At 31.7% G+C, this 144,179-nt stretch overlaps 17 protein-coding genes, 1 long non-coding RNA gene and 1 other non-coding gene across 20 annotated transcripts; 15 read left to right on the plus strand and 4 right to left on the minus strand.

Moving 5' to 3' along the window:
* Positions 1–6,097: 6,097 nt before the first annotated feature.
* Positions 6,098–13,386, minus strand: LOC110671750 (disease resistance protein RPV1). Of its 2 annotated transcripts, XM_058145426.1 has the most exons (6): positions 12,789–13,378; positions 8,691–9,792; positions 8,290–8,565; positions 7,219–8,187; positions 6,954–7,125; positions 6,098–6,831 (listed from the first exon to the last, which is right to left on the minus strand). In XM_058145426.1, exons 1-6 carry the CDS (start codon positions 13,292–13,294, stop codon positions 6,257–6,259), a joined length of 3,600 nt encoding a protein of 1,199 aa, XP_058001409.1. In that variant the 5' UTR covers positions 13,295–13,378; the 3' UTR covers positions 6,098–6,256. The 2 variants fall into 2 exon arrangements, with proteins under 2 accessions (XP_058001409.1, XP_058001410.1); XM_058145427.1 differs by having other exon boundaries at positions 6,616–6,828; positions 6,955–8,187; positions 12,789–13,386.
* Positions 13,387–17,190: 3,804 nt separating this feature from the next.
* LOC110638488 (diacylglycerol kinase 5) lies at positions 17,191–25,535 on the plus strand. The gene is made up of 13 exons (XM_021789069.2): positions 17,191–17,510; positions 17,594–17,810; positions 17,898–18,020; positions 18,143–18,271; positions 18,734–18,819; positions 19,728–19,851; positions 20,308–20,356; positions 22,366–22,448; positions 23,468–23,535; positions 23,903–23,977; positions 24,377–24,464; positions 24,630–24,746; positions 25,051–25,535. The coding sequence occupies exons 1-13, from the start codon at positions 17,428–17,430 to the stop codon at positions 25,381–25,383; spliced, it is 1,575 nt and encodes a 524-aa protein (XP_021644761.2). The 5' UTR covers positions 17,191–17,427; the 3' UTR covers positions 25,384–25,535.
* A 1,846-nt stretch (positions 25,536–27,381) lies between these two features.
* On the plus strand, positions 27,382–28,042 carry LOC131179236 (uncharacterized). Its single transcript, XM_058145430.1, has one exon. It carries the CDS (start codon positions 27,717–27,719, stop codon positions 27,972–27,974), a length of 258 nt encoding a protein of 85 aa, XP_058001413.1. The 5' UTR covers positions 27,382–27,716; the 3' UTR covers positions 27,975–28,042.
* A 5,053-nt stretch (positions 28,043–33,095) lies between these two features.
* On the plus strand, positions 33,096–33,621 carry LOC131179235 (uncharacterized). The gene has a single exon (XM_058145429.1). It carries the CDS (start codon positions 33,210–33,212, stop codon positions 33,507–33,509), a length of 300 nt encoding a protein of 99 aa, XP_058001412.1. The 5' UTR covers positions 33,096–33,209; the 3' UTR covers positions 33,510–33,621.
* Positions 33,622–38,374: 4,753 nt separating this feature from the next.
* LOC131179234 (diacylglycerol kinase 5-like) lies at positions 38,375–41,659 on the plus strand. The gene is made up of 6 exons (XM_058145428.1): positions 38,375–38,612; positions 39,581–39,648; positions 40,014–40,088; positions 40,488–40,575; positions 40,753–40,869; positions 41,175–41,659. The coding sequence occupies exons 1-6, from the start codon at positions 38,532–38,534 to the stop codon at positions 41,505–41,507; spliced, it is 762 nt and encodes a 253-aa protein (XP_058001411.1). The 5' UTR covers positions 38,375–38,531; the 3' UTR covers positions 41,508–41,659.
* Positions 41,660–43,728: 2,069 nt separating this feature from the next.
* LOC131179536 (uncharacterized) lies at positions 43,729–44,177 on the plus strand. The gene has a single exon (XM_058146413.1). The coding sequence runs from the start codon at positions 43,852–43,854 to the stop codon at positions 44,107–44,109; it is 258 nt and encodes an 85-aa protein (XP_058002396.1). The 5' UTR covers positions 43,729–43,851; the 3' UTR covers positions 44,110–44,177.
* Positions 44,178–52,643: 8,466 nt separating this feature from the next.
* On the minus strand, positions 52,644–54,791 carry LOC131179237 (uncharacterized). The gene is made up of 3 exons (XR_009148204.1): positions 54,211–54,791; positions 53,417–53,473; positions 52,644–52,844 (listed from the first exon to the last, which is right to left on the minus strand). It is a non-coding gene; the product is annotated as an uncharacterized LOC131179237 (long non-coding RNA).
* A 3,943-nt stretch (positions 54,792–58,734) lies between these two features.
* Positions 58,735–59,260, plus strand: LOC131179537 (uncharacterized). The gene has a single exon (XM_058146415.1). It carries the CDS (start codon positions 58,849–58,851, stop codon positions 59,146–59,148), a length of 300 nt encoding a protein of 99 aa, XP_058002398.1. The 5' UTR covers positions 58,735–58,848; the 3' UTR covers positions 59,149–59,260.
* A 4,754-nt stretch (positions 59,261–64,014) lies between these two features.
* Positions 64,015–67,284, plus strand: LOC131179238 (diacylglycerol kinase 5-like). The gene is made up of 5 exons (XM_058145431.1): positions 64,015–64,253; positions 65,219–65,286; positions 66,125–66,212; positions 66,378–66,494; positions 66,800–67,284. The coding sequence occupies exons 1-5, from the start codon at positions 64,173–64,175 to the stop codon at positions 67,130–67,132; spliced, it is 687 nt and encodes a 228-aa protein (XP_058001414.1). The 5' UTR covers positions 64,015–64,172; the 3' UTR covers positions 67,133–67,284.
* A 2,134-nt stretch (positions 67,285–69,418) lies between these two features.
* Positions 69,419–69,930, plus strand: LOC110638493 (uncharacterized). Its single transcript, XM_021789075.2, has one exon. The coding sequence runs from the start codon at positions 69,516–69,518 to the stop codon at positions 69,771–69,773; it is 258 nt and encodes an 85-aa protein (XP_021644767.2). The 5' UTR covers positions 69,419–69,515; the 3' UTR covers positions 69,774–69,930.
* A 5,555-nt stretch (positions 69,931–75,485) lies between these two features.
* Positions 75,486–76,078, plus strand: LOC131169025 (uncharacterized). Its single transcript, XM_058146416.1, has one exon. The coding sequence runs from the start codon at positions 75,648–75,650 to the stop codon at positions 75,945–75,947; it is 300 nt and encodes a 99-aa protein (XP_058002399.1). The 5' UTR covers positions 75,486–75,647; the 3' UTR covers positions 75,948–76,078.
* Positions 76,079–80,812: 4,734 nt separating this feature from the next.
* Positions 80,813–84,083, plus strand: LOC131179239 (diacylglycerol kinase 5-like). Its single transcript, XM_058145432.1, has 6 exons — positions 80,813–81,048; positions 82,017–82,084; positions 82,450–82,524; positions 82,924–83,011; positions 83,177–83,293; positions 83,599–84,083. Exons 1-6 carry the CDS (start codon positions 80,968–80,970, stop codon positions 83,929–83,931), a joined length of 762 nt encoding a protein of 253 aa, XP_058001415.1. The 5' UTR covers positions 80,813–80,967; the 3' UTR covers positions 83,932–84,083.
* Positions 84,084–86,131: 2,048 nt separating this feature from the next.
* LOC131179538 (uncharacterized) lies at positions 86,132–86,616 on the plus strand. Its single transcript, XM_058146417.1, has one exon. The coding sequence runs from the start codon at positions 86,291–86,293 to the stop codon at positions 86,546–86,548; it is 258 nt and encodes an 85-aa protein (XP_058002400.1). The 5' UTR covers positions 86,132–86,290; the 3' UTR covers positions 86,549–86,616.
* Positions 86,617–90,101: 3,485 nt separating this feature from the next.
* On the plus strand, positions 90,102–90,656 carry LOC110638500 (uncharacterized). Its single transcript, XM_021789080.2, has one exon. The coding sequence runs from the start codon at positions 90,125–90,127 to the stop codon at positions 90,548–90,550; it is 426 nt and encodes a 141-aa protein (XP_021644772.2). The 5' UTR covers positions 90,102–90,124; the 3' UTR covers positions 90,551–90,656.
* A 19,236-nt stretch (positions 90,657–109,892) lies between these two features.
* On the plus strand, positions 109,893–113,688 carry LOC110638502 (vesicle-associated protein 4-1). Its single transcript, XM_021789081.2, has 7 exons — positions 109,893–110,433; positions 110,733–110,803; positions 111,360–111,441; positions 111,599–111,717; positions 112,925–113,002; positions 113,077–113,196; positions 113,290–113,688. Exons 1-7 carry the CDS (start codon positions 110,160–110,162, stop codon positions 113,371–113,373), a joined length of 828 nt encoding a protein of 275 aa, XP_021644773.2. The 5' UTR covers positions 109,893–110,159; the 3' UTR covers positions 113,374–113,688.
* Positions 113,689–114,573: 885 nt separating this feature from the next.
* On the plus strand, positions 114,574–114,646 carry TRNAE-CUC (transfer RNA glutamic acid (anticodon CUC)). Its single transcript has one exon. It is a non-coding gene; the product is annotated as a tRNA-Glu (tRNA).
* A 1,006-nt stretch (positions 114,647–115,652) lies between these two features.
* Positions 115,653–117,603, minus strand: LOC110638467 (uncharacterized). The gene is made up of 2 exons (XM_021789028.2): positions 116,707–117,603; positions 115,653–116,406 (listed from the first exon to the last, which is right to left on the minus strand). The coding sequence occupies exons 1-2, from the start codon at positions 117,178–117,180 to the stop codon at positions 116,047–116,049; spliced, it is 834 nt and encodes a 277-aa protein (XP_021644720.2). The 5' UTR covers positions 117,181–117,603; the 3' UTR covers positions 115,653–116,046.
* A 2,691-nt stretch (positions 117,604–120,294) lies between these two features.
* Positions 120,295–120,856, plus strand: LOC110638490 (uncharacterized; the record flags this gene model as incomplete). Its single annotated transcript, XM_021789072.2, has 2 exons — positions 120,295–120,444; positions 120,557–120,856. Coding segments are annotated over 2 exons (351 nt in total), but the record flags the coding sequence as incomplete, so codon positions are not given.
* Positions 120,857–121,688: 832 nt separating this feature from the next.
* Positions 121,689–130,209, minus strand: LOC110638453 (cyclic nucleotide-gated ion channel 4). Its single transcript, XM_021789012.2, has 7 exons — positions 129,573–130,209; positions 127,391–127,606; positions 126,272–126,585; positions 126,081–126,189; positions 122,876–123,112; positions 122,517–122,603; positions 121,689–122,394 (listed from the first exon to the last, which is right to left on the minus strand). Exons 1-7 carry the CDS (start codon positions 130,131–130,133, stop codon positions 121,879–121,881), a joined length of 2,040 nt encoding a protein of 679 aa, XP_021644704.2. The 5' UTR covers positions 130,134–130,209; the 3' UTR covers positions 121,689–121,878.
* Positions 130,210–144,179: the final 13,970 nt, after the last annotated feature.

Below are 144,179 nucleotides of genomic sequence, written 5' to 3' on the forward strand. Positions count from 1 at the left end.
TATTTTAATATGTTGTGTACCACTGAGTCATAGTACTCAGCGATGGCTGTTCATTGCTGCCGCAGGTAGAGAGACTGGTAGAGCAGCTGAGTGAGCTGCTAAGGAGTACTGAGCTACTTTTAGATATTTTATCGGGTATAATTTTATACCCTTATTGTATATATTTCTTTTGATATAAATAACTGTATGTACCTTTGTAAATGGGTCTTGAGCAGATTGTACAGATTTTACAATAATATTATTTTGACTTCTTGATGTAACTTTTGGACTGATGAATATAAATTAAATTTTCTTTAATGCAATGAGTATGACATTAATTATTACTAATTTTTGAAATAATTAAATTGAAATTTTGAGTTGTGAATTATTTATTTCAAATGTGGAGTTTGGGGAAAATTTGTGTTGATTGAGTTGAAATGGTGGTTGATTTTGGTTGAAGTGTTATATTGGAAGTGTTTTCAACATGTAAAATTTTTTGATTTTCTCAAATACAGCCGGCACTCTGCCGAAATTTTCCTAAAATTTGTGGAAAAATGGAAATGGACAGAAATTTTACATGACTTTTAAACCTTAATTAAATGTTTTAAATTCCTACCAAAAATTCTCACCACTTCCAAAAAGTAAGAAAATGGTTTTAAAATCCCTTGTAGTATATTTAATGGGCTATCGGTAGGCGAAGTACTGTAATTCATTAGGTATACTACGGGATCATGTTATGCCTTATAGAGGGGTAAGGTATGACACGCTCGACCCTCTTGATATCGAAGTCTTACAGTACTACCAACTGTCAATTCCCCAGATACACCCAAACTCGTGGCGATCGCTCTTGGCCTTCAAAGCTTTGTATTGGAGAAAAAGACTTCATGCATTCGCCTAGATTTTCGCTGCTATTTTCCTGATGAACACTGGAGAAACTGAAGAATATTAGCACTTCCACACTTAAAAAGGAATGGGGCTCTTTGCTAATCTTCATCATCTTTGAAAAAGTGGAAGGACAAATTCTTAATGATGGAAGGTAACTTGGACAAGCACTGGGACGGAATTTGGGTGAGCAGGAACTGCTTCGCCGATAAAAGGGTGGGCAAGCTCCGGCTTGATGCTAAGGAGAAAGCCGTGGTGATGGAGACCAAAGCCTTCATCCGTGAGGATAAAATATCAATCAGGGCTTTGATTGAAGCTAAGGCAAAATGGTGAGAGGCTACATATATCAATAGGGATCCTGTTGCCACTGAGCACTATAATATCACTTCGATTAAGGGTAAAAACTTGAAACTTTATCCTTTTGATTATTTTACTTATTGAGAGTATTTTGTTTTTACAGAGATGGTGAGTCAAGTGAAAAACATTGAGAGCTCATCAGGAAAATAAGAAAGTTGGGTGGACTCCACCAGCCGAGGATGCCACCCCTCCAATGCTAAAAAGGGTCAGGGTCTGAGTTGTTATGCCATTGACCTCTCCAAATCTAGACGAACAACGTCCTAAGGATCCTAAGCCTCGTACTGAGCCTGAGGCTCCTACTATTGAGTTCGTTCCTCCTCCCATCAACTTCAGCAAATGGTCAAGTAACTGCTATTGGGCAAATTAGTCATGGACAATCTGAAGCTCGCTAAGAGGTACACACTTTCACTCGACCGTGCTCAACTGGAGGGCAAGCATAATGTTGACATTGCCTTGCATTCAGTGACCCTCCAAATAAAGTAGCTGGCTTATACTCAAATCCTAAGGGAAAGGAACTAGGCATTGCATGGACCCGTTGACACTCAAGAAACTGAGCTAACCTTATTGACAAGGCTATGGCTACTTTAGAAAAGAGGGCACAAGATCTTGAGGGCGAGCTTCAACAGTTGAAAGAAAAAGTTGCTACCCTCGAGGGCGATCTTGCTGCTACTCAGGAGGGGCCCTTGACCGCGCAGGCTAAGCTAAATAAGAAAATGGCCATTCAAGCCGAGCTAAATAATAAAGTAAAGAAGCTGGACAAAGACCTTACCTCCACCGATGATCAAATTACCGAGATTTATGTCAAGGCCCAAAATGACATTGTTGTTGAGCTTCAAAAACGCTACCCAGGGGATGAATTCTCCTAAGTAAAAGATCTAGGTGGTGGTGATGGTGAGGATGCAGGAGAAAACATTAATTTTGTAAATTTTTTTGAGCAAGGGGTGCAAATGATGTGTATGCCCCTATGCTCGATAACCTTTGTGCTTTTCCTTCCTTATTAATGAAACAGTATTTTCATCACTAAAGTTGCAAAGTACGGTAGCTAGGGATAAATAATTGAATACATAATTAAGAAATTATTAGTAATAAGTGATTGGACCCAGAGGATAGGTGGAAAATGTAGTAATAAAAATCAATCGAACAAACAATTTTGATGAATTGACAAAGTAATAAATGCTTGGTCTCATGAATTAATGCACCACTAAGGAAAACACTAATACTTGCTCGGTATTCTTGTACCATCAAGCGCTAGAGATAATAGTTCAAGTAATTTTATTCAGAACCTTAGTCAGTAATAAACATAATATCATAAAGTGTGAAATTTCACTTGGCATCATGATCAAAACATAATAAAAATATGGAGAAGATCACTCAAAATTTTGACTAAAGAAAAGCATCAATAAGACAAACCGTTCATAAATATAATGTTTTACCATGACTTGTTTAAGCCATTAGATCATAAATTAGGCAACTTGTTCATCATAAATCTTAGTAATCTTGTCATTGAGGTGGTGGCCTTCTGATTTTTTTTTTAGCCTAGCGACCTGTCACCTTGGATGGGTGAAACATTTTAGATTATTTAGCCTAGTGAATTATCATTGTGGCTGAGCTAAGCACCCTTAATTTATTTAGTCTGTTAAACTATCACCGTGAATGGGCGTAACACCCTTAGTTTTAAACAAATTAAAGAATTTGAAAATTCCTCTTTGTTGATAATGCTTGCAAAGATTACAAATATTTCATGCTCGAGGCAAGATTCTCTATTTGTCTCAGTTAGTTTGTAAGATCCTAGGCAGATAACCCTAGAAATGACAAAGGGTCCAACCCAGTTACATCCTAACTTTCCAGCTTTGGCTACACCACCTGTGACATTGTCCCTCTTAAGGACTAATTTTTCGATCATGAATGCTAGGCCTTTGACTTTTTTGTTGCATAAATTGATCATCTTCTACTTGTATTGTGCCATCCAAAAACAAGTTATCTCCCTCAACTCTTCTCGACTCTTCCACCATGTCGAGATTGAACCATGGGTCTTCTTTTTATGAAGCCTCTTCGGAGTGTTCTGTTTGGGATGATGGAACGTTGACTTCTGTATAGATTACTGCCTCTAATCCATATGCTAGTGAAAATGGAGTTTCTCCTGTGGCTAACCTTAGTGTAGTTTAGTAAGCTCACAAGACGTTCGACAAATGGTTGGGTCAGTCTCCTTTAGCTCTACCTAGTCGCCTCTTTAATCTATGAAGAATTGTTCAATTTGTAACTTTAGTCACTTTGTTCAACTGCAGATGGTAAGTTAAGGCAAACAAAGATCGATCCCTCATTCAGCACGGAGTTCTTTGAATTTGTTGTGGGCAAACTGGGTGTTGTTATCTATTATGATGACTTTAGGAACTCTGAACCTACAGAAGATATTTGCTCTGACAAAAGTGACTACTTTATCGGCTGTCACGTATTATGACTTTACAAAATTTATTTTAATTGATGTTGTCATGAGCTTCAAAGGCCTTGTCTTGTGCTATGTAAGCCTATAAAACAAAGAAATATGAGGTTGGTGGCCTTCCAGCCAGCTACTCCGACACTCAAGTTAGAAAATAGTAATTTAAAAATGAAAATATGAGAGAATAGTTTGGTATTGATTTTGATAGTACGTATGCGCATCTGATTCTTGGTTCTTCTTTGATATTTATAGGCTTTATGAAAAATAGTCGTTGCCTTAATCATGGAGATAATCTTAGATTGACATGCCGAGATTGTCTCCTAAAAATCCGATTATATCTTTGTTTGATGCTACTTCTATTCGGTATAAGTTTTGTTCGGCTTGTTAAGCGAGTAATAATATTGCTTCCTTCATCGGTTACCTAATCCGGGCCTAGACCAAACACTCTTTTATTCAGCTTGAAACTATTCAGTTTAGGTGTTTGAGTAGCCTCTCGCTTGATTTTGACTCTCTGGACGAGCGTTGATACTCTGACTGCCACGTTGGATATTTTGTTCTGAGCACTAACTATTTGACTTGGTTTTGGACGAGTACTATCATTCATACTAGGAAAATTTATGTTATTTTATGTGGGATGAATTTTTTTATATGTATTTATAGATCCGAATTATGATTCGATCCAAAAATTTTATGTTTGGACCCTATTAGAATAAAAAGTAAAGTTTGTAGTGGTAACGGACCAATATAGATATTATATTTTCTGTCCCTTACTGTAGATTTGTGAAATATTTAAAAAGTACATTGGGGTTAGGGTTTAAAAGTTCTAAGTGATTGTATCCTACTCTTTTTCATCATAACGGAATTTTTCCTCTCATTTTACTCGTAAAGTAGATCTTATGATTGAAACACATAAATTTTATGTTATTCTTCTTCTCTTTTGTATACTATATAATCATACAATTGGATGTATTTTAATTTTGCATGCTTGCTATAGCAATTTCAATAATCCATCCACTAAATTGCTGTATTTATAAGTAGCACCTAATTAATTAAACTCAAGAGTTAGCCTAATTAATCAAATGATAAACTAAACTATAAAATAAATAAATAATCATAATCTCAGCATCTTGGCCTTATGTTTGGAGGGAGCAAGAATTTTTAAGGATTTCTAAGCCTTAATTAGAATAAGGCAAGGCATAATCCCACATACTGATTAGGGTAATGAGGTTTGTTATTGAAGAAATCACGTATCCTATGCTCAATGTGGTAAGCACTTTGTATTAAATCAATGGGATTAATTTATTTGTTGCAGAAATATTCTAACAATTCAGTCACTAATGCTAGCTTGTCTCAACAGTGTACACAAATTTGGTAGACTACCTAAAACATTATCAAATTCCGTAATTATATGATGATGTGTGCAATAGTTTCAGGAACTATATATATATATGTCTCACATGCTATCTTATGACTGGAGAAATCAATTTATCACTCATTTTTTAGGGTTTATATTAATATCTTAAGTCTACAGATGATCAGAGCATGCGTGATCCTAAAATTGTTCCAAATTATTCTGTAAATTCAATGAGGTAGCCTTCTTTTTCCTTCTGTATCCATTTTTTAATTTCTTATTCGTTGGCAGAAACTCAGATCATTTTCAATGCCATTGGTTCTGTATGGCTCATATAATTGGCTTATTTTTTAAGTGATTTTTATAATATAACATATATAGAATTTGATTGAATGTTTCTGTTGATAATTAATAAAACATATATAATTGAATATGCTTCCAACCCATTTGTTTTTATTTTTTTTTATTGGCTAATATATTTCGTTACGATGAAGAAAGGGCACCTGGATTTCAAGAAGTTTCCAAAGATAGCAACCTTCAATGATGCAATGGAATTGACGAATTGTATAATATTAAAGCTTGCAGCTTCATATGGGGACATCATACCATCGTTCAAGTTAGGATAATAATCCTTAAAATCATTCTTCTTATACAAAGCAAATTTACTTTCTATCATTCCAAGTGAAAAGGGGACAGAGAGAAAGATGGAATCAGTAGTGCCCATTTGTTAATGGTGCATGGCAGTCGCTTTGCTTGGCAATTAGTAGCAAAGAACGCGAAAGTATAAAAATTATTGATCCATTAATTGAATAAGTGAGCCATCTGATCCGACTGTAACCCGATTCCACCATGTAAGAGCCACGTAAATGTCAACGAATTGTTTGCACCTTAAGGCATTAATTGAAGATCATTTTCATGGCTTTTCTGTGAAAAGGAGTTGCTTCAAAGCTAACAAAACAAACGTTCAGCGATGTAAACCAGAGTTTTAGAGTTGAAAATATTTTATCTACCTGGCCCAGCAAAGGGAAACTTGCCTACAAAAGTAAGATTGATTTTCTTTTGATGGCAAGATGAGTAGTGAAACGATGAGAGATTGAAAAGCGGAGTATAGAAGATGAAAGATGTGTCTACATAAGTGAATCAAGTAACAGTATCATATATACATTGAACAATTACAACATGAAAAAGAACCCAAAGTAGAATAATATTAAAATACAGGCTTACAGCAACTCAATCATTTAGAAGCCACTTTATGGAGAGTCGTCCCTCTCAACAAACAATGGACTTATCTTCTCCACTTGGCTTATGATTTCCTCTCTCTTTGCTTCTTTATGAGAATCTTCCTCTTCCTCAACTTCACCCAAATCTTCTAGTGCTTTGTTTAACCGTATCATCTCTTCTATTTCTTCCTCGTATACTATACGGAGTCCGCACTTCTTGATTTTATTTTCTGGCTTGAAAGTAAGCAATAATTCAGTTGGACTGCATTCCCTCTTTTGATCTAGAATGTGATTCCCTACGAGGAAAAGGCTAAGGTGATTCAATGTGACTCGAGAAGATTCAGGCAGAAAAACACCGCTACTCCAATGCTTAGCAGGCCCACTTTTTCGACGGACACTAATGAACCAAGTAATATTTTCACCAGCATTTTTCTCTCCAACAATGGCACAAAATGTAAAACCCGCAATATTCCACCAATTTTCATTTGGAGGTAGTTCTATTCTCAACTTACTCTCCTCTGTCTGATACTTGAACCAATCAGGAATTACACTTCCGGGTAAGAATATGGTGAACTCATAGAGCATGGATGATGGAAGAATGTCTTCCCGTAATAAAATTGTTGCATATATTATTGAGAATGCAAAAAATAAAAGAGTTTAATCATTACTTTATCTAATTAAGTAATGTACATTAATTAGGCAAGCTTACTGAGAAAGAGAGGTCAAACCTGATGGCGAATTACTTGAAACTCTTCTTCATTTTGGAAACTTTGTTCTATCTTCCGAATTTCATATAACAAGAGCAAGTAATTTCTCATCCACCAATTTTCGTTAAGTTTTATTCTCAACTCAGTCTCTGCTTTGAACTTAGGGAGCTCAGATGATGGATCAATGCCTTCCTGCAACAAAATTCTAGCATAAACAATTTTGAATGAAGAAAAAAAAAGAGTAATTAAAATGTAGGCAAGTTTTTTGAGAAAGAGAGATCGGACCTGATGGCAAATTTCTTCGAACTCTTCTTGTTCTATCTTTAGTAGCTTCCGAATTTCATATAACGAAAGCAAGTAACTTCTCAGCCAGGTAAATGCCACATTAATTTTACTTTGACAGTAATTCAATTTGAAGCAATTCAAGAAATTCATGTGAAATTTCTTCCACACACAATGTTTTTCAAATAGATTGGGAAGTGTTTCCAATGCAGTGCAATTTTCCATATCTACATATATAACTCTCGATGGAAGATCAGGCATTGACTCAAGTCTTGTGCAATTAAATAAATTAAGATTTATAAGTGTATAAAGTTGAACTAGATCTGGAAGTGTTTGCAATGAAGTGCAATTTTCAAAACATAGTTCTACTGTATTTGGCGGAAGAGCAGGCAATGACTCAAGTCTCGTGCAATTAGAAAAATCAAGAGCTATAAGTTTAGAAAGTTGACCGATGCTCGAAGGAATGCTCAAAAGAGGGTTTCCACTTAAATTTAGTTTTTCCAGCAACGGGAAGCACCTCAAATCATTTGGAATTACTCCTTCTGAAATGCTGCAGCAACTCAAATTCAAATCCTTCAGAAAAGGCCAAGTTGTCAAGCCCAAAGCCTGGGGAGTTTGATTCCTTTTAGCACGCTGCAACCAAGTAGGAAAAAGAAATTCCCTTATTTTAGCCATTGGAATTTGTCTTGTGCCAAATCCTATCCATTTGAAAAGCTTTACGCAGCCACCCACATTGAGAATCTTGAGGGATTTCAAATTCCACATGCCATCAGGAAGAATCACAAGGTTTTTGCAGTCTTGCAAGTTCAATGAAACCAAGCTTTTTAGTACTTCCAAGGATTGGTGCACCTTGGACAGTCTTGTACAGCCTTGAAAATTCAACTCCTCAAGGTTCGGGAACTTTGTAAAGTCTGGGGTCTTCGCTAAATTTATAGAGTAACTAAGATCAATGATCTTCAGTGACTTTATAGGCTGTCAAAAGGCAACAAATCAAATTATTTTTAAACAATAAAAGTTAAGCACTGTTAGACTAAACTGTGAAAGAACAATGTAGTTATGTTTATATATACTTACTTTTATTGCTTTCCACAAATGTTTCAAGTTGCTGTGTTGCATGTGGAGCTCAACAAGTTTATTTGGTTGAAAAGCTGATGGCAAGGATTTGAAAGGAAAATCATGCCATTCTAGATATCTTAATTCATTTGAAAGATATTCAAGGCCATGAAAAATGCTCGCATTTCGGAGAATGAGCAATCTTAGATAGTTCATCCTAGAGAAACCTTTAGCACTGATCAATTTTGCCTTTTTATCAGATAAATCCAAGACTATGCCTTCAATTTCTTGCGATCCCTAGACATAAAAGGCAACAACCAACAATAGAGAAAAACAGCAAGAAACACTTTTTAGAAACATAATTTATGTTGATGGCTAGTTAAATAACAAAGTATAGTCGTATATTCTAATTGATTTATTACCGTATCTTTCATCAATACATGATAGAAATCCTCACGAAGCCATATCCTACTGCGTCGTCCGAGCTCCTTACGAGATTCGCGACGAACAATTTCTTGACCCATTTTTCGAAGCAAATCATGCATATGCACTCTTTTGTATGAAACAGTTATTAGAGATTTGTTGATGAGTTCTTCTATTCCACTGTCCGGGTAGAATCCACAACTATCCAATATTCTTCTCACATAATCTTCCGCCATTCCACTGAAAAAACATGCTATGTCTAGGAAAATTTTCTTATCTATCTCATCCAACCCATCAAAACTTATTTGAAGTTTTCTGATAATTTCTTCGTTAGGAATTTTTTTCAGTCTATCCAATGCACTCTTCCATTCTTTAATTGATTTAGCATACAAGTGTGAACCTAAAACACTAAGAGCTAACGGGAGGCCACTTGCATGCATTACAAATTGGTCAGACAACTCCACATATTCTTTTGTTGGGCAATCATTCTTAAAGGCTTTCAAATGAAAGAGTTCAACGGCTTCCATATGACCCAATTTCTCAACCATGTATTCATTATCTACTCCATGTTGGGCCAATAAATGTTTATTTCTAGTTGTTATGATGATTCTAGTTCCCACACCAAACCAGTTTTCATCTCTCTTTCCAATTAAACACTCTAGTTGCTGCAATTCATCAACATCATCCAGAATGATCAAAACCTTTTTATGATATAGCCTCTTTCTTATCTCGTCTGTTCCCTTGTAAACATCATATACTTTTAAATCCCTATTCAAGATTGCTGATAAAAGTTTGCTTTGCAAAGAAGCTAAACCGTTATGTGCTTTTGAAGTTTCTCTAACATCTTCAAGAAAACTACTACCGTCAAATTGAGAATACATTTGCTTGTAGACAACACTAGTAATAGTTGTTTTACCGATTCCTCCCATCCCCCAAACACCAATAATTTTAACCTTATTTGATTGCCCTATATCCATGTAGGATCTCATTTTCTCTAATCTTGATTCCATTCCAACGAGACCCTTGGTTATGTCAGTACCAGATCGTCCCAACTTGCTAATTATGTCTTTGACAATCTCATGAATAAAATCTGACTCATCCCTGCAGCATAAAATTTCTAACACTGAATCATATCTCTTGACCATCCCAATCAAAGATTATATATATAGAGCACTAAGAGCATCATAAACATTAGCAAATTATATATATATATATATATATATATATATATATATATATATATATATATATATAAATATAAAGTAAAGAGGTATTTTCAAGAAAATGATACGTGACACTTTTTTGATAATTTTATCACGTATCATTTTTCATAAATACTTTCTTTTATACTAATTATTATTTAATTTTTTTTTATTTCTTTTTTAATTATCATTATTATTTAGAATACTACTTTAATATTTATTATTTAAATTATTATTTTCTTTAAAATTTAATTTTTTAAAATTAAAATTTTTTATAATTAAATGTAATATTTAAAAATTATTTATATTATTTTATAAAAATTAATTATTATTTAATTTATTATTTCTCTTTTAATTATCATTATTATTTACAACACTACCTTCACATTTATAATTTAAATTATTATTTTTTTAAAAATTTTATTTTTAAAAAAATTAAGATATTTTATAATTAAATGTAATTTTTAAAAATTATTTATATATTTTTTTATAAATTCATTTATGTAAAAATATTATTTGCCATATGTTACTGTTCATAATAATAATAATAATGTTAATAATAACAATAATTAGCAATTAATTTAAAGAAAATTAACAATTAATTTGTGATCTCATAACTAATCATAAATATTTTCTTTTATATTAATTATTATTTAATTTTTTATTTCTCTTTTAATTATCATTGTTATTTATAATACTACCTTAACATTTATAGTTTAAATTATTTTTTTTTTAAATTTAATTTTAAAAAATTAAGATATTTTGTAATTAAATATAATATTTAAAAATTATTTATATTATTTTATAAATACTAATTATTATTTAATCTTTTTTATTTTCTCTTTTAATTATCATTATTATTTATAATACTACCATAACATTTATGATTTAAATTATTATTTTATTAAAATTTAATTTTTTAAAAATTAAGATATTTTATAATTAAATATAATATTTAAAAATTATTTATATTATTTTTTTATAAATTATTTATATAAAAATATTATTTGCCGTATGTTACCCATAATAATAATAATAATAATAATAGTTTAAAATAAAAAATAATTTAAAAGATAATAATAATAATAATAATAATAATAATAATAATAATAATAAAAGGTCATTGATGACCATTATTTTTAAAAAAAATTGATCATTAATTTGTGATCTCATAATCAACTATCATATAGTTTAATCAACCTTAAATTATTTAATATCTTTAATAAATATTTTTATTACATTGTTAAAAAATTTGAGAGACAAAAATTATAGTTTATATAAAAAGTTATAAAAATAAAATATAGAGATTTAACTTATTTATAATTAATATGTATTATTTTTATGTTAATAATTTAATATTCTTTTTATTTCACTTTCTTAAGATTAATTAATGTTTATTACTGTTATTATCATTATAGTCAACTTATGACGATTTAATTGATAAGATCAAGTAAATAGGAAATATTTTACTTTTATAAAAATTGAATTTGAATGTTTATTATTGTTTTTCAATTAAATAATATTTAATTATAAATTATTTTTTTATTTAAATATTTTTATTTGTTTGTTTATATATTGTATGTCATTAAGACATTTAATACACATCAAGTACTATTTCTCATCAAGTATTTTATTTCACCTAAATGCTCTTAAATTTTTTTTTTTTTGTATTAATTTTTTATTATTTTTTTCAAAAGTTATTAGTTATGGTTCTCAAAATTTATTTATTTAAATATTTTTAATTAATATTTATTTAATTATTAATTTTTTTATAAATTTCTTATTTAATATTTCTTAAACTTTTGAATATTTTATTTTATTATAATTATATATTGAATGTAATGATAACTAATATTTTGATTATTCATATTTTTAATAGAATTATTTTTAAATTTTAATTAAATATCTATATTTTTATGTATAAATTATCACTCAACTATATTTTTGTATAGAAGTAGAATTTCAAAGATAAATAATAAATATGATTACATCAAAAATTTAGATATAAATAAATATTAAAAATAATTAAAATTATAGTATTAAAATTATGAAATCTGTTTTTTTGAAAAATAATATATATTTTTAATATTTATTATATTAATAAAAAATGACGATATTTTAAAATGTTAACTTTCATTAAATATATTTATTTTATATTATAAATTTATATAAAGTGATAACCATTTTTGTTAAAGAATTATTTTATAAAAAATATATCAGATTAATAAAAAAATAATTTACACTTAGATATAATATTTTTAAAAAATAATATAATATAATATTATTTTTAATTAATAATGTTATATATTTTAATTATTATTAAATTAAATAATTCAATTCATTATTAGTAATTCAAATTTTTAATATATTTATAACAAAAAATATTATATTTATATATTTTTAAAATAATATTATTTTCTCATAAATTTAATATATCTTTTGTAATTTATAAAAAATAAATATTAATTTATAAAAATTATGAGATAAAATATAAAAATTTCATAAAATTTAAATTATTTTTAAATAAAGTATTTTTATTACATTTTAAATCAAATAATCAAGGAAACTACTATTAATATATGTATAAAAAGAATTAAATAAATATTTTAATTAATTATATCATAAATAAATTAAAAATTTATTATTATAACAAATTAAAAGTTATTAAATTAAATTAAATAAAAAAATTAATTTAAAATTAATTAAAAAAAATAATTTATCTTATTTAAAATATAATTAAAAAATAAAAATTATAAATTAACTGTACATAGCATATACATGCTAGTTTCCTTTATATCATCAAGGAAGAAGAGTTCTCAAAGCATCAGAAAGAAGAAAGCCAACATGCCATCAAGTATAATTTAATTAAATATTTGAAAGGGAAGTTACACTGACCTATCTTGCAAATCCCATCCCGAGAGATCAGCTACTTCTGTCATTGCAGCTCTCCAGCGTTGCACTTTCTCAATATTCTCCCTGAAACGTTCTTCATGGACAGCAAATGCTTCTTCAAAATTCCCAAGCTGTTTTCGCACTTGAGATGGTGTCACATCATAAAAAATTGGCAAAACAGTTTGCCTCCCAGCTTTCTTGCATTGAAGAATTTCTACAAGTTCATCTAAACACCATGTTGAAGAAGCATAATTTTTGGAGAAAATGATAATTAAGACTCTGGATTCTCCTATTGCTTTAGGAAGTGCTTGAGAAATACTTTGCCCTTTCTCAAGTTCTCGGTCATCCTTAAAGGTGTTGATTCCTTCCTGACACAACCCTTTATACATATGACTGATAAAACTATTGCGGATGTCGTCACCACGAAAACTAAGGAATGCATCATATTTCCACTTTTCAGAAGAAGAAGAAGAAGAAGAAGAAGAAGAGACTTCAGTAATTAAAACCATGAAATTGAAACTGGTGAAAGGCTTGTCTGTGCTTTACTAATAACTGTGATAATTTCTTCTTAACACCAGTAGCGGCATTTAAAATTGAAGCTGCAAGTTCAGTGACTTTCCTTGAAATTGATAATGAGTTACATATTTGTTTCGTCGTATTCTAGCATTATAGTGACAGCATGGACCCATCCAAAGGAAGACCAACAATAGCCACAATATGTTAATATTTTTTTATTTATTTTTTAATTTAACTTATCAAAACCAGTCATTCAGTGACTTTCCTTGAAATTGATAAGTAATGACTAGTGTGGTTCTTTGTATTCGGCCTTTTTAATAGTGACAGCATGACGGAAGACTAACAACAGCCACAGAATATAAATATTTTAATTTAACTTATCAAGACCAAAGTCGTTCAATTAAAATTAATCAAAATTCTGTTATACTTTGAAATGAGTATATTAATATGTTATATAAAATAATAAGACAACTTAAAAAAAATTTGATATTATATGACTACACAAATGAAATAGGTGATGTAAATATATAATAAAATATTTAAATTTTAACTTATAACACAAAATTTTTTATTTTTAATTTTAAGTAATTGACAATAATAAAAAAAATTTTATATTACTTAAATTAAAAAAATAAATTATGTTACTTAAATTTTATATTACTTAAATTTTGTGTTATAAGTTAAATTTTGAATATTTTATTATTATATATTACTAAATTAAAATACCATTTATATAATATATCCGACTATATAATATAGTCTCATCTAAAGCATTCGCCAACACATTAAAAAAAATTAGCGTCAATATCTTTTACATAAAAAGGTTAATTCACGTCTTATTTGTAGAAATATATATCTGTCACTAAAAATAAAATTAAATAATTAAATTTATGAAAAATCAATTTAGACAAATATATAATTTATTTGTTGCCGAAATATTCTAACAATTCAGTCACTAATGCTAGCTTTGTCTCAACAGTGTACACAAATTTGGTAGACTACCTAAAACATTATCAAATTCTGTAATTATACGATGATGTGTGCAGTAGTTTCAGGAACTATATGTATATGCATGGAGAAATCAATTTATCATTCATTTTTTAGGGTTTATGTTAATATATAAAGTCTACAGATGATCAGAGCATGTGTGGTCCTAAAATTGTTCCAAATTATTCTGTATATTCAATGAGGTTTCCTTCTATATCCATTTTTTAATTGCTTATTCGTTGGCAGAAACTCTGAGATCATTTTTAATACAATTGGTTCTGCATGGCTCATATAATTGGCTTATTTTTTAAGTGATTTTTAAAATACAACATACATAGAATTTGATTGAATGTTTCTGTTGATAATTAATAAAACATATATAATTGAATATACTTCCAACCCATTTGTTTTTTTTTTTTTTTATTTGCTAATATATTTTTGCGTTACAATGAAGAAAGGGCACCTGGATTTCAAGAAGTTTCCACAGATAGCAACCTTCAATGATGTAATGGAATTGACGAATTGTATAATATTAAAGCTTGCAGCTTCATATGGGGACACCATGCCATCGTTAAAGTTAGGATAATAATCCTTAAAATCATTCTTCATATACAAAGCAAATTTACTTTCTATCATTCCAAGTGAAAAGGGGAGAGAGAAAGATGGAATGGAATCAGTAGTGCCCATTTGTTATTGGTGCATGGTAGTCGCTTTGTTGGGCTATCAGTGGCAAAGAACGAGAAAGTATACAAATTATGAATCCATTAATTGAACAAGTGACCCATCTGGTCCAACTGTTGGATCAAGGCCCAAATCATATCTGATAACTTTGAGATGAGATTACCTAATCCATAACCCATTTCCACCATGCAAGAGCCACGTCAGTGTCAATGGACAGCTCAAGACATAATTATTAATGGAAAAAGGGTTAAATATGCCTATTGCAGGCTCAAATAAGGCCGGCTGCGGTGTTAAATCTGACTTGATCTGGCTTTTGTGAGGGAAAGATGGTACTCAAAGGAGTTCACTAGCGACCATCGTAAATGACTAACCCAAGGCTATAAAAACTGATATGCCTTGTAATTAATGCGTTTTCAACCACCGTTTCTTTTAATATATGCTACGGTTGATCAGATTTGGTAGTTCAAGTCCCGCGGCGGCTGGTAAGCTTTGATGCTTTGAAGGTTTCGTTAGCTGTGTGCTTTATTGCTTTTTGTTGTGTCTTGCAGCTCTTAGCTATTGCTTAGCTCCTTTCAAGGCTGTCCGGAAAACGCTGCTTGGAGGCGTTCTTTGTGACTGTGGCTCTGAGTGCTGAAGGTGGGTGGTAGTAGCTGTGCCTATGGGTGATTTATGAGTTTGATTTGGCTTGATGTAAAGGCCAGGTTTGAACCTTTGATTTCGCGCATTTGATTCTGATGTATATGCCCAATGGACTTTATTAATGCAATAAAGTGCACATTTGAAAAAAAAAATTCATATAAGTCAATTTTATGTTTTTGTTCAAATTAACTCTTAAACTTTTCATAAAAGTTCAAATTAGTCTGATTTTAATAAAATATTTTCTTTTAGTGATAAAATGTTTTTTTTTATTTTAAAATTTTAAAATTATGTATTATTTTAATTAAAATAAAATTTAAAAAATTCAAGTACCTATAGTGACGTGTGTCTTGATAGATAATCTCCAACGCTCTAAAGAAACCCCATTTGCATTGTTACAATCCTTAGGATAATTTTCAATAATTTTTCCTAAACTTATATGATTATAATATTGTAACCCTTCAACTTTAAAATATAATATAAAATCAATCAATTTTTAAATTTTTCATAATAAAATTCTTTTGACTTCTAATTAATAATTTTTCAATTAGACACTAATATAAATAGTTTTAGTGTGATATTTAGTCAATATTTCTCTCTCCTCTCTTATACAAAGTGTAAAATTATTCTCTCTACACATTAAAAATTATTTCCTCTATAGAAAGAAAAATGTTTCAATTTACACATGACTAAAGAGATAAAAGAGAAATGCTGATTAAGCACCACATTGAAAGATGATCCAAAATTAAAGAAATTTTACTATATAAAATTTAAAAATTGAGAGAATTAATATTATATTTTTAAATTAAAAAATTATGATATTATAACTATATAAATTCAGGATAATTATTAAAATATTTATACTAATCTACAGCATCCTCTTCAGTTCATTAGAAGGGAAAGGACAACAAATTTAATTTGTGAATCTATCATAGAAATTTTGTAAAGCCTCTAAGACATCCTAACACCCCAATTGCTATGAACGGCCTACTAAAGAGACATTGAAAAACAGGCCAGTGCTGGTTACGTTATTGCAGAAAATATTCTTTCAAGGATATTAATGTCAAAACGATTATAGACAAGCTCAGTTTGATCGTGAAATTTTATAAAAATAATAAGTATTTATATTTTTTAAAAATTAAAAGAAAATGAATATATATATATATATATATATATATATATATATATATATATATAAAGGAAATTAGCAACGCAATTGTGCAACCGATTTTTAGCGGGAAGCTGCTGACCTGAACTCGTGTTCGCGCCGGTTTAAGCTTTTCCTACATTCCCTTCACGGTCTCATGCAGGTTCGAACACGCGCAAACAAATAGGAAGCGACCACGTTATTTCTAATGCATTAGTGGCCATCATCTAGTGCAAACTATCTTATATTTTCCTAGTTACCCCAATAATCATCCACCATTGGGCAGACCCAAGAACTTCTTCGATTAAACGCGTCAGTCCACCATAAAACCATGATCTCACCTGCAGCAAATAACTTAAAACTGACAACTACACATTATCGTGTCCGTTGGGGGACAACAGCTAAAAGGAATGCCAAGCTTTCTTTGGAAAGCGGTGCTTCGTAGCCTCCGCCTCTGTTGAAAATTAAAATGGTATAACTGTTCATATCATATTATATTGCTTTCCCACGTTCACCTTCATCTTTATTTATGTTTTAATAATCAACAAAAGCGCGTCCTTCTTCAAACAACGCTTTGAATCAAGGAAGAATCTTTATATATTTCGCTTCCTGTGCATGCTAGTATCGCCATTTTTCTAGGAATATTTGTTATTCGTTAGTTGATTGATTCTCAGAATGGACTTTCGTAATAGCTTTTCGCCTCGTTCTGGGAGATTGAAAGATCTTAAGGATTCCTTTCGTCATCTCGTGTCTAGGAGGTCAGATATTATTTCCTCAATGCTAATTGCTGATTTTACAGATATTTTGGTTGATGGGTTTTCGTTTTCTGCAAATTCTGCAGTCATGATGCAGCCACGGCTGGTGTAAAATCTGAGAGTGTATTGAAGGACTTCTATATTCCAGATTACATTCTTGTGGCTGGATCAGAGCCAGAGGTATACAATGAGGAATTTCATTCGCCTTCGTGCCCTGTCATTGTGTTTATCAACTCAAAAAGTGGAGGCCAGCTCGGAGGGGAACTTCTTGTTACGTATCGCTCCCTTCTTAACCAAAACCAGGTGAATCTATTATGTTTCAACGAATTAATTGCGGATAGTGTACCCTTTTACTTGTTTTCTAATGTGGATTTATTTTTTTTTTTTTAGGTTATTGATTTGGGAGAAAAGGCTCCTGATAAGGTCCTCCATCAAATTTATGCCACTCTGCAAACTCTCAAGAACAATGGTGATGAATTGGCTACTGAAATTGAGAAGCGACTAAGAATTATCGTGAGTTAACTAGTTATATGACTAATTTTCATAATTAGTTTTTTTTCCCATTTTTATATTTTCTGTTCCGTTTACCCACTTTTACACAGATATCTTTCTCTGATACATACTCAGATCATTAGGTTGCAGGTGGAGATGGTACAGCTGGTTGGCTCCTCGGTGTAGTTTGCGATCTCAAACTGCCTCAACCTCCACCAATTGCTACAGTGCCTTTGGGAACCGGAAATAACCTCCCATTTTCATTTGGTTGGGTATGATTTGCTGATCTCGGCTTGTGTTTAACTATTACCATATCCACTTATGATAGTTTCCATTGTTTTATGTTATTGTCCTAAGTTAGCCTGGCCATTTTTGCCAGTAATGTGTAGATCATGGATTACTTCTAGTTGCATTGAACACACACACATTTAGCATCCTTATTTTAATATTAAAAATGTAGCATAGAATGAAAATCATTTTAATGTCGATAGTAATTCCCTGATAAAAACTCCTGTATGCTGCTTGCAGCTTAGTTTCTTTATTTGGGCAATGTAACTAACACAACTCTGGAACCAAATTTCCTCTTAATGCACTTCTGGTTCCTTGAAGTTGTTAGTTCCATTAACTAAATCAACTGTGGACAAATAATAGCGTCTGAATCTTGAAGTTCAGTACCAGAGGTTATAGTTCAATTCTGAATTAGAATTTTGTATCATGATCTTATTGATTCACAGGGAAAGAAAAACCCAGGCACAGACAGTTTATCTGTGGAGTCATTCTTGGAACAAGTAAGGGCTGCCAAGGAAATGAAAATTGACAGGTAACAGAATAGTTATGTTCTAGATCTTTTCTTGTTACCTACATAAATACATACAATCACACAAGCATATCATGAGGCATAAGTGGACACTGAACTGCAGATGTGTCTGCCATCAGCCCTAGATGAAATCATGGCAATAACTGTTAATACACAAGTGAATTGGGAAAGTCCAAATACCATTGAAGTTTTCCTTGCTGACTTCATGGTAGGTAGCAAAACTATTCATAGACATGTATTGCCCCTATTTTCTTTTACCTTTCATGCCTCTCACCCTTTTTTTTGGCTTCTTTACTGACTGTGGAATGTCTTATTTCGTCTGGCAAGTGAATTCTGATAGAAGCCTGAAAAGCTAATTCATAATGGAAAATTAGTGAAAATCTTGTACTGGCCTGAACTTTGAGAAACTTTACCCGGAAGTAATAAGAGTAATGATAATAAGGCAAAAACTTTTGATAAATGGATTGACTCAGTTTATACAATTTAAAAGTCCTTTCTTTAGCTATTATGATGTTGCAAATTTCATTATGTTCATTAAATATTTGAAAATCAATTTTACACCTTCAAATTTCATCATATTTTTGTGTCCATGGTAGCCTATTTATTTAACTGGATTATATAATCTTGTTGAGTTTTTTTTTTTTTTTTTTGAAACAATAATCTTGTTGAGGTTAAGTCAAGTTTATAGGCTTAGAAAAAGTCCACGAGCAACTTCAGTCAAATTATAAATCTGGATTAATGACATTGAACCTATTGTCCTATGTCATTGGATTTTTATATAGTTCCATTTTTCTTCATTATGCTGACACGTTTCATTGCTGGGTTGTTTGTTCTCCTTGCCTTCAACCTATTTTCTGATTTTATTTTCATGTGGACTAAAAATTCTTTTTTCCCCTCCTTTTTCCAAACAGCTGGCATATTATCATGAGAATGAAATGCCCAAAAGAAGGTTCTTGTGATCCTGTTGCACCTCTTGAACTACCCCATTCTTTGCATGCATTCCATCGTGTCTCTGAATCAGATTCATTAAATATGGTAAGTCTTAATTTGCATTTTGTGGGCAGATGTATTTCCAAGTTATGCATGAATTTTGAGTTTTTGACTTCCAAAAGAAGAGGAAAATAATTCTTGATGTTCACTGCTCTAATGGTATCAACCATAAGGCCCAAATGAAAACAAATGTATTACTATATTGTGGATCTATGTGCCAGTTAACACCTGCAACTCATTGTTAGTGGAAGGAACAGAATCGGATAATTAAATGTCAATATCAGAACTCATACCATCCACTTCTATTACTTGTGATGACATATCATCCACTTTTGTTTCCCACGAGGCATTCTACATTGGTTGATTCCTATACCAGTTTTTAAATTTGCTGCACATGACACAAGGCTTCTTACTTTTGTTTGTTTTCCCTTCTGATGTTTGTTTTGCTTCACATGAGACGATGCTTTGCTTACTTGTAAATTTTCTTTTGGCTGTTGTCAGGAGGGTTACCACACTTTTCGTGGGGGCTTTTGGAACTATTTCAGTATGGGTAAGAAATTTATGCAAGTGTTTCATAGATTTCCATCTGCATGTAATGTAAATAATTGCCCACTCATCCTTGAGGCAAGTTGTGGGGTTGGGAGAAAGGGAAATTTGAAACTATCAAAGCATCTTGGAGTTTTTATTTGACCAAAAAAAGGAAAGATTTTTTATTTAATTAAAGCATTCAAAAATATTTTATCCAATGACATCATGTTGTCCTAGATAATTTAGGATGCAAGTGCAAATTGCTTCATTTTTTAACCCTATGAGGTCTTATATACAAACTTACTGGATTCAGTAATCCAACTTATATTAAAAAAAGAAAAAAAAAATACAGGCATCAATGAAATGATAAGCATGTGCTGAAATGATATTTGAGGAAAAGCTGTTATAGATAGCTAGCTCATGAACACTAAGTCCGCTAGTGATGGGTGGCAATAGCTAATAGTGGAATGGGAAACCTTATTTATGATTTAGAAGATCATGTCATAGAAATGATCACTTTATGCTTTGATATGTATACCATACTCAACTCAACTCAACTAAGCATTTATCCCAAAAATTTGGGGTCGGCTATATGGATTCGCTTTTTCCACTCTAAACGATTTTGGGTTAAATCCTCAGAAATGTGTAATGTTTCTAGGTCATGTTGTACTATTCTCTTCCAAGTCAATTTAGGTCTACCCCTTTTTTTCTTTCTATCATCTAACCTAATGTGCTCTACTTGTCTAACTGGAGCCTCCGTATGTCTAAGCTTCACATGACCAAACCACCTCAATCTCCCTTCTCTCAATTTATCCTCAATTGACACCACTCCTACCTTTTCTCTAATACTCTCATTACGGACTTTATCTAGTCTAGTATGGCCACTCATCCACCTTAACATTCTCATCTCTGCAACTCTTATCTTAGACGACTCCTTCCAAAGGCCCAACACTCACTACCATATAACATAGCCGGTCGTATGGCTGTACGGTAAAATTTTCTTTTCAACTTATTGGGAATCTTGCGATCACATAAAACACCCGTGGCACGTCTCCACTTCAACCATCCGGCTTTAATCCTATGACTAACATACTTCTCACATCCCCCATCCACTTGAAGGACTGAGCCGAGATATTTAAAGTGATAACTGTGGGACAGTACCACTCCATCCAAACTAACTCCTTCCCTATCACCAGTTTGGCCTTCACTGAACTTGCAATGCATGTATTCTGTCTTCGTTCTACTTAACTTAAAGCCCTTTGACTCTAGAGTACTTCTCCAAAGCTCTAGCTTTCTATTGATTCCTTCTCGCGTCTCATCTATCAAAACAATATCATCCGCAAACATCATGCACCAAGGAATACTCTCTTGTATATGTTTCGTTAATTCATCTAAAACTAATGTAAAAAGGTAAGAGCTTATAGCTGATCCTTGATGTAATCCAATTGAGATCGGAAAATCTCTTGTGTCCCCTCCCACTGTGCGCACAATAGTAGTTGCTCCTTCATACATATCTTTCAACACTTGTATGTACCAAATAGATACCCTCTTTTGTTCTAACACACTCCATAAGACATCTCTTGGAACACTATCATAGATGTATACCATACTTTATGAATTGCTAAGGATGTAGGGCAGCTTTGGACAGTACTACCTTTGTTAGATTTATGGTGGTAAGGCTTGAAATTACTAATTAGGAATTTTGAAATTCGCTAGAGGCTGGTTATTATAGTTTTCATGAGTAAAATAAAGAAGAAAGGCAAAGAAAGAACTAAGAATATTTAGCTAGGTAGCTCTCTCATGGACAACAAAGAGTTAATTAAGTTTTTGTATTTATAAATCAAAGTTTTTATCACAGTTATTTGTATGACTTATGGTGCTGAAAAAGAAAACGGAGAAATCAATATTATTTTCCAACACTAGCATTCTTCAGCAACAGGCAAAGGTTGACATTGATTCTTGCTTGTAGCAACTGGTATTGTTTTATTCTTCTTGCCAACTTTCTGGACTGATATGTTATATATTGTATAGGAATGGATGCTCAAGTATCATATGCCTTTCACTCTGAGAGGAAGCTACAGCCAGAGAAATTTAAAAACCAATTAGTAAACCAGGTATCATACCAAATGTTTAATATTATGCATTTTTGGTAGGCATGATTAGAACTTGACATGAGCTTTCCCTTTTTTTATCTTTGTTTTAGTTCTTTTTGCTGGTTCTGTTTGAAAATTGGTTTAGACATATTTAAAGAAGCTAAATGTTAATGATGACTTGAAGGATCCTCTTGCTAATTTTATTCAAGCCTCCACCCACATGCAAAAATAACATATTAGTACTCTTAACTCTTAAGCTGTTCACATTGAGCTAACATGACTATCCTTAATTCTCTTTCTTTTTGAGTAATCATTAAGAAGTATGATGGATGCTAAAGTAGCAATCATTGTAAAGAACACAGGATTGTAGTAATTGTTGTGATGTCGCAACAAATTTTTTGAGATGGATTGTTGTCAGATACCTCATGATGGACAAGTGGAGTTGGAGGAGATGGGGCAGTTAACTGGATTTTTAAAACTTGGTAGAATCAATAATCATTTTCGGAGGTGTTACTATCTAGAGGAGTGTGGTGGGAAAGGGGGGGGGGGGGGGGGGGGGTTGGTGGGGGGGGGGGGTTGGGTTGGGGGGGTTTGTGGTTGGTGTTTTTATAAATTTCCAATCTTTGGATTCATTTTATTTCGTCTTAGTTATACAATCGAGTCCTTTAGAAGTTGGTTTGGGAAATGAGAGGGGGAAAAACTATTGCCACAGTAACTAGTTAAACTTTTCATATTAAATATGTACATTTGTTGGTCCATCTTCAAAAAGTGACAATGAATGCAACATTTATTTGCATCCAATAGCCAACATTTCATGGCATAATTAGCACATGTAAATATTAGTTATGGTCCTTCCCTACCTTTCTCTTGGATCCATTATCAATTTTATTTTGCATAAATCTACTAATCTCAATTTTTTTTTACACTGTATGTGTATCTGATAATTTTCCTTGATTAAATCCCTGTCCAAATCATATTACTTATTGCTGGTTTTTTACTTTATTATTATTATTATTTTTTGTCTTTTCTTTTGGGATTAGAGTACTTATTTAAAGCTTGGATGTACTCAAGGATGGTTTTGTGCCTCTCTTCTTCATTCTTTTTCACGGTGAGTCTCTTGTTATTGTTGAAAGATTCTTCTACAAGCATATTGACTTTTGTCTTTTTCCACTATGTCTACTGTAGTTAATCGTATAGTTTCTAGGAAGCAGCTCTTGCTAATCCCAAAATTAGATGGATTTTTAATCTGGTGGTTTAGTATATACAATGCCGAACTTAGCTGAATCCCAAATAAATGGGGTCAGACATATGACTTGTCCCATTCCACTTTATCCAAGCTATAAGTTGGTACATGTTATCAGTTGAAAGAATTGGGTGCTTAGTTTTAAATTTTTGTTCATTTTTCCCAGTGTTCTTATTTACTGGCTTTGTGTTGGCTTGTCCATGTCTTTGAGAATGACTTGATATCTATGCAGGAACATAGCACAGCTTACAAGGGTTAAAGTCATGAAAAGCAAAGGCCAATGGGAGGACCTTAACATTCCTAGCAGGTGACATGTGTTGGTCTTTATGCAGTGCACTGTCTTTTCACCCGTCACCCTCTTCAGTTAGTAGTATTAATTGTGCAATTGAATGCTTTGATAAAGGAACTACACAGTTCTTATGCAACTTAATCAATTTCTGTGGTAGATAGGGAACAAGAACACTATTTATGTACTTTTGGAGAATTAAATGGGACATAACATTTTGGGAATGAGATGCTAAAAATGCACATTATCAAACTAATTGTCAACTATTGCCTTTTAAGTAGCTGGCTGAGCATAGTAATGGTTCATTCAGGGGTTTGATACTTTTCAATAACTTCAAATTTGAATTTGATTTCTTGTGTTAACTGCATTTTTCCATGATCAGTTGCATCATTTCTCTGATACTTTGTCTTTAATATACAGCATCAGGTCCATTGTTTGCCTCAACTTGCCCAGTTTTTCTGGTGGACTCAATCCTTGGGGAAAGCCCAATGGGAAGAAATTGCGTGATGTTAGCTCTCTCTCTCTCTCTCTCTCTCTCTCTCTCTCTACACACATTTATAACACAAATTTTGTGTGTGCATACACTTAATAAGATTGTTGTCTCCCATTCCCAATCAGATCACTTTTTAACAATACATTTTTCTGAATGACTAGATAAATCTTTCTTTTACAGCGGGACTTCACCCCTCCCTACGTAGATGATGGCCTTATTGAGGTTGTTGGTTTTAGGAATGCCTGGCATGGGCTTGTACTGCTTGCTCCGAGTGGACATGGGACTCGTCTTGCACAGGTATGAAATGAAAATTTTTTTTGCAGTTTTATAGTTTTTAAACACCCGCAGCTTAACCCTTTTTTTCCTTGTCCTTTTGAATCAGAGATTTTTGGGCTTAACATGGGTCCAAGGTGAAGGGAGTTTAGAATTTCTGTAGTACAAACATATCACAAATCTGTCCTGAACCAATTAGAGTTAAAATAAATCTGAAATTCTGAAACACATGTGCTGATGAGAAATTTTACTCATCATTTTAACAGCAACACTCTCTCATATCACATTTATGACAAGCTGACTTTTTTTCTCACTCTATCATATGTAGGCAAGTAGAATTCGTTTTGAGTTCTGTAAGGGTGCAGCTGTCCACACATTCATGAGAATTGATGGAGAACCTTGGAAACAACCACTCCCAGCTGATGATGATACAGTTGTTGTGGAAATTTCTTATCATAACCAAGTGACAATGCTGGCCACCACATCATGCCGATCCAGAAGTATACATGATCCAGCTTCACCTATCAATGGTAATGATGATGAAGAGGACAATACTGATGAAGAAGATGAATCTGCTGAAGATTGGGAAGAACGAAGGAAGTTTGGAGCGGCTGACACTTTCAAATTTCCAGATGAGTTTGATATATCTCAACTTAGTTGAGCTCTAAACATATTATCCTGTAGCGTATTGCTTTGGCTATAGTTGGTTATGTCTACTGTGGCCAGCAGAACTAATATTCATTTCCAATGTACAGCCCCGTATCCACCTCATTATTATGGTTTCAGTAAAAAATTTTGAGCAATTTTGCTACAGATTTTGTACCAGAACTCAATTAACCCTGCATGAGTGCATGGACTGTATGTTGAATTGATGCTTAAAGGACTGCATGAATAAGGCTAATAATTTGGATGCAAGTCCAAGCACAATAATTGAATAGCTGCCAATATGAGTTGCTAAGAAGTAAGAACTGCATTAAGTGGCCAGAAAGTAATGGCCAATCTTGATGTATGGGAAATGAAGATGTCAAGTGATGTGTCAGTCGGCTGTATTAATACCATTTGATATTAATCACGAGAGAGACAAGCCATCTGCACTGAGCTCATTTTGGAAAGTATGGAGATGAATCGGCTGTGTTACGGTTTATTACACCAAACTCAACGCAACTAAATTTCTACAAGAGGCTATTTCTGTGGGTTGCATCCGGCATGAAAGGGGAAAAAAAATCTCACTTGGTTAAATTTAGAAACTCAGTTTTAGGACATCCAAGCCCACGTTTTGGAAAAGCAGCATGTTTCATGCAAATGACATTTTCAAGGATGACCAAGCAGCAGATTTTAGTTTCATGTGTACAAAAATATCCTTCACCATTTCACATAATTTCATTTAAACCAATATATAAGACACTTCTTTTCATTTCCACGTCAATAAATTATTTTTTTAGAAATTCAATATAATATTAATTTCTAATAATTATATTATAAATATTTGTGAAAAATTTATTGGTGTTTATTAATATTTCACCGATTTAAAACTTTTAAATTTAAATACATTTTATTATGTAAATTGAATATAATTATTAAAAATCTAATAGGAATAAAATAAATGATTAATAGTCAGTAAGTTCAAATAATATGTTTACAGTTGCTGCCTTTTTTGGTCATTTTGTTCGTAACAAACAATTTTTTTTACCCAACAATAATTTTTTTATTTTATTATCAATAGATAAATTATTTTTTAGAATAGTAATTTTGTGATTAATACCTTTCAAGTAACGGTAGTAAAATTCAACAATAATGTTAAATAGGCTCTAAATTTTTAATTTGTAACAAATACATAAATTAAAAATAGACTTAGTGAAAAATAAGGCTTTGTTTGAATTGAAAGTGTGGACAAAAGAAGAAAAAAAAATTAGGAAAATAAAATGGGATAATTTTTTTTTTTTTAAAGATGAGAAAATAAAATAAAAAAAGGAAAGTAGAATAAATTATATTTTTTTTAAATTATTTTCTCCCTCATTTAAAGAAAAAATGAACAAAAAATAGAGAAAATTGTATCAAAAGAAAAAGAATAAAATATATATATTTTTGAAAAAGTATACAAAATTCTTATGACATGATTTAACATATAACGGATTATATTTTATTTTTTGTCAATTTAATATTGTGTGTTGTATGTAAAAAAATAGAGAAAATTGTATCCAAAGAAAAAGAATAAAAATTTTTTTTTTTTGAAAAAGTATACAAAATTCTTATGACAAGATTTAACATATAAGGGATTATATTTTATTTTTTTGTCAATTTGATATTGTGTGTTGAATTTGCTTAACAAACGTAGCATAAATTATAATTTTCTATTGAATAACACTAACATGGTAGATGTATTAGACATGATACTAATAAGAAATAATCGCTTTTTTATAAGAAAAGAGAAAAAAAAAAAAAGACTTTTTCTTTTATCATTTTCTCTTCAATTTAAAAAAAATAAATACATAAACAGAGAAAAGTATATCCAAATAAAAAGAATATATATAAATATATATATATTTTCCTTCCTTTCTTATCATGTATGCAGAATGTAAGAAACCCATTTTCTTTTTATATGACAAGGTGCTCAAACTTTAGAATAAGAACAAACAACAATTTGCAAATCCTACCCCACCATTCATCACCATTATTTTATCTCTTTGTTTATTTGGAGTTCGCTAATGTCTCTCTCTCTCTCTCTCAGCTGTCCCCATTCAATGATACTGGAAGCTTGTTTTAGAAATACCACTGCTTAAAACTATTGGCTTGCCTAAACTATTGGTGAAACCATCACTGCTTATTAATTTATTTCACTACCTTTTCCCTATATATATATATTGTATGAGAACTCTTCCCATATGCCACACCAGAACCGCAAGGCAAGATATCAGTCTCTTTTCCTAGCTACTAAACATTTCACATCAAACCAGTTTCAGTTCTCTGTTCCAGTCCATAGTTTACAAGATAAAAATGAGTTCTACAAGCAGAGCTTGGATGGTAGCAGCAAGTATAGGAGTAGTAGAGTCACTGAAAGATCAAGGGTTGTGCAGATGGAACTATGCACTGAGGTCACTTCAACAACATGCCAAGAACAATATCAGATCATATTCTCAGCAGCCTAAAAAATTGCTTTCTGCTGCTTCAAAGAAGCTGAGAGATGAGAAGTTGAAACAATCTGAGGAGTCTCTCAGAACAATTATGTATTTGAGCTGTTGGGGTCCTAATTGAATCCTCACACTTGTTAATGTAGTGCCAGTTTTGCATTGAATGTATATATAACTGCCTTTCATTATTTATATGTGTGTTCCTTCAGCCCTTTTATGTCTGCAATTTCAGTCTTGGATTGTTTGAGGATTCATGAAATTTCAAACATTTTTTTTCTTAAATTGCATTATAAGCTAACCACTCAAATCACTGGTTTTGAATTTTTTTTCTTTTCCCTCCCTACATGTGGTGGAAAGATCAAGATAAACTACAATTGCAACCTCTGATTTGTGCATACTATTGTTCTTTCCATGGTAATAAATTATTATTTCCTTTACTGAATGAACTGTTCAGGAACCATAAATATTTTAACTAATTCTATCTATCAAGGATAAACTTCATTTTAGTCAAATTTTCTTTAACCAAATTCCATCAGAATTCTAACAGAATTCTACATAAGTAGATTAAATTTCCAAAATCAAATATGTCATCCTCTTTAATTAATATTGCCCACTATTCATTATCATATCAGCTCTAATTTGAGCATCAAAGAATCTTAACTTTCAAAAAAAATACCTCGACAAATCTCGAATTCATTTATTCTCTGCTTCACAGGTCCATAATCATCGATAATTTTGATCGACCGCAACACTTTATAGCATACGATATGAAATTAAGCTTACAAAGTGGTCACAAGTTGCTCAACTTTCCAGGTAATTTAAGCCAAGAATTAAGGGACCCTCCAAATAAATTAATCAAATTAAATTAATTTTAGTTATTTAATATTTTGGATTTAATTTTGAGTTAATCAAGTCAACATATAATAGATTAATTTCAAATCAAAATCATACCAGTTATCAGGTTATTTCTTAAATCATTTAAATTTATATCATTTCGAATTAAATATAAATTTAAATAGATCTAAATTAAATTGCCAAGTCAAAATAAATTTAACATTTCTAATTAATAAAACCTTACTTAACTGCCTGAAAATTTTGAGGGGGGGGAGGAATTATTTTTTAAAATAATATTTCTATGTAATTCTTGCATAACCTTTGTTAAAACCTTTAATTTTTATATTGTGATACCTAAATTAATAATTCTATTTAATATTAAACATTTTTGTATATATTATCAAATTTACATTCACATTTCAAAATTTTCATCTGAATGCAATTTAAAGAAATAAAAGGGAAATCTTAAAACTTAAACCCTAATAAAATAAAGCCAAACTAAATATACGTAGTAGTTTAATCCAATGCTTAGACCATCCAAAGTATGTTTTCTAAATTATTTTTTGCCTTTATTTTAAATTTTTAGTTCTATTTATACAAAAACAACGTACGTCAGCTCTTATGCTCTTGTCTATATCTAATATCCCAATGATTCCCTCATGTGTATCATGCATGCTACAAGATAATTTTTTTGGATAAATACACTTTAGTATCATATTGTTTGTTTGCGTGCTTTTTTAATAAGAATCTAAGTGATTTTTTTTAACACTTAAGGATTATGTTATAACGTGGTTAGCATTCAAAGCCGAAATTGTTAAATGACATTAATGTATGCTAACGTGACAAGTCTTCTTGTTCTCTTAAACTGGCGTAGCAAATAGGCCCTATCTATTTTATTGTTTGTATAGTCTGCTCTCATTTTTCCCAACTTGATACTAAATGAATGATATAATTATATAGTCAAATAGGTGGGATCTATTTAAAAGTATAAGGAGACTTGTCACATCAATAAATATTGATACCATTTAATAATTATATTCTTAAATGCTAACATCACAATAATACATGCTCTTAAATAAAATAAAATAAAATAAATCGCAAACTCCTATTAATAAAATATGTAAACTACGTGATATTAAAGTATACTTATCCCTAATTCTTTTTATCTAGATCTAATTCATTATAAATTTAAGATACAAAATATACGATTAGATTCACTTATTAAATATATAAATCTCTTATAGTTTTATCTTAAATTCATAATGAACTGAATCTAGGCAAGAATTCCCAATGCATCCATGTATATATATACACTGTGTCCACATCCGGAAGCATAGAGCTAAAAACAAATTAAGCATAAGGTTTTGGCACATAAATAATTGGAGGCAGTTCCTAAACTATGGGTGATATTTCATATGCTATTTAATTAACCTTATACAAGAAATCCAGAAGTCCTACGCCTATATAAAGAGGGAATTAAGGACCATGGAACCTCTGTGCCTTTACACCATATATATTTCCTTTGGGCTGCCAGAAAAGCCACCACAGGCATAGCCTGGTGGTAGCTAGTTGCACAGTAGAAGAAAGAAATATGAGTGTAACAAGAGGAGCTTGGATTGTGGCAGCTAGTATTGGCACAGTAGAGGTAATGAAAGACCAAGGAATTTGCAGATGGAATTATGTTATGAGATCTCTACAACAACGTGCCAGGAACAATATAAGATCCTTGGCTCAGCCCAGGATTTTCTACTCTTCTTCTTATTCTTCTTTGTCATCCAACACGACTTATAAGATGGGAGATACTAAGAAGAAATTTGAGAAAATTATGCATTTGGGCTGTTGGGGTCCCAATACAGTAAGGTTTTAATGTGGTAGAATTTAGGTTTTCTCATCTGAGGAAAGAAGGAAAAATAAAATTAAAAAAAAAAATAAAGTGTTATATAATAATAGTGTTTATTTTCTATGAAAAATGAACTTTTATTCGGTATATTGTAATATACTTAATTAATTTTCCATGCATGGAAAATATGATTTGTTTTTTTATATAGTTATGTAAAAAATTAAAAATAATATGTGAAAAATAAGATGGTCATGTGGCATGCATTCATCACTAAAAAAAAATAATTATTTTCTAAATTTAAAATTACGAGACTTACAATTTTGAGAATAAAAGTTTACATGTACCGAAAATATCTTATAATTTGCTCCAAAAACAGTACTATCAATAAGAAAATTTGAGTTTTTGTTTTTAAAATTTAATTGGAGGAAATTTGTAATTGGCATGTATGGAGCTTGTAGGACTCTTCCATTCTTGGAAAGAAATATTTGTGGCTTTGGATTAATCGTACTTGAATATAGATAATAACGAAGTAAGGTCACCATTTTAGGGGGCCAAATATCATATATATTTATATTTATAATTTTTTTTATTCAAAAAATATGTGTAAATAATTTATTTCACAAATTTAGGACGGCTATGGTACATCTTAGCCCCCTAACCCTATCAGCAAACATGTAATGATGAAATCAACCCAAAAATTTTTTTTAAGATTATATCATAATTATATTTATGTGGATTACTGTTTCTCCTTAACTAGATTAATGTTGCCCTTATCTTAGCCTAAATTTTTCTTTTTTAATATATAAATTCAATTGTTTTTCATAATCTTAACTTGACCTATACTATTATTTAAATTCATAATTAAATAAAAATTTCAACCCATCAAAATAAATAAGCAATTAAAATAACAAATCATAATTACTAATATACTTATAATATATTCTTATAAACTTAATTAAAAGTTTAAGATCTCAAAGCTCAAGTTACATTTTTAAAATTGACAATTTCATTTATTAGGGGTTTTATTAAGCTTTGATATTTAGTATAGATGAATGGAGATTTTGATGAAAACTTTAATAAATTTTAATCACTTTTATTTTATTTTTATAATTATATGAATGTGTAAATTGTGAGTTCATAAAAGTTATTATTTATATAATTATGTGTATGTTTCAATTGTCAGCTAATAAAATTTTAAGTTAATAAAAGCAAAGAAGTTAACTTTTGTGAACAAAAATAAAATTACTAATATATATTTTATGAAAATAGTTTCTCAAAATTTAGAAATTATTATTTTAATTTTAATTTTAATAAAAAGTGATTACTCATTTTTAAGAAGAGTCAAAAAATTAAAATTTAAGATCCCCTATTAATATTAATTTTTAATTTCACTGTGAATATAAAATGTATGAGATTCATATATATATAGTTTAACAAAAATGATGGAAGATGATGTTGATGTCGCATAAGTTCAATATGGCAATGTAATGTAGTGCATCTCATTATTCATTTCAAGTGAATTCTCATTCAATAATTTGAATTAATTCATCAATTTGTTTATTGCTTATTTTACTAACTCTTAATTCACCTGTATTAAAGATAATATTAAAGATAATATTTCATTATTTTTTCAAAAAATATATTGATAATTGTACCGTTAATATAATCAAAATTGGAACAAAACTAAAAGATGATTGTGCATTCATAGTTAAAAATACTAGTTAATCATGATGCATATAAATTACTATTAATCTAAAATTATATTAATTAATGATTTTATTAGGGCAAAAGCATATGCTTCTCATTTGTCAATCAATTATCTCTTTCAAAGGGAACTAAGAGATAGTAATAGGTAGACAACTAATATTTTAAATACTTAAATTTATTTTAAACTCTACCAAAATTTATCTTAAAATATTTAAATCTGATTATTATTATTTGATTAATACTTAATTCATTTATTTTTATATATTTTAATTAATAATCTTTAGAAAAATATATTTTTTATTTATAATTTATATTTTAAAATTTAATAATTCAATAAAAATAGTTAAATTTTATTTATTTAAAATAATATATAAAGTTATATAAATATTATCATAAAAAATATATTTTATATTTAATTAATTATTTATGTAAATAAATTCAAATAATATAAAATTTAAACTCAATTTAAATTTAATATAAATATTATTTTTAAAATTTAAATTTAATTATATATTATCTGAATCTAATTTTATAAAATTTATCAAATCAGATGCCTAAAAGACACTTACCGGTTGTCATCTTAAGGAAGCCTAGCAAAAAAAATGAAGTATTCATAGCCAAGGCAAGGACAGTAATGTACAGCATTTAAATTGATAACTAAAATTATTTGGGCCATTTGTTTTATTGAAATGTCTGTGGTTTAGGAAAACACACTTTTCACGTTGATTAAATAATTTATTCCCATTGTGTCCCTCGTTGGGACAATATAATAGCATCACATCCTTGAAAAAACAAAAAAAGAAGTAAGAGCTTCGAGAAAACCAAGTGTGGCATTTGTTATGAAGAACCCATTGATTGATTCTTTTCCCCCTTAAGCTGCCACTGGTTTTTGACTCTCTATCCCACCATATAGAGATCCACCGACCCCTTTCTCTACCTCAACCCATCTACACTTCTACGCGCAAGTATACAGAAACTATGACACCTACAAGGAAAGCTTGGGTTGTGGCTGCCGCTATTGGTGCTGTGGAAGCACTCAAAGATCAAGGTATTTGCAGGTGGAATTACACTGTAAGGTCTATACAACAAAATGCCAAGAACAATATTAGGTCGTTTGCCCAAGCCAAGATGCCTTCTTCTTCTTCTGGTTCTGGGTCTTCATCAACAACAGCAGCAAATGGGAGTAGGAATGCTAAAAGTAGGTTGAAGAGAAGGGAGACTTCTTTGGAGAAAGCAATGACTTTGAGCTGCTGGGGGCCCAGCACTGCAAGATTTTAGTGGCCATATTCAAATTGAATTTATGGTATCCGTTAATTGATTTTCTAGTAACGATTATCAATTTTGATCAGGTCATCATGCATAATGAAAGAAATTATATATCCTAGTGGGATTCTGTGTGTTAATCAACGAAGCAGAGAATGTGTTTCTTGATTTCTGGTTTGTCACAAATATCTTGTATGTTAGACGGCAAAGAGAAAGAATTATCATATTGTTAAAATACAAAAAATAAAAGAAATAAAAAGATATATAGATATATAATGGTATTTGGCATGTATGTGTGCGAAATAAAATAATTAATTATTTTATTTTTATTTTTATAAATAAATTACAAATGGATATATTTGTTAATAAATAGATATATTTGTTAATAAACAGACATATTTATTACACACGAACAGTTATAACTGTTGGGAGATGTGTCTTTTAATAAATGAATATAGTCACATCTATTAGAAAATATGTCAATTTAAAACAAACAGTCATGTTTGTTGAAAATAGATAAATGTGTCTGTTTAGAAAATACGACATGACTTTTCATTATCTATAAATATGGATGAGCCTTTCAATTCAGATATATATTACTTCTATTTTTTCTTCTTCTTCTTCTTCTTCTCTTCTAGTCTATTTAAATTTGGTTTGTATAAAAAGTTTCTAAGGGAAATCTCCAAGAGTTATTGTATGCAGATTTCAGGTTTTGTTGTATCATCTAGGTATATTGCTATAACCTTGCAAAGAATTTAGTAAAATTAATTAATACCTTAAATATGGTGATTCATCCTACTTCAAAGCTTATTCTACACCCACTGCCTTAACAATTTTAGGGTATTAAATGCAATGGAGTCCAAGGATGTTTTCGTGATAAATCAAGAGTTCGTGAAATTGGATCGTTTTGATGGGACAAACTATGTTCGCTGGAATGACAAGATGCCATTCTTATTTACTGCATTGAAAATTTCTTATATACTCAATCCAAGTTTGCCTACCATTTCGCCACCAACACCAGAAGATTCTGAATAAGTGAAAGTAAAATAGGAAAAATGTGAAGAAGATGAATTGTTGTGCATATGTCATATTTTTAACAACTTTTCATATAGGCTATATGATCTATTTACTTCTATCAAGTCTCCAATGGAAATCTAGAAATCACTAGAGTTTAAATACAACTCAGAAAAAATAAGGTATGGATAAAATCTCATCATGAAATATTTTGAATTCCAAATGATTGATAATATGTTTGTTATGGATCAAGTCCATGAGTTACTTGTCCTTATTTCAAAACTTAAAGATTTGAAAGTGATAGTTCCTGAATCATTGCAAGTACGAGGAATGATAGCAAAACTTCTTGCTAGTTAGAATGATTATAGGAAGAAAAACTTCTTCCTAGTTAGAATGATTATAGGAAGAAATTATTGTATACCACAGAAGATTTTTCTCTTGAACAGATTCAGAAATACTTGCACATTAAAGAAGAAACAAGAAATCGACATAAGAAAATTGTATCTGAATCTACCACAAAAGTTAAATTTATGCAAGAAGGTCAAAATTTTCAAAAGAAAAATTTTGGAAATAAAAGAAATTTTTCTGAAGTAGCAGACAATAGTACTAGTTATGGCAGCAATAGCAAATCAAAGAAAGGAAAAACTTGTTAAATTGTGGCAAGAAAGGGCATTACAAACATGAATGCAAATTTCTAAAGAAACATAAAAAAAAAATACGAATAATAGTGCTCAAAATTCCAATAAAGCAAATATAGTTGAACAAACTACTGAACTGATTGCAATGATATCAAATTTGCATATTGGAATTGTCACGACCTGATTCCACTGGCCAGACCGACACTATGACCTAGGCTGGCATAAAGCCCCTGAGGCCCGTAGTAAGCCTCACTATTCCTAAACCCATAACCAGAATCAAAATTAAGGCCCAATAGGCAAATAAAATAAAATAAAATCTTATAAATTTACTTGGACCAACCTAAACTGATAACTAAAAAAAAAAAAAAAACTAGGGGAGATACCCATCATGCACAAATCAATTAATCTCCATTAGTTAATATAATACATAATACATTGATATCACATCGGAGTTCTAATAGTTAACTAAACAGATAAAAAAATAAAAACTATAAAAAAAAAAATATTAACTAAGAGGCACCACAACCTGCGAATAAAAATGTAGGTTAGACCCGAAAATAAACTTGCTCCTCTTGCAATCTAAGGAAAAATATATGAACAGAAATGAGCATTCAACTCAATGAGTATAAATATTTATTATAATTATAATTTCTATAGCTATCTAAGACTGATGCATTTCTAAGTATGAAATGTACATCGAGCACTTATATCAAGCAAATCATCTAATTTTCACACAAGAATATACTTTGGAGCTGCTCACATACCAAGTGTATTACATCAGTACATAAATAGGGGAGCTGATCCCCTATATAACTCTTTCAATCCAAATCCTGCCTGTGAGCTCAACTCAACCCAGACTTTCATTTAAAACCAAGTGTGGGAACCAGCGAGTTCAACTCAAAGCCGTGCCTAACCCCGACTTTCCATATTCATAAGGACTAGGTTCCAACAAAACTAGCTCAAGCCGCATCTACTCGTCCAATCCATATCCATATATATACCATATATGAGTAATAAATCTTGTAATAGCCCAATCCTTCTCTAGTCAGTATTGTTCGTTTTGGCCCGTGGGCCTCACGGATTTGTCCCTTGAGAGGTTTTATTCCCAAAAGCGTGCTAACCAGATCAGGAAGGCTCCCACATATATGGCCCAAATCTTTCCTTCCTGTTTTGGATGTGGGACACGAAGTCCACTCCAGTGCATAGCTGGTTGAACGAGCACGTCCCAACCCTATCCCTGGGTCGTGACAAGCCCACCAGCTTTCGCCTGGTTCGTCCTCGCATCACACACCGTACTAGAGGGAACTAGGCTTTGATACCAAATTGTAATAGCCTAATCCTTCTCCAGTCAGTATTGTCAGCTTTGGCCCGTGGGCCTCACGGATTTGTCCCTTGGGAGGTTTCATTCCCAAAAGCGCACTAACCAGATCAGGAAGGCTCCCACATATATGGCCCAAATCTTTCGTTCCTGTTTCGGATGTGGGATACAAAGTCCACTCCAGTGCGTAGCTGGTTGAACGAGCACGTCCCAACCCCATCCCTAGGTAGTGACACATCTAGCCCCAAATTATCGTCAGGGCAACAATTACAAATAAATAATAATTAATTAAATATGCAATAACCAAAATACCCCTAATATATATACTATTTATGTGTACAATTAAATATTTTATGAAATGCATGAGCATGCCAGATATATAATTAATATTAAAATTACAAAAATAATCAATATCTAACTCACAGTTGGTCAACCCAATTGCAGTGAGTCTGACTGGAGAGAAGAAAGGCAAATTGACATCGATCACCTATACAGATACACTGACCTCTATCAATTTATTGACAGAATTAACTAATTAATTTAATTAAAGAATCAAGAATAATTCCTAAGGTTTTGATATGTATACTCAACTCAACTAAGTCTTTATCCAAAAAATTTGGAGTCGGCTATATGGATTCGCTTTCTACACTCTAAACGAATTTGTGTTAAATCCTCAGAAATATTGAATGTTTCTATGTCAAGTTGTACTAATCCCATCCAAGTCAATTTAGGTATACCCCTTTTTCTTTCTATCCTCTAACCTAATGTGCTCTACTTGTCTAACTGGAGCCTCTGTATGTCTACGATTCATATGACCAAACCGCCTCAATCTCCCTTCTCTCAACTTATCCTCAATTGGCACCACTCCTACCTTTTCTCTAATACTCTCATTACGGACTTTATCTAGTCTAGTATAGCCACTCATTCACCTTAATATTCTCATCTTTGCAACTCTTATCTTAAACGCATACGACTCCTTCAGTGCCCAACACTCACTACCATAAAATATAGCCAGTCGTATGGCTGTACGGTAAAATTTTCTTTTCAACTTATTGGGAATCTTGCGATCACATAAAACTCCCGTTGCACGTCTCCACTTCAACCATCCGGCTTTAATCCTATGACTAACATCCTTCTCACATCCCCCATCTACTTGAAGGACTGAGCCGAGATATTTAAAGTGATTACTTTGGGACAGTACCACTCCATCCAAACTAACTCCTTCCCTATCACCAGTTTGGCCTTCACTGAACTTGCAATGCATGTATTCTGTCTTCGTTCTACTTAACTTAAAGCCCTTTGACTCTAGAGTACTTCTCCAAAACTCTTCTATTGACTCCTTCTCGCGTCTTATCTATCAGAACAATATCATCTGCAAACATCATGCACCAAGGAATACTCTCTTGTATATGTTTCGTCAATTCATCTAAAACTAATGTAAAAAGGTAAGAGCTTATAGCTGATCCTTGGTGTAATCCAATTGAGATTGGAAAATCTCTTGTGTCCCCTTCAACTGTGCGCACAATAGTAGTTGCTCCTTCATACATATCTTTCAACACTTGTATGTATCTAATAGATACCCTCTTTTGTTCTAACATACTCCATAAGACATCTCTTGGAACACTATTATAGATGTATACCATAATTTATGAATTGCTAAGGATGTAGGGCAGCTTTGGACAGTACTACCTTTGTTAGATTTATGGTGGTAAGGCTTGAAATTACTAATTAGGAATTTTGAAATTCGCTAGAGGCTGGTTATTATAGTTTTCATGAGTAAAATAAAGAAGAAAGGCAAAGAAAGAACTAAGAATATTTAGCTAGGTAGCTCTCTCATGGACAACAAAGAGTTAATTAAGTTTTTGTATTTATAAATCAAAGTTTTTTCACAGTTATATGTATGACTTATGGTGCTGAAAAAGAAAACGGAGAAATCAATATTATTTTCCAACACTAGCATTCTTCAGCAACAGGCAAAGGTTGACATTGATTCTTGCTTGTAGAAACTGGTATTGTTTTATTCTTCTTGCCAACTTTCTTGAGTGATATGTTATATATTGTATAGGAATGGATGCTCAAGTATCATATGCCTTTCACTCTGAGAGGAAGCTACATCCAGAGAAATTTAAAAACCAATTAGTAAACCAGGTATCATACCAAATGTTTAATATTATGCATTTTTGGTAGGCAAGATTAGAACTTGACATGATCTTTCCCTTTTTTTATCTTTGTTTTAGTTCTTTTTGCTGGTTCTGTTTGAAAATTGGTTTAGACATATTTAATGAAGCTAAATGTTAATGATGACTTGAAGGATCCTCTTGCTAATTTTATTCAAGCCTCCACCCACATGCAAAAATAACATAGTAGTACTCTTAACTCTTAAGCAGTTCACATTGAGCTAACACGACTATCCTTAATTCTCTTTCTTTTTGAGTAATCATTAAGAAGTATGATGGATGCTAAAGTAGCAATCATTGTAAAGAACACAGGATTGTAGTAATTGTTGTGATGTCACAACAAATTTTTTGAGATGGATTGTTGTCAGATACCTCATGATGGACAAGTGGAGTTGGAGGAGATGGGGCAGTTAACTGGATTTTTAAAACTTGGTAGAATCAATAATCATTTTCGGAGGAGTTACTATCTAGAGGAGTGTTTGGAGGGGGAGGGAGGGTGTGTTTCTATAAATTTCCAATCTTTGGATTCATTTTATTTCGTCTTAGTTATACAATCGAGTCCTTTAGAAGTTGGTTTGGGAAATGAGAGGGGGAAAAACTATTGCCACAGTAAACTAGTTAAACTTTTCATACTAAATATGTACATTTGTTGGTCCATCTTCAAAAAGTGACAATGAATGCAACATTTATTTGCATGCAATAACCAACATTTCATGGCATAATTAGCACATGTAAATATTAGTCATGGTCCTTCCCTACCTATCTCTTGGATCCATTATCAATTTTATTTTGCATAAATCTACTAATCTCAATTTTTTTTTACACTGTATGTGTATCTGATAATTTTCCTTGATTAAATCCCTGTCCAAATCATATTACTTATTGCTGGTTTTTTACTTTATTATTATTATTATTTTTTGTCTTTTCTTTTGGGATTAGAGTACTTATTTAAAGCTTGGATGTACTCAAGGATGGTTTTCTGCCTCTCTTCTTCATTCTTTTTCACGGTGAGTCTCTTGTTATTGTTGAAAGATTCTTCGACAAGCATATTCACTTGTCTTTTTCCACTCTGTCTACTGTAGTTAATCGTATAGTTTCTAGGAAGCAGCTCTTGCTAATCCCAAAATTAGATGGATTTTTAATCTGGTGGTTTAGTATATACAATGCCGAACTTAGCTGAATCCCAAATAAATGGGATCAGACATATGACTTGTCCCATTCCACTTTATCCAAGCTATAAGTTGGTAAATGTTATCAGTTGAAAGAATTGGGTGCTTAGTTTTAAATTTTTGTTCATTTTTCCCAGTGTTCTTATTTACTGGCTTTGTGTTGGCTTGTCTATGTCTTTGAGAATGACTTGATATCTATGCAGGAACATAGCACAGCTTACAAGGGTTAAAGTCATGAAAAGCAAAGGCCAATGGGAGGACCTTAACATTCCTAGCAGGTGACATGTGTTGGTCTTTATGCAGTGCACTGTCTTTTCACCCGTCACCCTCTTCAGTTAGTAGTATTAATTGTGCAATTGAATGCTTTGATAAAGGAACTACACAGTTCTTATGCAACTTAATCAATTTCTGTGGTAGATAGGGAACAAGAACACTATTTATGTACTTTTGGAGAATTAAATGGGACATAACATTTTGGGAATGAGATGCTAAAAATGCACATTATCAAAATAATTGTCAACTATTGCCTTTTAAGTCGCTGGCTGAGCATAGTAATGGTTCATTCAGAGGTTTGATACTTTTCAATAACTTCAAATTTGAATTTGATTTCTTGTGTTAACTGCATTTTTCCATGATCAGTTGCATCATTTCTCTGATACTTTGTCTTTAATATACAGCATCAGGTCCATTGTTTGCCTCAACTTGCCCAGTTTTTCTGGTGGACTCAATCCTTGGGGAAAGCCCAATGGGAAGAAATTGCGTGATGTTAGCTCTCTCTCTCTCTCTCTCTCTCTCTCTCTCTCTCTCTCTCTCTCTACACATATTTATAACACAAATTTTGTGTGTGCATACACTTAATAAGATTGTTGTCTCCCATTCCCAATCAGATCACTTTTTAACAATACATTTTTCTGAATGACTAGATAAATCTTTCTTTTACAGCGGGACTTCACCCCTCCCTACGTAGATGATGGCCTTATTGAAGTTGTTGGTTTTAGGAATGCCTGGCATGGGCTTTTACTGCTTGCTCCAAGTGGACATGGGACTCGTCTTGCACAGGTATGAAATGAAAATTTTTTTTGCAGTTTTATAGTTTTTAAACACCCGCAGCTTAACCCTTTTTTTCCTTGTCCTTTTGAGTCAGAGATTTTTTGGCTTAACTGGGTCCTAGGTGAAGGGAGTTTAGAATTTCTGTAGTACAAACATATCACAAATCTGTCCTGAACCAATTAGAGTTAAAATAAATCTGAAATTCTGAAACGCATATGTGCTGATGAGAAATTTTACTCATCATTTTAACAGCAACACTCTCTCATATCACATTTATGACAAGCTGACTTTTTTGCTCACTCTATTACATGTAGGCAAGTAGAATTCGTTTTGAGTTCTGTAAGGGTGCAGCTGACCACACATTCATGAGAATTGATGGAGAACCTTGGAAACAACCACTCCCAGCTGATGATGATACAGTTGTTGTGGAAATTTCTTATCATAACCAAGTGACAATGCTGGCCACCACATCATGCCGATCCAGAAGTATACATGATCCAGCTTCACCTATCAATGGTCATGATGATGAAGAGGACAATACTGATGAAGAAGATGAATCTGCTGAAGATTGGGAAGAACGAAGGAAGTTTGGAGCGGCTGACACTTTCAAATTTCCAGATGATTTTGATATATCTCAACTTAGTTGAGCTCTAAACATATTATCCTGTAGCGTATTGCTTTGGCTATGGTTGGTTATGTCTACTGTGGCCAGCAGAACTAATATCCATTTCCAATGTACAGCCCCGTATCCACCTCATTATTATGGTTTCAGTAAAAAATTTTGAGCAATTTTGCTGCAGATTTTGTACCAGAACTCAATTACCCTGCATGAGTGCATGGACTGTATGTTGAATTGATGCTTAAAGGACTGCATGAATAAGGTGAAGGCTAATAATTTGGATGCAAGTCCAAGCACAATAATTGAATAGCTGCCAATATGAGTTGCTAAGAAGTAAGAACTGCATTAAGTGGCCAGAAAGTAATGGCCAATCTTGGTGTATGGGAAATGAAGATGTCAAGTGATGTGTCAGTCGGCTGTATTAATACCATTTGATATTAATAACGAGAGAAACAAGCCATCTGAACTGAACTCATTTTGGAAAGTATGGAGATGAATCGGCTGTGTTACGGAGTAAGAGTTTATTACACCAAACTCAAGGCAACTAAACTTCTACAGGAGGCTATTTCTGTGGGTTGCATCCTGGCATGAAAGGGGAAAAAAAATCTCACTTTCAACCTGTTTGGTTAAATTTAGAAACTCAATTTTAGGACATCCAAGCCCACGTTTTGGAAAAGCAGCATGTTTCATGCAAATGACATTTTCAAGGATGACCAAGCAGCAGATTTTAGTTTCTTGTGTACAAAAATATCCTTCACCATTTCACATAATTTCATTTAAACCAATATATAAGACACTTCTTTTCATTTCCACGTCAATAAATTATTTTTAGAAATTCAATATAATATTAATTTTTAATAATTATATTATAAATATTTGTGAAAAATTTATTGGTGTTTATTAATATTTCACCGATTTAAAACTTTTAAATTTAAATACATTTTATTATGTAAATTGAATATAATTATTAAAAATCTAATAGGAATAAAATAAATGATTATTAGTTAGTAAGATCAAATAATATGTTTACCCAACAATAATTTTTTTATTTTATTACCAATAGATAAATTATTTTTTAGAATAGTAATTTTGTGATTAATACCTTTCAAAGTAGTAAAATTCAACAATAATGTTAAATAGGCTCTAAATTTTTAATTTGTAATAAATACATAAATTAAAAATAGACTTAGCGAAAAATAAGGCTTTGTTTGAATTGAAAATGTGGACAAAAGAAGAAAAAAAAATTAGGAAAATAAAATGGGATAATTATTTTTTTTAAAGATGAGAAAATAAAATAAAAAAGGAACGGAGAATAAATTATATATTTTTTTAAAATTATTTTCTCCCTCATTTAAGGAAAAAATGAACAAAAAATAGAGAAAATTGTATCAAAAGAAAAAGAATAATATATATATATATATATATATATATATATATATATATATTTTTTTTTTTTTTTTTTTTTTTGAAAAAGTATACAAAATTCTTATGACATGATTTAACATATAACGGATTATATTTTATTTTTTTGTCAATTTAATATTGTGTGTTGTATGTAAAAAAATAGAGAAAATTGTATCCAAAGCAAAAGAATAAAATTTTTTTTTTTTTTTTGAAAAAGTATACAAAATTCTTATGACAAGATTTAACATATAAGGGATTATATTTTATTTTTTTGTCAATTTGATATTGTGTGTTGAATTTGCTTAACAAACGTAGTATAAATTATAATTTTCTATTGAATAACACTAACATGGTAGATGTATTAGACATGATACTAATAAGAAATAATCGCTTTTTTATAAGAAAAGAGAAAAAAAAAACCTTTTTCTTTTATCATTTTTTCTTCAATTAAAAATAAATAAATACACAAATAGAGAAAAGTATATCCAAATAAAAAGAATATATATAAATATATATTTTTTCCTTCCTTTCTTATCATGTATGCAGAGTGTAAGAAGCCCATTTTCTTTTTATATGACAAGGTACTCAAACTTTAGAATAAGAACAAACAACAATTTGCAAATCCTACCCCACCATTCATCACCATTATTTTATCTCTTTGTTTATTTGGAGTTCGCTAATGTCTCTCTCTCTCTCTCTCAGCTGTCCCCATTCAATGATACTGGAAGCTTGTTTTAGAAATACCACTGCTTAAAACTATTGGCTTGCCTAAACTATTGGTGAAACCATCACTGCTTATTAATTTATTTCACTACCTTTTCCCTATATATATATATTGCATGAGAACTCTTCCCATATGCCACACCAGAACCGCAAGGCAAGATATCAGTCTCTTTTCCTAGCTACTAAACATTTCACATCAAACCAGTTTCAGTTCTCTGTTCCAGTCCATAGTTTACAAGATAAAAATGAGTTCTACAAGCAGAGCTTGGATGGTAGCAGCAAGTATAGGAGTAGTAGAGTCACTGAAAGATCAAGGATTGTGCAGATGGAACTATGCACTGAGGTCACTTCAACAACATGCCAAGAACAATATCAGATCATATTCTCAGCAGCCTAAAAAATTGCTTTCTGCTGCTTCGAAGAAGCTGAGAGATGAGAAGTTGAAACAATCTGAGGAGTCTCTCAGAACAGTTATGTATTTGAGCTGTTGGGGTCCTAATTGAACCCTCACACTTGTTAATGTAGTGCCAGTTTTGCATTGAATGTATATATAACTGCCTTTCATTATTTATATGTGTGTTCCTTCAGCCCATTTATGTCTGCAATTTCAGTCTTGGATTGTTTGAGGATTCATGAAATTTCGAACATTTTTTTCTTAAATTGCATTATAAGCTAACCAGTCTATCACTGGTTTTGAATTTTTTTTTTTCCTCCCTACATGTGGTGGAAAGATCAAGATAAACTACAAGTGCAACCTCTAATTTGTGCATAATATTGTTCTTTCCATGCTAATAAATTATTATTTACTTTACTGAATGAACTGTTCAGTAACCATAAATATTTTAATTAATTCTATCTATTAAGGATAACCTTCATTTTAGTCAAATTTTCTTTAACCAAATTCCATCAGAATTCTAACAGAATTCTACATAAGTAGCTCAAATTCTCAAAATCAAATATGTCATCCTCTTTAATTAATATTGCCCACTATTCATTATCATATCAGTTCTAATTTGAACGTCAAAAAATCTTAACTTTCAAAAAAAATACCTCGATAAATCTCGAATTCATTTATTCTCTGCTTCACAGGTCCATAATCATCGATAATTTTGATCGACCGCAACACTTTATAACATATGATATGAAATTAAGCTTACAAAGTGGTCACAAGTTGCTCAACTTACCAGGTAATTTAAGCCAAGAATTAAGGGACCCTCCAAATAAATTAATCAAATTAAATTAATTTTAGTTATTTAATAGTTTGGATTTAATTTTGAGTTAATCAAGTCAACATATAATAGACTAATTTCAAATCAAAATTGTACCAGTTATCAGGTTATTTCTTAAATCATTTAAATTTATATCATTTCGAATTAAATATAAATTTAAATAGATCTAAATTAAATTGCCAAGTCAAAATAAATTTACCATTTCTAATTAATAAAACCTTACTTAACAGCCTGAAAATTTTGAAGGGGGGAGGAATTATTTTTTAAAATAATATTTCTATGTAATTCTTGCATAATCTTTGTTAAAACCTTTAATTTTTATATTGTGGGACCTAAATTAATAATTCTATTTGATATTAAACATTTTTGTATATATTATCAAATTTGCATTCACATTTCAAAATTTTCATCTAAATGCAATTTAAAGAAATAAAAGGGAAATCTTAAAACTTAAACCCTAATAAAATAAAACCAAACTAATATTCATAGTAGTTTAATCCAATGCTTAGACCATCCAAAGTATGTTTTCTGTCACGACCCAATCTATGGGCCGGACCGGCACTAGGACCTGGGCCAGCTTAAAGCCCCCGAGGCCCGTAGTAAGCCTAACTATTCCTCAAATCCATAACCAGACCCACAATTTAGGCCCAATATGCACATAAAATAATTTAAATTAAACTGTTATAATTATATTTCGGGCCAACTTAGCCCAGAAATTATCAGAAACAAAAATTTGGGGAGCCCAGCTCAACCCTGTTATCTCATTCATAACCATTTAAAACTCATAAAATTTTTTCTTTTCATTTATTAATACGCAAACTTGAATTCATACAGTTCCTGACAGACTTAATGCTACTACTAGCACATGCGGAGTCCTAAATTACAAATTTAGAGAATAATAATAATATTAAATAATCGACGTTAAACCTGCGAGAAAGGAAACAGGTCGCTCTGTAAAATAACTCCTCCTGTGGCCTGGAAAAATATTGAACAGGAGTGAGCGTTCGACTCAGAAAGTAAAATATCAATTTTAACCATAATCTCTATAACTATCTAAAACTAATACACCCTGTAGAGTGAAATGCAACATCAACAACATTTTCACATCATAACATCAAAAAGGTAATTTGGAGCACTCACACACCCTGTAGTATCAATCATAACATATAGGAGCTGATCCCCTATACAGCTCTCTTAAATCCAACCTGGTGCCAGCGAAGAACTCAGCTCGGACTTCCACTTAATAACCAAATCCAGGGTCCCAGCGAAGAACTCAAGCCGTGACTACCCCTCGAAGGATCGGGTCCCAGCGAAGAACTCAAGCCGTGACTACCCGTCCTATCCATAGTCCATACCATATCACACGCACGCCAACGCACGCACACTGCTCCAAATTACCGCAACAACATTCATGGCACTTTAACAGTTATCAATGCAACATAAATCGTGCCTAGAGTTTAACTACATAATTATATGCATATAAGTGATGCATGGGCATGCTTGAACATATAATAATATCGAAATTACAATTAAAATTAATATTTTACTCACAAGATAATCGTCGACTATTGTGGTTCTTTGGATGCAGGAAAATAGTTGATCTCGATCACCTAATAATTAAATTATAAATTTATTAGTACTAACTCAAAATAAAACTCTAAAGAGGCAATAGACAGCCTAATTCATGCCGGAAATCCGTGAGTTTCCCTATACCAGGACCTACCCAACTGCAAAGAGGCTCAAATAACACTTCTAAATTCTCAATTTCCACAATCACATCTCATTAATATCACATGGCCCCTCCTGGGCCCTCCAAATCAGACTATACTCAAAATTTTAAAAATTACGTTTTAGTCCATATAATTGACATTTTTCAAAAATTCACTCAAACAAGCTCTAAAAATTCTAAAATTTTGCCCCGCGGTCCTTAATAATATTATAAGGCTATTGCAAAATGAATTGTAATTTTCTAATTACCCATGAATATTTTATTCAAGAATTTTACTCGATTCCATAAGTTTCCAACAGATAACATATTCCTAATTCAACCCAATTAAATATTCACATATTTAAACCTCCATCCTCAAGCTTCAACAAATTATATAAAATTTAATTATCTTAATTTCAATTTATCTTATATGCCCACATGCTAAAAATATAACTAAAATCCATCCATATTTCTCAAAAATATTCTACGATCACCCAAAAATTCAACTAACACCATAGAATATCTCCAAATAATTTTACTTTCATCATATATTTTTCTTAGAATTTTTCTCCAATTTTTCCTGTTTAAGAAACACTGTATTTATGCTCCATAGACAGAGAAATAATAAAAATTGTCTTAAACGAAGATTATCTTTCTCAAAAATTTCAAAAATTTAATAGTAAGCCTCTGGAAGATGAATAATCTCCATAGCTCAGGGCCACGGCACCACCGCGCACGGTGGCCGGCCGTCGGTCACCGGCGACATTTGCCGGATCTGATCATACCACCATGTTCATCTCCTCTTCCTCAGTCCATATGTGGTCTCGGATCGTCGATCCAACGGTCGGATCGTCGTAGATCTAACGAAAAAGTTTGAAAAACCCGAAACTTCTCTCCTCCATATCTCACTCATCCGACCTCCATTTGCTTCAAATTTGGTGTCAAAAGAAAGCTCTCGGAACAAGCTTTCCAACGCCACCGGAATCGCCTCGATCGGACGTCGGACGAAGCCGGAATCGCGCCGGAAAGCCGCTGCCCACTGTGCGCGCGTTTTCTCTCTCCTCTTCCTCTCTTGCCGCCGTTTCTGGTGGTCCTGGACGTCGCCGGAGGGTCGCCGGCCGGTGGGGAGCTGCTTGGGACGTCGCCGGCCGGTCACCGGAGAAAGGAAGAAGAAGAAGAGAGGGAAGGAAAGGGAGAGAAGAGAAAATGGGGGGGGGGGGGGGCTTCCTCCTCCCGTTTTTGGTTTTTATTTTTTTTTATTTTTAAAAGAAAAGCTGGCTGTGACAGTGGGAAACCCACTGCCACACGCCAAAAATCCCATCAGCATAATTTTTTTTTTTTTTTTTTTTCAGAGTTGTTACATTCTTCCCCCCTTAAGAAAAATTCGTCCTCGAATTTTCGAAGAAACAAGAGATATGGAAAAGAAGATTATCGGAACAAGTGCAATCATTACTCCTCCAGCTATGCAGAGATTGGTAAAACATTTATTCTTCAAACTCTTCGTATATTATATATGACATTCTACCACTCTCTGATTCTACTATAGTGTCCTATTTGTCATCATCTCTTTCTAGAGGGCTTTTATCTTGTAACTATTCATTGACCATTTTTCTGACATTTCAAGTATTCGCTATACCTCACTGTTCTTGACTTGATGTCTCATAACTTCAATCAACTTTGGTGCTTACCTCACTTTTATTACGCCCCAATATGTCTCTTGGTGACTTCAGTCATCATTCCTTTGTTTTAATAATCTCTGTTTCCCCAATGACATAACTTATGTTCCTTATTCTATGGTATCCTATGAGTAGCTTTCCTGTAGCTCCTAATCTAGGCATCTTGTTCGAGATCTTCACTCTACTTATGACCTCAGTGGTCAATACCTATAAATCTTCTCCTCCCATGATACTTCAAATTTTTAATCTCTTTTGTGTCATTACTAAGGTACTTAGACCAACCTCTATCGACCTTATGTAACTAGTCAGGTAGAGTCTCCTCCAAGGGCCAAGTGTATCATTTATCAATATTGGAAAGTAAACTGGGTCTCTCCTTCTAGGTAACAAAAGTGTTTATATTCTCTGACAACTCAACTCATGCGACTTATCAATTCTCACTCCTTCTCTGGAATATAAATATCTAGACTTCTTCCTATAGCTTCTTAGTATATGGCCTACTTCTGACACATTAGCACTCAGATCGAGGCTCTACTACTCCTTTAATCTATCATCTCATAATAACTTATTTTAAACATCCCTTAGTGTGTTCCTAGCATACCTATTCCTCCTTATCCTCATCATTATAACTGGCTCTATCGAGCTTTCTTCGTGTCCTTTGCATCTTATCCACTTCCCTTTTCCTATTTTTGGTATTGTTGATATCTTTTCAACCTGCTGTACTTATTCCTTAATTTTAGTCCTATTTCACCCTTACACCTTTTTCCTTCAAGGATGTCCATCCCATCATCAACTTTAACTTTCATTTTATTTCTTAGTTACTAGTTCTATTACTTCGGGAATTCTAACCTTACAATTTACTCCTATCGGCACATTCTTCACCCTTTGTAACACTTATAATTAACCATAGAAAATTCTTTTTGTATCCCCTTTTTCCAACTTAACTATCAGAACATTATCATTCTCTACCAGCCTCAGTAGGAAATTGCTCATCCTGGATGGATAGGAGCCCTTGAAACTATAAGTTCCATCTGAACTAACACGGCTGTGGGAAATGTGTGCCATGCCTTAATTCTAAACAAAATACTTCATGTGTTCATTCTCCTTAATATAATCACATATACTGCCTATAACTTTCCAAACTTCAGCCTCAACTTTTCCCATTAGAAACAATTTCATCTATTGAAACTCATCCATAAATAGTACTTCCTCTAGCTCATAATTTAAAACGATTGCAAACCTTGGTAGCTAACTCCATTTGACTCCTGTCATTACTCTGATCATCCTTTCATACTTAACACTAGGTATGTACTTACTGTCATTCTCATATCAAGAAATTATGTAAGAATTGGTGCCTACCAAACTCTCAAATAACTCGGTCTCCTTGACTCAGTCTCCGTTCCTTATATAACCCTCTTATATTCAACTACGCTCGATTGTCCATATAATAATGTTTAATCTATGTTTCTTGGTCTTTCTCTTCAAATTTCATCATCTCTTACCTATACGATATCATCTGCATGAACACTTTACCGTACCATTGTCCTTCCTGACATAATATTTTATAATTTATTAACTTTACTTATACTCGACCAATGATTCATATCTATCATCGTTTATATTGTGCCCTTAACTTTTGTTGATTCCTGAAAGATTTCTCTCACTAATAAATTCTTTCAACACTAATTCCACCCTTATCTATGGTCATTAATTTGATCCTTGAACTTTCTAGTAATTTATTACCATCCATACTTGTCACTTTTCATTCTACCCCTACTGTTGTTCTGTCGTTATTGCTTCACTGCAAAGTGATTACATGATCACACTAAAAATGTTTGCCTGACATTCATAACGAACCTCTAACTACCTTCTCACTATCTCAAAAGTCTAACCTAAAACTTATGTGTCATTATCTATAATTCTTTCCACTCATCATACCTATTTGATCCCGTAGACTGACTTTTATTCAACTTACTATTTACTAACTTCTTTTTCTCTACCTAATTAGGTAGTCCTCAATATCATCGCATACCGTCTACTTTTTGCTCATTATTATTGTATTCCTCGCCTAATCTTCTTGATACTGTTAACAAGTTAAAAGAATCTTGCCCCATCACTATCCAATTCACTTTAGAAATAGGGAATAAATAAAGTATGATCCAATCATGTAACTCCAAGCTCTATATTTTAGCCCCTATCACAATCTCAACTACATCATGCTATGAGTATCACATTACTAGATTCCACACCTCTATCACTATTCTCACTAATATGGTCCCATTTTGAGTTCTCCATCCTTGTCATTCACCTTGCCAATAATAACAATTAGCTTACCCTATATCTTAACTTTGTTCCTTTTATTATGCGCCCTTCAGATTGTCCTTTCATTTATTTCTTTTGTCTTACCCAAAATAGAACTTAACTATTCTATCCCTGGTTCCATTCTTCTTCCTAACATGACAGCTGTACCTGTTAACTATATCTTTCAGAGTCTCTACCGCGTTATCACATATCTGTGCTACTCAGATTTGGTCCTTTGACCACTCTAGCTAGTACTTCCACTGGCATTTAGATTATATTGCATTTGCAATCAATTGTCCAAACCTTCATCCTGCACTTTCTCTATCCATTGGCCTTTTATAACTTATCTTCGCTAATTTATTTCTCTTAACACTGTTATAATTAGATTATACTATTGTTTTGAACAATATAAAGTTAGAAGGGAACTCAGGAAATTACAGTCATACTTTTATTGTATGATTTCTATTCTTATCCTTTAGCTTACATAATACCCTTACTACCTCGAGAACTGATTCTGCAGCAATTTTATTTATTTGTAAATGTTATTATCATTATTATTATTTTCCATGTTTACTCAATTAGCCAAAACTTAAGATTCCGGGCACCCAAACCCGTCATCCAATTCAAAGGATTTACATCCATTGTGATCTGATTATATATGATTCCTATAATGAAACTTGTATCCTCTGCAGGATACCCGAGCCAACTATTCTCTACCACACTCTACAGTCCTATCTGGGGCACTATTTTGTTGGTCACCATTATTAGTAATAACTTTCGATCCCTTCTGAAAAGATAGGACTATACCCTAACTTGCTGCAACAAAGGTACTACATTTACCACCTTGCCCAAAACCATGTCAAATTAATGTCTCCTTTATCATATCATAGCTCTGTAAATCATCAATTCATAGTTTCGACCTTCTCTAAGTAATAGGGTTGTACTTTATTCCATACTGATACCCACAAGATATACTATTCTCACTAAGCTCTAAGCAAAACGTCTGTCGTACTACAAAAATGATCCAAAATTCCATACTGATGACTAGATGATCTCACTCTATAGGTGTCACCTTTACTTTGCAACTAGTCCGAAGCCTCTGGTCTGATGGCAACTCTTACTGTAACTCTAGCTCATGCTAGGGCAACTGAGTCACTGACTCTAATTATCACCCAACTGTGACCTTTCAATATTCTAACTCTAGACTCTTAACCAGGAGTTCCCAACTTCTCTGCAGATATAGAACTCTATTCTGGTATTACTGTACCAAAACAGAGACTGCCTGCAACATCCCCATCATAAGCACTACAGTTAAGTACGCAGCTCTACACAATAATCTCATGTCGGTACTGTAATCTGCAGCTTACAGAGCAGACATCGAGAACATTGTATAGTTACTACGATACGTCCTGACCAACTAGGTCTCTTAATCTCTTATCTCTCTTGAATCTTCTATTATCATAAACTTACTCTGACTGGGTCATCCACTGATGACTGCCAGCAGTGGTATCCTCATCCTTATCTAGGGCAACTGTACTTTCAAGACTCACCTTTATGTACTCGTGCCTTGCACGAAATGGGCACACCATTTAAACCCATACTGACAAAAATATAACATTTCTTGGAGTACGTATCCTCATGATAGATCTCACATGTCTACTAACTCTATTTCACATTTCTGTGTACTCCACGAAAATCAAGACACTAACTGAGGCACTTTTATATTTCCCGAGGTATAACGCAGAATCTAGAAACAAAGAATTACAGAAAAAGACGAAACAGAATCCTATACTCCGCATGTAACATCCTAACAAGACTCCTTTTACACTCCCAAGTATATTATTTCCCATGAATCTAGAGCCTAAGCTCTGATACCAACTTTGTCACGACCCAACCTATGGGCCGGACCGGCACTAGGACCTGGGCCAGCTTAAAGCCCCCGAGGCCCGTAGTAAGCCTAACTATTCCTCAAATCCATAACCAGACCCATAATTTAGGCCCAATATGCACATAAAATAATTTAAATTAAACTGTTATAATTATATTTCGGGCCAACTTAGCCCAGAAATTATCAGAAACAAAAATTTGGGGAGCCCAGCTCAACCCTGTTACCTCATTCATAACCATTTAAAACTCATAAAATTTTTTCTTTTCATTTATTAATACGCAAACTTGAATTCATACAGTCCCTGACAGACTTAATGCTACTACTAGCACATGCGGAGTCCTAAATTACAAATTTAGAGAATAATAATAATATTAAATAATCGACGTTAAACCTGCGAGAAAGGAAACAGGTCGCTCTGTAAAATAACTCCTCCTGTGGCCTGGAAAAATATTGAACAGGAGTGAGCGTTCGACTCAGAGAGTAAAATATCAATTTTAACCATAATCTCTATAACTATCTAAAACTAATGCACCCTGTAGAGTGAAATGCAACATCAACAACATTTTCACATCATAACATCAAAAAGGTAATTTGGAGCACTCACACACCCTGTAGTATCAATCATAACATATAGGGTGATCCCTATCTGACTCTCTTAAATCCAACTGGTGCCGGCGGAGAACTCAGCTCGGACTTCCACTTAATAACCAAATCGAGGGTCCCAGCGAAGAACTCAAGCCGTGACTACCCCTCGAAGGATCGGGTCCCAGCGAAGAACTCAAGCCGTGACTACCCGTCCTATCCATAGTCCATACCATATCACACGCACGCCAACGCACGCACACTGCTCCAAATTACCGCAACAACATTCATGGCACTTTAACAGTTATCAATGCAACATAAATCGTGCCTAGAGTTTAACTACATAATTATATGCATATAAGTGATGCATGGGCATGCTTGAACATATAATAATATCGAAATTACAATTAAAATTAATATTTTACTCACAGTACACCGTCGACTATTGTGGCTGCTGGATGCAGGAAAATAGTTGATCTCGATCACCTAATAATTAAATTATAAATTTATTAGTACTAAATCAAAATAAAACTCTAAAGAGGCAATAGACAGCCTAATTCATGCCGGAAATCCGTGAGTTTCCTATACAGGGACCTACCCAACCTGCAAAGAGGCTCAAATAACACTTCTAAATTCTCAATTTCCACAATCACATCTCATTAATATCACATGGCCCCTCCTGGGCCCTCCAAATCAGACTATACTCAAAATTTTAAAAATTACGTTTTAGTCCATATAATTGACATTTTTCAAAAATCCACTCAAACAAGCTCTAAAAATTCTAAAATTTTGCCCATGATCCTTAATAATATTATAAGGCTATTGCAAAATGAATTGTAATTTTCTAATTACCCATGAATATTTTATTCAAGAATTTTACTCGATTCCATAAGTTTCCAACAGCTAACATATTCCTAATTCAACCCAATTAAATATTCACATATTTAAACCTCCATCCTCAAGCTTCAACAAATTATATAAAATTTAATTATCTTAATTTCAATTTATCTTATATGCCCACATGCTAAAAATATAACTAAAATCCATCCATATTTCTCAAAAATATTCTACGATCACCCAAAAATTCAACTAACACCATAGAATATCTCCAAATAATTTTACTTTCATCATATATTTTTCTTAGAATTTTTCTCCAATTTTTCCTGTTTAAGAAACACTGTATTTATGCTCCATGGACAGAGAAATAATAAAAATTGTCTTACCCGAAGTTTATCTGTGTCTCAAAAATTCCAAAAATTTATGAGGAAGCCTCTGGAAGTTGAACCATCTCCATAGCTCACCGGGCCACCGCCGGCACCACCGCGCACGGTGGCCGGCCGCCGGTCACCGGCGACATTTGCCGGATCTGATCATACCACCATGTTCATCTCCTCTTCCTCAGTCCATATGTGGTCTCGGATCGTCGATCCAACGGTCGGATCGTCGTAGATCTGACGAAAAAGTTTGAAAAACCCGAAACTTCTCTCCTCCATATCTCACTCATCCGACCTCCATTTGCTTCAAAAGTGGTGTCAAAAGAAAGCTCTCGAAACAAGCTTTCCAACGCCACCGGAATCGCCTCGATCGGACGTCGGACGAAGCCGGAATCGCGTCGGAAAGCCGCTGCCCACTGTGCGCGCGTTTTCTCTCTCCTCTTCCTCTCTTGCCGCCGTTTCTGGTGGTCCTGGACGTCGCCGGAGGGTCGCCGGCCGGTGGGGAGCTGCTTGGGACGTCGCCGGCCGGTCACCGGAGAAAGGAAGAAGAAGAAGAGAGGGAAGGAAAGGGAGAGAAGAGAAAATGGGGGGGGGGGGGGCTTCCTACTCCCATTTTTGGTTTTGATTTTTTTTTTTTTTTTTTTTTTTAAAAAGAAAAGCTGGCTGTGACAGTGGGAAACCCACTGCCACACGCCAAAAATCCCATCAGCATAATTTTTTTTTTTTTTTTTTTTCAGAGTTGTTACATTTTCTAAATTATTTTTTGCCTTTATTTTAAATTTTTAATTCTATTTATACAAAAACAACGTACGTCAGCTCTTATGCTCTTGTCTATATCTAATATCCCAATGATTCCCTCATGTGTATCATACATGCTACAAGATAATTTTTTTTGGATAAATACACTTTAGTATCATATTGTTTGCGTGCTTTTTTAATAAGAGTCTAAGGGATTTTTTTTTAACACGTAAGGATTATGTTATAACGTCGTTAGCATTTAAAGCCGAAATTATTAAATGGCATTAATATATGCTAACGTGATAAGTCTTCTTGTACTCTTAAATTGGCGTAACAAGTAAACCCTATCTATTTTATTGTATGTATAGTCTGCTCTCATTTTTTCTAACTTGATACTAAATTAATGATATAATTATACAGTCAAATAGGTGGGATATATTTAAAAGTATAAGGAGACTTGTCACGTTCAGTATATATTGATAACTTTTAATAATTATATTCTTAAGTGTCATCACAATAACACATGCTCTTAAATAAAATAGAATAAAATAAATCGTAGACTCCTATTAATAAAATATGTAAGCTACATGATATTAAAGTATACTTATCCCTAATTTTTTTTATCTAGATCTAATTCATTATAAATTTAAGACACAAAATATATGGTAGGATTCACTTATTAAATATATAAATTTCTTATATTTTTATCTTAAATTCATAATAAACTAATTTACGCAAGAATTCCCAATGCATCCATGTATATATATACACTGTGTCCACATCCGGAAGCATAGAGCTAAAAACAAATTAAGCATAAGGTTTTGGCACATAAATAATTGGAGCCAGTTCCTAGACTATGGGTGATATTTCATATGCTATTTAATTAACCTTATACAAGAATTCCAGAAGTCCTACGCCTCTATAAAGAGGGAATTAAGAACCGTGGAACCTCTGTGCCTTTACACCATATATATTTCCTTTGGGCTGCCAGAAAAGCCATCACAGGCATAGCTTGGTGGTAGCTAGTTGCACAGTAGAAGAAAGAAATATGAGCGTAACAAGAGGAGCTTGGATTGTGGCAGCTAGTATTGGCACAGTAGAGGTAATGAAAGACCAAGGAATTTGCAGATGGAATTATGTTATGAGATCTCTACAACAACGTGCCAGGAACAATATAAGATCCTTGGCTCAGCCCAGGATTTTCTACTCTTCTTCTTATATTCTTCTTTGTCATCCAACACGACTTATAAGATGGGAGATACTAAGAAGAAATTTGAGAAAATTATGCATTTGGGCTGTTGGGGTCCCAATACAGGAAGGTTTTCTCATCTGAGGAAAGAAGGAAAAATAAAATTAAAAAAAAAAATAAAGTGTTATATAATAATAGTGTTTATTTTCTATGAAAAATGAATTTTTATTGGGTATATTGTAATATACTTAATTAATTTTCCATGCATGGAAAATATGATTTGTTTTTTTATATAATTATGTAAAAAGTAAGATGGTCATGTGGCATGCATTCATCACTAAAAAAAATATTTTCTAAATTTAAAAATACGAGACTTACAATTTTGAGAATAAAAGTATACATGTATCGAAAATATCTTATAATTTGCTCCAAAAACAGAACTATCAATAAGAAAATTTGACTTTTTGTTTTTAAAATTTAATTGGAGGAAATTTGTAATTTGTATGTATGGAGCTAGTAGGACACTTCCATTCTTGGAAGGAAATATTTGTGGCTTTGGATTAATCGTAATTGAATATAGATAATAACGAAGTAAGGTTACCAATTTAGGGTGGCCAAATATTTATAATTTTTTTTATTCAAAAAATATGTGTAAATAATTTATTTCACAAATTTAGGACGGCTATGGTACATCTTAGCCCCCTAACCCTATCAGCAAATATGTAATGATGAAATCAACCCAAAATTTTTTTTTAAGATTATATCATAATTATATTTATGTGGATTAATGTTGCTCCTTAACTAGATTAATGTTGCCCTTATCTTAGCCTAAATTTTTCTTTTTTAATATATAAATTCAATTGTTTTTCATAATCTTAACTTGACCTATAGTATTATTTAAGTTCATAATTAAATAAAAATTTCAACCCATCAAAATAAATAAGCAATTAAAATAACAAATCATAATTACTAATATACTTATAATCTATTCTTATAAACTTAATTAAAAGTTTAAGATCTCAAAACTCAAGTTAAATTTTTAAAATTGACAATTTCATTTATAAGGGGTTTTATTAAGCTTTGATATTTAGTATAGATGAATGGAGATTTTAATGAAAACTTTAATAAATTTTAATCACTTTTATTTTATTTTTATAATTATATGAATGTGTAAATTGTGATTTCATAAAAGTTATTATTTATATAATTATGTGTATGTTTCAATTGTCAGCTAATAAAATTTTAAGTTAATAAAAGCTAAGAAGTTAACTTTTGTGAACAAAAATAAAATTACTAATATATATTTTATGAAAATAGTTTCTCAAAATTTAGAAATTATTATTTTAATTTTAATTTTAATAAAAAGTAATTACTCATTTTTAAGAAGAGTCAAAAAATTAAAATTTAACATTAAATTTTAATTTCACTGTGAATATAAAATGTATGAGATTCATATATATATAGTTTAACAAAAATGATGGAAGATGATGTTGATGTCGCATAAGTTCAATATGGCAATGTAATGTAGTGCATCTCATTATTCATTTCAAGTGAATTCTCATTCAATAATTTGAATTAATTCATCAATTTGTTTATTGCTTATTTTACTAACTCTTAATTCACCTGTATTAAAGATAATATTAAAGATAATATTTCATTATTTTTTCAAAAAATATATTGATAATTGTACCGTTAATATAATCAAAATTGGAACAAAACTAAAAGATGATTGTGCATTCATAGTTAAAAATACTAGTTAATCATGATGCATATAAATTACTATTAATCTAAAATTATATTAATTAATGATTTTATTAGGGCAAAAGCATATGCTTCTCATTTGTCAATCAATTATCTCTTTCAAAGGGAACTAAGAGATAGTAATAGGTAGACAACTAATATTTTAAATACTTAAATTTATTTTAAACTCTACCAAAATTTATCTTAAAATATTTAAATCTGATTATTATTATTTGATTAATACTTAATTCATTTATTTTTATATATTTTAATTAATAATCTTTAGAAAAATATATTTTTTATTTATAATTTATATTTTAAAATTTAATAATTCAATAAAAATAGTTAAATTTTATTTATTTAAAATAATATATAAAGTTATATAAATATTATCATAAAAAATATATTTTATATTTAATTAATTATTTATGTAAATAAATTCAAATAATATAAAATTTAAACTCAATTTAAATTTAATATAAATATTATTTTTAAAATTTAAATTTAATTATATATTATCTGAATCTAATTTTATAAAATTTATCAAATCAGATGCCTAAAAGACACTTACCGGTTGTCATCTTAAGGAAGCCTAGCAAAAAAAATGAAGTATTCATAGCCAAGGCAAGGACAGTAATGTACAGCATTTAAATTGATAACTAAAATTATTTGGGCCATTTGTTTTATTGAAATGTCTGTGGTTTAGGAAAACACACTTTTCACGTTGATTAAATAATTTATTCCCATTGTGTCCCTCGTTGGGACAATATAATAGCATCACATCCTTGAAAAAACAAAAAAAGAAGTAAGAGCTTCGAGAAAACCAAGTGTGGCATTTGTTATGAAGAACCCATTGATTGATTCTTTTCCCCCTTAAGCTGCCACTGGTTTTTGACTCTCTATCCCACCATATAGAGATCCACCGACCCCTTTCTCTACCTCAACCCATCTACACTTCTACGCGCAAGTATACAGAAACTATGACACCTACAAGGAAAGCTTGGGTTGTGGCTGCCGCTATTGGTGCTGTGGAAGCACTCAAAGATCAAGGTATTTGCAGGTGGAATTACACTGTAAGGTCTATACAACAAAATGCCAAGAACAATATTAGGTCGTTTGCCCAAGCCAAGATGCCTTCTTCTTCTTCTGGTTCTGGGTCTTCATCAACAACAGCAGCAAATGGGAGTAGGAATGCTAAAAGTAGGTTGAAGAGAAGGGAGACTTCTTTGGAGAAAGCAATGACTTTGAGCTGCTGGGGGCCCAGCACTGCAAGATTTTAGTGGCCATATTCAAATTGAATTTATGGTATCCGTTAATTGATTTTCTAGTAACGATTATCAATTTTGATCAGGTCATCATGCATAATGAAAGAAATTATATATCCTAGTGGGATTCTGTGTGTTAATCAACGAAGCAGAGAATATGTTTCTTGATTTCTGGTTTGTCACAAATATGTTGTATGTTAGATAGTAAAGAGAAAGAATTATCATATTGTTAAAATACAAAAAATAAAAGAAATAAAAAGATATATAGATATATAATGGTATTTGGCATGTATGTGTGCGAAATAAAATAATTAATTATTTTATTTTTATTTTTATAAATAAATTACAAATGGATATATTTGTTAATAAATAGATATATTTGTTAATAAACAGACATATTTATTACACACGAACAGTTACAACTGTTGGGAGATGTGTCTTTTAATAAATGAATATAGTCACATCTATTAGAAAATATGTCAATTTAAAACAAACAGTCATGTTTGTTGAAAATAGATAAATGTGTCTGTTTAGAAAATACGACATGACTTTTCATTATCTATAAATATGGATGAACCTTTCAATTCAGATATATATTACTTCTATTTTTTCTTCTTCTTCTTCTTCTTCTCTTCTAGTCTATTTAAATTTGGTTTGTATAAAAAGTTTCTAAGGGAAATCTCCAAGAGTTATTGTATGCAGATTTCAGGTTTTGTTGTATCATCTAGGTATATTGCTATAACCTTGCAGCAATTTAGTAAAATTAATTAATACCTTAAATATGGTGATTCATCCTACTTCAAAGCTTATTCTACACCCACTGCCTTAACAATTTAGGGTATTAAATGCAATGGAGTCCAAGGATGTTTTCGTGATAAATCAAGAGTTCGTGAAATTGGATCGTTTTGATGAGACAAACTATGTTCGCTGAAATGACAAGATGCCATTCTTATTTACTGCATTGAAAATTTCTTATATACTTAATCCAAGTCTGCCTACCATTTCGCCACCAACACCAGAAGATTCTGAACAAGTGAAAGTAAAATAGGAAAAATGTGAAGAAGATGAATTGTTGTGCATATGTCATATTTTTAACAACTTTTCATATATGCTATAAAATCTATTTACTTCTATCAAGTCTCCAATGGAAATCTAGAAATCACTAGAGTTTAAATACAACTCAGAAAAATAAGGTATGGATAAAATCTCATCATGAAATATTTTGAATTCCAAATCGTTGATAATATGTTTGTTATGGATCAAGTCCATGAGTTACTTGTCCTTATTTCAAAACTTAAAGATTTGAAAGTGATAGTTCCTGAATCATTGCAAGTACGAGGAATGATAGCAAAACTTCTTGCTAGTTAGAATGATTATAGGAAGAAAAACTTCTTCCTAGTTAGAATGATTATAGGAAGAAATTATTGTATACCACAGAAGATTTTTCTCTTGAACAGATTCAGAAATACTTGCACATTAAAGAAGAAACAAGAAATCGACATAAGAAAATTGTATCTGAATCTACCACAAAAGTTAAATTTATGCAAGAAGGTCAAAATTTTCAAAAGAAAAATTTTGGAAATAAAAGAAATTTTTCTGAAGTAGCAGACAATAGTACTAGTTATGGCAGCAATAGCAAATCAAAGAAAGGAAAAACTTGTTAAATTGTGGCAAGAAAGGGCATTACAAACATGAATGCAAATTTCTAAAGAAACATTAAAAAAAAAAAATACGAATAATAGTGCTCAAAATTCCAATAAAGCAAATATAGTTGAACAAACTACTGAACTGATTGCAATGATATCAGATTTGCATATTGGAATTGTCACGACCTGATTCCACTGGCCAGACCGACACTATGACCTAGGCTGGCATAAAGCCCACGAGGCCCGTAGTAAGCCTCACTATTCTTAAACCCATAACCAAAATCAAAATTAAGGCCCAATAGGCAAATAAAATAAAATAAAATCTTATAAATTTACTTGGACCAACCTAAACTGATAACTAAAAAAAAAAAAAAAAAACTAGGGGAGATACCCATCATGCACAAATCAATTAATCTCCATTAGTTAATATAATACATAATACATTGATATCACATCGGAGTTCTAATAGTTAACTAAACAGATAAAAAAATAAAAACTATAAAAAAAAATATTAACTAAGAGGCACCACAACCTGCGAATAAAAATGTAGGTTAGACCCGAAAATAAACTTGCTCCTCTTGCAATCTAAGGAAAAATATATGAACAGAAATGAGCATTCAACTCAATGAGTATAAATATTTATTATAATTATAATTTCTATAGCTATCTAAGACTGATGCATTTCTAAGTATGAAATGTACATCGAGCACTTATATCAAGCAAATCATCTAATTTTCACACAAGAATATACTTTGGAGCTGCTCACATACCAAGTGTATTACATCAGTACATAAATAGGGGAGCTGATCCCCTATATAACTCTTTCAATCCAAATCCTGCCTGTGAGCTCAACTCAACCCAGACTTTCATTTAAAACCAAGTGTGGGAACCAGCGAGTTCAACTCAAAGCCGTGCCTAACCCCGACTTTCCATATTCATAAGGACTAGGTTCCAACAAAACTAGCTCAAGCCGCATCTACTCGTCCAATCCATATCCATATATATACCATATATGAATAATAAATCTTGTAATAGCCCAATCCTTCTCTAGTCAGTATTGTTCGCTTTGGCCCGTGGGCCTCACGGATTTGTCCCTTGAGAGGTTTTATTCCCAAAAGCGTGCTAACCAGATCAGGAAGGCTCCCACATATATGGCCCAAATCTTTCCTTCCTGTTTTGGATGTGGGACACGAAGTCCACTCCAGTGTGTAGCTGGTTGAACGAGCACGTCCCAACCCTATCCCTGGGTCGTGACAAGCCCACTAGCTTTCGCCTGGTTCGTCCTCGCATCACACACCGTACTAGAGGGAACTAGGCTTTGATACCAAATTGTAATAGCCTAATCCTTCTCCAGTCAGTATTGTCAGCTTTGGCCCGTGGGCCTCACGGATTTGTCCCTTGGGAGGTTTCATTCCCAAAAGCGCACTAACCAGATCAGGAAGGCTCCCACATATATGGCCCAAATCTTTCGTTCCTGTTTCGGATGTGGGATACGAAGTCCACTCCAGTGCGTAGCTGGTTGAATGAGCACGTCCCAACCCCATCCCTAGGTAGTGACACATCTAGCCCCAAATTATCCTCAGGGCAACAATCACAAATAAATAATAATTAATTAAATATGCAATAACCAAAATACCCCTAATATATATACTATTTATGTGTATAATTAAATATTTTATGAAATGCATGAGCATGCCAGATATATAATTAATATTAAAATTACAAAAATAATCAATATCTAACTCACAGACTGGTCAACCCAATTGCAGTGAGTCTGACTGGAGAGAAGAAAGGCAAATTGACATCGATCACCTATACAGATACACTGACCTCTATCAATTTATTGACAGAATTAACTAATTAATTTAATTAAAGAAGCAAGAATAATTCCTAAGGTTTTGATATGTATACTAAACTCAACTAAGTCTTTATCCAAAAAATTTGGAGTCGGCTATATGGATTCGCTTTCTCCACTCTAAACGATTTTGGGTTAAATCCTCAGAAATATGTAATGTTTCTAGGTCATGTTGTACTAATCCCATCCAAGTCAATTTAGGTATACCCCTTTTTTTCTTTCTATCCTCTAACCTAATGTGCTCTACTTGTCTAACTGGAGCCTCTGTATGTTTACGATTCACATGACCAAACCGCCTCAATCTCCCTTCTCTCAACTTATCCTCAATTGGCACCACTCCTACCTTTTCTCTAATACTCTCATTACGGACTTTATCTAGTCTAGTATAGCCACTCATTCACCTTAATATTCTCATCTTTGCAACTCTTATCTTAAACGCATACGACTCCTTCAGTGCCCAACACTCACTACCATAAAACATAGCCAGTCGTATGGTCATGCAGAAAATTTTCTTTTCAACTTATTGGGAATCTTGCGATCACATAAAACTCCCGTTGCACGTCTCCACTTCAACCATCCGGCTTTAATCCTATGACTAACATTCTTCTCACATCCCCCATCTACTTGAAGGACTGAGCCGAGATATTTAAAGTGATTACTTTGGGACAGTACCACTCCATCCAAACTAACTCCTTCCCTATCACCAGTTTGGCCTTCACTGAACTTGCAATGCATGTATTCTGTCTTCGTTCTACTTAACTTAAAGCCCTTTGACTCTAGAGTACTTCTCCAAAACTCTTCTATTGACTCCTTCTCGCGTCTTATCTATCAGAACAATATCATCTGCAAACATCATGCACCAAGGAATACTCTCTTGTATATGTTTCGTCAATTCATCTAAAACTAATGTAAAAAGGTAAGAGCTTATAGCTGATCATTGGTGTAATCCAATTGAGATTGGAAAATCTCTTGTGTCCCCTTCCACTGTGCGCACAATAGTAGTTGCTCCTTCATACATATTTTTCAACACTTGTATGTATCTAATAGATACCCTCTTTTGTTCTAACACACTCCAGAAGACATCTCTTGGAACACTATTATAGATGTATACCATAATTTATGAATTGCTAAGGATGTAGGGCAGCTTTGGACAGCACTACCTTTGTTAGATTTATGGTGGTAAGGCTTGAAATTACTAATTAGGAATTTTGAAATTCGCTAGAGGCTGGTTATTATAGTTTTCATGAGTAAAATAAAGAAGAAAGGCAAAGAAAGAACTAAGAATATTTAGCTAGGTAGCTCTCTCATGGACAACAAAGAGTTAATTAAGTTTTTGTATTTATAAATCAAAGTTTTTTCACAGTTATATGTATGACTTATGGTGCTGAAAAAGAAAACGGAGAAATCAATATTATTTTCCAACACTAGCATTCTTCAGCAACAGGCAAAGGTTGACATTGATTCTTGCTTGTAGAAACTGGTATTGTTTTATTCTTCTTGCCAACTTTCTTGAGTGATATGTTATATATTGTATAGGAATGGATGCTCAAGTATCATATGCCTTTCACTCTGAGAGGAAGCTACATCCAGAGAAATTTAAAAACCAATTAGTAAACCAGGTATCATACCAAATGTTTAATATTATGCATTTTTGGTAGGCAAGATTAGAACTTGACATGATCTTTCCCTTTTTTTATCTTTGTTTTAGTTCTTTTTGCTGGTTCTGTTTGAAAATTGGTTTAGACATATTTAATGAAGCTAAATGTTAATGATGACTTGAAGGATCCTCTTGCTAATTTTATTCAAGCCTCCACCCACATGCAAAAATAACATAGTAGTACTCTTAACTCTTAAGCAGTTCACATTGAGCTAACACGACTATCCTTAATTCTCTTTCTTTTTGAGTAATCATTAAGAAGTATGATGGATGCTAAAGTAGCAATCATTGTAAAGAACACAGGATTGTAGTAATTGTTGTGATGTCACAACAAATTTTTTGAGATGGATTGTTGTCAGATACCTCATGATGGACAAGTGGAGTTGGAGGAGATGGGGCAGTTAACTGGATTTTTAAAACTTGGTAGAATCAATAATCATTTTCGGAGGAGTTACTATCTAGAGGAGTGTTTGGAGGGGGAGGGAGGGTGTGTTTCTATAAATTTCCAATCTTTGGATTCATTTTATTTCGTCTTAGTTATACAATCGAGTCCTTTAGAAGTTGGTTTGGGAAATGAGAGGGGGAAAAACTATTGCCACAGTAAACTAGTTAAACTTTTCATACTAAATATGTACATTTGTTGGTCCATCTTCAAAAAGTGACAATGAATGCAACATTTATTTGCATGCAATAACCAACATTTCATGGCATAATTAGCACATGTAAATATTAGTCATGGTCCTTCCCTACCTATCTCTTGGATCCATTATCAATTTTATTTTGCATAAATCTACTAATCTCAATTTTTTTTTACACTGTATGTGTATCTGATAATTTTCCTTGATTAAATCCCTGTCCAAATCATATTACTTATTGCTGGTTTTTTACTTTATTATTATTATTTTTTGTCTTTTCTTTTGGGATTAGAGTACTTATTTAAAGCTTGGATGTACTCAAGGATGGTTTTCTGCCTCTCTTCTTCATTCTTTTTCACGGTGAGTCTCTTGTTATTGTTGAAAGATTCTTCGACAAGCATATTCACTTGTCTTTTTCCACTCTGTCTACTGTAGTTAATCGTATAGTTTCTAGGAAGCAGCTCTTGCTAATCCCAAAATTAGATGGATTTTTAATCTGGTGGTTTAGTATATACAATGCCGAACTTAGCTGAATCCCAAATAAATGGGATCAGACATATGACTTGTCCCATTCCACTTTATCCAAGCTATAAGTTGGTAAATGTTATCAGTTGAAAGAATTGGGTGCTTAGTTTTAAATTTTTGTTCATTTTTCCCAGTGTTCTTATTTACTGGCTTTGTGTTGGCTTGTCTATGTCTTTGAGAATGACTTGATATCTATGCAGGAACATAGCACAGCTTACAAGGGTTAAAGTCATGAAAAGCAAAGGCCAATGGGAGGACCTTAACATCCTAGCAGGTGACATGTGTTGGTCTTTATGCAGTGCACTGTCTTTTCACCCGTCACCCTCTTCAGTTAGTAGTATTAATTGTGCAATTGAATGCTTTGATAAAGGAACTACACAGTTCTTATGCAACTTAATCAATTTCTGTGGTAGATAGGGAACAAGAACACTATTTATGTACTTTTGGAGAATTAAATGGGACATAACATTTTGGGAATGAGATGCTAAAAATGCACATTATCAAAATAATTGTCAACTATTGCCTTTTAAGTCGCTGGCTGAGCATAGTAATGGTTCATTCAGAGGTTTGATACTTTTCAATAACTTCAAATTTGAATTTGATTTCTTGTGTTAACTGCATTTTTCCATGATCAGTTGCATCATTTCTCTGATACTTTGTCTTTAATATACAGCATCAGGTCCATTGTTTGCCTCAACTTGCCCAGTTTTTCTGGTGGACTCAATCCTTGGGGAAAGCCCAATGGGAAGAAATTGCGTGATGTTAGCTCTCTCTCTCTCTCTCTCTCTCTCTCTCTCTCTACACATATTTATAACACAAATTTTGTGTGTGCATACACTTAATAAGATTGTTGTCTCCCATTCCCAATCAGATCACTTTTTAACAATACATTTTTCTGAATGACTAGATAAATCTTTCTTTTACAGCGGGACTTCACCCCTCCCTACGTAGATGATGGCCTTATTGAAGTTGTTGGTTTTAGGAATGCCTGGCATGGGCTTTTACTGCTTGCTCCAAGTGGACATGGGACTCGTCTTGCACAGGTATGAAATGAAAATTTTTTTTGCAGTTTTATAGTTTTTAAACACCCGCAGCTTAACCCTTTTTTTCCTTGTCCTTTTGAGTCAGAGATTTTTTGGCTTAACTGGGTCCTAGGTGAAGGGAGTTTAGAATTTCTGTAGTACAAACATATCACAAATCTGTCCTGAACCAATTAGAGTTAAAATAAATCTGAAATTCTGAAACGCATATGTGCTGATGAGAAATTTTACTCATCATTTTAACAGCAACACTCTCTCATATCACATTTATGACAAGCTGACTTTTTTGCTCACTCTATTACATGTAGGCAAGTAGAATTCGTTTTGAGTTCTGTAAGGGTGCAGCTGACCACACATTCATGAGAATTGATGGAGAACCTTGGAAACAACCACTCCCAGCTGATGATGATACAGTTGTTGTGGAAATTTCTTATCATAACCAAGTGACAATGCTGGCCACCACATCATGCCGATCCAGAAGTATACATGATCCAGCTTCACCTATCAATGGTCATGATGATGAAGAGGACAATACTGATGAAGAAGATGAATCTGCTGAAGATTGGGAAGAACGAAGGAAGTTTGGAGCGGCTGACACTTTCAAATTTCCAGATGATTTTGATATATCTCAACTTAGTTGAGCTCTAAACATATTATCCTGTAGCGTATTGCTTTGGCTATGGTTGGTTATGTCTACTGTGGCCAGCAGAACTAATATCCATTTCCAATGTACAGCCCCGTATCCACCTCATTATTATGGTTTCAGTAAAAAATTTTGAGCAATTTTGCTGCAGATTTTGTACCAGAACTCAATTACCCTGCATGAGTGCATGGACTGTATGTTGAATTGATGCTTAAAGGACTGCATGAATAAGGTGAAGGCTAATAATTTGGATGCAAGTCCAAGCACAATAATTGAATAGCTGCCAATATGAGTTGCTAAGAAGTAAGAACTGCATTAAGTGGCCAGAAAGTAATGGCCAATCTTGGTGTATGGGAAATGAAGATGTCAAGTGATGTGTCAGTCGGCTGTATTAATACCATTTGATATTAATAACGAGAGAAACAAGCCATCTGAACTGAACTCATTTTGGAAAGTATGGAGATGAATCGGCTGTGTTACGGAGTAAGAGTTTATTACACCAAACTCAAGGCAACTAAACTTCTACAGGAGGCTATTTCTGTGGGTTGCATCCTGGCATGAAAGGGGAAAAAAAATCTCACTTTCAACCTGTTTGGTTAAATTTAGAAACTCAATTTTAGGACATCCAAGCCCACGTTTTGGAAAAGCAGCATGTTTCATGCAAATGACATTTTCAAGGATGACCAAGCAGCAGATTTTAGTTTCTTGTGTACAAAAATATCCTTCACCATTTCACATAATTTCATTTAAACCAATATATAAGACACTTCTTTTCATTTCCACGTCAATAAATTATTTTTTTAGAAATTCAATATAATATTAATTTTTAATAATTATATTATAAATATTTGTGAAAAATTTATTGGTGTTTATTAATATTTCACCGATTTAAAACTTTTAAATTTAAATACATTTTATTATGTAAATTGAATATAATTATTAAAAATCTAATAGGAATAAAATAAATGATTATTAGTTAGTAAGATCAAATAATATGTTTACCCAACAATAATTTTTTTATTTTATTACCAATAGATAAATTATTTTTTAGAATAGTAATTTTGTGATTAATACCTTTCAAAGTAGTAAAATTCAACAATAATGTTAAATAGGCTCTAAATTTTTAATTTGTAATAAATACATAAATTAAAAATAGACTTAGCGAAAAATAAGGCTTTGTTTGAATTGAAAATGTGGACAAAAGAAGAAAAAAAAATTAGGAAAATAAAATGGGATAATTATTTTTTTTAAAGATGAGAAAATAAAATAAAAAAGGAACGGAGAATAAATTATATATTTTTTTAAAATTATTTTCTCCCTCATTTAAGGAAAAAATGAACAAAAAATAGAGAAAATTGTATCAAAAGAAAAAGAATAATATATATATATATATATATATATATATATTTTTTTTTTTTTTTTTTTTTTTGAAAAAGTATACAAAATTCTTATGACATGATTTAACATATAACGGATTATATTTTATTTTTTTGTCAATTTAATATTGTGTGTTGTATGTAAAAAAATAGAGAAAATTGTATCCAAAGAAAAAGAATAAAATATATATATATATATATATATATATATATATATATATATATATTTTTTTTTTTTTTTTTTTTTTGAAAAAGTATACAAAATTCTTATGACAAGATTTAACATATAAGGGATTATATTTTATTTTTTTGTCAATTTGATATTGTGTGTTGAATTTGCTTAACAAACGTAGTATAAATTATAATTTTCTATTGAATAACACTAACATGGTAGATGTATTAGACATGATACTAATAAGAAATAATCGCTTTTTTATAAGAAAAGAGAAAAAAAAAAGACTTTCTTTTATCATTTTCTTTTCAATTTAAAAAAAATAAATACATAAACAGAGAAAAGTATATCCAAATAAAAAGAATATATATAAATATATATATTTTCCTTCCTTTCTTATCATGTATGCAGAGTGTAAGAAACCCATTTTCTTTTTATATGACAAGGTGCTCAAACTTTAGAATAAGAACAAACAACAATTTGCAAATCCTACCCCACCATTCATCACCATTATTTTATCTCTTTGTTTATTTGTAGTTCACTAATGTCTCTCTCTCTCTCTCTCTCAGCTGTCCCCATTCAATGATAGTGGAAGCTTGTTTTAGAAATACCACTGCTTAAAACTATTGGCTTGCCTAAACTATTGGTGAAACCATCACAGCTTATTAATTTATTTCACTACCTTTTCCATATATATATATTGTATGAGAACTCCTCCCATATGCCACACCAGAACCACAAGGCAAGATATCAGTCTTTTTTCCTAGCTACTAAACATTTCACATCAAACCAGTTTCAGTTCTCTGTTCCAGTCCATAGTTTACAAGATAAAAATGAGTTCTACAAGCAGAGCTTGGATGGTAGCAGCAAGTATAGGAGTAGTAGAGTCACTGAAAGATCAAGGATTGTGCAGATGGAACTATGCACTGAGGTCACTTCAACAACATGCCAAGAACAATATCAGATCATATTCTCAGCAGCCTAAAAAATTGCTTTCTGCTGCTTCAAAGAAGCTGAGAGATGAGAAGTTGAAACAATCTGAGGAGTCTCTCAGAACAGTTATGTATTTGAGCTGTTGGGGTCCTAATTGAACCCTCACACTTGTTAATGTAGTGCCAGTTTTGCATTGAATGTATATATAACTGCCTTTCATTATTTATATGTGTGTTCCTTCAGCCCTTTTATGTCTGCAATTTCAGTCTTGGATTGTTTGAGGATTCATGAAATTTCAAACATTTTTTTCTTAAATTGCATTATAAGCTAACCAGTCTATCACTGGTTTTGAATTTTTTTTTTCCTCCCTACATGTGGTGGAAAGATCAAGATAAACTACAGGTGCAACCTCTAATTTGTGCATCCTATTGTTCTTTCCATGCTAATAAATTATTATTTACTTTACTGAATGAACTGTTCAGGAACCATAAATATTTTAATTAATTCTATCTATTAAGGATAAACTTCATTTTAGTCAAATTTTCTTTAACCAAATTCCATCAGAATTCTAACAGAATTCTACATAAGTAGCTTAAATTCCCAAAATCAAATATGTCATCCTCTTTAATTAATATTGCCCGCTATTCATTATCATATTAGCTCTAATTTGAGCATCAAAGAATAAAAAAAATATCTCGATAAATCTCAAATTCATTTATTCTCTGCTTCACAGGTCCATAATCATCGATAATTTTGATCGACTGCAACACTTTATAACATATGATATGAAATTAAGCTTACAAAGTGGTCACAAGTTGCTCAACTTACCAGGTAATTTAAGCCAAGAATTAAGGGACCCTCCAAATAAATTAAGCAAATTAAATTAATTTTAGTTATTTAATATTTTGGATTTAGTTTTGAGTTAATCAAGTCAACATATAATAGATTAATTTCAAATCAAAATTCTACCAGTTATCAGGTTATTTCTTAAATCATTTAAATTTATATCATTTCGAATTAAATATAAATTTAAATAGATCTAAATTAAATTGCCAAGTCAAAATAAATTTACCATTTCTAATTAATAAAACCTTACTTAACTGCCTGAGAAATTTGAAGGGGGGAGGAATTATTTTTTAAAATAATATTTCTATGTAATTCTTGCATAATCTTTGTTAAAACCTTTAATTTTTATATTCTGAGACCTAAATTAATAATTCTATTTGATATTAAACATTTTTGTATATATTATCAAATTTGCATTCACATTTCAAAATTTTCATCTAAATGCAATTTAAAGAAATAAAAGGGAAATCTTAAAACTTAAACCCTAATAAAATAAAACCAAACAAAGATTCGTAGTAGTTTAATCCAATGCTTAGACCATCCAAAGTATGTTTTCTAAATTATTTTTTGCCTTTATTTTAAATTTTTAGTTCTATTTATACAAAAACAACGTACGTCAGCTCTTATGCTCTTGTCTATATCTAATATCCCAATGATTTCCTCATGTGTATCATACATGCTACAAGATAATTTTTTTTGGATAAATACACTTTAGTATCATATTGTTTGCGTGCTTTTTTAATAAGAGTCTAAGGGATTTTTTTTTAACACGTAAGGATTATGTTATAACGTCGTTAGCATTTAAAGCCGAAATTGTTAAATGGCATTAATATATGCTAACGTGATAAGTCTTTTTGTACTCTTAAATTGGCGTAACAAGTAAACCCTATCTATTTTATTGTATGTATAGTCTACTCTCATTTTTTCTAACTTGATACTAAATTAATGATATAATTATACAGTCAAATAAGTGGGATATATTTAAAAGTATAAAGAGACTTGTCACGTCAGTATATATTGATACCTTTTAATAATTATATTCTTAAATGCTAACATCACAATAACACATGCCCTTAAATAAAATAGAATAAAATAAATCGTAGACTCCTATTAATAAAATATGTAAGCTACATGATATTAAAGTATACTTATCCTTAATTTTTTTTATCTAAATCTAATTCATTATAAATTTAAGACACAAAATATATGATAGGATTCACTTATTAAATATATAAATTTCTTATATTTTTATCTTAAATTCATAATAAACTAATTTAGGCAAGAATTCCCAATGCATCCATGTATATATATACACTGTGTCCACATCCGGAAGCATAGAGCTAAAAACAAATTAAGCATAAGGTTTTGGCACATAAATAATTGGAGCCAGTTCCTAAACTATGGGTGATATTTCATATGCTATTTAATTAACCTTATACAAGAATTCCAGAAGTCCTACGCCTCTATAAAGAGGGAATTAAGGACCGTGGAACCTCTGTGCCTTTACACCATATATATTTCCTTTGGGCTGCCAGAAAAGCCATCACAGGCATAGCCTGGTGGTAGCTAGTTGCACAGTAGAAGAAAGAAATATGAGCGTAACAAGAGGAGCTTGGATTGTGGCAGCTAGTATTGGCACAGTAGAGGTAATGAAAGACCAAGGAATTTGCAGATGGAATTATGTTATGAGATCTCTACAACAACGTGCCAGGAACAATATAAGATCCTTGGCTCAGCCCAGGATTTTCTACTCTTCTTCTTATTCTTCTTTGTCATCCAACACGACTTATAAGATGGGAGATACTAAGAAGAAATTTGTGAAAATTATGCATTTGGGCTGTTGGGGTCCCAATACAGGAAGGTTTTCTCATCTGAGGAAAGAAGGAAAAATAAAATTAAAAAAAAAATAAAGTGTTATATAATAATAGTGTTTATTTTCTATGAAAAATGAATTTTTATTGGGTATATTGTAATATACTTAATTAATTTTCCATGAACAAATCATATTTTCCATGCATGGAAAATATGATTTGTTTTTTTATATAATTATGTAAAAAATTAAAAATAATATGTAAAAAGTAAGATGGTCATGTGGCATGCATTCATCACTAAAAAAAATAATTATTTTCTAAATTTAAAAATACGAGACTTACAATTTTGAGAATAAAAGTATACATGTATCGAAAATATCTTATAATTTGCTCCAAAAACAGAACTATGAATAAGAAAATTTGACTTTTTGTTTTTAAAATTTAATTGGAGGAAATTTATAATTTGTATGTATGGAGCTAGTAGGACTCTTCCATTCTTGGAAGGAAATATTTGTGGCTTTGGATTAATCGTACTTGAATATAGATAATAACAAAGAAGTAAGGTTACCAATTTAGGGTGGCCAAATATTTATAATTTTTTTTATTCAAAAAATATGTGTAAATAATTTATTTCACAAATTTAGGACGGCTATGGTACATCTAGACCCCTAACCCTATCAGCAAATATGTAATGATGAAATCAACCCAAAAAAATTTTTTAAGATTATATCATTATTATATTTATGTGGATTAATGTTGCTCCTTAACTAGATTAATGTTGCCCTTATCTTAGCCTAAATTTTTCTTTTTTTAATATATAAATTCAATTGTTTTTCATAATCTTAACTTGACCTATACTATTATTTAAGTTCATAATTAAATAAAAATTTCAACCCATCAAAATAAATAATCAATTAAAATAACAAATCATAGTTGCTAATATACTTATAATATATTCTTATAAACTTAATTAAAAGTTTAAGATCTCAAAACTCAAGTTAAATTTTTAAAATTGACAATTTCATTTATAAGGGGTTTTATTAAGCTTTGATATTTAGTATAGATGAATGGAGATTTTAATGAAAACTTTAATAACTTTTAATCACTTTTATTTTATTTTTATAATTATATGAATGTGTAAATTGTGATTTCATAAAAGTTATTATTTATATAATTATGTGTATGTTTCAATTGTCAGCTAATAAAATTTTAAGTTAATAAAAGCTAAGAAGTTAACTTTTGTAAACAAAAATAAAATTACTAATATATATTTTATGAAAATAGTTTCTCAAAATTTAGAAATTATTATTTTAATTTTAATTTTAATAAAAAGTGATTACTCATTTTTAAGAAGAGTCAAAAAATTAAAATTTAAGATCCCCTATTAACATTAATTTTTAATTTCACTGTGAATATAAATATATGAGATTCATATATATAGTTTAACAAAAATGATGGAAGATGATGTTGATGACGCATAAGTTCAATATGGTAATGTAATGTAGTGCATCTCATTATTCATTTCATGTGAATTCCCATTCAATAATTTGAATTAATTCATCAATTTGTTAAAAGTACATATAATGATTATATTCTAAAATTTCTTATTTTACTAACTCTTAATTCACCTGTATTAAAGATAATATTTCATTATTTTTTCAAAAAATATATTGATAATTATATTGTTAATATAATTATACTGTTAATATAATCTGTTAGAATTATGACTCAAAATTTTAATGGGATTTGGAGAGACATTTTTCTAATTTGAGTAGGAGAAATATTCCTTAATAGGATAGAAAAATATTTCTTATATAAAGTAAAACTCTTATTTTAGTGTTATTCCTAAATTGAGTGAGACTCCTAATCAGATTAGGATTGAGGGAATTAACACTATAAATAGAAAAATAGTGGAAAGGGTTATTTGGCTTTCAGCTCATGGAGTGAGGCTGTCGCCCATTGTAGAGAGGGGACTTGCCAATTGATGCAAATTTGGCTCTGCCCATTGATGAGGGGCTTTTACCCATTACAGTAGAGAGAAGCTTCGGCCTAAGGTGGAGAAAGGACATAGAATTCAAAAGGGAGGGATTCTTGTCCATTGGTGAGAGGGTTTTTGCCTATATAGTTAAAGATACTCTTTGTGGTGTAATATTGTAATAGTAAATATATTGGGTTATGTCTAGAGGAGACTGAGAGGGACTAACTAATATATTTACTATAAGCAGTTTGATGTAATATGAGTTCTCTTGGGTGTAATTGACTTTATGGATAGTATAATTATGTTTACTTTATTTTATTTACAATTTACACGCTTTCGCAGTGCATAACATAATCAAAATTGCCACAAAACTAAAAGATTATTGTGCATTCATAGTTAAAAATACTATTTAATCATGATGCATATAAATTGCTATTAATCTCAAATTATATTAATTAATGATTTTACTAGGTAAAAAGCATATGCTTCTCATTTGTCAATCAATTATCTCTTTCAAAGGAAACTAAGAGATAGTAATAGGTAGACAACTAATATTTTAAATACTTAAATTTATTTTAAACTCTAGCCAAATTCATCTTAAAATATTTAAATCTGATTATTATTATTTGATTAATACTTAATTCATTTATTTTTATATATTTTAATTAATAATCTTTAGAAAAATATATTTTTTATTTATAATTTATATTTTAAAATTTAATAATTCAATAAAAATAGTTAAATTTTATTTATTTAAAATAATATATAAAGTTATATAAATATTATCATAAAAAATATATTTTATATTTAATTAATTATTTATGTAAATAAATTCAAATAATATAAAATTTAAACTCAATTTAAATTTAATATAAATATTATTTTTAAAATTTAAATTTAATTATATATTATCTGAATCTAATTTTATAAAATTTATCAAATCAGATGCCTAAAAGACACTTACATGTTGTCATCTTAAGGAAGCCTAGCAAAAAAAATGAAGTATTCATAGCCAAAGCAAGGACAGTAATGTACAGCATTTAAATTGATAACTAAAATTATTTGGGCCATTTGTTTTATTGAAATATCTGTGATTTAAATTTTCTTAATAAAATATAACAGTTTAGGAAAACACACTTTTCACGTTGATTAAATAATTTATTCCCATTGTGTCCCTGGTTGGAATAATATAATGGTATCACATCCTCAAAAAAACAAAAAAAGAAGAAAGAGCTTCGAGAAAACCAAGTGTGGCATTTGTTATGAAGAACCCATTGATTCTTTTCCCCCTTTAGCTGCCACTGGTTTTTGACTCTCTATCCCACCATATAGAGATCCACCGACCCCTTTCTCTACCTCAACCCATCTACACTTCTACGCGCAAGTATACAGAAACTATGACACCTACAAGGAAAGCTTGGGTTGTGGCTGCCGCTATTGGTGCTGTGGAAGCACTCAAAGATCAAGGTATTTGCAGGTGGAATTACACTGTAAGGTCTATACAACAAAATGCCAAGAACAATATTAGGTCGTTTGCCCAAGCCAAGATGCCTTCTTCTTCTTCTGGTTCTGGGTCTTCATCAACAACAGCAGCAAATGGGAGTAGGAATGCTAAAAGTAGGTTGAAGAGAAGGGAGGCTTCTTTGGAGAAAGCAATGACTTTGAGCTGCTGGGGACCCAGCACTGCAAGATTTTAGTGGCCATATTCAAATTGAATTTATGGTATCCGTTAATTGATTTTCTAGTAACGATTATCAATTTTGATCAGGTCATCATGCATAATGAAAGAAATTATATATCCTAGTGGGATTCTGTGTGTTAATCAACGAAGCAGAGAATATGTTTCTTGATTTCTGGTTTGTCACAAATATCTTGTATGTTAGACGGCAAAGAGAAAGAATTATCATATTGTTAAAATACAAAAAATAAAAGAAATAAAAAGATATATAGATATATAATGGTATTTGGCATGTATGTGTGCGAAATAAAATAATTAATTATTTTATTTTTATTTTTATAAATAAATTACAAATGGATATATTTGTTAATAAATAGATATATTTGTTAATAAACAGATATATTTATTACACACGAACGGTTACAACTGTTGGGAGATGTGTCTTTTAATAAATGAATATAGTCACATCTATTAGAAAATATGTCAATTTAAAACAAACAGTCATGTTTGTTGAAAATAGATAAATGTGTCTGTTTAGAAAATACGACATGACTTTTCATTATCTATAAATATGGATGAGCCTTTCAATTCAGATATATATTACTTCTATTTTTTCTTCTTCTTCTTCTTCTTCTCTTCTAGTCTATTTAAATTTGGTTTGTATAAAAAGTTTCTAAGGGAAATCTCCAAGAGTTATTGTATGCAGATTTCAGGTTTTGTTGTATCATCTAGGTATATTGCTATAACCTTGCAGCAATTTAGTAAAATTAATTAATACCTTAAATATGGTGATTCATCCTACTTCAAAGCTTATTCTACACCCACTGCCTTAACAATTTTAGGGTATTAAATGCAATGGAGTCCAAGGATGTTTTCGTGATAAATCAAGAGTTCGTGAAATTGGATCGTTTTGATGGGACAAACTATGTTCGCTGGAATGACAAGATGCCATTCTTATTTACTGCATTGAAAATTTCTTATATACTCAATCCAAGTTTGCCTACCATTTCGCCACCAACACCAGAAGATTCTGAATAAGTGAAAGTAAAATAGGAAAAATGTGAAGAAGATGAATTGTTGTGCATATGTCATATTTTTAACAACTTTTCATATAGGCTATATGATCTATTTACTTCTATCAAGTCTCCAATGGAAATCTAGAAATCACTAGAGTTTAAATACAACTCAGAAAAATAAGGTATGGATAAAATCTCATCATGAAATATTTTGAATTCCAAATGATTGATAATATGTTTGTTATGGATCAAGTCCATGAGTTACTTGTCCTTATTTCAAAACTTAAAGATTTGAAAGTGATAGTTCCTGAATCATTGCAAGTACGAGGAATGATAGCAAAACTTCTTGCTAGTTAGAATGATTATAGGAAGAAAAACTTCTTCCTAGTTAGAATGATTATAGGAAGAAATTATTGTATACCACAGAAGATTTTTCTCTTGAACAGATTCAGAAATACTTGCACATTAAAGAAGAAACAAGAAATCGACATAAGAAAATTGTATCTGAATCTACCACAAAAGTTAAATTTATGCAAGAAGGTCAAAATTTTCAAAAGAAAAATTTTGGAAATAAAAGAAATTTTTCTGAAGTAGCAGACAATAGTACTAGTTATGGCAGCAATAGCAAATCAAAGAAAGGAAAAACTTGTTAAATTGTGGCAAGAAAGGGCATTACAAACATGAATGCAAATTTCTAAAGAAACATAAAAAAAAAATACGAATAATAGTGCTCAAAATTCCAATAAAGCAAATATAGTTGAACAAACTACTGAACTGATTGCAATGATATCAAATTTGCATATTGGAATTGTCACGACCTGATTCCACTGGCCAGACCGACACTATGACCTAGGCTGGCATAAAGCCCCTGAGGCCCGTAGTAAGCCTCACTATTCCTAAACCCATAACCAGAATCAAAATTAAGGCCCAATAGGCAAATAAAATAAAATAAAATCTTATAAATTTACTTGGACCAACCTAAACTGATAACTAAAAAAAAAAAAAAAACTAGGGGAGATACCCATCATGCACAAATCAATTAATCTCCATTAGTTAATATAATACATAATACATTGATATCACATCGGAGTTCTTATAGTTAACTAAACAGATAAAAAAATAAAAACTATAAAAAAAAAATATTAACTAAGAGGCACCACAACCTGCGAATAAAAATGTAGGTTAGACCCGAAAATAAACTTGCTCCTCTTGCAATCTAAGGAAAAATATATGAACAGAAATGAGCATTCAACTCAATGAGTATAAATATTTATTATAATTATAATTTCTATAGCTATCTAAGACTGATGCATTTCTAAGTATGAAATGTACATCGAGCACTTATATCAAGCAAATCATCTAATTTTCACACAAGAATATACTTTGGGTGCTCACATACCAAGTGTATTACATCAGTACATAAATAGGGGAGCTGATCCCCTATATAACTCTTTCAATCCAAATCCTGCCTGTGAGCTCAACTCAACCCAGACTTTCATTTAAAACCAAGTGTGGGAACCAGCGAGTTCAACTCAAAGCCGTGCCTAACCCCGACTTTCCATATTCATAAGGACTAGGTTCCAACAAAACTAGCTCAAGCCGCATCTACTCGTCCAATCCATATCCATATATATACCATATATGAGTAATAAATCTTGTAATAGCCCAATCCTTCTCTAGTCAGTATTGTTCGTTTTGGCCCGTGGGCCTCACGGATTTGTCCCTTGAGAGGTTTTATTCCCAAAAGCGTGCTAACCAGATCAGGAAGGCTCCCACATATATGGCCCAAATCTTTCCTTCCTGTTTTGGATGTGGGACACGAAGTCCACTCCAGTGCATAGCTGGTTGAACGAGCACGTCCCAACCCTATCCCTGGGTCGTGACAAGCCCACCAGCTTTCGCCTGGTTCGTCCTCGCATCACACACCGTACTAGAGGGAACTAGGCTTTGATACCAAATTGTAATAGCCTAATCCTTCTCCAGTCAGTATTGTCAGCTTTGGCCCGTGGGCCTCACGGATTTGTCCCTTGGGAGGTTTCATTCCCAAAAGCGCACTAACCAGATCAGGAAGGCTCCCACATATATGGCCCAAATCTTTCGTTCCTGTTTCGGATGTGGGATACAAAGTCCACTCCAGTGCGTAGCTGGTTGAACGAGCACGTCCCAACCCCATCCCTAGGTAGTGACACATCTAGCCCCAAATTATCGTCAGGGCAACAATCACAAATAAATAATAATTAATTAAATATGCAATAACCAAAATACCCCTAATATATATACTATTTATGTGTACAATTAAATATTTTATGAAATGCATGAGCATGCCAGATATATAATTAATATTAAAATTACAAAAATAATCAATATCTAACTCACAGATTGGTCAACCCAATTGCAGTGAGTCTGACTGGAGAGAAGAAAGGCAAATTGACATCGATCACCTATACAGATACACTGACCTCTATCAATTTATTGACAGAATTAACTAATTAATTTAATTAAAGAATCAAGAATAATTCCTAAGGTTTTGATATGTATACTCAACTCAACTAAGTCTTTATCCAAAAAATTTGGAGTCGGCTATATGGATTCGCTTTCTCCACTCTAAACGATTTTGGGTTAAATCCTCAGAAATATGTAATGTTTCTAGGTCATGTTGTACTAATCCCATCCAAGTCAATTTAGGTATACCCCTTTTTTTCTTTCTATCCTCTAACCTAATGTGCTCTACTTGTCTAACTGGAGCCTCTGTATGTCTACGATTCATATGACCAAACCGCCTCAATCTCCCTTCTCTCAACTTATCCTCAATTGGCACCACTCCTACCTTTTCTCTAATACTCTCATTACGGACTTTATCTAGTCTAGTATAGCCACTCATTCACCTTAATATTCTCATCTTTGCAACTCTTATCTTAAACGCATACGACTCCTTCAGTGCCCAACACTCACTACCATAAAATATAGCCAGTCGTATGGCTGTACGGTAAAATTTTCTTTTCAACTTATTGGGAATCTTGCGATCACATAAAACTCCCGTTGCACGTCTCCACTTCAACCATCCGGCTTTAATCCTATGACTAACATCCTTCTCACATCCCCCATCTACTTGAAGGACTGAGCCGAGATATTTAAAGTGATTACTTTGGGACAGTACCACTCCATCCAAACTAACTCCTTCCCTATCACCAGTTTGGCCTTCACTGAACTTGCAATGCATGTATTCTGTCTTCGTTCTACTTAACTTAAAGCCCTTTGACTCTAGAGTACTTCTCCAAAACTCTTCTATTGACTCCTTCTCGCGTCTTATCTATCAGAACAATATCATCTGCAAACATCATGCACCAAGGAATACTCTCTTGTATATGTTTCGTCAATTCATCTAAAACTAATGTAAAAAGGTAAGAGCTTATAGCTGATCCTTGGTGTAATCCAATTGAGATTGGAAAATCTCTTGTGTCCCCTTCAACTGTGCGCACAATAGTAGTTGCTCCTTCATACATATCTTTCAACACTTGTATGTATCTAATAGATACCCTCTTTTGTTCTAACATACTCCATAAGACATCTCTTGGAACACTATTATAGATGTATACCATAATTTATGAATTGCTAAGGATGTAGGGCAGCTTTGGACAGTACTACCTTTGTTAGATTTATGGTGGTAAGGCTTGAAATTACTAATTAGGAATTTTGAAATTCGCTAGAGGCTGGTTATTATAGTTTTCATGAGTAAAATAAAGAAGAAAGGCAAAGAAAGAACTAAGAATATTTAGCTAGGTAGCTCTCTCATGGACAACAAAGAGTTAATTAAGTTTTTGTATTTATAAATCAAAGTTTTTTCACAGTTATATGTATGACTTATGGTGCTGAAAAAGAAAACGGAGAAATCAATATTATTTTCCAACACTAGCATTCTTCAGCAACAGGCAAAGGTTGACATTGATTCTTGCTTGTAGAAACTGGTATTGTTTTATTCTTCTTGCCAACTTTCTTGAGTGATATGTTATATATTGTATAGGAATGGATGCTCAAGTATCATATGCCTTTCACTCTGAGAGGAAGCTACATCCAGAGAAATTTAAAAACCAATTAGTAAACCAGGTATCATACCAAATGTTTAATATTATGCATTTTTGGTAGGCAAGATTAGAACTTGACATGATCTTTCCCTTTTTTTATCTTTGTTTTAGTTCTTTTTGCTGGTTCTGTTTGAAAATTGGTTTAGACATATTTAATGAAGCTAAATGTTAATGATGACTTGAAGGATCCTCTTGCTAATTTTATTCAAGCCTCCACCCACATGCAAAAATAACATAGTAGTACTCTTAACTCTTAAGCAGTTCACATTGAGCTAACACGACTATCCTTAATTCTCTTTCTTTTTGAGTAATCATTAAGAAGTATGATGGATGCTAAAGTAGCAATCATTGTAAAGAACACAGGATTGTAGTAATTGTTGTGATGTCACAACAAATTTTTTGAGATGGATTGTTGTCAGATACCTCATGATGGACAAGTGGAGTTGGAGGAGATGGGGCAGTTAACTGGATTTTTAAAACTTGGTAGAATCAATAATCATTTTCGGAGGAGTTACTATCTAGAGGAGTGTTTGGAGGGGGAGGGAGGGTGTGTTTCTATAAATTTCCAATCTTTGGATTCATTTTATTTCGTCTTAGTTATACAATCGAGTCCTTTAGAAGTTGGTTTGGGAAATGAGAGGGGGAAAAACTATTGCCACAGTAAACTAGTTAAACTTTTCATACTAAATATGTACATTTGTTGGTCCATCTTCAAAAAGTGACAATGAATGCAACATTTATTTGCATGCAATAACCAACATTTCATGGCATAATTAGCACATGTAAATATTAGTCATGGTCCTTCCCTACCTATCTCTTGGATCCATTATCAATTTTATTTTGCATAAATCTACTAATCTCAATTTTTTTTTACACTGTATGTGTATCTGATAATTTTCCTTGATTAAATCCCTGTCCAAATCATATTACTTATTGCTGGTTTTTTACTTTATTATTATTATTATTTTTTGTCTTTTCTTTTGGGATTAGAGTACTTATTTAAAGCTTGGATGTACTCAAGGATGGTTTTCTGCCTCTCTTCTTCATTCTTTTTCACGGTGAGTCTCTTGTTATTGTTGAAAGATTCTTCGACAAGCATATTCACTTGTCTTTTTCCACTCTGTCTACTGTAGTTAATCGTATAGTTTCTAGGAAGCAGCTCTTGCTAATCCCAAAATTAGATGGATTTTTAATCTGGTGGTTTAGTATATACAATGCCGAACTTAGCTGAATCCCAAATAAATGGGATCAGACATATGACTTGTCCCATTCCACTTTATCCAAGCTATAAGTTGGTAAATGTTATCAGTTGAAAGAATTGGGTGCTTAGTTTTAAATTTTTGTTCATTTTTCCCAGTGTTCTTATTTACTGGCTTTGTGTTGGCTTGTCTATGTCTTTGAGAATGACTTGATATCTATGCAGGAACATAGCACAGCTTACAAGGGTTAAAGTCATGAAAAGCAAAGGCCAATGGGAGGACCTTAACATTCCTAGCAGGTGACATGTGTTGGTCTTTATGCAGTGCACTGTCTTTTCACCCGTCACCCTCTTCAGTTAGTAGTATTAATTGTGCAATTGAATGCTTTGATAAAGGAACTACACAGTTCTTATGCAACTTAATCAATTTCTGTGGTAGATAGGGAACAAGAACACTATTTATGTACTTTTGGAGAATTAAATGGGACATAACATTTTGGGAATGAGATGCTAAAAATGCACATTATCAAAATAATTGTCAACTATTGCCTTTTAAGTCGCTGGCTGAGCATAGTAATGGTTCATTCAGAGGTTTGATACTTTTCAATAACTTCAAATTTGAATTTGATTTCTTGTGTTAACTGCATTTTTCCATGATCAGTTGCATCATTTCTCTGATACTTTGTCTTTAATATACAGCATCAGGTCCATTGTTTGCCTCAACTTGCCCAGTTTTTCTGGTGGACTCAATCCTTGGGGAAAGCCCAATGGGAAGAAATTGCGTGATGTTAGCTCTCTCTCTCTCTCTCTCTCTCTCTCTCTCTCTACACATATTTATAACACAAATTTTGTGTGTGCATACACTTAATAAGATTGTTGTCTCCCATTCCCAATCAGATCACTTTTTAACAATACATTTTTCTGAATGACTAGATAAATCTTTCTTTTACAGCGGGACTTCACCCCTCCCTACGTAGATGATGGCCTTATTGAAGTTGTTGGTTTTAGGAATGCCTGGCATGGGCTTTTACTGCTTGCTCCAAGTGGACATGGGACTCGTCTTGCACAGGTATGAAATGAAAATTTTTTTTGCAGTTTTATAGTTTTTAAACACCCGCAGCTTAACCCTTTTTTTCCTTGTCCTTTTGAGTCAGAGATTTTTTGGCTTAACTGGGTCCTAGGTGAAGGGAGTTTAGAATTTCTGTAGTACAAACATATCACAAATCTGTCCTGAACCAATTAGAGTTAAAATAAATCTGAAATTCTGAAACGCATATGTGCTGATGAGAAATTTTACTCATCATTTTAACAGCAACACTCTCTCATATCACATTTATGACAAGCTGACTTTTTTGCTCACTCTATTACATGTAGGCAAGTAGAATTCGTTTTGAGTTCTGTAAGGGTGCAGCTGACCACACATTCATGAGAATTGATGGAGAACCTTGGAAACAACCACTCCCAGCTGATGATGATACAGTTGTTGTGGAAATTTCTTATCATAACCAAGTGACAATGCTGGCCACCACATCATGCCGATCCAGAAGTATACATGATCCAGCTTCACCTATCAATGGTCATGATGATGAAGAGGACAATACTGATGAAGAAGATGAATCTGCTGAAGATTGGGAAGAACGAAGGAAGTTTGGAGCGGCTGACACTTTCAAATTTCCAGATGATTTTGATATATCTCAACTTAGTTGAGCTCTAAACATATTATCCTGTAGCGTATTGCTTTGGCTATGGTTGGTTATGTCTACTGTGGCCAGCAGAACTAATATCCATTTCCAATGTACAGCCCCGTATCCACCTCATTATTATGGTTTCAGTAAAAAATTTTGAGCAATTTTGCTGCAGATTTTGTACCAGAACTCAATTACCCTGCATGAGTGCATGGACTGTATGTTGAATTGATGCTTAAAGGACTGCATGAATAAGGTGAAGGCTAATAATTTGGATGCAAGTCCAAGCACAATAATTGAATAGCTGCCAATATGAGTTGCTAAGAAGTAAGAACTGCATTAAGTGGCCAGAAAGTAATGGCCAATCTTGGTGTATGGGAAATGAAGATGTCAAGTGATGTGTCAGTCGGCTGTATTAATACCATTTGATATTAATAACGAGAGAAACAAGCCATCTGAACTGAACTCATTTTGGAAAGTATGGAGATGAATCGGCTGTGTTACGGAGTAAGAGTTTATTACACCAAACTCAAGGCAACTAAACTTCTACAGGAGGCTATTTCTGTGGGTTGCATCCTGGCATGAAAGGGGAAAAAAAATCTCACTTTCAACCTGTTTGGTTAAATTTAGAAACTCAATTTTAGGACATCCAAGCCCACGTTTTGGAAAAGCAGCATGTTTCATGCAAATGACATTTTCAAGGATGACCAAGCAGCAGATTTTAGTTTCATGTGTACAAAAATATCCTTCACCATTTCACATAATTTCATTTAAACCAATATATAAGACACTTCTTTTCATTTCCACGTCAATAAATTATTTTTTTTAGAAATTCAATATAATATTAATTTTTAATAATTATATTATAAATATTTGTGAAAAATTTATTGGTGTTTATTAATATTTCACCGATTTAAAACTTTTAAATTTAAATACATTTTATTATGTAAATTGAATATAATTATTAAAAATCTAATAGGAATAAAATAAATGATTAATAGTTAGTAAGTTCAAATAATATGTTTACAGTTGCTGCCTTTTTTGGTCATTTTGTTCGTAACAAACAATTTTTTTTACCCAACAATAATTTTTTTATTTTATTACCAATAGATAAATTATTTTTTAGAATAGTAATTTTGTGATTAATACCTTTCAAAGTAACGATAGTAAAATTCAACAATAATGTTAAATAGGCTCTAAATTTTTAATTTGTAATAAATACATAAATTAAAAATAGACTTAGTGAAAAATAAGGCTTTGTTTGAATTGAAAGTGTGGACAAAAGAAGAAAAAAAAATTAGGAAAATAAAATGGGATAATTATTTTTTTTTAAAGATGAGAAAATAAAATAAAAAAGGAAAGGAGAATAAATTATTTTTTTTTAATTATTTTCTCTCTCATTTAAGGAAAAAATTAGTAAAAAATAGAAAAAATTGTATCAAAAGAAAAAGAATAAAATATATATAATTTTGAAAAAGTATACAAAATTCTTATGACATGATTTAACATATAACGGATTATATTTTATTTTTTTGTCAATTTAATATTGTGTGTTGTATTAAAAAAAATAGAGAAAATTGTATCCAAAGAAAAAGAATAAAATATATATATATTTTTTTGAAAAAGTGTACAAAATTCTTATGACAAGATTTAACATATAAGGGATTATATTTTATTTTTTTGTCAATTTGATATTGTGTGTTGAATTTGCTTAACAAACGTAGTATAAATTATAATTTTCTATTGAATAACACTAACATGGTAGATGTATTAGACATGATACTAATAAGAAATAATCGCTTTTTTATAAGAAAAGAGAAAAAAAAAAAGACTTTCTTTTATCATTTTCTTTTCAATTTAAAAAAAATAAATACATAAACAGAGAAAAGTATATCCAAATAAAAAGAATATATATAAATATATATATTTTCCTTCCTTTCTTATCATGTATGCAGAATGTAAGAAACCCATTTTCTTTTTATATGACAAGGTGCTCAAACTTTAGAATAAGAACAAACAACAATTTGCAAATCCTACCCCACCATTCATCACCATTATTTTATCTCTTTGTTTATTTGTAGTTCACTAATGTCTCCCTCTCTCTCTCTCTCTCAGCTGTCCCCATTCAATGATAGTGGAAGCTTGTTTTAGAAATACCACTGCTTAAAACTATTGGCTTGCCTAAACTATTGGTGAAACCATCACTGCTTATTAATTTATTTCACTACCTTTTCCCTATATATATATATTGTATGAGAACTCTTCCCATATGCCACACCAGAACCGCAAGGCAAGATATCAGTCTCTTTTCCTAGCTACTAAACATTTCACATCAAACCAGTTTCAGTTCTCTGTTCCAGTCCATAGTTTACAAGATAAAAATGAGTTCTACAAGCAGAGCTTGGATGGTAGCAGCAAGTATAGGAGTAGTAGAGTCACTGAAAGATCAAGGATTGTGCAGATGGAACTATGCACTGAGGTCACTTCAACAACATGCCAAGAACAATATCAGATCATATTCTCAGCAGCCTAAAAAATTGCTTTCTGCTGCTTCGAAGAAGCTGAGAGATGAGAAGTTGAAACAATCTGAGGAGTCTCTCAGAACAGTTATGTATTTGAGCTGTTGGGGTCCTAATTGAACCCTCACACTTGTTAATGTAGTGCCAGTTTTGCATTGAATGTATATATAACTGCCTTTCATTATTTATATGTGTGTTCCTTCAGCCCATTTATGTCTGCAATTTCAGTCTTGGATTGTTTGAGGATTCATGAAATTTCGAACATTTTTTTCTTAAATTGCATTATAAGCTAACCAGTCTATCACTGGTTTTGAATTTTTTTTTTTTCCTCCCTACATGTGGTGGAAAGATCAAGATAAACTACAAGTGCAACCTCTAATTTGTGCATAATATTGTTCTTTCCATGCTAATAAATTATTATTTACTTTACTGAATGAACTGTTCAGTAACCATAAATATTTTAATTAATTCTATCTATTAAGGATAACCTTCATTTTAGTCAAATTTTCTTTAACCAAATTCCATCAGAATTCTAACAGAATTCTACATAAGTAGCTCAAATTCTCAAAATCAAATATGTCATCCTCTTTAATTAATATTGCCCACTATTCATTATCATATCAGTTCTAATTTGAACGTCAAAAAATCTTAACTTTCAAAAAAAATACCTCGATAAATCTCGAATTCATTTATTCTCTGCTTCACAGGTCCATAATCATCGATAATTTCGATCGACCGCAACACTTTATAACATATAATATGAAATTAAGCTTACAAAGTGGTCACAAGTTGCTCAACTTACCAGGTAATTTAAGCCAAGAATTAAGGGACCCTCCAAATAAATTAAGCAAATTAAATTAATTTTAGTTATTTAATATTTTGGATTTAATTTTGAGTTAATCAAGTCAACATATAATAGATTAATTTCAAATCAAAATTCTACCAGTTATCAGGTTATTTCTTAAATCATTTAAATTTATATCATTTCGAATTAAATATAAATTTAAATAGATCTAAATTAAATTGCCAAGTCAAAATAAATTTACCATTTCTAATTAATAAAACCTTACTTAACTGCCTGAGAAATTTGAAGGGGGGAGGAATTATTTTTTAAAATAATATTTCTATGTAATTCTTGCATAATCTTTGTTAAAACCTTTAATTTTTATATTGTGAGACCTAAATTAATAATTCTATTTAACATTAAACATTTTTGTGTATATTATCAAATTTACATTCACATTTCAAAATTTTCATCTAAATGCAATTTAAAAATATGAAAGGGAAATCTTAAAACTTAAACCCTAATAAAATAAAACCAAACTAATATACGTAATAGTTTAATCCAATGCTTAGACCATCCAAAGTATGTTTTCTAAATTATTTTTTGCCTTTATTTAAAATTTTTAGTTCTATTTTTACAAAAACAACGTACGTCAGCTCTTATGCTCTTGTCTATATCTAATATCCCAATGATTCCCTTATGTGTATAATACATGCTACAAGATAATTTTTTTGGATAAATACACTTTAGTATCATATTGCTTGCGTGCTTTTTTAATAAGAGTCTAAGGGATTTTATTTTAACACTTAAGGATTATGTTATAACGTCCTTAGCATTTAAAGCCGAAATTGTTAAATGACATTAATGTATGCTAACGTGATAAGTCTTTTTGTACTCTTAAACTGGCGTAACAAGTAGGCCCTATCTATTTTATTGTATGTATAGTCTGCTCTCATTTTTCCCAACTTGATACTAAATGAATGACATAATTATACAGTCAAATAGGTGGGATTTATTTAAAAGTATAAGGAAACTTGTCACGTCAGTATATATTGATACTGTTTAATAATTATATTCTTAAGTGCTAAATCACAGTAACACATGCTCTTAAATAAAATAAAATAAAATAAATCACAAACTCCTATTAATAAAATATGTAAACTACATGATATTAAAGTATACTTATCCCTAATTTTTTTTTATCAAAATCTAATTCATTATAAATTTAAGACACAAAATATATAATGGAATTCACTTATTAAATATAGAAATCTCTTATATTTTTATCTTAAATTCATAATAACTGAATCTAGGCAAGAATTCCCAATGCATCCATGTATATATATACAATGTGTCCACATCCGGAAGCATAGAGCTAAAAACAAATTAAGCATAAGGTTTTGGCGCATAAATAATTGGAGCCAGTTCCTAAACTATGGGTGATATTTCATATGCTATTTAATTAACCTTGCACAAGAATTCCAGAAGTCCTACGCCTATATGAAGAGGGAATTAAGGACCGTGGAACCTCTGTGCCTTTACACCATATATATTTCCTTTGGGCTGCCAGAAAAGCCATCAGAGGCATAGCCTGGTGGTGGCTAGTTGCACTGTAGAAGAAAGAAACATGAGCGTAACAAGAGGAGCTTGGATTGTGGCAGCTAGTATTGGCACAGTAGAGGTAATGAAAGACCAAGGAATTTGCAGATGGAATTATGTTATGGGATCTCTACAACAACGTGCCAGGAACAATATAAGATCCGTGGCTCAGCCCAGGATTTTCTACTCTTCTTCTTATTCTTCTTTGTCATCCAACACGACTTATAAGATGGGAGATACTAAGAAGAAATTTGAGAAAATTATGCATTTGGGCTGTTGGGGTCCCAATACAGTAAGGTTTTAATGTGGTAGATTTTAGGTTTTCTCATCTGAGGAAAGAAGGAAAAATAAAATTAAAAAAAAAAATAAAGTGTTATATAATAATAGTGTTTATTTTCTATGAAAAATGAATTTTTATTGGGTATATTGTAATATACTTAATTAATTTTCCATGTTTTTTTATATAGTTATGTAAAAAATTAAAAATAATATGTGAAAAATAAGATGGTCATGTGGCATGCATTCATCACTAAAAAAAATAATTATTTTCTAAATTTAAAAATAGGAGACTTACAATTTTGAGAATAAAAGTTTACATGTACCGAAAATATCTTATAATTTGCTCCAAAAACAGAACTATCAATAAGAAAATTTGAGTTTTTGTTTTTAAAATTTAATTGGAGGAAATTTGTAATTGGCATGTATGGAGCTAATAGGACTCTTCCATTCTTGGAAAGAAATATTTGTGGCTTTGGATTAATCGTACTTGAATATAGATAATAACGAAGTAAGGTCACCAATTTAGGGGGCCAAATATCATATATATTTATATTTATCATAAAAAAATATATTTTATATTTAATTAATTATTTATATAAATAAATTCAAATAATATAAAATTTAAATTAAATTTAAATTTAATATAAATATTATTTTTAAAATTTAAATTTAATTATATATTATCTGAATCTAATTTTATAAAATTAATCAATTCAGATGCCCAAAAGACACTAACCGGTTGTCACCTTAAGGAAGCCTAGCAAAAAAAATGAACTATTCATAGCCAAAGCAAGGACAGTAATGTACAGCATTTAAATTGATAACTAAAATTATTTGGGCCATTTGTTTTATTGAAATATCTTTGATTTAAATTTACTTAATAAAATATAACTGTTTAGGAAAACACACTTTTCACGTTGATTAAATAATTTATTCCCATTGTGTCCCTCGTTGGAATAATATAATGGTATCACATCCTCAAAAAAAACAAAAAAGAAGAAAGAGCTTCGAGAAAACAAAGTGTGGCATTTGTTATGAAGAATCCATTGATTCTTTTCCCCCTTAAGCTGCCACTGGTTTTTGACTCTCTATCCCACCATATAGAGATCCACCGACCCCTTTCTCTACCTCAACCCATCTACACTTCTACGCGCATGTATACAGAAACTATGACACCTACAAGGAAAGCTTGGGTTGTGGCTGCCGCTATTGGTGCTGTGGAAGCACTTAAAGATTGCAGGTGGAATTACACTGTAAGGTCTATACAACAAAATGCCAAGAACAATATTAGGTCGTTTGCCCAAGCCAAGATGCCTTCTTCTTCTTCTGGGTCTGGGTCTTCATCAACAACAGCAGCAAATGGAAGTAGGAATGCTAAAAGTAGGTTGAACGCAAGGGAGGCTTCTTTGGAGAAAGCAATGAGTTTGAGCTGCTGGGGGCCCACTACTACAAGATTTTAGTTGCCGTATTCAAATTGAATTTATGGTATCCGTTAATTAATTTTCTAGTAACGATTATCAATTTTGATCAGGTCATCATACATAATGAAAGAAATTATATATCCTAGTCGGATTCTGTGTGTTAATCAAAGAAGCAGAGAATATGTTTCTTCGATTTCTGGTTTGTCACAAATAACTTGTATGTTAGATAGTAAAGAGAAAGAATTCTCATATTGTTGAAATACAAGAAATAGAAGAAAAAAAAAGATATATAGATATATAATGATATTTGATATGTATGTGTGTGAAATAAAATAATTATCTTATTTTTACTTTTGTAAATAAATTACAAACAAATATGTTTGTTAATGAATAGATGTATCTATTAATAAACAAACATGTTTATTACACACGAACAGTTACAACTATTGGGAGATGTGTCTTTTAATAAACGAATATAGTCACATCTATTAGAAAATATGTCAATTTAAAACAAACAGTCATGTTTGTTGAAAATAGATAGATGTGTCTGTTTAGAAAATGTGACATGGTTTTTCATTATCTATAAATATGGATGAGCCTTTCAATTCAGATATATATTACTTCTATTTCTTCTTCTTCTTCTTCTTCTTCTTCTCTTCTAGTCTATTTAAATTTGGTTCGTATAAAGAGTTCTTAAGGGAAACTTCCAGGAGTTATTGTATGCAGATTTCAGACTTTGTTGTATCATCGAGGTATATTGCCATAATCTTATAGTAATCTAGTAAAGTCAATTAATACCTTAAAGATAGTGATTCATCCTGCCTCAAAGCCTATTCTATACCCACTGCCTCAACAATTTTAAGGTATTAAATGCAATGGAGTCCAAGAATGTTTTCGTGATAAATCAAGAGTTTGTGAAACTGTATCGTTTTGATGGGACAAACTATGTTTGCTGGAATGACAAGATGTCATTCTTATTTACTGCATTGAAAATTTCTTATATACTTAATCCAAGTCTGCCTCTCATTTTGCCACCAACACCAGAAGATTCTGAACAAGTGAAAGTAAAATAGGAAAAATGTGAAGACGATGAATTGTTGTGCATATGTCATATTTTTAACAACTTTTCATATAGGTTATATGATCTATTTACTTCTATCAAGTCTTTAATGGAAATCTAGAAATCACTAGAGTTTAAATACAACTCAGAAAAATAAGGTATGGATAAAATCTCATCATGAAATATTTTGAATTCCAAATGGTTGATAATATGTTTGTTATGGATCAAGTCCATGAGTTACTTGTCCTTATTTCAAAACTTAAAGATTTGAAAGTGATAGTTCCTGAATCATTGCAAGTATGAGGAATGATAGCAAAACTTCTTCCTAGTTAGAATGATTATAGGAAGAAAAACTTCTTCCTAGTTGAAATGATTATACGAAGAAATTATTGCATACCACAGAAAATTTTTCTCTTGAACAGATTCAAAAACACTTGCACATTAAAGAAGAAACAAGAAATCGACATAAGAAAATTGTATCTGAATCTACCACAAAAGTTAAATTTATGCAAGAAGGTCAGAATTTTCAAAAGAAAAATTTTGGAAATAAAAGAAAGTTTTCTGAAGTAGTAGGCAATAGTACTAGTTATGGCAGCAATAGCAAATCAAAGAAAGGAAAAACTTGTTAAATTGTGGCAAGAAAGGGCATTACAAATGTGAATGCAAATTTCTAAAGAAACATAAAAAAAAAAAAAAGATACGAATAATAGTGCTCAGAATTCCAATAAAGCAAATATATTTGAACAAACTACTGAACTGATTGCAATGATATCAGATTTGCATATTGGAATTGTCACGACCTGATTCCACTGGCCAGACCGGCACTAGGACCTAGGCTGACATAAAGCCCCCGAGGCCCGTAGTAAGCCTCACTATTCCTAAACCCATAACCAGGATCAAAATCAAGGTCCAATAGGCAAATAAAATAAAATAAAATCTTATAAATTTACTTGGGCCAACCTAAACAAATAACTATAAAAAAAAAAAACTAGGGGAGATACCCATCATGCACAAATCAATTAATCTACATTAATTAATATAATACATAATACATTGATATCACAGCGAAGTTCTAATAGTTAAATAAACAGATAAACAAATAAAAACTATAAAAAAAAAATACTAACTAAGAGGCACTACAACCTGCGAATAAAAATGTAGGTTAGACCCGAAAATAAACTTGCTCCTCCTGTAACCTAAGGAAAAATATATGAACAGAAATGAGCATTCAACTCAATAAGTATAAATATTTATTATAATTATAATTTCTATAGCTATCTAAGACTGATACATTTCTAAGTATGAAATGTACATCGAGCACTTATATCAAGCAAATCACCTAATTTTCACACAAGAAGATACTTTGGAGCTACTCACATACCCAGTGTATTACATCAGTGCATAAATAGGGGAGCTGATCCCCTATATAACTCTTTCAATCCAAATCCTGCCTGTGAGCTCAACTCAACCCAGACTTTCACTTAAAACCAAGTGTGGGGACTAGTTCAAAGCCGTGCCTCACCCCAACTTTCCATATTCATAAGGACTGGGTTCCAACAAAACTAGCTCAAGCTGCATCTACTCGTCCAATCTATATCCATATATATACCATATATAAATAATACATCTAGCTCCAAATTATCCTCAGGGTGACAATCACAAACAAATAATAATTAATTAAATATGCAATAACCAAAATACCCCTAATATATATACTATTTATGTGTATAATTAAATATTTATGAAATGCATGAGCATGCCAGATATATAATTAATATTAAAATTACAAAAATAATCAATAACTAACTCATAGACTGGTCAACCCAATTGTAGCGAGTCTGACTGAAGAGAAGAAAGGCTAACCGACATCGATCACCTATACAGATACACTGACCTCTATCAATTTATTGATAGAATTAACCAATTAATTTAATTAAAGAAGCAAGAATAATTTCTAAAGTTTTGCCAAAATTTCAACAAAGTCTCCCCTATAATTGGACCTAATACCCCTACAAGAAAACGCAACAACAACAACACACAAGGCCTCAGGCCCGTAATAACAATTATAGTGCTCATTCGGGGTCTACAAAAAACCTAATCTACGTCCAATCTTTCAAACTCCAACTCGGTTCCCTAACTACTCTATAGTCTAAATAATTATTTTAGCACTTTAAAAATTATAAAAATATTTCTCAAGGTCCTCCACATTGTTCTTGTATTAATTGAAGTCATTTTACTTAATTTTACTAAACCAGGAATATTTTACAGATTTAACCAGTTAACTTAATCAAGGCACAAACTACACAACTTAAGTTATGGACTACCTTTGCAAATTTTGTTACCTGGAATGTGTCCGGGATATTTGAAAATGCTAGAAACAACTTTAAACATGACCCCTTTCTGGGACAGCCCGTCGAACACCTAGACAGGGCTGAAAACTCGATCCTGAGTCCTGTGAGCCATTACTGATCCGATCTCACCTAAAAGAAGCCTATAAATTATTAATAATTATCATATAATTATATTTAATTTACGGGCATCGAAAAACTTAAAAATCTCACTAAGTGATCTGGACAGTTTGATGATCGCCTTTTTCAAAGGGTGTCCGATAGGAGCAAGGTTGGTCCCATATCGAAGGTTTCATCGCGCTCAATCTAATGATGGCGTCGAATTGCCAATCTGAAGTCAGATTGGCCGGAATCGGCCCCATAAGTTTATGTTTCTCTCTCCTTGATTCGCTGAATTCTAGCGATGATAGGGAGCGAGGTTGGTTGGATCTAGTAGCCTAGAGGAAGAGGAGTTGAACATCGGTGGTTTGGCTCCGATTCGACCTCGGAATCGCCAAAAAATGGCAAAAAATTGTTCACCTCCCTCTTGCTCATTTTGATAGAAAAACGCGCCAACCACCACTTTTCACTGCCTCTTGAGCCTACACCGGTGCTGCTAATTGTCACCAGAGCTTCACCGGCTGTCGCCAATTGCTGGTCTGGCTGGAGGGACAGTGAACAGAGAGAGAGAGGGAGAGATGTGGGAGGAAGAGAGAGATTTGGTGGGGGAGGGGGGGTCTATTTGCTATTTTGAAAATTATGGTTTTTTTTTAACTTTTAATTACCCTTTCAGTCCTTAAACTTTTTAGGTATATTCAAATAGGTCCAAAATTCTTTTATTATATTTAAATTAATTATAACATTGTTAATAATATATGTAAAATAATATTCATAAAAAATATTATTATTATTATTATTGTTATTATCAAAATACTAATTTAACATCATGAATATGATAGTAATAAATTAACAGTCTAATAAAAAATATTTTATATAAAAAAAACTCAAGTTGTTACAGGAATGGTAACAGAATTCAATATGGCTACAACAACCAAATCCAATGATTGGTGGTATGATTCTGAGACTATTGTTCATGTTTGCAATGACAAGACTCAATTTAAAGATTATGAAGAATTTGCATATGTGCAGAAAGTTCTAGTGGGCAATCATGATTTTGCTAAAGTGATGGGAAAAGGAAGTGTTGAATTAAACTTCAATTCTGGAAAGAAGCTATTATTAGTAAATGTACTGTATGTGCTAGAAATAAGGAAAAATCTTGTGTCTACTAGTCTGTTATGTAAGAAAGGTAATAAAGTTGTTATGGAGTCTGACAAAATAATTGTGTCCAGAAGTGGACTATTTGTGGGAAAGGGTTACTCATGTGATGGAATGTTTAAACTTAATATTAATAATAATATGAATATTTTTGTTTATATTGTTGAGTTATCTTTATCTTTGGGGCATGATCGTTTAGCACATATTAGTTTTAGATCTTTAAATTTTATGGCTAAAACATGGGTTTAATTTCATATATAGATAACAATAAAAAAAATCTTGTGAAATCTATATACAAGCAAAAATGATTGAAAAATCTTTTTCAAAAGTTGAAAGATCTTCTAAGTTATTAGATTCTGATGTTTGTGAATTAAATGGTATGTTGACTAGAGGAGAAAATAGGTATTTTATAACTTTCATAGATAATTTCTCTAAATATACTTATGTTTATTTAATGAAAATAAAGATCAACCATTCCAAATGTTTCATATTTATAAATTTGAAGTTGAGAATCAAAAAGGAAAAAAGATCAAAATTTTCAGAAGGGACTGAGGCTGTGAGTATTTTCCCATTGAATTTTCTTCATTTTTGTGAAGAAAATGGAATTATACATCAAACCAGTGCATCGGATACACTACAACAAAATAGGTTGGCAGAAAAAAAAAAATAGAACCTTAGTGGATATGCTTAATTCTATGCTTGTGAATTTTAATTTGCCAACAAATTTATGGGAAAAAGCTTTACTCACTGCTCGTTACTTATATAATAGAATTCCCTCTAGAAAATTTAAGATTTCTCCATATGACATATGAAAAAATAGAAAACTTAACTTTAACTATCTAACAGTATAGGGTTGTTTAGCATATTATAGAGTTTTAGATCCTAAAAGGACTAAATTAGATCCTAGAGCTTTGAAAGGAGTGTTTGTTGGTTATGCCAAAAATTCCAAAGCTTGTAGAATTTTGAATTTAGATTCTAATATAATTGTAGAATCAAGAGATATTGAATTTATTGAAAATAAATTTCATAATGATTCTATGCATTAGCCCATGAATAGTTTAAGTCAAGGCAATGATTCTAGTGTTGATATTAATTTTGAATCGGCTTCTAGCAACAAAAGAAAGTTAGATTCTTCTAATGAAATTAGAAGAAGTCAACATGCTAGAAAAGAAAAAAATTTGCATCCAGATTTTCTATCTTCTCAAGCTATTGTCCTTCTAGTAAAAAGCAATAGGTCAGTTGTACTTAACAAAATACCAATTTTGTTAAATGTAGAAGATGATCCTAAAATGTTCTAAGAGGCAATGGCTTCAAGGGATGTCTTTTTGGAAGGAGGCAATCAATGATGAAATAGATTCATTATTATTTAATGATACATATGTTCTAGTTGATTTGCCACCTAGTTCTAAACCAATAGGATGTAAATGGGTTTTCAGAAGAAAATATATCACAGATGGATTGATTCAACTTTTAAAGCTAAATTGGTTGCAAAGGGTTTTAAACAAAAAGAGTGAATTGACTACTTTGATACATATACACCAATAGCTAGAATAACATCTAGTAGAATACTTTTATCTTTGGCATCAGTATATAATTTATATAGAGCAACCTAAAGGTTTTGTTTTAACAGGAAAAAAAAGAAAAGTTTGTAAATTAGGGGCTTTGCTCTTTATCAATCTTATTATATTGAGAAAATATCAAATAAATTTAATCATTTAAAAGTCAAAGAAGCAAAAACTCTATATGATATTTCTTCCAAGTTAACTGAAAATTCTGGTAGGACAATTGCTCAAATTGAGTATGCTAGTGCTATTGGTAGCTTAAATGCATTGCAATAGACCTAATATTGCTTTTACTATATGCAATTGTCAAGATATACTAGTAAGCCTATTATTGAACATTGGAAAGCAATTTCAAGAGCTCTTGGTTATTTAAAAAGAACTATAAACTTTAGATTATTTTATAATAAATTTTTAATTATATTAGAAGGTTATATAAATGCTAGTTGAATAACTAGTATTAATGATAATCAATAAATTTCCGGTTGGGTTTTTACCATAAGAGAATATGCTGTTTCTTGAGCATCAAAGAAACAAAATTGTGTAACCCATTCTGCAATGGAATCAGAATTTATAGCTCTAGCAGTAGTTGGTAAGGAGGTAGAATGGCTGAGAAATTTATTACTAGATATTAATTTATGGCCACAACCGATGTCTACTGTTTCCTTACATTGTAACAGTCAAGCACCAATGTCTAGAGCTTATAGTAAAATTTATAATGGAAAGTCTTGACATATTAGCATAAGACATGAGTATGTGAGACAATTAATCTCTGATGGAATTATTACTATTACTTATGTCTTGTAATAATCTGGAAGATTCATTTACAAAAAAGCTCTCGAGAGATATGATAAAAAATAAATGTGCTATATTAGGATTAAAAATATTTCATTAAATTCACTAGTGATAGAAATCATACTTTATAGTATTATTACTAAATAAAGGGTAACAACAAGTCATTATTAAATATTATATTTAAGTACTTAATGTGCTAAATTAATGAAAAGATTATAAGTATTTATACTCTTAATGTAGTTTAATATTATTTCTAATAAAACTTCACGTATATGAATATAGGAAGTGGTGCCGCTTAAATGTTTATGAAAATAGGAGGTAGTACAAAGGTCATATTTGTGCTGAAATTTTAGTAAACTTTTTAATTTTAGCTAATTGGTTTGTGTGTGTAGTATTTTCGATTCTATTTAATAGGAGTCTAGATTTAAGCTAAGGCTACCATGCATGATTTCTTTAAAACTTTGAAATACTTATACTAAGGAAAAGTTTAAATCGAAAAATACTTTTCATTATGCATGAAACAATGGGATCTAACAATACAAGCTAAGTGGGAGATTGTTACAAATAGTTTGTATATTAGATAGTAGAGAGAGAAATAATTCCTACATTATTGAAATACAAAAAAAGGAAATAAGTGAAAATATATATATATTGGCACGTATGTGTATGAAATAAAATAATTTTCTTAAATAAATTACAAATAAATGTATTTGTTAACAAGTAGATGTGTCTGTTAATAAATAAACATGTCTATTACACACAAATAGTTACGACTATTAGGAGATGTGTCTTTTAATAAATGAATATAATCACACATGTTAGAATATGTGCCGATTTAAAACAAACAGTTATGTCCTTTGAAAATAGATATGTATGTTTAGAAAATGTACCATGACTTTTTATTATCTATAAATATAGATGAGTTTTATAATTCAAATACATACTACTTCTATTTCTTCTTTTTCTTCTTATTCTCTTATAGTCACTCTAAATTCTATTGGTATAAAGCATTTTTAAAGAAAATCTTTAGAAGTTGTTCTCTGCAGATTTTAAATTTTATTGTATCCTGGTGGCATATTACCATAAACCTGTAGCAATCTAGTAGAGAAAATTAATACCTTAAAGATAGTGATTCATCATGTCTCAAAACCTATTCTATACCTATTACCTCAGCATGCTTTTCACTTTCTATTCCCAAATCTAATAACGTTTGATAACTCCTACTTCTAGAGTGAAGTAGAATGGGGAGTTGGCAAAATCTGCAAAACCTCTGTGTGCCTTTAGTATAACATGGGTTTTCTTCTTTCTTGCTTATGGCATTCCCAATCCCTTGGACACCAAACATCCCCTAATTCGATAACTGTATAATCCTGGTAAAGGATTTTATTAGCAATGAAACATAAAAGGGAAAAAAAAAAAAGAGAGTAAACTTTTGATGCTAGCTTTAGCTTTTTTGGAGAATGATTAATGTTTTTCTTTTTTTAAATTTCATATACCTTCATGACTCACTCCAAATTTGGATGCCAAACTTCAATATATTTTTTTAAGTAAGAAATTACGTGCTTCAAGATCCTCCTCATGGCTATTATTTTGCAATTAATTTTACATGATATCAATCACATAGAAAGGTTTAGAGTTGGCATCTAGAAGTCTTCGTTGGTTTTCTCATTGCTAGAATGCTATCTTCCTTTTGTCTCCTTTATTGATGGTTGGTTTGAGCTTAATATGTCTAACGGTGGTGATGGCTCTTCTTTGGTTTATGGGTTTCTTTTGTATCTTTAGGAGGTCCTGCTCTTGTTAGCAAGGTTTTGACAGAAGAAATCTGTTTTTCTAGTATTTAATGACCTCTTCTAGTTGATCTAGATGGTGATAGTGAGGCAGGGTTGAGGCTCATAATAATTTTCGGGTCTCTTATTACTTTATTTGGATTAAGGGAAATTAAGAGAAGAGAAGAGAAAAGAAATTTAATTTCTTTAAAATACAAATAGCTGAGAGAATTAAAGAGAAAAGAAGAGAAATTTTAATCCAAAATATTTCTTTCTAAATTGGTGAAAAATGGAGAAAAACAATTGTTAAAATACTTAAATATCTTTCCATAACATAAACATAAGACGGTATAATAGTTATTTCTACGCTATTCTCTTAAGAGAGCTTGCATTTCTCTTATATTTTAATAATCTATCTAAACAAAATAAAATAAATTTTTTCTTTTTTCATTTCTTCTCTATATCTTCCCTGTCCAAATAAAGGGTTAAGATTCAAAGTAAGAGCATTAACTTTCTCTTGCCTTAGGCATTAACTATTGTATCTAGCTGTAGACCCTATTTGTTGTACAGTGCCTTAATGAGCTTTAATGCAATGGATTTGCAATTAAAAAAAAAAAAAGAAGGGTTATGGAGGCTACAGTAAATCATTATCCTAGTTGCAAAAACCATTGCATGGTTTATGGCAGTAGGGGTGAACGGACAACATTCCCTCCCTTTTTTTTTTCCCAAAAACTATATATGTATAATGTATATATATGATGGGTCTTTATAATAAAGGCCCCTACCCCCTCCCCCCTTCCCCAATTTTTTTTTTTATTTAATAATAATAATAATAATAATAATAATAATAATAATAATAATAATAATATTTTTTTATTAAGTTAAGATAATAATTTAATGTTAAAAAGTATTTTGGAAGCAAATAAAATAATGATAATTAAATATTATAAAATATAAGTATTTATTTAGAATACTTTCAAAATGAAAATATAAGAAAAAAATGAACAATAAAAAATAATAAAGAAAAAAATAAAACTAAAATGACAAATATTTTAAAATATGTGTAGTACTCATTTATATCTACTCTTGATTGTAACATATCTAAAAAAATGGAATTGTTACATACTCTTTGCTCTCTTTTTACTTGATTTGTTTTTTTATCCAATTCTTATATCACGATTCTCAAAATTTCCAACTTTAAATTATGGGTTGAGATTATAGTTTGATGTCACGACCCAACCTATAGGTCGGACCGGTACTAGGACCTGGGCCAGCCTAAAGCCCCCGAGACCCGTAGTAAGCTTAACTATTCCTCAACCCAACTATAAGGCTCATTTGGGCCCAATTTCAATAATTCAACCGGATAGAGTCCAACCATAAAATTGACCATTTAATGGGAAATTTTTGACTCCACCGACCTGTAAATATAATATATAATAAATTGGGGAGCTCAGCTCACCCTCCACATAATCAAAATGTCATAACTCAAATGGGAGCTCAGCTCCCTCATCCAATCCCATCATGCATACAGTTAATAATTTTACAGGTCCAACATAAATTTTATAATACAGGCCCAAAATAAAAATAAGTGCTTCTAACATATGCAGAGTCTAAAATTTAACTCAATTGTACAAAATATATTAAATACTATTAATAGACCTGCGAAGAAGAAGAGCAAGTTAGCCACAACAGATAATCCTCCTATAGCCTGGAAAAATAGATGAACAGGAGTGAGCGTTCGACTCAGAGAGTAAAATATCAATTTTAATCATAATCTCTATAACTATCTAAAGCTAATGCACTCTGTGGAGTGAAATGCAACATCGTCATAATTTTCATATCATAACAGCAAAAAAGCAATTTGGAGCACTCACACACCCAACACTGTCAAACAATACATATATGGGAGCTGATCCCCTATACAGCCCTCTTAATCCAACCTCTGCCAGCGAGTATCTCTCAAGCCGGACTTTCGCTTAATAAATTAAATGCGGGGTTTCAGCGAGTGTCTCTTAAGCCGTGTCTACCTCGAAGGACCGGGTCCCAGTGAGTGTCTCTCAAGCAGTGTCTACCCATCCTGTCCATATCCAATACCATACCACACGCACGCCACGCACACACACTACTCCAAATTATCACAAACAATATCTATGGCACTTCAACAATTATGAATGCAATATAAAATGTGCCTAGTGTTTAACTACATAGATACATATTTATAAGTGATGCATGGGCATACTTGAACATATGATAATATCGAAATTACAATTAAAATTAATATTTTACTCACAGACTTAACCGAAGTCACTACGGCGGCTGGGCGGAGGAGGAAGGTTGTCCCGGCTCACCTGACAATTTCAGAGCAATTATTTAATATGTTTGACTCGATACAAGCTTGGAAAAGACTAAAGATGTCCTAAGTCGTGCCGAAAATCTGGCAGAGTTTCCCGTATACCTAAGACCTACCCAACCTGCAAAAGGGCTTAAAACGCACTTCTATATCCACAAACTACACACCCACAACTCAATCACATCATATAGCCCCTCCTGGGCCCATCCAAACAGTCAACAATCACAATATGGAAAATTACAGTTTAATCCTTATAATTAATCCTTTTGCAAAAACTACCCAAATGAGCTCTAAAATTCTAAAACTTTGCCGCACGGTCCTTAGCAATATTACTAAGCTAATGTAAAAGGAATTTTAATTTTCTAAGCTACCACGAATATTCTATGGATTTTTAATCTAATGCAAGCACTAGATAATTAAGAAAAAGTAAGATTCGGGTTTACCTATGCCAATTTTGACCCCGAGAACGCCCTCGAGATGTTAGACAATGGTGGGGTAGCCAAAATCTAGACCCAATTCTAAGACTTTTTCGGTAACTTGTCTGCCCTGCCCGAAATTTACAAACCAGGGCAACTGTTGAATTTCCAAAAATTGAAGGTACCTACACGAAGCCCACAACACGGGAGTTAGTATATAATTTTCACAGAATTTTCTAAGCTCATTTAGTACTCGAAAAAACACTACGAAGTTTTGCGGGACCCATCAAAAAACGATGTCGAAAAATTTTGAAATTGGTATTGCCGCGAATCTCTCGATGAGTGGAACACTCTGGTACTCTCGGTTTTCTCGTGAGGTTCACGGTTTGCGAGAAATTTAGCCCAAAAGTCGAAATGGGCTAAAACTTCTCGGACAAAAATTAAGTAAACCGCTCGATGGATTTTGGTATTCTTGGTGTCTATAAAAAGCTCTCGAGGTGTAGATGAGGTTTGGCACAAGACCCGATCCATTTGGTGGCCGGATCAGCCAGAATCGGCCTGAGAAGACGAAACGACATGCTCGCGTAGGGGGGACTTCGCGCGACGTTTCCGGCTGCCTGGAGCATCAGCCGGCGGAGGGGAGGTGGCCTGGAGGTGCGCCGGCGTGTGGGGGAGGCTGTGGCGGTGGCTGGCAGGCGAGGGGTGGAGGGAGGAGAGAGAAAATGGGAGAGAGAAAGAAGGCGTCGGGAATGCGCGGAAGAGAAAAGAAAAAAAGGAAGAGGGCCAATCCGATCCGGTCTGATTCAAGATACAAAATTTTAAATTTTTACTCTGTCTTGGGACCAAAAATGAGGCCCAAAAATTCTAGAAAACTCAGAAAAATTCGTAGAGTCCAAATATATTTTTAGTTTTGCCACGTGGTCTTTAAATTAATTTTTAAAAATCATCAAAGTTTTATATTTTCGGAAAATCGAACCCGATTTCTAAAATCCGAAAATTTCAAATAATTTCCTAAAATTTAAACAAAATAAAATATTAATATCTATCCATAAAATAATTAATTTAAAAATTAGGGGTGTTACATTTGAAATATGTAAATAGAAAAGAATTCAATAATTTTAATTGGGATTCAAATATTTCATAATTTTAGTATTGATTATTTCATAAATAGTACTGTTGTTAGTGTTCTAATACCAAATTAACTTCTGTTAATTTATTTTTCTTCTTATTTTCATCTTTAACATGTTGATAAAATGTCTTAATAGAATTATGCTATTACATGCTTCAAGTTATAAGTGATTAACTAGTAAATTCTAGATTGATAAAACATATTCAATCTAGCACTAGAATGCAATTGTACTACAAAATCTACTTAATTTAAGGCATGTATAGCAGTGAGTCTAGACTGTGGCTCCCAAAATGTCTAAATGGGTCTATTTATATAAATATTATTAATTGCTTAGACATAGTTTTCTCATTAAATTAATTGTATGTATATATGTTGAAACTCATATTGTCTATTTTAATGAACATTGATTAATTATTATTTAATAAATATATAATTGATAAATTTTTATTGTCATAAGAAAAATATATTTTTTTTTATTAATTATAGTAATTATATAACTATTTAAATTTTAATTCCCTATATTTAATCCTGCATCCATCTATCTCTATATGGGACAGGTTTTACAACTGCCACCTATACTTAGTTGCAATAAATCATGACAATGGTTTGTTTTGTATTAATTTGTCAAGAGTTTCTAAATAGTTGCAGTAAGTTGTGCTACAGTAGTGGTTTTGTTCAGATTTTAGACAGTCCTTTGCTCATGAATGGCAACACTCCTTCTTGAGAAGAGACAGCAGTTGTAAGAAGAAAAAGCAACAGCCTTTCAAACAATATTGTAACCTATGGAAATTTATAAAATATTCTAACAACACTAAAAAACAATGCTTTTCATAGAAACAAAATTTTAACTATTGGCTTTGGTACCTCTTAAAGCAGATATAAAGCACTTTTAAGATAATCAATATAGAATGCAAGGTGCCCATTAGTTTATGTAATGATATCAACAATGCTAACAGTAAAAGCTAACCAACTTAAGAATATGTCAGGAAAGCTTCTAATGATATTTGATCATGTATGCTCTTGTGTCTTACAAGTTTCACTACAACAAAAAATAAGATTAACAGCCGATCAAATCTTGTTAATTCATTAAAATCGGTTGCTAATCGATTTAGCAGTTAATTCAGTCAATTGCAATAAATCTGATTGCAAATAACAACCGATAATCAAATCGGTTGCAAAATTAATTAAACTTAAAAAAATAAAACTTTTGGTAAAATGTTATCGGTTGCTAATAGCAACCGATTTAACAATCAAAACATAATCAGTTGCAAAAAATTTAGTGTTTTAATTTTATAATTTTGTAATCGTTTTGTAAATCGGTTGCTATTCGCAACTAATTTAGCAATCAATTAAAGTTGGTTGCTAATTTAAAAATATATATATATAACAGTTAAATTTCCAAATAAAAAATAAAAAATCAAATAAATAAAATTTTCAAAAATTACTAAAATAATAAATTATTAATGAAAATTAGTACTAAAAATTAATATAAAAACATATTTATAAGACAAATTACTAAAAAAAATTTTATACATATATATATATATATTATAACAAAAAAATTACTAAAAATTAATACTACAAATAATTTACTAACAAAAAATATATTTGTATAAAAACTTTTATTTTATACCAAAGAAAAAAATAATAAAGAAAACAGATAAGCAAGAAAAAGATAATGAAGAAAATAGATGAGAAATAAAATGGTGATGAAAAAAATAGATGATAAAGAAAAAGAAGATGAAGAGAAAAAAAGATGAGAAAAAAAAAGATGATGAAAAAAATGAGAAAAAAAAAGAAGAAAGAGAGAAAAAATTAGTAGCAGGGAAAGAAAATGAATAGTAATTTAAATAAGCAAATTAGCAATTGATTTTAATAACCGATTATTGGTTGCTAATTTCTTTTAAAAGTTGGGCGAGAATTTTTGGGGGTAAAATTTTGTAATTGATTCATAATTAGTTATAAAATCAGTTACTAATAGTAACTGATTTCAATCTACTACAGAAATCGATTGTTGTTAACAAAGCAAATCAGTTATAAATCAAAATAAAAAAAAAATTCAGCAGAATTTTTTTGAGGGGCAAAATTAGTTGTTATTAGCAATCAATAAGAAATCAGTTATAAATAACAACCTATTTTAGCAACCGATTGCAAATCAATAACTAATTTTTGCAATCGATTACAAATCGGTTGTTAACTATGGAGTCAGTTAAAATAATTATTTAATTTAGTAATCGATTCCTTAAATTGATTGTTGTTAGTAATTAATTTTAAAATCGATTGCTATTAGCAATAGATTTTAGCAGCCAATATCTTAATCGGTTACTAATCGTATATTTAAGATTTTTCTTATATCGATTAGTAACCGATTTAGCATTTCATTATAAATCGGTTACTAATAACAACCGACTTAGCAGCCGATTCTTGAATTGGTTGCTAAATTTTTTTAAAGTTAACTATTTTACTAAAAAAACTGAAGTCATAAATCTATTGTAAAATTAATTGTTAATATCAATCGATTTTAGTCAGTTACAATAATCAATTGTAAAACTGATTATTTTTTTGTAGTGTTTGGGATAAACATAAAATAAATATACAATGAGTGATCGTTTATATATTTATAGATATAGATGATTAAGATAAGTCTGATTTAGTATGCAGTAAGTTGTTCTGCTGTGTGAAGTCTCTATCAAACAAAAGCACTTCCCAGACATTTTTCACACAATATGAAAAAATGCAGACACGGCAAGCTGTGATTATAAGTTGAAAAGGCAAACTTTACATAAAATTCAATTCAGTTAGGCTTAATAACATTGTGTGTACTTGAGTAGGAGCGATAGAATGGGAGAGAGATCTTCAGTATTCCTTGGCCTACCCCATGATGTTTGTACACTCAATCAAAAAAAAATCATATATCTGTGACACATATTTTGATTTTAGTTAATATGTCATTTACTAATTCACTAAGCTTATTTATTAATTGATTAACTGTACACATCTGAGTGCAAAGAAAACTTACTCAAAATTTGATTACAATAATTATATTATTAATTTAAGTGGTCACAATAAATAAATAAATTATTTATTTATTTAGTGATGCAGAAATAGTTCTTAACTTAAGTCGATCCATATTAAATATGGATTAATGGATTTTCAACAATATGAAAAATCTTCAACATCTTTTTTCATTTTGGAGGTATTTTTTTTTTCTCTCCAGTTAATTTTTATTGCTTTTTGATTTATGGGAAAGAACAATAAATTCATTTTCATTTCTAATAAGTCTCTTTAGGGAGTTGTTTTAAATATATATAAAAAAATAATATTCCTATCATACTATATAATTATATATTATATGCACATATGACATTATTTTTTTTTGGAGTAAATGACAATAATTAATTTTGAATTATATAAAAATGTGAAAATTTACTTAATTTAAAATTTTAAAAATTTGAATTTTAAAAAAAAATAAAGTTTGACTTATACTTTTATTAATACTTTTGAATGAAGACTAATTAATATAATATTTATCATATTCATACTGTTAAAATTGGTTTGACCAAATTAAAAAAAAAAAAAAAAAAAAGGCCACTAATCGGCCGCCGCTTGGAATTTAAAACCGGCGCCCACAATTTTCCACCTGGTAGTCAAGAACCCAACCCATTAAACCCGCCGACTTTAAATTTTTTTTCTCCATAATTTAATATCTGTCTTTTAAAATTTTCCTCTTTTAAATTTTAACTTAAATAAAAAAATAAAAAAAATATTTTAAATTTTGTCTTTTTTATACTCTCAAAAATAATAACTTAAAATTTATCTTTTTAAATTAAAATCCATAAAAAAATAGTTGAATAAATTCAAATAAAAAGAAGGGTGAAAATAAAAAATGAAATTTAATTATGAGATTTGAAAATAAGATGAATACTTTTGTGTTTATATTTAATTTTATTATTTTATTGTAGTTTTTCTTCTTACCTCTCAAGCAAATAAAATTATTATATTTTTGTATATTTTTATAAATACTCAAATCTATTATGTAAAATTATTTTATCTACTCTTATTTTTTTATAAATATAATAAAATATAAAAAATAATAATTTATATATAATTTTAAAATTTTATTATTTTAATGGTTAAATAACTCGTCCTAATTATCATTGCTCCTAAAAAGTGTTAAATGCCATGTTATTAAATTTATGTTATTGTGAATCTCATATATAACTTTTTTCCCAAAGTTTATTTTATTACAATTGAATAAATCATCATTATTATATTTAGTTTTTAAAATTATAAAAAATCATGATATTATAATTTTTATAAATTTTTAATTTAATTTTTTTATTAAAAAATAATGAACACACATTGCATACCTTTGTTAAAATTATAATTAATTTTAATATAATTTTTACACGAATTGTCTATCCTTTTTTTACTTGAAAGATAATGAAAACACACGTTGTATCAATTAAATTTTCTCTTATTACGCTAACAAAAAATACTAGTTATAATTTTATTTTATCTCTGTTAATTAAATTTAATTTTAGGTGGATATTATTAATTTTTAATTTAACAGTTAAATAATTTTATAAATATATTATTATTTTAAATCTTTAATTTAATAGTTAAATAATTTAATAAAAAATTATTGTTTTACAATTTAAAGTATTTTAAAATGTAAGAATAAATGTACTTAAACTATAAAATTATTCTACATATGAGTTATATGAAATTTAATTAAATTTTATACTTTAATATTGATTCTTACACTTTTTTTTTTTAAATTTAGTCCTTATCTGCCTTCTTTACTTGGTCTATACGAGTTTTACCCAAAAAAAAAAAAAAAAGGGGTACAGGTGACATTCCATTCTACTGAGTTATAGAGCACATTGGTGAGGTGGCAGAATCGGCGTCACACAACCGTAATTAATAATAATAATATAATTAAATAAATAATAGTAATTATTATTTTTTGATATACATTTCACTTATATTGACATATTTTTTTAATTATTAAATACACATATATTTAAAAGTTAATAAATAAATTATTATTTAAAAACAAAATTGACCTATAATTTCAAAAAAATTAAAAAGGAAAGTAAAATAAAAAAAATAAACTTATTCAAAACATTATGTGTAACAGTGGGATACCAAATTAAGGGGATGTTTGGTTTACCTGTTGAGTGCAGTTGATAGCTGATAGACACTCAAACAGATAAATTATAGTGTTTGGCAAGTTTAAAAAAATAGAGCTGATAGCTGATGAGCAACTGATATGATACCCATCAGTTGCAGTTTGTATCAACTCTATTTTTAGAGCTATTTCTTATTAGCTGATAACTGATTTTATTTTATTTTTTATTTTGATCATATTTACTTTTTTATTTAACTTGAAAATTAATATTATTAATATTTTTATTTTTTTATTTATAATTTTAATATTTTAATTAACCGTATTTCAACTTTGTTAAAATATTTTTTATTAATAACATAAAATATAAAATATTTATTTATATCTAAAAATTTAAAATTAATTATAAATTTTTCTATTAATAATAATAATTATTTTATTATTTATCTATATTTTTAAAATTATTTAATTATTTTAAAAAATAATTATTTTCTTATTTCAATAATAAAATAAATGATATAATATAAAAGATTAATAATTATATATTTATTTAAATAATATTATATATTAATTTAATAATTATATATTTAATTTAATAATAAAATAAATAATATAATGTAATAAATTTATAATTTTATATTTATTTAAATAATAAAATAAATTATATAATATATATCCTTATTAGTCATTTCACATATCAATAGTAACAATTAAATATAATTTTACTAAATACTTAATATAAAATAGCTATCATCAGCTATCAATTATCGACTATCAACTAATAATAATAGCTATCAGCTAACAATTATCATTTATATCTAATTATTAAACTAAATAGACCCTAAGATCATCCGGACATTGTACTATTAATTAACCATGAAAGGAATGTAATTATTCACCTAATTAATACCAACTGTCCAACTAACCTTCACCAACACCAACAGCAACAAATCTAGCCGACAAGCGTAATGCCTTCCTTTAACTAGAAATTATAGAGTAGTACTACAATGATTTTATATCAATATTTAATGTGAAATTACTCATTCTATACATTTTTATCTGTACAATATATAATTATATTGTAATCAATAATTTACTAATTTCCTAATGAAAAAAGCTTAGATTAATTAAATAATTAGTAAAATAAATTAAAACATTATTAGTCTATTACAAAAATTTAAATTCATAATTAAATATTTATAACATATGCATAACTAATAGATTTGAGTACATTAATTTAAAATTGAATTTTATACAATATATCCTGACATTATAGTGAAAAAATTTGTATTTTTCTTAATTTAAAGTAAAGAAAATTAAGTAAAAATTCAAATATTACTAAATTACGGTAATAATATTTTTTATTATTTATAATTTTTTTTAAACACCATTTCATATAAATTATTCTTTATAAAATAACAGAAATAGCAGTCCACCGAAAAAAAAAAAAAAGAAAAACAGAAATAGCATACAAATTCTTCTCCGTTGACCCTCGCCTAATTATTGTCCTCTTCATTTAAGTCCACCCCTGCACCTTCGTTTTTTTTACGCTTCTCTTCCTTTGAAAAACCACCCCTATGCGCGGACTCCAACCCGAACTCAAATCCAATTTAAATAACCATTTCAAACCCGACACCCGTGTTTCAATAAAACTCGTGAGATAGACGACACTTTCCCTTTACCTAAAAACAACCTAATCCACGCTTTTCCACCACTTTCCATATCCAACTGCCGAGTACATATACTTCTTTCTTTTTGTCTAACAAATTTATTGTTTTTTCCTACGGGAGATAGAGGGAGAGTGGAACAGTCACCGGCGAATTTTAGTACGGTGACGTTGATGGCGGTTGCCGAACGGCGAAATCCTCACAGCGATAAGAAGATGTTTAGTCTTTGTCCTTTTTGGCAGAGCGGAACAACGAACTCCTCGTCTTCCTCTTCCACGCATAATCTCAACCATACTCATGACGGTAACAGCAATAACCGACACCTGGAGGTTAAGAATAGCTCCAAATCTTCATCGTCTTCGACGACGGTATCGACTGTTGCCAGATCTCTTCTCCCTGCTTGGCGTAGACTCCGTCTCGACCCCGCCAAAAAACTATACTTTCCGTGTGCGTGTAATCGTTCTTTTTTTGTTTGAATTTGCGTTGACTTTTTTTTTCGTCAACTCGAATTATTATTCATTTTAATTTTGTCAAATATGAACTAATTAAATGAATTTTCATTTTGTTTTAATTTTTTTAATTTTTTTACTCTTTTATATTGTACTATAACCTTTTTGGAAGTTATTACTTTTTTTTTTTACCTCATTTTTTAAGTCAATCTTGTTTAACCTTTTTTTTTTCTTATTTTATTTTATTGTTATTGTCTTTTCTGACTGGAGTTTATTTTGCGCTGGTTGGTGTTGCAGATGAACCAGGAAAACAGGTGAGGAGTGCAATCAGGTTGAAAAACACTAGCAGGTCCCATGTAGCTTTCAAGGTACGTCTTATAGTGGAATAATTATATTTACTTATACAGTTTTTGCTAAGGCAAGATAAGCCATTGTGTGTTGCATTACATAATTCACATTACATCATTTTGTTCTTATCTGATTATGGATGCTGTAAATAATGTGTATGGTGGAGGGGCCTTTTTATACATATATAGTTTTTGAGGGTGTGTCTTTTTATATCTAATAATTGAGTAAAAAATGAAATTAATTAATTAGGTCTTTTCTTTTGTTTTCCCATTTTTATTTTCTTTGGCTTGGTGACCTTGGAAATGAGTTCCCATTCCCCACTCAGTTTTTGTTCTTTTTAACTTTTTCTTAGCGGTCAACACTCCTGTTCTTTTTCTCCATTTTCTTTTTCAATTTTTTTCCTTTGCTATAATATGATGTCTTGGCTCTTGATGATGGTTTGTTTCAAATATAATGTAGAGCTTAGACTTGTTCATGTCTCATGAAATATTTAAACTCCTGAATGTACATTTGTTCATATTATGGACGTTTGCATAACCACATTGATTTCTTACTTGTTTCTTTATCGTATTCCAGTTTCAAACTACTGCACCGAAGAGTTGTTTCATGCGTCCTCCAGGTGGCATCCTTGCTCCAGGAGAGAGCCTTATTGCAACTGGTAACATACCCATTCTTTTTTCCCTCTGGAACTTTTCATATTTTATTTGTAGGGAACTTGGCTTCTTATTCAGGTGGCGCATATGTAACTCTTAATCTCGTGTTTATATTCAGTGTGGAATTTATATTACATCTCTTTTTTATTTTGAATTGGGCAGTGTTCAAGTTTGTCGAGCAGCCAGAGAACAATGAGAAAGTAATAGACCAGAAGAGGAAGGCTAAGTTTAAGATCATGAGTTTGAAGGTTAAAGGAGGAATAGAATATGCACCTGAGTTGGTGAGTCTCGTAATATCTGCTATTTGTGTTCTTGTTTAGTCTTAAATTGTTTAACATTGCTGATGTATATGATAGTTACTGTTGTATTAGCTTCAATTATTTGGTTGTTTGAAATAAATTGTTTGGGAAAATCTTTAAGCCTTTGATTAGGTTAGTGTGGGATATATCTAATTTTAAATAGATCAAATTGCAAGTTCATTGCCTAATTTTCATTTTCACAATAAGATGCTTAATGAGTATGGGCAAATAACATTCTCACATCTCAACTTAGCCTTTCTCTGTAATTTTGTAGACATAATGAGTCTTAGCTATGAGCATTGGTAGTTCGAAAGAATGCTTGTCAAGAAGTAGGATTTTCTTGCTATTTGACTAGCATGTTGTATATGTACTGCTCAAGTTTTTGGATTATAATATTTGTAAACTATGTTTCAAAATCATTTGTAGCTGCATCCTTTGGGTTATCATAGAACCCCAAATATGAGCATATTGAAAAATGGATCATTTGTCAAGTTTTTAATTTTTTGTGGCTCAGCTACAGAAGCCTGTTCTGTACTTTTGCCCCTTTAATTTAGTTTAATTTCCTCATACAAAGTGTAACATATTTGTCTAGTGTAGTGATCAATGTGTTTTGTTGGCCTGTTTCCTAGCAGCTGAAGCTTTTGGAAATTAGGATGAATGGTAAACTAACAAGGTATCAGAGGTTGATTTGTCTAGGTTCTAGATTCTGCTCATAGCACCTTTTCTTTTGGTTAGAAACATTTGCTGGTCCCTTGTTTATAGTTTATGGCTCTACTTTCATCTTTTGAGTTGGACCTCTGTTTTGGATTTCATGAATCGAGAGAGGGTAGAAGGAAGAGTCTTGGTGCTTAATATTTATTGTTGGCCATGTCCTAACTGCTTAAGCTGTTCTGGATCAACAATTAGCTGGGAACTGGGATCAATGAACTGTTACGGCAATCGGAAATGTTATTATAAAAAGGAAAATCTTCTGAACATTTTTACGTGGGGCTGCCTTAGACCATTGAAATATTGTCATTCTATTATAGTTTTATGCACTTATTTCTTATTTTTGTGGACACCCAATTAATTACATGCTATTCCAGTTTCTTTCATTTTTCTTTTGTGTTTGCGGGATGCTGTATTTGTGACTAAAAAGTTTGTAACTTTGTATTATTAGATTAACCTGAATTGAATATTTCCCTTGCAGTTTGATGAACAGAAGGATCAGGTAACAGTTGAGCAAATATTGCGGGTTGTATTTTTGGATGCAGAGCATCCTAGTCCTGTAAGTAAATCTATATCTTTCAATTTTTTAATACTGGAAAAATACATTTCCGATAATGACTTTTTCCTTTCAAGGCATTGGAAAAATTGAAGCGTCAGTTAGCTGAAGCTGAGGCTGCTTTTGAAGATCGTAAGAAACCTCCACCTGACACTGGGCCTCGTGTTGTTGGGGAAGGTCTTGTAATTGATGAATGGGTATGTGTATTATTTGATTTCCCCTGAATGCTAAAATTTCTTATTTCTTTGTCATTGTAATTTTGTTTGCCATTTTTGATATCTGTTCTTTAGAAAGAGCGGAGAGAAAAGTACCTGGCTCGACAAAAGGTTGAAGCGATAGACTCAACACGAGGGGGGGGTTTACCCTCACTGTAACTGCTTCTGGCAGGTTAAAAATTTATGAGGTAGACCCCTCAGTTCATGGATTTATAGCGAGTGGAGGTGAAGATTTGGATGGCTTTCAGGTACCATGGGGATAAAAATTGTTTGATACAATATTTGCGGAACATCATGGACTTCACCCTTCTTTTAGATAATGTATTTTGTTTGTAAGGAAAATAAATCAATACCATCCGCTTTATGTTGTACATTTTAGAAATGGGGTGCTAGGTTTTGTATCAGCTTTTTAGCTCTGTGCATTGAAAGGTATACTTGATCAATAATACAGTTCATGGGTTTTCTTGATGCGTACTGGACCTCGTACATCTTTCTAATGTCATGAATTATCTCCCTATAGTCATTCTTATAAGGTATATCTATTCTCTTCTTGTATTTTGTACTGAATTTCTGAGGTTATCATTCATTCGCTGTTCTCTACAGATGTGGTTAGAAATATTTTTTAGTTGCATCCTCTGTCAATACTCTTTTGCTTTCTATATGCTACGATTTTCTCTAGCAGTTGTAGTTGGTGGTGTTAGGCACCTAGATGAACCTGTCATTGCAAGATGATGTCTTCTTATCTTTTACAAGTATCTCTTTTATCTGAGCTGCACATATAACTAATGCCCTAATGTTACCCCTGTTGGGTATTCTGAATTCGTTATTGAGCTGTTTTCTAATCCCAATTAGGAATTACCATTCATGTCTCCTGCTCCATTGTAAGAGTGAGATAGAGAAATACTGTGGGGCCAATAACTCAAATTCAAATTTTACTTCTTAATAAGAAAATTCATTACATATATGGCAAGGGAGAGTTTCAAAGTTGGGGAAAGTTGAATAGAAGTTTCGAAATCTAGAAGCGAAGAGTAAAGCCATTTTAAATATTGTAAAAAATAAAAATATAACAGACCTAAATTTGTTAATCTGTAATCCCAACGTGATAGAATGTTCGATGGATAAGTTCTATAGGCACTTCCTCTAGCTCCATTCATCTTCCACCAGTGCAATTTGATTGGACCCGACAAAGATTTTGTTAAAAGATTTACTTGCACACGGTTTTAATTTATTCTAGGGTATTTGTTCTACAATTTCCTGCGTGTATACTGTGGCCATCATAGCTCTTTAAAAGGTCCACGTGGAAAATTAGCATGTCGGCTACTGTTTAACTATATTAGTTTTTCCTTGCATTCTCAACAATCCGTTGTAGTCTAGTCGGTTAGGATATTCGGCTCTCACCCGAAAGACCCGGGTTCAATTCCCGGCAACGGAATATTTAATATTTTGAATTTTAATATTGTCCCAAATCTACAAACCACCTTTTAATTAGAAAGACCCACCGTATATTTAACGAGGACAAAGGCAAGATGGGATGGCAAATGCTGGTTATTGTCCATGTGCGCTGCACACCATTTATTCCTCATCCAACTAGACATGAGATGTGACCTCGAAGAGAAACCTTGGGCCACTCTTCTTGGTGGGTTCCAATAATTTTCTTTGGCTGCATGCCACTCTTCAGGCCAACTTGGCTATTTTCTTTGTCTATAAATTTCATTGCTCCTCTCAAGAAACATAAGCCACTCTCAAGTCTCAACCCCCATCTTCTCTGTTTAAGTTGATAACGGGGCTTACCAGTAAGGCTTGTTTTATTTTTACCCTAGGAGCCGGATTTTGCCTCAGAGATTATATGATCTCACCCAAATCTTCTCATCTTCTGCATAAGACTGCAATTGGGTCATCAACAATGCAAGTTAAACTCCTCACAAATTCTTTTGATGCAACAGAGAATTGTGATACACTCCTCACAAGTTCTTTTGATGCAACAAAGAATTGTGGTAAAAACCATGATATAGAAAAAGGTTTGAGGATGGTATTCTACTTGAGTTGTTGGGGCCCCAGTTGATGAGCTGACCCAAATTCAGATGGAAAATGCTTAAAGACCAGCTAAGGAAGATTTCCCTATGTTTATTAAAGCTCTGTAAGAGCACACAGGCACATCCCACAGGCTCTCTCTGTAAAGACATACTAATCTTCCCAATGCTTTTGTGGAAGCTGAATAAAAAAATTGGATTTACTGCAAATTTAGCATCTGACATTTTGTAGTGTGGAATATATTCTGCTTAATTAATCTGTTGACGTTGTATCTTTACCGATTCAAAGGCTAGGCTGAGCTTGAAACATATGATAGCATCATGAAATCGAAACACTGAATTTTCATTATCAAGATCCTTATAATTACCCAGAACAAAGCAAAAGAAAACCAGAAAATGTTCCCAAACTTCCATTACCATTTCATATATGCATTGCTCGTCATTCTTGTGACACTCAGTACATGATCTTAACTACATCAAAAGTGATTAGATCATATTAAAAATTACTGATGCAGTCAACTCTATCCAATCTCTTCTCCCCCAAACCATATTAAGGAGATATAAATTAAGAAAAGTGAAAATCCGCACCTGTGAAGAAATTCATGTAACGGAAGTATAAAATGTCTCTCTACATGTCCTACCATATAACCAATAAGAAAGAAAATATTAAAAAATACCCATAAATAAAGGAAATGAAAGAAAAATTGGAAATTGATATCTAACACATTCCTGTACGTAGGGACTAAGATTGAAGGCAGAATATATTTAATTCTTCACGGAATGAATGAATGAATCTGAATGCTCATAGGTTATCTGGCAACTGAAAGCTCTGTGAACCAAAAATTTGATGGGAATTGTCTTGAACAAAAACAGTAATACCACATTTGCTGCTATTGAAGCCTTCCCAAAGGGAAAAATTAACAGTTCCTGAAACTGTCTTCTTGGCAGAGATGTCCTTGACAGTGCAGAGCTTTTCAAGCCTTCGAACCACATAGTCATTAGACAAGACACGCCCTTTGTTCTCCCCATGAGGGCAATTGGTCACCAATCCACTCTCATAGAGAGCCACCATTATATTGGCACCTTTGCTGTCAACTTTAGTCCTTAAAGCTCCTGATAAACTGACTTGCAAGGATTCTGACGTTGGCCTCTGGAAGGTTGCCTGTTAAAACAAACTTGCTAATTGTCAACAAATTTTTCTCAAAGAAATGGGTGGCAAGTCCCTATCCTAGCTTTGTAAATTTGTAATTAAGCAATTGAGAATTAAACAGGCTTTTATTTTCAACGAAAAGGTGACCTTTCTACCTACAATCAAACATCTCCAATTAGGGTCTGAATTTTCCAAATTCTCTATTTGGCTGCCATCGTACAGTTATGAAGTGGGTAGTTATAATGATATACAGGTGATGCTTTCCTATCTAAATCCCTGATTTGGGTGAAGAGGATACATATATAGGCTAACCTGAAAGGTGGGTGAAGGAAATTTGGGTGCACTCATGATGGAAGATAAAAGAGCCTCCTCTTCATTGGCCACACACTGAGTCCTACCCTGGATAACAACCTGAGGTGTAAACATAGTGTCAAGCTTCAAAGCCTCAACGTAAGCCTTTTGCCTAACAGTCCATTGGCTAGAGCCATAAGGGTCCTTCCACCCCATATAGTCCCAATAATCTACGTGAAATGCCAACACTATCACTGGCGCTTCCAGGGCAAAGTCTCCTCTCCCTAGCCTTGACACCAACAACTCACCCTCCGGCGACGTCGCACACCCCTGTGATGAGAATAACTCCACCATAATTGCACCGGCACGTCGCTGATCCTCCATTGAAGCATCCACTGTCACGTTGATTTTCTCCTTTCCATGCACTTCATTCCCGGAGGATGAAGAGGCGTCGTTGCACTTGCCAAAGCAGGTGAAGAGACGACGCGGCGCCATTCTGCTGCGTCAGAACCCCGTCTCGCCGCCTCAACAAAAAGGAAAAAAAAAAAAGATTAATCACCAATCACAGGGGAAGGAAGAGAAATGGTAGAGAATTAAATCAAGAAAAATGGAGAAAGACGATAAATGGATCAGAAGAGAAACATGAACGTATGTAAATGAATGAAAGAAAGGGTACGTAGTCGACGGTGGAGAGAAAATAAAGGCCAAAGGCGGAGTGATTTTTTGGTTTTGAATATTTCTGTTGTTTGTGATGTATTTCTATGTTTAGGTTAATTCTTGATTTTTAGTCAAGAAGAAGAAGAAGAAAACAGGAGGACAGGTGGGTGAGACGTTGGTGTTCGTGAGTGAGAGTAGTTGGCATCTGCATTTTAATTACTTTTAGCTGGAATAGATTGATCAACTAAGTGATTTTCGATCAGTTTGCTTTCTTTCGCAAGAATCTAATCTTAATATCTATGTTACAGGTGAACAAATTTTTCACTACTGTGGTTGGCAACAACTTTTTGCTATTTATATTTGTTTTCTGTAAGCTAAACAAAAATGGAAATGTAGTAAATGGCTAAATGCACGCTTAAGATTTTTTTTTAGCTAGACTTGATTGGGTCCATCATGAGCTCTTGGAGCTATAGGAGTGAGCATTATTCGGTTTGAACTTAATCAAACCACCTTAATTTGGTAATTCAGTTTGGTCTTTGAGATAATTCAATTTGATTCAATTTTACATTTTAAGAATTTCGGTTATTTCAGTTCAATTTGGTTTTGAAGAGAAAAAAATGATTGAACCGAATTATTTTATTGATTTTTAAATTAATTTATTTATAGAAAATTTATGAATTATATATATATATAAATTATTTAATTTCATTGATTAATAGTTATTAAGTTCAAATCAATGTCAAAATTATATCAAATAACTTTAAAATCAAGTCTAAATTAAAAAATCTATCAAAACTAAAAAACTGAACGGTTTAAACCTAATCGAACCAAAATAGAATCATTCAGTTTGATTTTTTTATTTATTTTGATTCGGCTCGATTTTTAAAATATAGTAATTCGGTTTTAATGATTTAGTTCAATTCAATTTGAACCGAATACACAATCCTACTTGGACCCATGATAAACCCAAATTAAGCAAAAATTTCTCTAATGTTAAAATTGAATATGGACTTTATCTATTTATTATTATGGCAAATTCTTATCTAAACGATCTAGTTCATCGTAAATTTATGACATAAATATGTAAATTATATATATTCAAGACGTGAATTTCATCATAAATCTTATATCTTATGTTTATAATAGACCGACAAAAAAAATCTTATTATTGCTTGTTACATTTGTCAGATTTAGTTTTACCAAAGTTTTTAAAATTTTCAGGATAAAAAATTTATTATTATGTTTTAATAAAAAAGTTTGATATATTAAAATTTGAATAAATTATAAATTAGTACTTAAAATATGTTAAAAATCAGAGGTCGGGGCATAAAGTTAGCCCGAAGGGACCATGGCCAAAAAAAAAGTCTTTTTTTTTTTTAAATTTTTCATAATTTATTCATAATTAAAATATAGAATATAGTTTAAAATTATAAATTGACCCCTCAAATTAGTAAATTTAATATTCTATTAATTTAGCAATAACTTTACCGCAAGTTAAAATTTTTATAAATTTTTCTTGAAATTATTCTTAATTAATAAAGATAATTAGAAAATTAAAATTTTTTTATAAATAAAGAAAATTAGAGAGTTAAATTTCTATTAATAAAGCAAATTAAAAATTTAGAGCAATAATAATAAATTATAAGAGACAATAAATTATTTTATTTTAATTTTTTAAAATCAATTATTATTCATCATAACGATATATGAAGATGGCTCCTCCAAAGTTAGAGGTATAATTCAACTAAAGTAGTAGTGTTGATCAAATCATATTATGTATTCTGGTATGAATTCTGAGTCAAAACTCCAACATGAATGAATCATGCTTCTTAACATTAGGAGAATTTATAGTCTTTGGAATAATCTCCCTGTTTCTAGTTAGTCTTTAAAAGTTCTATTGAATTTTTATTGGTGATAAAATTTTCAGTGATGATCATAATTAATTACTAATTCAAAAAATTGACTTTAAGCGATAAATTTTAATTCATTGTTAATATCTTCATTGCTAAAATATTAGCGATGGATTAGTAAAATATCAATGATAAATTAGTGAAATATTAATGATGAATTAGCAATAAATCTGTTACTATTCATCTTTAATCAATATTACTTGTGATGAAATTTAACTCGTTGCTAAAACCAACCATCTCTATTTCTTATATTTTCTTGTAATGTATGTATGTATATGTATATTTAGCTTATTGCCTATATCAGGATATATTACTAAAAAATGGTGAATGATTCTACAAAATATGATAAATTCTATTATAAAATATATATTTTTTATTTTTAATTAATTGAGTGTATAAATTTTATATATCTGTTAGAATTTTTCTATAAATTCCCCTCCTGTTGGCATTTTCTTGAGGTCACATTTCACATACCAATATAATACAAACCCCAATGCGAGCATGCATGAGCTTTGTGGATCCGTCATCCCTACTGAACTGGACCACACCAGAACTACCCAAGATATAACCGGTCGACTCATGGCGAAATCCTATTGACAAACCACCAATTACGAACCACGCGTCAAAGATAAAAAGGGGGAGGGGGCCAAAAATCTTCGTAACTCGGCCTGAAATTGGCTTAGTATCACGTGCTGCACAAGGTAATAATAGTGGCATATTTGGGCCATTTGCTTACAGAAGGGTCCACTGCGCCTCTGATGCATCAGTATGAGTATCAAATGCTCCAATGGCATAATTCCATACCATTACTTATTGACCACAAAGAGATAGAACCCTGTACGTGGCTGACCCACCAGCACCAGCTCTTATATTTCCTAACTTGGTATAAATTTCAGTAATGGCTGCACCACTTCATCCACAAGAATTGTAACTAAGCCCAGCATCCAAATTTATACCCCAGTTTGCTTTGGTTCTTGAATTATTGCTCGGCCACCAACACATTTTCAGCGATGGCTCTCAAAAATTTCTTTCAAGAAGTTAAATCTCATTAGCCTTGCTAGAAGGCAAGGCAGTTGTCGGTGAGACTGATATGCTTCAAACCATGCAACAAGATGCTCTGGATCTTGGAGCCAAAGCCCTTGATTTCTTTGATGTCACAGAGGCTACTGAGATTGCTTGTTTCATTAAGAAGGTAAAATTTTAACCCCCTACCAATTAATTAGGCTATGTTCAGTTCTAATAATAATAAGATTTATTTATTTTTTTAATGGAAATTGCTGAATTTTTCGTTGTTTTTGAGGCAGCAGTTTGATACGACATATGGACCTGGATGGCAATGCATTGTAGGAACAGATTTTGGGTCTTTTGTAACCTACTGCTGTGGATGTTTTATTTATTTTCAGATTGAAAGCCTCGCAATTTTGCTTTTCAGGGGCTGTGCTGCTCCTGAACCTAAGGCTAACCAATTTACGGAATTAGAGACCTTGGATACTGTGACAGTGTAACGTTTGTTTCCTTGGCAATCCAATATTATTCTGCTTTCCTTGTAACTGGTTCTTGTAGTTTAGAAAACGGAAATGGAAATTAAAAGAAAAATTCCTTCATTTTCAATTTTTTTATCATTAGTAATCTTAATTTGCCTTGAATATACAGTCAAGGTGATTGTCATATTCCTTTGTAATAGTAGAAAACAAAGCTTTTTTGGCCGAGGTTGAAAAAGAAATGTCTGCAAATGAAACACATCATCGCTTCTATACCACAAATTTTGATGTATGACCATAAGATATACTGGCGAAGAAGTCATTATCATATCATTTCACAATTAATTTTTCTAATTATAATTTCATTATTATTTGTTTGCAATATAAAATTTTATAAGAATTTGATTCAGTTGATTTCCTTTTGGTCAACTTGGAATAAAAAAATTCATTTTTTTTAATTTAAAAATGTTCATTTAAAAATAAAAATTAAGTATAATAATATGAGAATTCAATTAATTTTTTTTTATAAATAATTTATTTCAAACGAAACCTATATAAAATTTTTAAAGATAAAAAATTGAAATTGAGAGATTATAGAAATTTTAATTTTTGGGTGAAAAAAAGTTTTTTTTTTTTTAATTTCAACATAGATATGATTTTGTCTTATTAAATTATAATATAATTATATTTTTTAAGATAATATAATTATAATTTGGTAATGCAAAAGTTGGTCTATAAAATCATTCTTCCCCATGATTCAATTAATAAAGCCAATATTCACATATTAGCAAATAACAATTTAAATATGCAGCATACCTACCAATTAATTTGTTGACTTGAATTCAACTTTTCATTACTAACAGTTGTCCACTTATAAGCCAAGATGCCTAGAATTGGTCTATTATTATTTAAAATGTATGATATAATTCACTTATTAAATATATAATTTCACATATTTATACTTTTAAATCTAGAATGAACCCTTAAAATAACCACAACCAAGAAGCATTTACAATAAATATACTGTATTTGACCCATCAAATGAGAAACATATAAAAGAACATATTGCAACAGAGAACTACTTTTCTACACAGAGAGTGATGATTTCAAAATCCATACATTCAGCTAGTTCTTCATTATTGCTTTCAAAAGTCAAAATCATCCTGATTTGGCTTCGGTGAAGTTAATAAAGCTGTATAAAGCCTAAGCCTATCCTCCCCCAAGGAAGAGCAGCGAGATAAAGGTCTTCTTGGCCTTATAAATGACAATGAAGTAAGCGTCAAGCGGTGCTTGTACCTTCTCCAAGCCAACTGAATTGCCACGGCTGCCCATGTTCTCCATCCTGGTGAATAGTATCTTGCACTTCTCTTCACTCTTTCATTAACAAATGTGTACCTGAAATGTTGTGTCACATATTTCACATCTTCAGCTTCTAGCCCAAATGCTTCTGTGGTCTCAAGAGTTACTAGTGTTGATGAAGATGGTGGTAAACGTTCTATGAAGGGTCTTCTTAAGCACCATGACAATAGCTCATCTCCACTGAAATTCCCAGGACCTAACATGCAGCAACTCTTGACACCATCTCTCAGAACTTGGCTACTCTGGAGATGACCCCTTACTACAAATAGCATTCTTTGGACAGGGTCTCCCTCTCTTGTTATCTGCAACAAGGCTCAAGGATATATATATATATATATATATATATATATATATATATATAGATGCCTAACATTTACAATAAACTCCTATGATAAATAAAACTGAGTGACACTATGGAACTTACTGTTTCTCCCTTTGTGAAAATGAGAGACTTCACACGGTCGCAAATGTTCTCTAGGACCAGATCGTCCATATGTTGGAAAAGTGGTACCTGAAACACATTAAAAAATTGAAGATCAGAGGGGATACTACATTGGAGATGTGCAATCCTTATAAGCATTGTTTAGAGGGTTGCTAGATGCTTGCAAATACAGACCTATTACAATTGGGGTGGAAATGAAATTATTGATATGTGGTTTCCAGGCCTATTTAGTTATTTTCTTGCATTGGGAAGAGATAGGAGTTGCATGAAACGTTTGGACTGTAGACAGAAAAGGGCCTGCAGACCTTAAAACTTGATAATGAATGGTAGAATAAAATTACCTGCCTCACTAGATCCAGGCAGAGATGGTACTTGATATCCCTCCTAAGTCCCTCAGGGAGGTTCCTGATCACCTCACATTCATCGACACCGCGCGTCGCCGCCCAGCGCTGCCGCTCATAGTTACGGACACGGTGCCTGAATTCTTGAGGCAAGTGTCTCTTCCTCATCCACCACTCTATATTCCTCATTTTCAACTGCATTGCTTGCTTCTTTGATGTTGTTGCATGCAAGAAAACCTTTATGCCCAAAATACCAAATTAAAAAGAAGGGGAAAAAAAATCAGTTTTGGCTTAACAATACATAATCGGTTGTTAAAGATTTAGGCAATCCTCAAAGTAACTTAGGGTTTGGTTCATTTTCTCTAGTATCAGAGCCAACCCTTTTCTGAGATGGCTACCAAAGATGATCGTACATTTGCATGGTCGTCTCTTTCACTCTGTCAGTGCAAAATTAGTGCCCTACCACGAGGATCCATTATCGAGAAAAGTAGGGGCAATTGACAAAAAAAATGTAATCAAAAAATGTAAAATACTAAAAAAGGGTGAGTTTGAAACTAATTACTAAAAAGGGGTAAATTTTGCTGAGGTGGAGAAAGTGAGTGCGGGACGCTAATTATAATAGCGTTTTTAAGCTCCAGACGCTATTCAAAATAGCGTCCGGGTGAAAAAGTTGAAAAAAGAGCTGGACGCTATTCAAAATAGCGTCCAGCTCTTAATTTAAAGGTTGGACGCTACTTATAGTAGCGTCCAACCTTTTTTTTAATTTTTAATAATTTTATTTTATATTTTAAATAAAATATAAATATTATTTTAATAAATAAAATTATAATATTATATATTATAATATTTTTATTATCAATATTATTTTTTTAATTTAAAATTAAATTAAAATTTAAATAAATAAAAAATAAATAATTAAAAAAATTTAAGAAAAGTTGGACGCTACTATAAGTAGCGTCCAACTTTTCTTTAAATTTTTAATAATTTTATTTTATATTTTAAATAAAATATAAATATTATTTTAATAAATAAAATTATAATATTATATATTATAATATTTTTATTATCAATATTATTTTTTTAATTTAAAATTAAATTAAAATTTAAATAAATAAAAAATTAAAATAAAAAAATAAATAATTAAAAAAATTTAAGAAAAGTTGGACGCTACTATAAGTAGCGTCCAACTTTTCTTTAAATTTTTAATAATTTTATTTTATATTTTAAATAAAATATAAATATTATTTTAATAAATAAAATTATAATATTATATATTATAATATTTTTATTATCAATATTATTTTTTAATTTAAAATTAAATTAAAATTTAAATAAATAAAAAATTAAAATAAAAAAAATAAATAATTAAAAAAATTTAAGAAAAGTTGGACGCTATTATAAGTAGCGTCCAACTTTTCTTTAAATTTTTAATAATTTTATTTTATATTTTAAATAAAATATAAATATTATTTTAATAAATAAAATTATAATATTATATATTATAATATTTTTATTATCAATATTATTTTTAATTTAAAATTAAATTAAAATTTAAATAAATAAAAAATTAAAATAAAAAAAATAAATAATTAAAAAAATTTAAGAAAAGTTGGACGCTACTATAAGTAGGTCCAACTTTTCTTTAAATTTTTAATAATTTTATTTTATATTTTAAATAAAATATAAATATTATTTTAATAAATAAAATTATAATATTATATATTATAATATTTTTATTATCAATATTATTTTTTTAATTTAAAATTAAATTAAAATTTAAATAAATAAAAAATTAAAATAAAAAAATAAATAATTAAAAAAATTTAAGAAAAGTTGGACGCTACTATAAGTAGCGTCCAACTTTTCTTTAAATTTTTAATAATTTTATTTTATATTTTAAATAAAATATAAATATTATTTTAATAAATAAAATTATAATATTATATATTATAATATTTTTATTATCAATATTATTTTTTTAATTTAAAATTAAATTAAAATTTAAATAAATAAAAAATTAAAATAAAAAAATAAATAATTAAAAAAATTTAAGAAAAGTTGGACGCTACTATAAGTAGCGTCCAACTTTTCTTTAAATTTTTAATAATTTTATTTTATATTTTAAATAAAATATAAATATTATTTTAATAAATAAAATTATAATATTATATATTATAATATTTTTATTATCAATATTATTTTTTTAATTTAAAATTAAATTAAAATTTAAATAAATAAAAAAATTAAATAATTAAAAAGGCTTAAAAAAAATTAGACGCAATTTATAGTTTAATTTTTTTTAATTATTTTATTTTATATTTTTATTATAATTTTTTATTTTTTTTTAATTTATTTAAAATATAAAATAAAATAATTAAAAATATTATAGAATATATAATATTAATTATTATAATTTTATTTATTAAAAAAATATTTTTAATTTATTTAAAATATAAAATAAAATAATTAAAAATTTAAAGAAAAGTTGGACGCTACTTATAGTAGCGTCCAACTTTTCTTAAATTTTTTTAATTATTTATTTTTTAATTTTAATTTTTATTAATTTTAATTTTAATTTTATTTTAAATTAAAAAATAATATTCATAATAAAAATATTATAATATATAATATTATAATTTTATTTATTAAAATAATATTTATATTTTATTTAAAATATAAAATAAAATTATTAAAAATTAAAAAAAAGGTTGGACGCTACTATAAGTAGCGTCCAACCTTTAAATTGGAGCTGGACGCTATTTTGAATAGCGTCCAGCTCTTTTTTCAACTTTTTCACCCGGACGCTATTTTGAATAGCGTCCGGACCTTAAAAACGCTATTATAATTAGCGTCCCGCACTCACCTTTTCCACCTCAGCAAAATTTACCCCTTTTTGGTAATTAGTCTCAAACTCACCCTTTTTTAGTATTTTATATTTTTTATTATACTTTTTTTGTCAATTGCCCGAAAAGTAGAGACTGTTGATTATTATGAGAAACACGTGGAGTGGAATTATTACTATTTTTTTTTCTTCTTACTAATTCACAATTTATTAACTAAATATCTTAAAAATCATGGTAAAATTACCTTGCAACATTTACTCAATGACATTGGAGTAATCTCTAAAATGAAGTTTTAAATTCAAGCTCCAACTAAACACAAAGAACAAAAAATCGTTGCTAAACTATACTCAAATTATTATTACCTTGATGTTTCCAATCAACATGGTGACAAGAAGGAGTCCACTTGTAAGAACAATGATGCTGAAAACAACTTCCAGCCATTCTGTTGTGCTTTCCAGGTTTCCGAAAGTGCTGGTCATGTAATAATAAGAGTTAAAGTTGCTCATCGTATATAGTTCTTTTCTTCAGAGAAAAAGGTAAACAGAAATAGTACCTGAGAGTCATTAGGCCCCAGAAGATAGGAAAGAGTATTTTCTCTAATCTGCTATCGTTGGTGACAAGTTGAACAGTCCATTTATAAGCTCCATAATCATAATTATCACTGCTGTCTAAGCATGTAGCCCTGGCTACCTTATTATCTGCCCATGGTAATCTTGCTCCATCTCTCACCTTTCTTGTTGTTCCATAGTAAATAGTTTCTCGACAAGATAATAACCTCAGCCCACAACCCTGTGTTTCTCGGCATTGTTCTTTCAAGCATTTTGCTGCCCTTTGGATCCCTAGTAAGTACCAACATGCACCTGCTGCCTGTAACGTTTCCAGAGGGAGCTAGAGATCAGGAAATTGGAGAAAATCTAGAACCCAATCGCCAAAAATACTTGGCTTGTAAATAATTTTTGCATTAAACAAAAAAAGATTTTTTTTTCCCCATTGATCTTAATCTTTTTGTTCAGATGCACATTAATTTTGCAATGTTAAAATGGACATGTAATTATGTAATTATTTATGCCATGAAGAACCTTCAAAACAAATTTCACTTGCTATTTAATTACTAAAACCTCACGAAAACAATAAAAAAAAATGAACAAATTAAAGTTTTCGAGCTCATGAAGCACAACGATGATCGGCTTAAAGTCATTGAAAATATATATTGTTTTCCAGCTCATGAAACACGCTGATGAGTTCTTGTAGATTTAACTAGTATGGGGAGATCAATTCACTATCTCTTTATTTCTAATCTTTTTCCTTCTGGTCGGTCTAGGGAACTATTGGATGTGCATGTATATGTATGAAAACGAAAGGTGTCATCAAATATATAAGACAGGCACAGCAACAGGAGGATCGACTTAGTGTGCCTGATTATTGAAATTATAAAGGTTTAGACTTTTTAGACTCCCATTACATCAATAGCTTTACTTTAACAAAAAGAAAATGAAAAAGCTAGCTAGCAGAATGCTTGGATTTTGTATCCATGTGCACTTCAGTTTGAAAGGGTCTTACTTTAGATAAACATTCCATGAAAGAATAGCAAAATGACACAAAATATACATGGTATATAAACGCAAGAAGTGAAAAGATAATAAAGCTAAAAAAAGGAGGGAAGTGAGCTTACATGGGAGGCAACAAAGTAGGCAATCATGTTGAGGGCAATTCCCCACCAAACAGTTCCAAATATGTAGCCAGAGAGATTCTGCATTCGACGAAGGAGGCAAACCGAGTGGTAGATCTTTGGAAGATATTGGAAGAGGAATATGATCAAGAATATGGTCATCACTACAATCACTGACCCTTTCTCTAACAAGGATGGAATTGCAACCCATAGTACAATCTGCCATTTTAATTTGATTGCTTTTATTCAAGCACTAATAAGAGACTGAAAAGATTCACCAACACACATGTAATTCATGCATTCTAGTTCAACCCCCTCAGAGAAGCCAAAAAAAAAATGTTACAAATAACAAAGTCGTAGCTATGTAATGCAGAAAATAAGAATTCGATGATTCCTGTCAGACATTGAACTCATAATATCTTATACCATAAAACAAGAATTCGATGATTCCTCTCTGTGTATGTGTTATCTGTTTGTTATTTAACTGAGTGCAGGAGAATGCAGTGTCTAAATCATGACATTGCATGTGCATAAAGAAAATTCTGTGGTGCATAAAATATTTTTCTTTTCTGATGAAGGTTTTTGTTTTTTCGATAGAAAAAAAAAAAGCATTTTTCTTTTCAAGAATCCTTGCGTTGCATCGATCAAACAATAATGTTATTATTATTAAGAGAGAGAACCACAATGCACAGTGCACACATCAATTTTTCTAAATGATTCCAGTTTTTATCAAAGCTAAATATTGAGTTTTTTAATTTTATTTTTCAAAAAATTAATTTCAATTCATTTTTAATTTGACTTAAATTTAATTTAATTTTAATCAATTTTAATTTAATATCAGTCCTAAATTAAATCAATTTAATTTTAAAACTCACTTTTTCTCTACAAATGAGGCATATACATAGGCATGAAAGCAGTTAAGGTACTACAAAATCAGCTTATTCTTTATATTCTCAATAATAACTGAACTTATCTTAAATTTGATTAAAAATTTTCTTCAATTACTTGAATCTATCTTAGACCTGATTGTTATTAACTAAAAAATAACTGAATTCATTTAATTTTATATATTTTAATTAATAATCTACATAAAAATTTATAAAAAAAATTTATATTTTAAAAATTTAATAATTTATAACATATTTAAAATTTATTTATTTAAAATATGGTATATAAAAATTTATAAATGTTATTATAAATATATTTAATTAATTATTTATATAAATGAATTTAAATTCAAATTGGATGGGATTACATACTCACAAATATTGGATCCGTTTTACCCTCACTTCACATTCGCTTCATATGAAAATTGAAATTTTAATTGTAAGAACACACACGTCCAAATTGTCCACGTTCCAACTGATCATGATGATGTCTGAAACGTTAACAAGCAAAATCAGACCAACCTGAACAGTAACATAAATATTTGCTATTTTGTCTTGTGTCTATGCTAACCATTAACTTGTATTTACGGCTGGCGATCAAAAGGTATGGCTATAAGTTACTAACTAGTAAGGTTATGTTTGTTTCAGTTGTTGACAGTCAATAATCAGTTGATAATTAATAGTTGGAAAGTTAAATACTAACAGTTAAAATTATTAATTTTTTGTATTTTAGTTATAATTTTAAATGACAGCCACTAACTTCTGAAAAATTATTCCAATCACTAAGCTTACAAAACATCATATTTATATATTCTACGGTGCAACCAAATATATGGGTTGAACATCTGGCTATCTTGTTGAAAAGAAATTTAAAGATTCAAACCCTTATATCTGATCCTACTGTTAAATAAAATAATAAATAAAAAGCTGATGCGATGATAATGTTAATAAGAAAGAACGAAATTAACCCATGATTTTCAAATGGCAAATCAGTAGGTTTCCCATTTTGCCCTTTGCCTAGATGAAGAAAGTACATAGCTGCATCACATGGAGGCACTGTACTCTATAGAGTTTTCCTGCCTTCACAAAACAACTACTGGCAAGTATCTATCACCTCAGTCACTACAGACAAAAACCCTTAACCAAAATTATATATGCATGTAGAATTGTCCCCATATAATTATCTATTAAGATGTTGATGCTGCTGCTGCTGCTGATGATGGTAATGATAATTCCTTGAAAATGTTTATCATCAACACGATTCTTAATTATCATTAATAAAAAAAAAAAAATCTCACCTGGGGAAGGGGGAGGATAACGAACAGATCAAAGAAAAATCCTCTCTTTGCCTTGAGGTACCTCAGGGCCACTGAGCTAGGAATTGTCAAGCGTGGTCCACCTCTAGTTCCATCACTACTACCACCACCACTAGATGGTTTCTTGGCCATTCTGAGCTGCAACCACAAGTTCCACAAGTGCAAGGCGTCAATCATGCACCGGAGAGCCGTTACCGTGATAGCAAACCACCCGTCGATGAAGAGGCACATGCAAGTATCGCTAACAGACAGAGCGTAGAAGAAGAGAGGGTCCACAAAAAGTCCAGTAGCACACACTAGAAGAAAAACCCTATTCCATTCTTGAACCCATCTGCTTCTAGGGTCCAACACTTGCATTAAAGACCACCCTCTTCGTCGAGAACAACCGCCACCATAATCACCACACATGAAAAGCGAAGTTTTATAATCCCGGGTGCTATCATCCTCTTCCTCTTCTTCCACTCCTCCTTCGTTTTGGCTATCCTCGTCTGTGAAATCCTGCATGCGCGCTGCACGTGAGATTTCCTGATGATCGGTAGCCATGAGAAAGAGAGAAATATTGGGTGGGTATAGCTTTTCGAGAGGGTTACGTGTGAAAGATTTTTCTAGGGGCTTGGATTAAACTAAATGAATTTTGAACAGACAATTTTTTAAATGTACCAGATTGCCCCTTCAATTGCTGTTATTAAGTCTGCCAGTGGCGAAGCCACGTTACACTCTCTTTACTTTTTTCTTTCAAAAAAATTAGTTTGAAAAAATTAAATTTAGAAATTTCTCTCCTAAAAATTTAATATTTACTAACTCTAAATTTTATTTAAATAAAACGATACAAAAACATTTTAATTTTTTTAAAATAAAGTTAAAAAGACTTAAACAAAGTCAAACAGAAAAAAAAAAAGTTAATGATAAAAAATTAAAATTTAATGATAAAATTTGAAAATAAAATAATAATTTTATATTTGTATTTAGTTTTGTCTTTTTTATAGTTTTATCTTCTCACTTCCAAAAAAAAAAATTATGTGTATATTTTTGTAAGTACCTAAATCTATTTTACAAAATTATTTTCTTCTCTTTCAATTTTAATTTTTGTTATAAATATAATAAAATATAAAAAAATATTAATAATTAATATCATGATTTTAAAATTTTATTAATTTTAATAACCGGACAACTTGTTGTAATTATCATGGATAAATTTCAACAATTATCCCTGAACTTATATAGTTGTAACACTACAATCCTTTAACTTTAAAATGTAATATAAAACCCCCCCTAAACTTTCAAATTTTACACAATAAAATCTCTCTGATTTTCAATTACTAATTTTTCGGTTAGAAACTTATGTGAATAGCTTCCGCATGGTACTTAGTCAATATTGCTCTCTTCTGTCTTACGCAAAGTATAAAATTATTCTCCTTATGTATGAAAAATTATTCTATCTATAGAGAGAAAAATAATTCAATTTACATATGGCTTGAGAGAGAAAAGAGAAATACTGACTAAGTTCTATGCTGGAACTGTTCAGATCAGCTTCTAACTAAAAACTGGTAATTGGAGGTTAAAGGGATTTTACTGTGCAAAATTTGAAAGTTGATGGGATTTTATGTTACATTTTTAAATTAAGGGACTGTAATATTACAATTACATAAGTTCAGGAACAGTTGTTAAAATTTATCCTAATTATCATAAGTTATTAAAATTGTTACATGTCATATTATTAAAAATATGTCATTATAATTCTTATATATGAATTTTTCTCAAATTTTACGTTTTATTACAATTGAGTATATATTTGTTATTATATTTAATTTTTAAAATTATTAAAAATCACAATATTGCAATTCTTATAGGTTAGTATTTTTAGTTAGATTTTGTCTTATTACACTAACAAGAAATATTAATTATAATTCTATCCTAACCCTGTTAATTAAATTCAATTTTGGAGTAACAAAATGATTTTTGATTTGAGAATCAAATAATTTCATAAATATATTGTTGTTTCAAACTTTTGATTTAACAGTTAAACACTTTAACAAAATACGGTATTGTTTTACTATTTATGGACCAAATATGAATTATATGGAATTCATCAATTGTATTTTATATATGTTTTAATATTGACTTTGAATGCAATAAAATCTTTGTCATTGCCTCTATTAATATCATTAATTAATCTTGTCAAGCTAAATACATGTTTCTTTCTCTTAATTATTGTCAAACGAGTTGCCTCGTCTTTACCTGATAATAAATATAACTTATAATGTAAATAAAACTTACACTTTAGGCTCTATTTATTTTAAAGAAAATTATTTTTTTGTATTTTTTAGTGTTTGAAGTAATAAAAAAATAAGTCAATAAAAAATATTTTTAATTAAAAAAATTAAGTCATTTTTAAAGAAAATAATTTATCTTTTAAAAAAAATAAGTTATTTTTCATTTTCTAAATTTTGATAATTTTATTGAAATGTGGAAATATTTATATATACATGATATAAATATATGTTATTAGTTTAATATTATAATCAAACAATAAAAAATATTTTAATAGAAGACATTTTTTTAAAGAATATTTTTAATGAAAAATATTTTTTATATACAAATTATTTTTCGTAAAATAGAAGAAACTTTAATATTTCTTATTTTTCTTTCAAAAATAAATTGATTTCAACATATTTATGTATGGGTAATAATTAGGACTACAATGTTAAATTATATAAGGTAACATTTCACTCTTTATATATCACTTTTCTTTAAATAAATAAGACAATCTTTATTTTCTACTCCCCGATTAGGTTAACTCTAGCTTATTAATTAGGTTAAACATAAATTCTCAAAAGGAAAATTTTAAAATTTAATCATTATATTTTTTTTAATTCAATCATTTTATATATAATAATTTTATTATAGTCATTAATTATGATGAATAATATATAAATTCCATCATAATAATATATTCATACATTAATTATATTAAATCAATTCTCAAAAAGGAGAGATATTCTAGTTGAACCAATTTCTGTGTTTCCATCTATTCCAATATTTTTGCCAATTGTAAAATTCGCAAAGACCTTTTAGCCCATATTTTCATGTAGCTAGAAGCAACTTTCAAAAAAATCCAAGTCTTTTGGTACTAATGATTCTCTTTTAATCACAGTTAATGCCTTTGAATTAATACAATTAAAGGGTAGATGTATTTATAATAATAGGCGATCTAACATAAACGCAAATATATATTAGAATGAGTTTAATAATTTTTAAATTAAATATTTATATTAAAATATATATAAAATTAATTAAAATATATATTTAAAGTGTATAAATTTAGAGGTATAATTTAACAGTTAATAAATTTATTTTTATATGAACTCAAATTTTTCATAATCATCATTGTTAATTGATTAAAATTAAATAAAAATTATAAAAATAAGCTTATTAAAAACGAATTAATAAAAGAAAATTCTTGAAGGAAATGTACATACGTTGGATGCCAGTAATTTCATGGTAATAGTGGACGAATGATGACAATTAAATTACTAAGGCAGCCATCAAATCAATATCTATGGGATTGATTAGCTAAATATACTTTTTTTTTTCTTTTTTACAACTTGTGTTCCTTGAATAAACTGCCCAAAGCGTTGATGGAGAAACTCATGTCATGTCAATACTATACCTTGTAGAATGAAGAATCTATCAAAATCACTTTTTTTTAATCCATTGGAATTGTGTATATATTTGTTAGTTAATAATAAGGCTTCGCTAAATTTATCAAAAATTAACATCTCTTCTTTTTTTTTTCTCTTTCTTTTTATGTTTCTCCTTCAAATCTCTTTTTTTAGTAGCTATTAGTGAGTTTTGCACTGATATCTGCTCTTAAATTGATTTTTTTTTTAACTTTTTTTTGTTAGTATTTTTTTCTAATATTATCTGAGATCTATATCCGTTTGGAATAAATTTGAGTTTTTCTATTTAAATTTGTGTCTTTTAAAAACAGATCTGAGATTATTTTTCTATTACTGAGGTTCTATTTCTCTTTATTATTAGGATTTTATTTTTCTTCCCTTAGTGGGATTTCGGTTTAACCCCTTAGTGGGATTTCAATTCTTTTTTTTTTAATATTTAAATGGATTATTTGGCAATTCAAAATATAGTGTGGATCATTGATTTCTTTTAGTTTGAGACTTAGATATGGGTAATGCTCTTCTATCAATAGATCTTAGTAATGTGGCATGTTCGTCCATTGACGATTGGTGGTTTCATATCTTCTATGGGGCCATAGAGACAACAAATTTCCAAAAGGACAATATTGCAGAAGTTCTCTTTATTTGTCCAAAAAAAAAAAAACCAGTTACTACCAGGAAAACTATTATACTCTATCTGGATCATCTTTCAACAGAATATTTTAATTATTTATATTTATATTTTTTTCTCTTATAAGAACATCATGCTATATTTTTCTTATTATTCTTATTAATGAAATACCAAATTCTAAAAAAGAAAAATAATAATAAGGCTTTGATTAGGGTACCCCAATTCTTCATTTTTAAGTGGAATTCCCACCATCATATCTCCTACTCCTTTACCTATCCATTGGCTATGTCTAATGCCACACCCTTTTTCTAATATATGTATATCCAATAAATATTATACATACCTTAATTAATTCAATAATTTTTAAAGAATAAAAAGAATTTATATGTTTGTCATTATAGCCTATAGAGAGTTTCAAACTTTATTTGTGGTATGAATTTTTAGACCTGAAAACATAACTTGATAATCAAACTGCCTTTCAAAACTTGAGAAGTTCTACATTTTGGCTCCTTTTATTTAATGGAATTTTTCATATTTTTTTAGTATTTAGGACATTCAAGAAATAAGTAAATAGAATTTTTTTTTATTATAGGAAAAAAATGGTTTGTTTACTTATGAAAAACAATTTTATGTATTTTATTTTCTAAGAAGATTATAATTTTCGTTTTCTATATAAAATAAGAGAAAACATAAAAATACATATTGACCTGTATATAATAAAAAATATTCTTCTGATTTAAACAATTAAAAAATTATTCATATTTTGTATAATTAAAAAAATAAATCATTGTAAAAATATATTTAAAAACTTATTTTATTTTTAAAATTTTTAAATATGTATTATTTATTTTATAGTAATATGATTAATTCTGTTATCATTGCAAATAAATATTTTTATAAATAATTATTTAATTTTAAAAATTAAATAATTTTGATTATAAAAAAGTAATATTTTTATTTAAAAAAAAGCCGAAAAACAAAATCTTTATTATAAAAGAAAATAATGGAAAACAATTTAAAATTATTTTTAAAGTCTTAATTAAATTTTAGAAAATTAATTTTTTAATTTTTATTAAAAAATTAATATATATATATATATATATATATATATATATATTGTAACACCCCAAAATTTTAAATTTTATGAGCATTTTTGGTATTTTAATTTTATTTAAATTATAGGAATTTTTTTAAGATTTTTCGGATTTTAAAAATCGGGTTCGATTTTTCGAAAATATAAACTTTGATGATTTTTAAAAATTAATTTAAATACCACGTGGCAAAACTAAAAATATATTTGGAGTCTACGTATTTTTCTGAGTTTTCTGAAATTTTTTTCGGAATTTTTGGACCTCGTTTTCGGTCCCGAGGTAGAGTAAAAAATTCAAAATTTTGTATCTTGGATCAGACCGGTCGAATCGGACCGGCCTTTTCCTTCTTCTTCTTTCCTTCCCCGCGCGCGTCGACCTCCTCCCCTTCTCTCTCTCTTTTCTCTCTCCTCCTGCCCCTGCCGCCGGACAGCCACCTCCCCCTACCACCCCAGCCGACCTGCGCCGCCACCCAGCCTCCCAGGTAGCGCCGCCCCAACGGCCGCGCGAATTCCCTCCTAGCGCTTGCGCTTCCCGGCCAAAATCCGGCCGATCCGGCCACCAATTGGACCTGGTCTTGTGTCTAAAATCATCTACTCGGCGAGAGCTTTCCATAGACACCAAGAACGCCGAAATCCATATAGCGGTTTGTCCAATTTTTGCTCGAGAAGTTTTTAGCCCATTTCGATTTTTGGGCTAAATTTCTCGAAAATTGTGAATCCCACGAGAAAACCGAGGGTACCAGCACGCTCCACTAGTCGAGAGCTTCGCGGCGACATAAATTTCAAACTTTTCTGACACCGTTTTTTGGTGGGTCCCACGGAACTTCGCAGTGTTTTTCCGAGCATTTAATGAGCTTAGAAAATTCTGAAAAATTTATGTACTAACCCCCGTGTTATGGGCTTCGTGTAGGTATCCTCGATTCGTGGAAATTCGACAGTTGACCGGGTCTGCGAAATTTCGGCCAGACAGACCCGTTACCGGAAAAGTCTCCGAATTGGACCGAGGTTTTGGCTAGCCCCCCATTGTCAGACGTCCCGAGCGCGTCCCCGAAGTCGGAATCGGCAAAGGTAAACCCAAACCTTACTTTTTCGTAATTTTCTAGTGCTTAAATAGGATTAAAAATCCATAAAATATTCGTGGCAGCTTAGAAAATTATGATTCTTTTTGCAATAGCTTAGTAATATTGCTAAGGACCGCGGGGCAAAGTTTTAGAATTTTTAGAACTTATTTGGGCAGTTTTTGCAAAAATGGTCAATTATAAGGACTAAATTGAAATTTTACATATTGTGATGGATGATTGATTTGATGGGCCCAGGAGGGGCTGTGTGATGTGATTGAGTTGTGGATATATGGATTGTAAATATAGAAGTGTGTTTTGAGCCATTTTGCAGGTTGGGTAGGTCCTAGGTATAGGGGAGACTCTGCCGGATTTTCGGCACGACTTAGGACGTATTGGTCTTTTTCTTTGTTTGTATTGAGTCAAATTTATTAAATGATTGTAATAAAATTGTCAGGTGAGCCGGGACAGCCTTCTTCCTCCGCCCAGCCGCCTCAGTGACCACCGTCAAGTCTGTGAGTAAAATATTAATTTTAATTGTAATTTCACTATTATTATATGTTCAAGCATGCCCATGCATCACTTATATGCATATATTTATGTAGTTAAACTCTAGGCACGATTTATGTTGCATTGATAACTGTTAAAGTGCCATGATGTTGTTGTGGTAATTTGGAGCAGTGTGCGTGCGTTGGCGTGCGTGTGATGTGGTGTGGACTATGGATAGGACGGGTAGACACGGCTTGAGATCTTCGCTGGGACCCGGTCCTTCGGGGTAGACACGGCTTGAGTTCTTCGCTGGGACCCCGATTTGGTTATTAAGTGGAAGTCTGAGCTGAGATCTTCGCTGGCACCAGGTTGGATTTAAGAGAGCTGTATAGGGGATCAGCTCCCATATATTATGATTGATGTTACAGGGTGCGTGAGTGCTCCAAATTTACCTTTTTGATGTTATGATGTGAAAATGTTGTTGATGTTGCATTTCACTCTACAGGGTGCATTAGTTTTAGATAGTTATAGAGATTATGGTTAAAATTGATATTTTACTCTCTGAGTCGAACGCTCACTCTGTTCAATATTTTCCAGCCCAGGAGGATATTTTTGAGGTTAACCTGCTTCCTTTCCTCGCAGGTTGTTTATCAATATTTGTGTAATTTTATTTACTCCTAGAATTTCCGCATGTGTTAGAAATGTTTATTTGATTTGGATCTGTAAACTAAATTATTATTGTGGACCTGTAAAATTATTATATGCATGTTTGATGGACTGGATGAGGGAGCTGAGCTCCCATTTATCATTATGATGATATGAGTATGTGGAGGGTGAGCTGAGCTCCCCAATGGATTGTTTATTGTGTTTACAGGTCGGGTGAGTCAAAAACTCCCCGTTGGTAGGTCCATTTTATGGCCGGACTCTGTCCGGTTGGTTTCTTGAAATTGGGCCCAAATGGGCCTTAGAGTTGGGTAAATGAATAGTTAAGGCTTACTACGGGCCTCGGGGGCTTTAGGCTGGCCCAGGTCCTAGTGCCGGTCCGGCCCATAGGTTGGGTCGTGACAAATGTGGTATCAGAGCTTAGGCTCCAGATTCTTAGGGAATGTTTGTCTAAAGTGTTGGGAAGAGTCTACTAGGAGTCACATGCGGAAAAATAGGGTCCACATTCGTCTTGCATTGTCGTCTTTGCTTCTAGTTTCTGCTTCATATATTGTGTGTAAATATGAGTCTATAGAGCTGTGTAATGTGCAGTTTTGAATTTTGTGGGCTAATGCTGCTGAATTTCAGGAAAATGCGTAGAAGCAGGAGAGCTGCCACTGCACCAGAACCAGATGTGCCTGACGAGGTGTCGGCACAGGATGAGGCGCCTGCCCCGAGGAGGCGGGGTAGGAGGCCTAGAGCTGCTCAAGTAGAGGAGCAGCCACCCCCAGTACAGGATCAGTCCTTTATGGCACAGGATCCCATGGACCCCATGGCAGCTACTCTAGCTGGGTTGCAGAGAACCATCAACATGATGGCGCAGTATATGGTCCAACCTCCACAACAGCAGCAGTCCACCGCACCAAGAGGAGAACCTTACAAACAGATCATCAATTTTAAGAAGTTGGTGCCTGGTACTTATGATGTGTCAGACGATGCATATCAGATTTTGGATTCCTGCAGCATGGCAGCAGAATTCTGATTGGTGATAGAAGACTGATAGAGTATATGCAGCATGTCATGGGGCCTATGCCTAGACAATGGATGAATGACTACGTGTTACCCCGGATGGAGGGTTTGACATGGGATCAGTTTGTGGAACTTTTCATCAATCGGTTTGTGCCAGAAAGCTTCAGAGATCAGAAACAGTGGGCCTTTGAGGCCTTAAGACAGAATGGCAGGTCTGTAGATGAATATGCTACAGAATTTCTGGAATTGAGCAGATATGCCCCTGCAGCAGTAGCTACAGAAACTATGAAGGTGAAGAGATTCCTAAAGGGGCTTGACAGGAGGTATGCGAACCTGGCCATGATGTCTAATCAGTCTTTTGATGTGGTGGTTGATCGAGCTGCATGTGATTGAGATTAGCTATGCTGCGGATGACAGCGGGAGAGCAAAGAAAAACAGAGCAGAGGGTTCCTCAGGTGTCCCTTCCATGGGTACTCCGGACAGTGGTGGCCAGAGTAATTACAGAGGAAAAAGTAGGAACAAGAAGAGTGGTTTTAGACACAAACCTCGAGGATTCAGACCAGGGTACGGATCCAGCAGTGGTCACAGTTCAGGGTACAGCAGTTCTGGGTCTGGTTCAGGATCCTCCTTGGCACCTTGTGCACAGTGTGGAAGAGGACATTCAGGACCTTGTTTGATGGGTTCAGGAGTATGTTTCAGGTGTGGCCAACCAGGTCACTTTGCTAGGGAATGCCCCGTGTTCAGTGAGCCACAGATGGGGTCACAGGGTTCTGTTGCAAATGTTCCTCGCCAGTTGTATCCGGGTACTTCCAACATGGCAGGCAGTCAGTTCAGTGGCCAACAGGGCCGAGGACAAGGGGGACATGGATTTGGAGGCATATCAGGAGGTAGAAGTCGATGTGGTTACGCCACTCGGGGTAGGGTCGCTCGGGTTTTCACCTGACCCACCGGGATGCTCAAGCTTCAAATGCGATTGTGGCGGTATTCTTCAGTCATTCTTATGAGGCTCATGTTTTGATAGATCCGGGTGCTACGCACTCATTTGTCTCCCCTGTGTTTGCCATGAGGCTGGGTAGAAACCCTACAACTTTAGAGTGCCCTTTGTCAGTAGCTACCCCACTTAGCGACAACATAGATGTAGATATGATTTTTCCGGGTAGCCCAGTAGTAGTGGATGGAAAGATCCTCCCAACAGACTTGGTTCCTCTACCAGTAATGGATTTCGATGTAATCTTGGGGATGGATTGGTTGGCAACTCATTATGCCACTTTAGACTGCAGGTACAAGAAGGTGTATTTCCACATACCTGGTGTGGAAGAGTTTAGCTTTGATGGTGACAGGAGCGTGGCTCCATATAATTTGGTGTCAGCAATTATTGCTAGAAAAATGTTGAGGCGTGGATGCCAAGGGTATTTGGCATTGGTGAGAGATACATCTGTAGAAGGTGTCAGCATGGAAAATGTTCCTGTTGTCAGAGAATTTATGGATGTCTTCCCAGAGGAGCTTCCAGGGTTGCCACCAGGAAGGGAAATAGAGTTTTGCATTGATGTTGTGCCGGGTACAAATCCCATATCCATGCCACCTTACAGGATGGCACCAGCAGAATTGAAAGAGCTAAAGGAGCAACTACAGGAGCTTTTGGACAAGGGTTTTATATGTCCGAGCACTTCACCTTGGGGCGCTCCTATTCTATTTGTGAGAAAGAAGGATGGGTCATTGAGGTTGTGTATCGACTACAGACAGCTGAACAAGGTGACTGTGAAGAACAAGTATCCACTTCCTCGGATCGATGATCTGTTTGATCAGCTCCAAGGAGCTAGATTCTTTTCCAAGATAGACCTGCGATCAGGCTACCATCAGTTGAGAATCAGGAATGAGGACGTGTCCAAAACGGCTTTCAGGACAAGATATGGTCATTATGAGTTCTTGGTGATGTCTTTTGGACTCACTAATGCACCAGCAGCCTTCATGGACTTGATGAACAGGGTGTTCAAGCCATTTTTGGACCGTTTTGTCATCGTATTCATAGATGACATTTTGGTATACTCTCAGACTGAGGAAGAACACGTGTGACACTTAAGGATGGTGTTGCAGACGTTGAGGGAGCACCAACTATATGCCAAATTTTCAAAATGTGAATTTTGGCTAGAAAGCATCTCATTCTTGGGACATGTGGTTTCTAGTGACGGTATTCAAGTAGATCCCAAGAAAATTGAAGCTGTAACTGATTGGCTTAGGCCTACAACAGTCACTGAGGTGCGAAGTTTTCTGGGTTTAGCTGGCTACTATAGGCGTTTTGTACAAGATTTCTCCAGGATAGCAGCTCCCCTAACTAAGTTGACTAAGAAGAATGTTCCATTCATTTGGACAGATGACTGTGAGGAGAGTTTCCAGAAGCTTAAGGAGTGTCTAACCACTGCCCCTGTGTTGACACTACCTGTGAGTGGTGAAGGATACACCGTGTATTGTGACGCCTCCAGAGTTGGCCTAGGGTGTGTTTTGATGCAGAATGGAAAGGTAGTGGCTTATGCTTCAAGGCAGCTGAAGAGGCATGAGCAGAACTATCCCACCCATGATTTGGAAATGGCGGCTGTAGTCTTTGGACTAAAAATCTGGAGACACTACCTGTATGGTGAAGTGTGCGAGATATACACCGACCACAAAAGTTTGAAGTACATCTTCCAACAGAGGGATTTAAACTTGAGACAGAGGAGATGGATGGAGCTTACGAAGACTATGATTGCACCATCCGGTACCACCACAGGAAGGCCAATGTTGTAGCAGATGCTTTGAGCGAGAAAATCTTACAGCGATTTGGCGCACATTTCAAGAGAGAAGAGACCATTGATTCGGGAGGTACATGAGTTGATGGATCAAGGTTTAATCCTAGATCTTTCAGATGAGGGGTATTGTTGGCTCACTTTTCGGTGAGGCCGGACTTGAGGGACGAGTTAGAGTTTCCCGGCCTGAGAGACCAACAATTGATGAAGATTATAGAAAGAGTACAGCAAGGTGAAGGTGGTGAGTTTGGATTTGCCAATGATGGCGCCCTAGTGCAAGGTTTTAGGATATGTGTGCCCGATGTGGACAACCTCAGGAATGAAATCATGCAAGAGGCACACTATACACTGTACAGTGTCCACCCAGGTTCCACCAAGATGTACCATGATGTGAAAGATAGCTATTGGTGGAATGGCATGAAGAGAGACATAGCAGACTTTGTGTCCAAGTGCTTGACTTGTCAGAAGGTGAAGTTTGAACACCAGAGACCGTCAGGGAAGCTGCAAGAGCTCCCTATCCCAGAATGGAAGTGGGAAATGATCACTATGGATTTTGTGACTGGGTTGCCTCGTACCACGCGAGGATATGATTCGATATGGGTAATTGTAGACCGCTTGACCAAATCAGCTCACTTCTTGCCTGTGAAGACTACACATTCTGTGGCACAGTACGCCCGACTCTACATTCAAGAAATAGTCAGATTGCATGGAGTTCCAGCTTCCATAATATCTGACAGAGGGCCCCAGTTCACTTCTCGGTTTTGGAGAAAGTTGCAGGAGGCACTTGGCACACAGTTGAACTTCAGTACGGCTTTCCACCCTCAGACAGACGGACAGTCCGAAAGGACAATCCAAACACTGGAAGACATGCTTCGCATGAGTGTCTTGGATTTTGGAGGTCAATGGGATGAGCAGCTAGCTTTGGTGGAGTTTGCCTACAACAACAGTTATCACTCCAAAGATAGGATGGCACCCTATGAGGCATTATATGGAAGAAAGTATAGGTCTCCTCTGTGTTGGGCGAGAAATGGGGAAGCGATGGTGCATGATGTAGACCTAGTGCTGTACACTTATGAGGTAGTTCCTTTAATCGAGAGCATCGAGGACGGCTTTCGATGAGCGTAAGAGTTATGCGGACCCAGACGGAGGATGTGGAGTTTGCGATGGCGACTATGTATTCCTGAAGGTTTCTCCAATGAAGGGAGTCATGAGATTTGGAAAGAAGGGCAAGTTGGCACCTCGGTATATTGGACCTTTTGAGGTTATTGATAGAGTTGGAGCGATTTGCCTCTGGTTGGAGCTACCACCCAACCTTTCTCACGTTCATCCCGTGTTTCACATCTCCATGCTCAGGAAATACATTCCAGATCCTTCTCATGTACTACAGCCGGATGTGATAGAGCTAAAAGAGAACTTGACATTTGAGGAGCAGCCTGTAGCCATAGTGGACTACCAAGTGAGACAGCTGAGATCAAAACATATCCCTATGGTTAAGGTTTTGTGGAGGAGTCAATCAGTGGAAGAGTGCACCTGGGAGTCAGAACGGGACATGCGTAGCAAGTACCCTTATTTGTTCAATGTATAATCATGTGCTTTATTCTGCCTTGTGTAAAAATTCGAGGACGAATTTTCTGTAAGGGGGGAAGAATGTAACACCCCAAAATTTTAAATTTTATGAGCATTTTTGGTATTTTAATTTTATTTAAATTATAGGAATTTTTTTGAGATTTTTCGGATTTTAAAAATCGGGTTCGATTTTTCGAAAATATAAACTTTGATGATTTTTAAAAATTAATTTAAATACCACATGGCAAAACTAAAAATATATTTGGAGTCTACGTATTTTTCTGAGTTTTCTAGAATTTTTTTTGGAATTTTTGGACCTCGTTTTCGGTCCCGAGGCAGAGTAAAAAATTTAAAATTTTGTATCTTGGATCGGACCGGTCGAATCGGACCGGCCTTTTCCTTCTTCTTCTTTCCTTCCCCGCGCGCGTCGACCTCCTCCTCTTCTCTCTCTCTTTTCTCTCTCCTCCTCCGCCCGCCACCACCTCCCCTGCCACCCCGGATCGCGCCGCCACCCAGCCTCCCGGCCAGTGGCCGCCGAAAACCGGGCGCGAATTCCCTCCCTCGCGCGCGCGGCGTTTCGGCTTCCCCGGCCAAAATCCGGCCGATCCGGCCACCAATTGGACCGGGTCTTGTGTCTAAAATCATCTACTCGGCGAGAGCTTTCCATAGACACTAAGAACGCCGAAATCCATCGAGCGGTTTGTCCAATTTTTGCTCGGGAAGTTTTTAGCCCATTTCGACTTTTGGGCTAGATTTGTCGAAAACCTTGAATCCCACGAGAAAACCGAGGGTACCAGCACGCTCCACTAGTCGAGAGCTTCGCGGCGACATAAATTTCAAACTTTTCCGACACCGTTTTTCGGTGGGTCCCACGGAACTTCGCAGTGTTTTTCCGAGTATTTAATGAGCTTAGAAAATTCTGAAAAATTTATGTACTAACCCCCGTGTTATGGGCTTCGTGTAGGTATCCTCGATTCGTGGAAATTCGACAGTTGACCGGGTCTGCGAAATTCCGGCCAAACAGACCCGTTACCGGAAAAGTCTCCGAATTGGACCGAGGTTTTGGCTAGCCCCCATTGTCAGACGTCCTGAGCGCGTCCCCGAAGTCGGAATCGGAAAAGGTAAACCCGAACCTTGCTTTTTCGTAATTTTCTAGTGCTTAAATAGGATTAAAAATCCATAAAATATTCGTGGCAGCTTAGAAAATTATGATTCTTTTTGCAATAGCTTAGTAATATTGCTAAGGACCGCGGGGCAAAGTTTTAGAATTTTTAGAACTTATTTGGGCAGTTTTTGCAAAAATGGTCAATTATAAGGACTAAATTGAAATTTTACATATTGTGATGGATGATTGATTTGATGGGCCCAGGAGGGGCTGTGTGATGTGATTGAGTTGTGGATATATGGATTGTAAATATAGAAGTGTGTTTTGAGCCATTTTGCAGGTTGGGTAGGTCCTAGGTATAGGGGAGACTCTGCCGGATTTTCGGCACGACTTAGGACGTATTGGTCTTTTTCTTTGTTTGTATTGAGTCAAATTTATTAAATGATTGTAATAAAATTGTCAGGTGATCCGAGACCTTCTTCCTCCGCTACCGCCTCGGTGACCAAATCAGTAAGTGAGTAA

The sequence above is a fragment of the Hevea brasiliensis genome, chromosome 4, assembly GCF_030052815.1.
Source record: "Hevea brasiliensis isolate MT/VB/25A 57/8 chromosome 4, ASM3005281v1, whole genome shotgun sequence".
Classification (NCBI taxonomy): domain Eukaryota; kingdom Viridiplantae; phylum Streptophyta; class Magnoliopsida; order Malpighiales; family Euphorbiaceae; genus Hevea; species Hevea brasiliensis.

Excerpts from the sequence above, each read along its gene's own strand:
- LOC110671750 (XM_058145426.1), bottom strand. The coding sequence starts at position 13,294 with ATGGTTTTAATTACTGAAGTCTCTTCTTCTTCTTCTTCTTCTTCTTCT. Across the intron at positions 8,188-8,289 it reads ATTTGTGGAAAGCAATAAAA|CCTATAAAGTCACTGAAGAT; the intron begins GTAAGTATATAT and ends GCCTTTTGACAG. Across the intron at positions 6,832-6,953 it reads TCAAGTAATTCGCCATCAGG|AAGACATTCTTCCATCATCC; the intron begins TTTGACCTCTCT and ends TTTTATTACGGG.
- LOC110638488 (XM_021789069.2), top strand. The coding sequence starts at position 17,428 with ATGGACTTTCGTAATAGCTTTTCGCCTCGTTCTGGGAGATTGAAAGAT. Across the intron at positions 18,820-19,727 it reads AAGGAAATGAAAATTGACAG|CTGGCATATTATCATGAGAA; the intron begins GTAACAGAATAG and ends TTTTCCAAACAG. Across the intron at positions 24,747-25,050 it reads ATGGGACTCGTCTTGCACAG|GCAAGTAGAATTCGTTTTGA; the intron begins GTATGAAATGAA and ends TATCATATGTAG.
- LOC131179236 (XM_058145430.1), top strand. The coding sequence starts at position 27,717 with ATGAGTTCTACAAGCAGAGCTTGGATGGTAGCAGCAAGTATAGGAGTA.
- LOC131179235 (XM_058145429.1), top strand. The coding sequence starts at position 33,210 with ATGACACCTACAAGGAAAGCTTGGGTTGTGGCTGCCGCTATTGGTGCT.
- LOC131179234 (XM_058145428.1), top strand. The coding sequence starts at position 38,532 with ATGGATGCTCAAGTATCATATGCCTTTCACTCTGAGAGGAAGCTACAT. Across the intron at positions 39,649-40,013 it reads CTTCTTCATTCTTTTTCACG|GAACATAGCACAGCTTACAA; the intron begins GTGAGTCTCTTG and ends ATATCTATGCAG. Across the intron at positions 40,576-40,752 it reads ATGGGAAGAAATTGCGTGAT|CGGGACTTCACCCCTCCCTA; the intron begins GTTAGCTCTCTC and ends TTTCTTTTACAG.
- LOC131179536 (XM_058146413.1), top strand. The coding sequence starts at position 43,852 with ATGAGTTCTACAAGCAGAGCTTGGATGGTAGCAGCAAGTATAGGAGTA.
- LOC131179537 (XM_058146415.1), top strand. The coding sequence starts at position 58,849 with ATGACACCTACAAGGAAAGCTTGGGTTGTGGCTGCCGCTATTGGTGCT.
- LOC131179238 (XM_058145431.1), top strand. The coding sequence starts at position 64,173 with ATGGATGCTCAAGTATCATATGCCTTTCACTCTGAGAGGAAGCTACAT. Across the intron at positions 64,254-65,218 it reads AAAACCAATTAGTAAACCAG|AGTACTTATTTAAAGCTTGG; the intron begins GTATCATACCAA and ends TTTTGGGATTAG. Across the intron at positions 66,213-66,377 it reads ATGGGAAGAAATTGCGTGAT|CGGGACTTCACCCCTCCCTA; the intron begins GTTAGCTCTCTC and ends TTTCTTTTACAG.
- LOC110638493 (XM_021789075.2), top strand. The coding sequence starts at position 69,516 with ATGAGTTCTACAAGCAGAGCTTGGATGGTAGCAGCAAGTATAGGAGTA.
- LOC131169025 (XM_058146416.1), top strand. The coding sequence starts at position 75,648 with ATGACACCTACAAGGAAAGCTTGGGTTGTGGCTGCCGCTATTGGTGCT.
- LOC131179239 (XM_058145432.1), top strand. The coding sequence starts at position 80,968 with ATGGATGCTCAAGTATCATATGCCTTTCACTCTGAGAGGAAGCTACAT. Across the intron at positions 83,012-83,176 it reads ATGGGAAGAAATTGCGTGAT|CGGGACTTCACCCCTCCCTA; the intron begins GTTAGCTCTCTC and ends TTTCTTTTACAG. Across the intron at positions 83,294-83,598 it reads ATGGGACTCGTCTTGCACAG|GCAAGTAGAATTCGTTTTGA; the intron begins GTATGAAATGAA and ends TATTACATGTAG.
- LOC131179538 (XM_058146417.1), top strand. The coding sequence starts at position 86,291 with ATGAGTTCTACAAGCAGAGCTTGGATGGTAGCAGCAAGTATAGGAGTA.
- LOC110638500 (XM_021789080.2), top strand. The coding sequence starts at position 90,125 with ATGAAGAATCCATTGATTCTTTTCCCCCTTAAGCTGCCACTGGTTTTT.
- LOC110638502 (XM_021789081.2), top strand. The coding sequence starts at position 110,160 with ATGGCGGTTGCCGAACGGCGAAATCCTCACAGCGATAAGAAGATGTTT. Across the intron at positions 111,442-111,598 it reads AGAGAGCCTTATTGCAACTG|TGTTCAAGTTTGTCGAGCAG; the intron begins GTAACATACCCA and ends TGAATTGGGCAG. Across the intron at positions 113,197-113,289 it reads GTCTTGTAATTGATGAATGG|AAAGAGCGGAGAGAAAAGTA; the intron begins GTATGTGTATTA and ends TCTGTTCTTTAG.
- LOC110638467 (XM_021789028.2), bottom strand. The coding sequence starts at position 117,180 with ATGGCGCCGCGTCGTCTCTTCACCTGCTTTGGCAAGTGCAACGACGCC. Across the intron at positions 116,407-116,706 it reads TTCCTTCACCCACCTTTCAG|GCAACCTTCCAGAGGCCAAC; the intron begins GTTAGCCTATAT and ends TTGTTTTAACAG.
- LOC110638453 (XM_021789012.2), bottom strand. The coding sequence starts at position 130,133 with ATGGCTACCGATCATCAGGAAATCTCACGTGCAGCGCGCATGCAGGAT. Across the intron at positions 126,586-127,390 it reads CCTACTTTGTTGCCTCCCAT|GCAGCAGGTGCATGTTGGTA; the intron begins GTAAGCTCACTT and ends GAAACGTTACAG. Across the intron at positions 126,190-126,271 it reads TGGGGCCTAATGACTCTCAG|CACTTTCGGAAACCTGGAAA; the intron begins GTACTATTTCTG and ends TTACATGACCAG.